The sequence below is a fragment of the Clarias gariepinus genome, chromosome 9 (genome assembly GCF_024256425.1).
Source record: "Clarias gariepinus isolate MV-2021 ecotype Netherlands chromosome 9, CGAR_prim_01v2, whole genome shotgun sequence".
NCBI lineage: Eukaryota > Metazoa > Chordata > Actinopteri > Siluriformes > Clariidae > Clarias > Clarias gariepinus.
Window position 1 is genome coordinate 21765810 of NC_071108.1, and position 144179 is coordinate 21909988.

A 144179-nucleotide genomic window follows, 5' to 3' on the forward strand; every position below is an offset into this window, starting at 1 on the left:
AAACCTGCAAGTACTGTGTTGAACATTCAACTCTGTGGAAGGAATGTTGTCATAAAAACATATCACTTAAATGCTTAGTAAAGATGCATGATTTCAAAAACTACAAGTGAAATCACAATTATGTTTAAAACCCCTAAAACAGATCTGTATTGACAACATATAGTATATGGTCAATGGCGATAAAAAAGAAAAAAAAAATTAGGGTCATTGACCATACTATTTATGTGGTCAGTACAAATCCACTTGAATTTATAAATACATATAGGCACTAATACCTATATAAGCACACAAACACACACGTGCGCTTATATAAAAGCCTTGTCGGTGTGTAAACGAAGAATGTCAGATATAATCAAAGTTATTATTACTTTTATAATGTGTACATTGTATCAGTACTGGCGTATTTAAGGTAGCACGATGGCTTAGTGATTACACTAAGTGTGAATGGAGTTTGCCTGTTCTCCCTGCTTGGTGAGTTTTCTCTGGTTACTTTGGTTTCCTCCCACAGTCCAGAGATTAGGTTAATTACTGTTCCCAAATTGCCTGTAGTGTGTGAATGAGTGTGTGTATGTGCATGTGCCCTGTAATGGATTGGCACTCTGTTTAGGGTGCACCCCACCTCGTGCCCTAAGCCTCCTGGGATAGGCTTGAGGCCCCCCACGACCCTAAATACAGGATAAAGCGGTATAGATGATGATTGAGTAAGTGAGTGAGTGTTTTGATTCTGATCCTTTATACGTCCATCTTATCCCTCACACATACAATTTCCTTCAATATATTGTACTATCTTTTTGTATTTTGTATGAATGAATGAATGTCTATGTCTTTAAAAAAAAGCAGTTCCCAAATTATTCATAGTGTGTAAATGAGTGTGTAAGTGTGTGTATGTATTTGCCCTATGACAGATTGGCACCCCATCCAGGGTGTACCCTGCCTCATGCCTTAAGGGCGTTTTCTCACTTTGGCACTTTGTTGCCCGTTTCCGAGCACACTTGGCCCCAGGACCAGTAATTCTTTTCTGTGAGGATGCAAAGGTTCCAAGCTCAGGAACCAATCCCTGGACCGATTGCAGAGTTGGTCTCAGGAACGATTTATGCGTACGCACTCGTGCTCAAAACAAGAAGTGTTGTAATTACTATTTGATAATTAAGTTTCTGACGTAATTACTACCCCTACACCAGGGGCCTCCAAATCCAGTCCTGGAGGCCCCTGGTGTACGGGTAGTGTCCAACACAGTTTGGTGATTCTTCTTCTCAAACACAGCTAATTTAACTAATCTGTTAATTACTAGATTCAGTGGGTGTGTTTAGGTGTTGGTAAATTACAAACTGTGCTGGTCACTGGCCCTCCAGGACTGGATTTGGAAACCCCTGCCGTACGCAAACAAACATGGCTGCTACAGATCTCTGTAAAGTAATGCTAAAGTACATTATTTGCTCGAAACGAAAACATCCAAAGATAATCGGACACTAAGCTGGGCTGTGCAAAGTTAAACTGCAGCTCGAGCAGCACACAGCGCGCTGTGCGATACTTAAGTGAGGAAAAGATAAACAATAGGCTAAAAACCATCCTGTGTGATCTACCTTTATCATCCGAACCGAACAGCGTGGGTACTGGTCCAGCAGAGAGCCTGTGAGCGAGTGGTAAGTTAATATTAAATACTAACGTTATTAACATCGTTAAAGAGAATCCCATATTATCACGGCATCTCCTGGTAATTGTCTGTGGATCTTGTAGTGACATTTTAAATGCATACAATAAGATATACAGGATGATCCTTTCACATTTACTCACAAAAAAGTTAATCCCTCATGTCTGCTTATTGTTAGAATTATTTTATATAAAAAGGAGTTATTTCCAATCTCTTGCTCTCTTCCTCATAGATCTTATATTAACGTGTTAAATCTTTCCTGCTGCTATCTTTCTGTCTCCTCTTGCATCTGTTTTTAAAGGTGCCAACGCTCCCACGCTTACCTTCTCATTATCTCTATATGTCTCTCTCTCTCCCTCTCTCCTTCCCCATTTCCCCCTAACTCAAGCCAACATCATGTGATTCGTCTCTGGACGGACACCTCTGTCATCCTCTCCTTTGAGTCTTCAGGATCTCACCAAGACATTTAAAATGGTTCATTGTTCTTTGTAGTAACATATACTGAACAAAAATATAAACGCAACACTTTTGTTTTTGCTCCCATTTTTAATGAGAGGAACTCAAATATCTGAAACATTTTCTACATAAACAAAATAACCATATCTCTAGAATATTGTTCACAAATCTGTCAAAATCCGTTACGATAAAGAACTGGAGTCAAGTCAAGACCCCGATGAGGATGACGAGCATGCAGATAAGCTTTCCTGAGACGGTTTCTGACAGTTTGTGCAGTTTGACGATCTTGGAGGTGAACCTGCTGGATGTGGAGGTCCTGGGCTGGTGTGGTTACACGTGGTTTGCGGTTGTGAGGTCGGTTGGATGTACTGCCATATTCTCTGAAACGCCTTTGGAGACGGCTTATGGTAGAGAAATGAACATTTAATTCACGAGCAACAGCTCTGGTGGACATTCCTGCTGTCAGCATGCCAATTGCACGCTCCCTCAAAACTTGCGACATCTGTGGCATTGTGCTGTGTGATTCAACTGAACCTTTCAAAGTGGCCTTTTACACATGGCCAGTCTAAGGCACACCTGTGCAATAATCATGCTGTCTAATCAGCATCTTGATATGGCACACCTGTGAGGTAGGATGGATTATCTCGGCAAAGGAGAAGTGCTCACTATCACAGATTTTGACAGATTTGTAAACAATATTTGAAAGATATGGTTATTTTGTGTATGTAGAAAATGTTTCAAATCTTTGAGTTCATCTGAGAGCAAAAACAAAAGTGTTGCGTTTATATTTTTGTTCAGTATATGTTGATGGCACAGGCGTTTGGTCAAACATATAAAAACCCCATATTTTTCTGTTAAAAAACAGAGACCTTTCTGACAGACAACGTGTGTATTTGACTCCTGGCGCCAGAAAAACTTACTGAAGCACAATGTATGATGCGTGGCCAACATATTTTTGAACCAGTGTAGCTACAAGAGGATACAGAGGATAGGGTTAGATGGAAGCAGGTGATTTGCTGTGGCAAAAGGGAACAGTTGAAAGACAAAGTTTCTTTCTACATTGTAAAACAATTTTAAAGGCATCCAGAAAATGCAATAATTTCCTTTGAACAATTACTTTTAGCAGACGCTCTTATCCAGAGTGACCTACATTTTTTTTTAATCTCATTACAAATCTGAGCAGTTGAGGGTTAGGGGCCTTGCTCAAGGGCCCAACAGTGGCAACTTGGTGGTTGTGGGGTTTGAACCTGGGATCTTCTGAACCGTAGTCCAATGCCTTAACCACTGAGCTACCCCTTATGATCTGTAAACCCTTCATAACATTCTAGAAGAACTTCTCCTCTGTAGCAGAGGGAAGTTTTGGTCTTCATGAGAGGCAGTTTCATTATGGTGCTCGATAGGCGTTGCAAATGAATTTGACAGTCCTGTTCTTGCAAGAACTATTCCAGATTGTGGTTGTTGTTACTTAAATAACCTAATTCCATATGTCATGTAATAGTTTTATTCAGTATTGTTCAATAAGAAGAGAAAAGAAGTTACATTTAGTTTTTTCCTGATATTTTTCTCTAGTTAAACACAGAGGTATGCTCTCTGTTTGGTATTAAGTCTCTGTTCTCCTTACCACCCACAAATGAATGGCCTAGTGGAACGGATGATTGGTACTATCCAAAGGTATGTTCCTGTTTACATAACCTATCTATGATATTAGATAGCATATTATGTAAGGTATAAGCGTTTACTTAATTACCGTCTCTTCTATTTAGAGCCCTGGCAAAGCTTTGTGATGAGAAACCAGAACAATGGGACACTTGATGCGGTCCTTTTCAATATCAGGACCAAAAAACACCTCACTACAAATTTTACACTATACTTTCTCATGTTTGGTAGGGAGGTTCGATATTTTTTAAAGGTCCCAGAGTTTCTAGACGTGAGTATATCTGTGGTTATAATTTATATTTTCCAAAACATGTTTTCTTTTTCATTTCATACAAAAATTTAGAGAGAGTAATAATCTTGTTATTATAATAATATAACTTTAATGTTATTATATCAATAATGTTATTATAACTACTTATTGCACAGATAAATTAAACAGTGGAGCACGTTCTGTAGAAAGGAAATCGTCAACTCTGCTCGTAAAGTACAGGACCAGGTATTCAGCGCAGTAAACAAAAATATGCAATCAGCAAGAGACAAAACAAGGCGAAAAAAAGAGCAGGATCTTGGGCCCACACAACACAAATTGAAAATTGGAAATAGGGTTCTCAGAAAGAAAAAATGTAAGGAAAGAAAGAAAAAAAAAGTAAGGAGTGAGCAGAGAAAAGGAGGAAAGCTTAACAAAGAACTTCTGGGTCCTTTCACATTACTGTCCATTAATAATAAAAAGAGTGCTGACTTATTTAATGAGAAAGAATAAAAAAAAAGTTAGTCTGGAACACCTGGTTCCATACATACAAGACATGTGCCTCACAGACGTCAAAAGAGTTTCAGTTCTGTTCCACTGTCTCCTGCTGCAGTTGTCCAGAGCCCTCTGTCTCCTGCCGCAGATGCCCAGGGGCCAATGTCTTCTTCCGCAGCTGCCCAAAGCCCAATGTCTCCTGCCGCAGATGCCCAGGGACCAATTTCTCCTGCCGCAGATACCTAAAGACCACTGTCTCCTGCCACAGCTCCTCAGAGCCCACTGTCCCATCCCAGATTTTAAATTGCTTTCCAAATTTGAGCAAACTACCTGACATTTTAATTATATACTGTACATCTAATTATTTTATAGATCACAATGTGAATGGATTTATTTCAAAAGTTGTCACAAAATATATATTTTTATTTTTTGCTAAACTTTGGAAGGTGTGAGCCTAACCCTAGAGCCGCCGTAAAACGATGCGCGGGAGGGAACCGATAGAAAGCCAGTCCGCCGATAGGCTTTCAGCTTTACAATGTACCCTAAACGATTGCATCGTTTCCTCCTCCGCTTTCTCCGCAAGATGTTAAGGGGCCAGCGGCGAACACAATCCGGGATATCCGTTCGAAGCGACTCATGTAAGTTATCAAAAGAGCAGTCCACCTCTGAGTTGTAGATCGTAGTAGTATCTGCAACCAAGTTGCGGATATCCAAAAGTGCGTGACGGTCGTAAGTTAGAAGCGTGCAGCAATTCAGGAAAAGAAGGTAAATCAAACAGCCAAACAAGCAACCAGAAGAGCAGCAGACGGCATGCCAAATGCACCGGCGCCATCTTGAATGAGACTGTAGACCACTTATCATCAACTGGTGTCCCCTCTGACACCAAATTTTTCACATCAGGCTTGGCCGCTGTTAGACTTATGCGCAAACAGTCCTCCAAAGACTGGGTTGACAGTCGGTTCTTTTCGTGTGTTTTTATCTAATTTATCTTGGAGAATGCAGCCTCACAGGTGTAGGTTGAACCGAACATGGTGAGCACATACATAGCCAGTGTTTTCAATGTGTCATAGGTCTCGGGACAAGATACCCAAAATGCGCTCAGGCTTTCAGCCACCACGGAGAGCTTTCTGCACTTGCTTGGCCAAAACGTGCACACGACGTGCATTAGTTGAGGCAGAAAGAGGTATTTGTTTGACAGATGCAATAATTCTGTCCATTGATTTGTCGGGGGCAGGTTCCTCCAGAACGGTGATCATGCACTCCTTTAAAACCTGACTTTCCGCGAAAGGCTGGTTATCCCTGCAAAGCACCCTAGCAGCGATGCACATGTCACTCTCTCTTGATCAGTTAAAGTTCGAGTAATAATGCCACTTGCACGGGAGTAGGTAGATTTCAATGTAGCGATATTTCTCTGACGGGCCTCTGACTGATTAGGATATGAAACCTTTAAATTAGAATGTTTTGTGTTGTGGTGATGGTGCAGATTGTACTCTTTTGCAACAGCAACAGTTTCACTGCAAATTAGGCATACTGATGACGCATTTCGGAAGGTTGGCATGATAAATGCAAACTTTTTAGTCCAGTCATCATTGAAGGACCTGTTTTCTACATCAACTTTGCGTTTCATGGTCTTTGAGAGTGCCATTTTACCTCTGTTAAGAGACCCTTTCCTGTCACTTCCTCCGTGTTTGTTTTTCAAGTGCTCTTTAAAAAAGTTGACTTAGCCTAATAGAATTCATGCAAAATATCTATTACTCCTAGTGGTTGACTGTGATATAGGTGATGGGAGCCTGAATCAAATGCTTGAGTTTTGTAATGAAATGGAAAAATTATAAACAATAAACATAATGTTAAGCTAAAATTAGATTTTTGTTTAATTTTCTTCTTGGGGGTCCGGCCCCCAAGGAGACTGTTTGGTAAAACTCTGGCTCTTTGACAAATATAGTTGATGACCCCTGCTGTAGACAAAAAAAGAAAGATATGGAAAATGTTTATGTCTTTTCTATTTCGCAGGCTCACCAAATGCATCAGAACACCCCATCAGGTACTACATGCCTAATCGGCTCTACACCTGTTAAAACACAGTGGGAATTTCACACACAGAGCAGGAACCCCACAGTGAGTATGTTGAACTTGGTACTAAATAATGATACACAAAACCTACCCATTTTAATGTTAAGTATCAATGGTACTCCTTATCCTTTCAGTAGAATAGAATAGTCTTTATTGTCATTGCAACAAGTACAACGAAATTTAAAGTGCCATCCCTCAATGCAACCTTGAAACATGATCACCCTCACACACACACACACACACACACACACACACACAAACTGTTTTTATATCTACTGGTTCTAGTTTTTAATGTTCTATACCGTCTGCCAGATGGCAGTAGATCAAACAGTTGATGTCCTGGGTGTGAGTTGTCCTTTACAATTTTATTGGCAAGTTTAAGGCAGCAGGAATTGCTGAGGGGGCAGCTGACAATCTTTTGGGCAGTTGTAATGACCCTCTGCAGTGCCATTCTCTGGGCCACAGTGCGGCTGCTGTACCACACACATATGCAGTATGTCAGTATGCTCTCAATGGAGCACAGATAAAAAGACACCAGAAATCTCTAAGAGATGTTGTTCTTCCTGAGCATTCTCAGGAAATACAGTCTCTGCTGGGCCCTTTTTAGGATCTCAGATGTGTTTACCCCCAGATCCTCCTTAACATGTACTCCTAAAAAGCGGAAGTGCGGAACCTTCTCCACACAGTCCCCGCTGATAAACAATGGTGAAATGTCCATTTTTCCCTCCTAAAATCTATGATGACCTCCTTGGTCTTGGTGGTGTTAAGGAGATTATTTTCTCCACACCAGGCTGCTAAAATAAATGTTCCACAAAATAAACATTATACAGTATGAGAATTTGTATAACGTGTCTTAATTTTCATGTATTAATTTGTCACGTGCCTAGGGTTAATTATAATAGTAATAATAATAATATGAATTTTTGATTATGATGTCCTAATATATATGATAGAGATTAGTGGGGGATGCAATCCGTGACAGGGGGCATTTTAGCGCATAACACAACTTTACTGCTGTTCACCTCTATTGCTCAAATTCCCCCCTCTTGGTCGGCGACTGCGAGTGACGTCACTCCCCACACAATCCCGCCCCACAGTATAGACCCGCCCCTGATGCTGATTGACAGGTTTTTGTGTAAATTTTGTGTAAAGCAAACGGTCATGCAAAGTTTGCAATTGCATTTGAATTATGGCACACTTTGTGCGTCCACATATGGGAAACGCAATTGCAAACTTTGGAATATTGTCCGGGATATCGCTTTATAGGTTTCCGTGTAACGTGTTGGAAATGCAATTGCAAATGGATTAGCGATTGCACAAGCAAACACACAAATGAACAAACATACACATCAAATACACCATGGTAGCTATGTGCAATATTAAGACGGAACATGTTAAACTTTATAGTGATGTGCAATATCTCTAGTGATGTGCAATACTATGGTGGAACATGCTATTTTTCTTTCTGTCTCGGAGAACCACCATAACTGGGCAAAGTGCAATTTAAAACATTTAAACATTAAAAATATTATTGTAAATGCCTGTCACTCACTCTCTGTATGTATACATATACTCATTCGGTACAAACATAGTACTTAGTCAACTGTGTTTACTTATGGTCTAAATATATATTTATGTAAAAAAAAATTTACTACACAGATGTCCATATTCTATATTCTATAAAATATAGTATTCTATTTTTCTATTTTTTATTTTATTTTACTTTATTCTGTTGTTTCTTAATTTTTTACTTTGTACTATCAATCTACTAGGCCAATTCAATTCAATTTTTTTATAGCGCTTTTAACATTGTCTTTGTCGCAAAGCAGATTTACACAATCAAAAGAACTATTTAAGGTCGATTCATAAACATTTACATTCCTCATTTGGAATGTAAATGTGTATAAATCAAAATGGTCAGATAGTCCCTGGTGAGCAAGCCAAGGGCGACAATGGCAAGGAAAAACTTCCTGGATGGCAAAATGAAGAAACCTTAAGAAGAACCGGACTCAACAGGAAACCCATCCTCATTTGGGTGAAACAGAAAGCAGGAATTGATCTGCATTCATACTGTGTGTTAGGTGGCAGCCAGTTTAGCTATAACAGTTGATGTTAATCGATGTTTATATGGAATCCAGGTAGTTTTTGGAGACTCGGGTGGACTTGTAGAAATTCCAGTCCTGAACTGTCGAGCGAATGCGGCATGTCAAGTCCTCAGAGAAACAGCTGTCAACACCAGTCGAGGCCAGAACCATCTTCTTGTTAGAGTGAAACCGTCCCCAGACACCGGACACATCCAAAAGAGACACACAGGGCATCCATGTGACGAGATCTTCAACCAGAACGGGGCACCAGGATAGGTAAGACAGGTCCAGAAGGCAGAGGGAGTCTGGATCACTGGCAGCTCAGGAACGACATGTGTAGCTCGACAGAGAGAGGGAAAGAGAGAGAGAACAGAAGAGGGGAGAGCAGAAGCGGAGAGATACAGTAACAGTTAGGTATGGTCGCAGTCACATAATGTATAATGTAAATGTATATTTAGTGTAGAGTGCAAGCAGAGACTCAGGCAGGACTCACTATAACAGCATAACCAAAAGGGAGAGCCAGAAGGAAACACAGACATAAGGGCTCCCTGAGATGTAAAGCAAACAATCACCTCACCGTCAACAAACCTGAGTGATCAATGAGAGTGGGGAAGACAGCATCTAAACATATTAGTTTACCATAATACTCTACGTCCATGAGTCCCCTAGATCTGCCCCTTTACCCAAGACAAATCTATTTATAAAAATGCTTGATTAAATAAATAGGTTTTTAGCCTGGACTTAAACACTGAGACTGTGTCTGAGTCCCGAACATTATTTGGAAGACTATTCTATACCTTTGGGACTTTGTAAGAAAAAGCTCTACCCCCAGCTGTAGTTTTCATAATACAGGGTACTGACAAGCAGCCTGCATCCTTTGATCAAAGTAGGCGTGGCGGATCGTAAGACACTAGCAGTTCACTAAGATACTGCGACGCGAGACCATTTAATGTTTTATATGTCAAGAGTAGTATTTTAAAATCAATGCAAAATTTCACAGGGAGCCAATAAAGTGAAGATAAGATAGGTGTGATGTGCTTATATCTTCTGATTCTAGTGAGAACACTTGCTGCTGCATTCTGGACTAGCTATACTGTAGCTTGTTTATGCACCTAGTTAACCAGACAGGACGGCATGACAATAGTCCAACCTAGAGGTGATAAAAGCATGAACTAGTTTTTCTGCATTATTTAGCGAAAATATATTTCTTATCTTGGCAATATTTTTGAGGTAAAAGAATGCTATCCTGGTAATATTATCTACATGAGCTTCAAATGAAAGGCTGGAATCCCTAATTACACTGAGGTCTTTTACTGTTGCACTTGATGGAACAGAAAGGCCATCTAAAGTTGCAGTATGGTCTAAAATCTTACTTCTAGCTGCATGCGATCCTATGACTAGAACTTCTGTCTTATCAGAATTAAGCAGAAGGAAGTCACACCATGTCACACTTTGACACTTTCCAGAGCACATACCTTTCAAAAAACAAAAAGCATACGGCATGCACACTATTTTAAACCTTCTTTAAAGTGTGGCAATAGGGCAAAACGCATATACATATATTTACTCAGTATGTCTTATTCCTGTGTGTATGTTTGTTTATTCTGCATAACTTAAAAAGTGTAATCATCATTTACAAACCCCTTTTATTAGATAAAGGAAGGAATGAGTGGATAAGATATGTAATGTTTAATATCAATCTAAAGCTGGTTTTATTCAAAGGCGTTGGTGAACACGGGAAATTGGTAGGATGATCTGAGCTCATGCAAAATTACTTCATAAAAGGTATTCAAAACTCCTACTGGATGGGCCCCACCTGACAGCCAAAACACCGGACTAAGGTATGCGCAAAAGGGGGAACCCAATTGGACCAAGCACCCGTGGGACGGACTGACGCCAAAGGGGCAAAAACCCTAAGGAAGTCTACAACACAGTCAAGGTACCAACTACTACTGGATCCTACAACCACTTCCAAACAGCTCAGGCTTCCACTCTTGCGGGCGTTTTCCAAGAACTCTTAACGAGACTTTGTGCCAGAACTCCAAAGTCCCACAACGAAAAAACCAGCAGGAGAGGTTCCAGAGCACAGCTATCGGTAACCGGGCAACATACGCCTCACTAAAGCGCTTTTCTGAAAAACATCATCTTTACAACAGCGCCCCAACCAATCAGCAACAGAACTCATCTTCCTCAAGGGTTCATAGACTGCTCATTCAGCTGTGTTCTCCGCTGTTGTAAGAGATGCCATGGCTTCCCTAACCCTGCCTGAGAAAGTCGTCTTATGTTATACGCCATCCTCCTCTCAGCTGAAACTGAGGACTTATGTTGCAAACATTCACTGCGCGTGCTGACACACCTGGCTGATGTTGGATTCATGGCTTCATTTACTAAGCTTCAATTTTGCTTTCCGCAGGTCTCCTATCTGGGATTTACAATCGCCAGGAACGAAGAACAATATCTGCTGATCGCATACGATTTGTTGTTGAGATTCGTCCACTTGCCACAAAGCAAGCTTCATTTACTAAGCTTCAATTTTGCTTTCCGCAGGTCTCCTATCTGGGATTTACAATCGCCAGGAACGAAGAACAATATCTGCTGATCGCATACGATTTGTTGTTGAGATTCGTCCACTTGCCACAAAGCACAGAGCTTGAGATGAGCTTATAAACTATTGTAGGCAGTTCTGTCCTGACTGTTCCTACTATGACAAGATATTGCGCCAGTCAAGCACATTCACTCATCCACAGTTCAGCTCCAGCATTGGGTCTACCTGATTATGGCAAGACATTTCACCTATACGTCACTAAAGGCGGGGGTGTCGCAACAGGGGTCTTAGCTCAAGAGCATGGCAGGTCTTATTGCCCAGTTGCATATTTATCTAAAACTCTAAATCTTGTAGCATCAGGACTTCTTGCTTGTCTGCGCTTCTGCTCTCATTGTCACGGATGCTGAAAAGATTGTTCTCTCGTACCCCTTAGTATTACACTCATCTCACCAAGTTATAACAATCCTTAATAATATTCATTATTATTAATGACTTAATGTCATGAAGGATACAAAGCTATTCTTTGTGCCACACATAATCTAACTATTAAACCAACATCTACACCCAACATCCAACTGTACTCTTACCCCGGCTTATGACACTCTGTGGGCCTGAGTGGACCCAACCAGACTGGGCTGATCATGTCTGTTTACATGAGATCACCACTAACTTGGCAGTACAGTGGAACCTCGGATTACGAGCATAATTCGTTCCGGAAGCGGGCTCGTATTCCAAAACACTCGTAAACCAAATTTAATTTTCCCATAAGAAATAATGGAAACTCTAATTCATAGTTCTACAGCCCCAAAAAATAAATACATAAAAAAGAATTAATACAAAATTTTAAGTAAAAATAAAACAAATTAACCTGTATTTTACCTTTAAAAAAAGTAAAAATAAGTCGTGCACACACATACACACACATTAACGGAGAGCCTGTTTCATCAGAAAAATTAGCAAGGAACATCACTAATCACACTTGCATGAGCGCATACTAACGGAATCACTGCTGTAAAGTAAAACAAACAAAAGACCCCCCACAAATGAACCTGCACTTTTCCTTTGAAAAGAATCGCGACAGAGCGGAGTTTCTGTGTAAGGCAGAGAGTGTGTGTCTGTATGTGTGTGCGAAGCCGAGAGGAATATTGGGTGGGAGGAGGTCTGTAAAGGCGAAAGTGTGTGTATGTGTATGTATTTGTGTTGTGTGTGGCAAAATATGTTTCGAACACACACGTGGTCACAGTGTTATAGTAAACAGTACACGCGTGCACGGATGTTGATTAAATCAAGTAAAAGACAAGCAAGGAGTAAGACCCAGAGTAAGACCCAGCAGGGGAGATGATTACCTACAATTTCGCAGCGCAAGAGAGAGAAAAAACGTTGGCTCAGTTGTGATCACGTGACGCCCGGCGTCAAAACAAGAAGTGCCTGCGTGATACATGATATTCAGTGCTCGTAAACCAAGACAATGGTCATTTCTCAAGTAAAATTTTTAAAAATTCTTTGCTCGTATGGCAGAACACTCGTAAACCATGTTACTCGCAATCCGAGGTTCCACTGTACGCTCCGATTTATCTTCCGCTCCCTTAGAGCATGGCGCACACATTTATGTTAGTGGCTCTTGTTCTAGGCCTAATGATAATGTGACATATTGCGGCTATTCTATCTGTCAACTGCCCAATATTGTACTAGAAGCTTATTCGTTGCCTTTTCTTTCAGCTCATGCTGCTGAACTTAGGGCTCTTACTCGTGCATGTATCCTATTTAAAAATCAACCTGTTACTATCTTTACAGATTTGCGTTATGCTTATGGTGTCACACATGATTTTGGGAAGATTTGGGTTTTGCAAAGGTTTTAAATCAGCGAACGGAAAACGTATTTCACATGCTACTCTTGTAACTGATCTTTTACAGTCTAGTTTGCTTCCATCGCAATAAGCTATAGTGAAGATCAAAGTTCATGCATCTGGTGACTCTGAAGAGGGTTTAGGTAATTGTTTAGCTGATAAGGTTGCCAAGTGGGCCGCTTAAGAAACCCCTTTGTCCCACACGTTTGTAGGGATACAGTACAGTATGTCCCAAGTTTGTCATCTGACATTGACATAGCCTTCTTGCAAACCTATTCTTCACCCAAAGATCTACATTTCTGGTCACCCGGCAGTGATATGCTAATTTGTGATGAGAATTTGCTCTTCCAGCAACTGTCCTCCTGATATTAGTGTGTAATTTTCATGGTATTTCACATGTTGCAAAATAGGGGGTAATCCGTATGATTGTGGACAGAGTCTGCATTTGCAATATCAAACAGGCTACACTTGTTCTATTAGATTCCAGTTTGATTTGTGCTCGTGCAAATACACAAGGACATATTAAACATGATGCCTTGCAAATGCCTATTGCACCCATTCAATGTTTACAAATTGATTTTACACACATGCCACAAGTCAGAAATCTAAAATACATGCTTGTAATTGTGGATAGATTTTCTAAATGTGTAGAGTCATTTCCATGCTCAAAAGAAAATGCAACTATAGTAGTTAAAATTCTGCCTAAAGAAATTATTCCTAAATACAGTATTTCAACATTTATTGACAGTGATAATGGCACGCCCTTCGTCTCCAAAGTGACAAACAAATGTGTACATTTTTAAGCATTGATTGGAAATTTCACATCCCCTACCATCCCCAAGGTTCTGGTGTGGTAGAAAAGAATTAACAGAACAATCAAAGATTTGTTGACTAAAGCCTAAAGATACGCACAACCAAACTCACCATTTGAGATCGGGCGACCATCTGCATCCTTTTATCATCATCTTTACTAACTTTACTAATCATGAACCCCTGTTCCTTTAAGTTAATATCTCTTGCTATGTTAAATAATTGCAGGCAGCAATAGTGGTTAGCACTGCGGTGGTGTAGTGGTTAGCACTGTCGCCTTGCACCTCCAGGGTCCGGGTTTGATTCCCAGCCAGGCTCGATCCCCATCTCTGTGTGCATGGAGTTCTCTCCGTGCTTGGTGGTTTACCTCCGGGTACTTCGGTTTCCTCCCACAGTCCAAAGATATCAGGTTAGGCTAATTGGCGTTCCCAAAATTGCCTGTAGTGTGTGAATGGGTTGCGATGGATTGGCACCCTGTGCAGGGTGTACCCTGCCTCTTGCCCTAAGCCTCCTGGGATAGGCTCCAGGTCCCTGCGACCCTGAATACAGGATAAAGCGGTATAGAAGATGAGCAAGTGAGTGAGTGCGTGAGAGTAAGTTAACTAATTGACATTTACAACTTCTTTTAGAATTTTATGGGGGCAACTGTTAGAATTATTTTATATAAAGAGGAGTTATTTCTACTCTCTTGCTCTGTACCTCATATATCTGATATTAACGTGTTAAATCTTTCCTGCTTCCTATCTCCTTCTGCATCTGTTCTTAAAGGGGTCATACAGGCCTACATGCACTTTTTTAAGCTGTTTGGACTGAACTGTTTACCACTTTTTACACAAAAAGCCGCCCAGTGGTTTTCTTTTCATTTATTACAATAACATGCCCCTTCTGAAATCAGGCCAATCGCAAATGCCTGTCACTGTGACGCCACACCACAAGAGGCCGCTCCTACACTAGTTGATTGACACTGGTGTTTTAGCAAAGACCCGCCCCGAGTGAGAAGAAGCTGTCGGCCATTGTTTTTCGCCGCTGGAGCAAAATGTCGCATTTGTTGTTGTTGCTCGCGGCAGCGTAACAGTCCGTTAATTCATGCCCATGCAGTGATGAGAAAGACAAATCGAGTCGATGCATGTCCATTCTTTTAATTTCTGCGTTGTCAGACGATATTACAAACTTCCGCGTAAGTTCCATACTTAAATTAAACCAAAAACGACGACTTAAGAAAACAGGCTCAGGCTCTATATTCCAGCATTTTTCAGTTTGGACTGCATTACCCACAAAGCAGTTCCAACACAAAACATTGCCCACACAAAAGTAGTGTTTTTTTTACACAACCATTGAGAATTTTTAATTAAATATATTACAAATTTTTTATTAGGACCCTAAAGATCATATTAACATTTAATGAAAAAATGTTTCTGGATGATCTCTTTAAAGGTGCGTACACTTTCACGCTCACCTTCTCATTCTCTCTTTATGCCTCTCTCTCTATCTCTCTCTGTCTCCTTCCCCTCTCCTCCTAACTCGTGCCAACATCTTGTGATTTGCCTCTGGACAGACACCTCTCTGTCATACTCTTCTTTGAATCTCACCAGGACATTTACAATGGTTTATGTACTTTGTAGTAACATACAGTATGTCAATGGCACAGCCATTTGATCAAAAATATAAAAAACCCATCTCTTGTTGTTAATAAGCAGAGACCTTTCAGACAGACAATGTGTGTGTTTGAATGAGTCCCTCCTGGCACTAGAAAAGCTTACCAAAATGCACAGCGGACAGACCAAACAACTCTTTTCTTCTACTACAGTACGCAACTTAAAAACTTTACATTGACTTTGTTCATATGTAAAATTGAGTTCAAATAATGTAGCTGCTGTTTTATGATCATAGTATTCTTGATTAATATTAGCAACTACTGTAGGAGCCAATTTAGTCTATCAATAATTTGTATTATAACAGTTTACTTTGTGCGTTAATTTGCATGTAATAACTTAAAGTATAATTTCCTTTAGATTTTCTAAATGTAAATATGTGTGTGTTTGTACATATATTCAGTATTATTTCTGTTTTTGGTATACAATTTCTGTTACATGTTTATCTGCTACGAACTTGTCATGTGAGAGTGAGGTGGTGCGGGCAGGAAACAAGGGAGAAACAATTTTCTTACCATCTTATTTTTTTTGTGGAAACTTGTGTTTAAAGGTTTAAGGAAACACGAGTTTAGGGTTTTTTTTACAAGTGAGATGTTATAGGATACAGGAACCAACTGATGTTTGACATTTTGTGTGATTAAAATTGCATTTGTTTAACGAAGTTTCGACTGGCTTCTGTGACGAGTAAGAATCCATTTTCCTGCTGCTCAAAGTTATTTCCAGACTTTGCGTGTGTGTGTGTGTGTGTATGTGTGTGTGTGTGTGTGTGTGTGTGTGTGTGTGTGTGTGTGTGTGTGTGTAAAAGGAACATCAGTCTGGGTCTCATGCTCGCTAACCCAACTAAACTTTGACTAATTTACTTTATTATAAAATGACTAGAATATCTGACAGTATATAATTAGTATAACACATGGCCCTCCGCCATCACAATGAAGCACACTTATTAGAGCTATGATGTCATAGTGATGTCATAATGCTTGGGCCCTTATAATCTAGTAAAAGAATAGAGCCCTTCACATGACATCAGCGACATCAGCATTATGGGAACATCAGCACTATCAGAGCTATGAACACTTACTGTTGATGTCATAGTGCTTGCTATGTTGTCATAGTCCTTGGCCTCTTTTATACTTTATATATGGCACTTTATATATAATCCTTAGAGGAACAAGTGGCCCTTCACACACTATGATGTCATAGTGCTTGTGCCATATGAGCTATGCAGCAAAATCGTGTGTGAAGGCCCTATGTGCCGCCCAGAGCCCAGCCACTCTGTGTCCTAACTGTAGCAGACCCCAACCTCTGTGCTTATTTTGTGACATTTAGAGGATGTAAGGACACCCCAACTGCCCCAGATGATTGACAAAAAAATTATAATAATCCTTATAAGGACAAGAGAGCCTTTTGCATGCTATGATGTCCTAGTGATTGGGTCCTAAAAATGATTTACAATTAAAAAATCCAACTTCTAAAAAAGTATTTTAATTTATGAACTAGAATACATGGCAATACTTCGTTGGCACTCCGTAAGCAGGAATTACTGCATCCTGCATGGCATAGAGGTGACACTGCATAGTCTGTGACACTGCAAAGGCATTATTGAAAACTAGGTTGCTTTTATAGCAGCCTTCAGCTCATCTATATTGTTTCTCATCTTCCTCTTGACAATACCCCACAGATAATTTACAGGGTTCAGGTCAGGCGAGTTGGCCGGCCAATCAAACACAATAATATTATGACCAGCAAAGCAGTTAATGGTAGTTTTGACACTGTGGGCAGGTGCTAAGTTCTGCTGAAAAGAAAATAAGCATCTCCATTATTGTTAGCAGACAGAAGCACTAAATGCTCCACTAGTAGATAAAAAAAAACACAAACACACAAAACGAGATTTCGAGCGCCCAGCGCCCTCTAGGGGTGATTCCTCGCAGTAAGACGCTTCTGAGGTTATCTTGTAAATTAATCACTTTATATATGGCAAGCCGTTTAGAAAAATATTCATGAGAAAATTGAATGAAAACTATATATATTGAATAAAAGTCTGAATATATTGAATGGATTTTGAATATACTGAATGAAACTTTATATATATTGAATGGATTCTGAATATATTGAATGGATTCTGAATATATTAAATAAAACTCTATATATATTGAATGGATTCTGAATATATTGAATGGATTCTGAATATATTGAATGAAACTCGATATATATTGAATATATATATATATATAAAATATAAAAATGCTAACCACAACTCCAACATGCATTAGTATACATCTAGTCCTAGTGTCCTAGTATACATCTAGATACCCTAGGAGGGCAAAGTTCAGAGGGCCAACTGTCAAGATAATCAGTTGGTCTGTTAAGTGTTATTCTGACTGTTATCCTTTAGGAATGGTTGAAGTAGGAATGGGGGTGGGGGTATGGGGACATCTTAAAATACAATTTTACAATGCTTTACAATGCTTTATGCTGAACAAAATAGTCAGTAATAGTTTAATCCTGTAGTTTGCTTAACCTTTATACATTTCTAACTTTTTCTTTATCAGCAATCAGAACTATTTGACAGTAAACAAGTAAAAACTAAAATATTCGGCATAGCACATATATAAATATCTTTTTTGCTCTGTTTGTTGGTGTAAAATATCGAGCACACTTAATATTGATTGTAAATCTTCTCCTAGGGAAACCACCCTACTAGAGTCATTAACACCATGACACTCAGGAATGCAGAGGGCAGCCTAGATTCTTGGATTCCCTTGGCTTTTGGTTGATTTAATGGAGAATGGAGAATATTTATACTGCTGGTCTGTATAAATCTGTATAACTTCACGCATGATCACTCCAAGCTCAGCATTGTGTTGGTCTGACCAGGCTGAAACCAGTAGATGCCCTTCCAGAGTGAGAAAGAAAAGCAAAGGGGCATTGGGGCAACAGGAGATAAACCTTAAATACACTCACAGAGCATGTCCTGCGAATTAGTGTGCAAATGTCAAATCTGGTCTGGACTACTCAAAGGAATCATGTAATGGACTTAGACAACTGCTTTAATTTGTATGTATTTTGTTAAGGAATCTATGTGCTTTGAATAAATATATGAAAACGAAAGCTTTATGAAAGAAAATCAAGTTAACAAACGTTACACTAAACTTATGGTTAAATTGAGGATTTCTTTCTATTTACATTTAATTGTTATTTTTATATCGTTTGTTTCACAAGGCTTTTTACGTTCAGGTATATCCAGTAGGTGCTTGAACTGACAAGCTTCTGATATGTAGATGTGACTGCGAAAATATCAGTGCAAATATGAATCATGAATCTGTAACAAAAAAAAAAAACCCAGAACGATGTACTTTTAAGTTTTGGTTAGAGACTGTACATTCAATCTAATCAAAACAATAGTTAGGACCAGCATGATCCGGTCCGTGTTTTACCTCTGACCCTAACGGTGTAAGGCTCGTCCGAACTCACTGCTGCGGCATGAGACCCTCTCACACACCCCCAACTTCTGTTCCCTGTAATGAAGAAAGTCGGATGTATACACTGTGATGCTGAGGAAACATTTTTAAGCACTGGAATTTTTTAAAGTGGAAGTCAGAAGTCTCAATAGACGATGGAGTTGGGCCGATATTATTTCAGAAGGTCTAGATGCCTGCTACTCATTATGATGATATTCATATGGGGTAATGAATAATCTCTGTTATAAATAAGTATCTCTGTTAGAATAAAATTGTTTCATAACGTTTAGAGATAACAAGGAATGTTGTTTAAGGTCAAATCTGATTTGATTTCATGTAGCTAAAGGGATTTGCCTGAGTACCGTTACAGCCTATAACGTGCATTTTTTGTGATAACTGGTACCAGCTTCTGCTTCAGTAAGTTATAGATAGGTGTCTTAGGATCTATGAAATCCGAAATGGAGTGCGAACCGAAAGGCTTGCCAAAAGAGAGAGAGAGAGAGAGAGAGAGAGAGAAATGTTGCTGTCATTTTAGATTAATTAGCACCGTATCTAGTGTGCGGCTTTTCAATAAAAATAAACAGAAGGAACAGAGGAGTAATTAGAATTTAGCACGTAGGTGGTTTAAATCCGATGCAAAACCTCGAAGAGCAGCAGGCTGTTCTATTAATCTGTTAATATATTTATTTATTTGTTTGTTATAAAAATCTGTTAAAACTCGGGTAATGATTTTTTTTCTCGCTGTAACAGCACAAAATAGATAGATGGACTTTATTGATTCGGTGAGGAAAAGTATTGTGGAAAATGTACCTACAAAAAGAAAAGTTTCATGCAAACATTCGCTCCCAGGCCTCAATAAGCGTATTTGCATCTGTCTGTAACAATGGGATCTCAAGCCTTACAACTGCAAAATCATACTTATCTTAATTCATGCACACTTACACTCCATACAGACTTAAATAATTTTGATTATGTAAAGCTGTTTTGCGACAATGACAATTGTTAAAAGTGATATACAAATAAAATTGAATTTAATAAAACGTCGTTGGTATAAAATTTCATTTAAGAGTTATATGCAATTCAAACCACACATGCACCTGGACTTAGACCGAAAAAAAGCAACTATCCAATAAATATGAGGAACGTAGTTTGGCTAATATTGTTTGTTAGCGGTATATCTGGTAAAGTCTGTGTTTTTAGGAGGATGAGGGTGCAGTAAATTGTGCATTCTCGATAATGAAAGGTCGTACATTTTTCCTGTCTTGTTTTTTCACGAATGAAATTCGGGGATTTTTACGTGGGATGGCAACGCCATACTTGCCATGTGTCGCCATGGTAGCATGTATTTTGCGCGCACTGCTATTGTCTTTGGCTGAATAGCTGGTCGGTGGTCTCTTTTTAGAGGGGGTTTCTAAGACGGCTGTGTTGGGAATGTGTTTATTTTTATTATTATTCAACACTGTAAAGAAAAACACGGTTAAGGGCAAAATTTACAGTAACTTCACAGATTAATGGAGTAAGAATGTATTCAAAAAGAATACTCAGATAGTAAAGGTCTGCAGACTACTGAAACTTATATGGATACAGTGTCCTTAACTATTTATTGACCAGCAAAAGCACAATAATGAAACTGTTTGGACTAATAATATATTGTGTAAAGTCAATGCACTTTAATCCAAATGTATGTGGTCATCCAAAAATTGATTGTTATCTAAATTATGCTTATTTAGTTTTGCAATGTAGTGGACTTTCTAAAGTTGCCGACAAATAAGGGAAGGAGTTTAAAGCTAACTTACCAGCAAAGCTTATGTATAAACTTTTACTTGCCTTGAGTGGTTATTACAGTTTGCTTTAGTAATACATCAACATAATAATAAACAGTTCAATGTGACTCAAGATAATGTAAATCACAAATGTAAATTCAACCATAAAATTTGGGAAGGAATTTCACACATTTAAGATGTTATTATTAATAATAATATTAATAATATTAATAATAATTATTATTAATATTATAAATGTATTAGATTAAACCATTTTAACAGATAACAGTTTATTTTTACAGACACACAAATAACATATAATCTGTGACCACAAAATAGCTCCAACAGGGTATAAAGTACATTTTTAATGTTCTGTGTTTATGTATTATAAAATAACCCAACAAATTTTTCCATCAGCACATTTAAATTAAGGTTTAAATTTCCACTTATTACAATTATATGTGAAACAAGTAAATAATAACATTGAATAGGTTTATGTTTAACTGATAAAACATTAACAACAATTAAAGCAATTGATGTAAAAACACTAAATGTAATTTGTTTTTAGTATTAACATAAAATAAACATAACACCAAAAACTATTTTTCCATCAATGATGGGTACTTACGCTAGTAATCAGTAAATTAAATAACCAGCCCGATTATCTATCATTATGAGCACCTGTTTCCCTTTGGTTCATGCCTTAAGTTAGTTGTTTCTATGCTTGTATGATACCTACTGTGGGTCACTCAGTGGCTTAAACAATCCCCTGAAACTGGTCAGGCACTGGTGAGAGCCAGAAACTTCCCAAAAATAAGAGCCAAAAAAGCCTTTAGGAACCCTGGAGAACTTTTCCTCAAAAATACATTAAAGGGGTCATACAGTCCTACATGCACTTTTTCAAGCTGTTTGGACTGAAATGTGTGTTAGAAGAGTGTGTACACATCCACTCTACAATGATAAAGAGCCGCCCAGTGATTTTCTTTTCATTTATTGAAATAAGATGCCCCTTCTGAAATCAGGCCAATCTCAAATGCCTGTGGATGTGACGCCACACTGACAGAGGCCGCTCCTACTATAGTTGATTGACACTGGTGTTTTAGCAAAGACCTGCCCCAAGTGAGAAGAAAGCTGTCGGCAATTGTTTTTCAACGCTGGAGCAAAATGTCGCCTAAGCGAGTGTGGTGTACAGTTGCTGGGTGTAATAGTGAAAATAGCAGTTGTCATTCACTACCGACATCTCAGCCGCTGAGGACGCAGTGCCTGAATTTTGTTTTTAAAGCTAACGTCCCCGCCGATCTACCTAAATGCGTTCATGTTTGCGATAATCATTTTTTATCAGACTGTTTTATAAACGCGGGTCAATATAAAGCAGGTTTTACTAGGAAGCTGCTTCTAAAAAATGGATCTGTACTAACGCTTCGTGTTCCTGCTTCATCTTCACCAGGCTCAGTGAGTAATTTATTTTTCTATGAATCTTTGCAGATCACCTTTTCTAATAATCACGATGAATGCGGAGTGTAAACTTATACTCTCATAGAACACGGTTATGTCGTCTTTTCTATGTACATCCGTCTCTATATAATTCTTAATCGCACGTTTATAGTAAACAATGCATTAGGGTGATTGTCTAGTTGCAAACTGTGTACGTAGTCGGAAAACTATATTATGCTTACCTTTGTAACGCTAGATGGTTTATAACCGTGTCTGTCGATGTTTAAGAAGTTATGTAAACACATCAGTAAACACATCGCGTTCATATCTCTCTCAGTAAGCTTCTCCGCTTTTGTTGTTTTTGCTCGCGGCAGCCATGAGAAAGACAAACGGGTCGATGCATGTCCATTCTTTTAATTTCTGCATTGTCAGGCGATATTACAAACTTCCGGCTGGGTTCCGTACTTGAATCAAACCAAAAACTACTTAAGAAAACAGGCTCAGGTTTTATATTCCAGCGTTTTCGCACTTTGGACTGCATTACCCACAAAGCATTGCCCACAAAACGGGCAATGCTTTGTGGGTAATGCAGTCCAAAGTGCGAAAACGCTGGAATATAGAGCCTGAGCCCGCACTGGACGACACTCCCGTGGCAATACCCCACGTGTGTTGTGAAGACACAACACTGGGGGGCGGGCTTAGCAGAGATCATAAGCATTTAAAGGAGCATGTACTGAAACAGGTTGCTGAGAACACAGCTAGTTTTTACCAGGTAAAAGTTGTGTTTTTGTTACACAACCATTGACAATTTTTAATTAAAGTATATCACAATTTTTTTATTAGGACCCTAAAGAATCATATTAACATTTAATTAAAAATAGGACTGGATGACCCCTTTAAAATACAAGAACGTCTGTCTATTTGGAAGCAAAATATGAAAAAAATATAGGTGGCTCAAGACACACAGTAAAAGGAAAGTACAGCACAATAATGTACATAACTAAACGACAGGCTTTGGTTGGGCTTGAATTGCTTCAAAAGGGTCAAAAAAAATTATTTTGCCGTGATATGGTTATTAAAGGGTTGTTAATTGTAGGTAGACTGTGAATTCAATTAGATTTTTGGGCATTGTGATTTTTTATTAAATTAATTTTAAAAGCACTAATGTTAATTGTCTGTTTTATCGCAAACAGCTGTTTCTTACAAATTTAAAATATTAATAACTACTTAACATATATGCAGTATTATAGGTAGACATGATATGTAATTCATACAAATCAGTTTTATTTCTGCCAATCTTTTATGCAACACTAAGGTCCAGTAGGTGGTGGCATTGCACCAACTATCGAACTGCATGAAATTAGAAGAAGTAACTAGAGAGGTACATTTCTGAAGAAAATGCTAGCAACATGCTAATCAGCTAACCGTCATGCACTCTAGCTTCATGTTAGCAACATTTTCTTGATTTTTCTAGCAACATGCTAATATAGCTAGCATCATGCTGGCAACATGCTAATCAGCTTAACGCCATGCTAGCAACATGTTAAGCACTCTAGCATCATGCTAGCAACCTTAAAAAGATCTTGCTAACAGTTGCTAATATAGTAAGCATAATGCTAGCAACATGCTAATCAGCTAAACATCATGCTAGCAACATGATAAGCACTCTAGCATCATTCTAGCATCATGCTAGCAACCTTAAAAAGATCTTGCTAGCAATTGCTAATATAGTTAGCATAATGCTAGCAACATGCTAATCAGCAAAACGTCATGCTAGCAACATGCTAATTACACTAGCATCATGCTAGGAAGATGCTACACATGTTATTAGAAAAATGCTACTGTAGTTAGCATAATGATAGCGACATGCTAATATATTAGCATCATGCTAGCAACATGCTAATCATGTTATGATTGTGCTAACAGCATGCAATGAAGCAATGAAGTTGTTAGGGGGCATGGCTTATGAGTATAATGGCTTGGCTTATTTCATTTTTATAAATTTGTTGTGGTTATTTCTATTTAATTAGTTAATCATTACACATTAAGTTTCTTAGTTAAGCTTTAAGTTTGTTAGTTAAGCATTTAGTATGATAATCGTAAGTTGCACTGTGACATCATTTCATTAGTTGTTTTGTGACATCATTCCATAGTTGTGTAGCTGCATGTCTATCACGGTAGTAGTTGTTAGTATACGGAAGTTGTGGAGAACACAAGCTTTTGACCGTAAGCTAAAAGACACAGCAAATAGGTTGTTGTAACCGTAGTATACCGTAATACTATAATCAAAAGGATACAGCAAATAGGTTGTTCTAACGATAATTTAAGACCGTAAGCTACAGGATACAGCAAACGAGTTGTCGCAACCACAGTTGATCTATACCCTCTTGCGGGGTATGTTCTGACACAGCTTGCAAGCCTCATTAAATTTGGTAAATTGGAGATTTCAGCCAAATTCTCACTCTGCGCTTCAATCTGTCAAATTTGGTCTCAATGTTAACTCTATGGGATTTTTTCCCCATTATATGTCAGCGGGTAAAATTTGGGGACCTCTTGTGCCCAGGCGGTAAAACTTTTCCCCTCGAGCAGAGTATGTTCTGACACAGGTTGCAAACCTCTTCAAAGTTGGTAAATTTGACATTTCTACAAAATTCCCCTTTCCGCGCTACAATCCGACAAATTTGGTCTCAATGTTATGTCTATGGAACTTTTTCGGGCGGTTAATAGCCCTTGCAGTTTTAGGCGAAAGAATAATAAGAAAAATAATAAAACATATGGCATAAAACTTAAACTGCTCTTGTGTAGCAACCATAGAAGATAAAAAAAACATGAATTAACTCGTATAAAGTTTAAATGATGTTTCTTCGACAAAGTATGGCCGAACGGTAGGCCTTTAAAATGTAGCTGACGTAGAGTAATAAGTGTGCTATTGCATAGGCACACTTAATAAGCCTGTGAGATAACAATAGTACTGCTTCGCTTCGCAAGCACCACTAATAATAAGCCTGTGAGATAACAATAGTACTGCTTCGCTTCGCAAAGCACTACTATTGAATAGTAATAATATTCTTACAAAACTCTGAGAACAGAAATTATTTGTATTCATGCAGAGAATGTGCTATAATTTTTAAGGAATATGTCAACTTTAGGGAATTGAGCATTTGAAAGTTTAACATTTGAAGTTACGATAGGTCAAAATAGGTCAAAAAGTTTAATTGATACTTAATCTAAAACTTAAAAAATTGATTAAATCGATAATTTGACTCAAAAACTGACACAATGATTCAATTAATTGGAAAGGATTCAGGGATCTATTATCAAAATATATATAATTAGTGACTGGATGTTGCTCTGAGTCAAGTTTTTATTTCTATCGTGGGGGTGCGGAAAAAAATGAATCAAACTCACTGTTTTCAATGAATCGGTCTGGGAGCACGATAACAGAAAATGACTGTCCTGTAAATTTTAACTTTGGAAAACCCTCAATGAGACAGGTTTTCCTTTTGTATTCAGTCCAATACAGCTCTGAGACAAAATGTCACAGTAAACACCATGTACATTGTCCTCCCCCACAGCTGCCTTTAAATGAGGTCAGCTGACCCCACTGCATCACTGGGATTCCCCTTGCGATTTGAAGGCGCAGTCTCACGAGAGTATAATGCTTAACCAAAACACCAAACCTGTGTGTTTTTTTGCCTTTACATATATATGCCTTTATACACAAAGGTGTATAAGACACTGTTCACTTTGTGATACAAGCACTAAATTTGGCACAAATGTTGCCTAGGACATACTGTTTCAGAAAAGTCCTGTAGTCACCTAAAAATTTTTTTTTTCAAGGAGGCCATCACATAGAATCTACAACACATTTTACAGTGTATTTTTGCCAATTTTAAACTTATTTTCAATACATGATCGATACATCTTAATATATTTATTTGGACATGACAAATCCATTCGTGATAATAGAAATTTGGTAGAGCTACAGTAGTAAATATCAAGATGTTAGCTATTTATAAGTTGTTTTTAAGAATTTTGTAATTAAATTAATTGGATGATACTCAATAATTAAAATGTTCAAGTTGATTTAAAAAGGTTGACATTTTACAAGAGAGTGATGTCAAAGCACAACATGGCACACTGGTGACATGATTACTATGAGACAGCATGTGTTACTAACTATAGTTCTGGTTACTGTGGTTTGTAGCATAGTTTAGTGTCTCAAATGCTATCTAATTGGCCCTGTTGATAGATAGATAGATAGATAGATAGATAGATAGATAGATAGACAGACTGACTCACAGGATTATTAGGAACACCATACTCATACGGTGTTGTTAACATGGTGCTGAAAGCATTCTTTAAAAATGTTGGCCCATATTGATAGCATCTTGCAGTTGATGGAGATTTGCGAGATGCACATTCAGGGCACGAAGCTCCCGTTTTACCACATCCCAAAGATGCTCAATTGGGTTGAGATCTGGTGACTGTGTGGGCCATTTTAGTACAGTGAACTCATTGTCATGTTCAAGAAACCAATTTGAAATGATTCGAGCTTTGTAACATGGTGCATTATCCTGCTGGAAGTAGACATCAGAGGATGGGTACATGGTGGTCATAAAAGGATGGACATGGTCAGAAACAGTGCTCAGGTAGCCCGTGGCATTTAAACGATGCCCAATTGGCACTAAGGGGCCTAAAGTGTGCCAAGAAAACATCCCCCACACCATTACACCACCACCACCAGCCTGCACAGTGGTAACAAGGCATGATGGATCCATGTTCTCATTCTGTTTACGCCAAATTCTGACTCTACCATTTGAATGTCTCAACAGAAATCGAGACTCATCAGACCAGGCAACATTTTTCCAGTCTTCAACTGTCCAATTTTGGTGAGCTTGTGCAAATTGTAGCCTCTTTTTCCTATTTGTAGTGGAGATGAGTGGTACCCGGTGGGGTCTTCTGCTGTTGTAGCCCATCCGCCTTAAGGTTGTGCGTGTTGTGGCTTTACAAATGCTTTGCTGCATACCTCGGTTGTAACGAGTGGTTATTTCAGTCAAAGTTGCTCTTCTATCAGCTAGAATCAGTCGGCCCATTCTCCTCTGACCTCTAGCATCAACAAGGCATTTTCACCCACAGGACTGCCGCATACTGGATGTTTTTCCCTTTTCACACCATTCTTTGTAAACCCTAGAAATGGTTGTGCATGAAAATCCCAGTAACTGAGCAGATTTTGAAATACTCAGACCGGCCTGTCTGGCACCAACAGCCATGCCACGCTCAAAATTGCTTAAATCACCCTTCTTTCCCATTCTGACATTCAGTTTGAAGTTCAGGAGATTGTCTTGACCAGGATCACATCCCTAAATGCATTGAAGCAACTGCCATGTGATTGGTTAATTAGATAATGGCATTAATGAGAAATGTTCTTCCTAATAATCCTTTAGGTGAGTGTAGATAGATAGATATCAACTAGTAGTTTAAGTATTACTATTACTAGTATTACTTGCAATATTGTGATTAGATAGCCACCTGAATTGAAAGAATGGAATAAGACTAATGGGGCTTTAATTATCTGAATAATTTGCACAGGACTTAAATGGCACTGGATGAACGATCAAGCTTGGTGTAGAGCACCTTGATTCTTGAACTTAGTTATATAGGACCTTCTCACATTAGACATAAAGAATATTGCATCCTAGTGCTGCAAAATTTATTAAAGCTCATCATGAGAAAGGTAAAGTTTCCTTCAGTGAGTTTTTCAATAGTCTTGGCAATAAAACTTCCTTCTAAAAAACAAGAAGAAAAACAAGATTTACTTTTTCTGCCAAGAATAGACAGGAACAGTGAATGGTTGTTCTCTGGTTTATAACTTGTCTTCAAGGGGATCTAGGACATTTAATAAATATGCTGTCCAAGACTTTATTCCCCAAATTCTGGCTTAATCATCATAAGTTTTTGATGTCTATAGGAATTTCAGTCTGAAGGAAAAGAAAGGATCAAAACAAGGCAAATGGGGTAGACATAGAGTGACTGACAAAACCAGGGTGCCACCAAACGGGAGAAGCTTTTTGCGGGACAATGACACCAAGACTGAGCTTTTCTGCTTTCTAGCTGAAAAAATTGTGACGCTGTGTCCTGACAATGTGGCGATTAAAACCAAAAGGAGAGAATGTTGTTTGAAAAAAAAAAAAAAAAAAACTATAATCTGGAGTCTTAAGCCCCTGAAACCATGAAAAGCCTGATACAAGAATATTTCTTTATGTCCGAAATGCAACTGAGCAGCAGAATAAGTCTTAATTAATAATGTAATAATTTGAGCATGTGACACAGATATTCTTGCTATTGACATCAGTGTTTTTACAGTGTTAGGTGATTGCCTACATTAGGTTTTCAAGCGGTATTCTGGTTTTAACACCACGCCACGCCCGCTATATAACTATAGACTGACGCCTCAGGCATCAGTTCATTCTCTCAAGGATTAATGAGCCGCAGCTCCTTTAGAGCTGCACGTAGTAGCGGATAAAATCAAGTGAAACATTGTAGTTAAAAAAAATTCATAATAAAATAAATATAAAGTTATAAAATTACAGTACAAATTTAGAATTTAAATTAAATATAGGTGTTTCTTATTTGCATCGGATGTAAGCAAAGGAAATGATAAGACACTAAGCCTTTATATTTTATCATGTGTAACACTCACGTAGCCAGAAAATTCTAGGTGTGCAACAGAAACCTCTGCCGGTGTGGTGTTTCTTAGCTCCCCCCCTGTTACAATGGCATATTTAGAGAAAGATGAGGGGTGCATTTTAGTTTCTCAGAGTGTACAGCTGATTTACACCTGGGAAGGGGTGAATTATTTGCATTTGGATGTTGTCTGACATTGCAAAGCACACACAGTAACACTGAAAGAACAACAACCTAAAATAATCAAAATTCCTCCTCGCTCTGGAAAACTTTATGCGTGTGTTTGAGCACTGATTAGACTATTTAGGAAATTAAAGAGGAGAATTATGATTCCGGATCAAACATTTTTTTTATATTATTGAATAAATGTGTTAATTATATGCTGAAAAAACTGTGGTCACCAAAAATATAACAGATGAGGACTCATGTCCATCAATCTGATATACAGCATGCTGGAGAAACTCCCAGGTGGGATGACACTGCTTTGTGTAGTTAACATCATAGACAAAAATAAATAAATAAAATGAACAGCCTCCACCAAAGAGTCTGGAACACAGAGTACAGGATGCGTCACACAGCCGCGATACTGTATATTATACTACAGTTTAAATTGTATTCTACAATTAAAGAGACATCACATCCAGCAGCAGTTTTCAGAAGTTCTTTCCGAGGTGAGGCTGCGTTGAGCGGGGTACATGAGGCATGTACATGGCCATTGCCTGGAGCTCAAATCTCCGAAATCGTAGGGGCTATTTTTTTTTTTATCTTTAATAAACAATGGAGGTTTTGGGCTGTACACATATGCACTTTCACCTAAACAACTCTTAAAACTACACTTAACAGTAATATTTCGAACATTTTGCAAGCCATTTGGAGAAAACAGAGAATAAAGAATAAACCAGTTGTTGGGTCGAAATAACCCAACCAGGTGTTCAGAGAAACAATCCAGCTTTTTTTAACGTGTATTTTTTTTGTGCATGTGTTGTTATTGTTCTATTATGGAAGTCTATTTTCCCAGTTATTTCTATATTTAAAGTTTAATGTCTTTAAATGTAACTTTCCTTTAAATAATATAAATAATAATAATAATGATAATAATAATAATAAACCGATACAAACAAAAGCTATATAACAGTTAATTCTTGGTGCAAATAAAATTGTTAGCTAGTGAACTTGATTGTCTGTCTAAACAACATTTAACCAATTTTTTTTTAAACTCATTATTGTACAGTAAAGTCAATAGCACTGGATCAGATTTTTTCATGTTTGTTGTATAAAGTACCCGGATGTACCCGGATGTGGAAATTACCAGCACTAGTATTTCTTTGATACAACATATGACTTTTTATGAAATAAACTGAGAACTGCGTTAAATAAAAATGTCCTTTTGTGCCACCTGGCGGTCATTTCACAAATTACTTTAAATTGCGACTGATTTATTTTGGCCATTGCCATTTGGCTGTGACAGAGAGCACGGTGATAATAGACATTCCCCTTGAGTACCTTCTGTACGAGGGCATGTGTTTGGGGCCAGGCAACTATATGGTAGCATAAAGAGGGTGACATTTGCAAATACAGTGGAACCTTGGATTACGAGCATAATTCGTTTCGGAAGCGGGCTCGTATTCAAAAACACTCGTAAACCAAATTTTCCCATAAGAAATAATGGAAACTTAAATTATTCGTTTTTGCAGCCAAAAAAATTAAATACATAAAAATAATTAACACAATATTAAGTAAAAAGAAAAAGAAATACCAACAGATAAGTGTTTCCGTTTGTGCACGCAGGCTCTGTGTGTGTGAGAATCTTAAATAGGCTCCCCTCTCCCCCTTCTCATCTTACAGTGCACACACACGCGCACACAACGGAAACGCTGTTTCATTTTTTCAGGTGGCTACCGGACTATTCTGAAGCAGTAGGCCCTAGGCAACATTCATGCCAAACTTGATGCTTGTATCATTAAGTGAACGATTCTTATGAAGCATTTTCTAGTTTAAAAGACTTAGAAAATAACTGTGCTGAGGTATGAGTTTAGTATTTTAAAAAGTGTTGCAATTATTTCTGGTTTTATTCGTTTACAGAACATGTAGATATGAGCTGTTATACCTAAGTTGATCATTTTGATGAGAAATTATTTCATTCTCTTTAAGGGAAATCAAACATTTTAAACACTTATATGACAATTATTCTTTATCCATAAAATTGTCTGACTTTAAATTTAAAGCCAGATTTTTCCATTGTCTGATATTTTAAAATTTGTTGATATTTGTCATGAACTGGCTATCGGCTTGTGCATGGCATAAATGCAGAGAAGTAGATGAGTCGTTCCAGATAATCTTTTATATTAAAGGAATACCAAAAACCAAAGCTTTTTTCCTAGAGCCCTCAGAAAACTTTAATGTATATCATCTTAACTAACTAACAATCATTAAAATAACAATAACTAATGCTACACGAGGAGCACATAATAAACAGGCTATTTATACCAACTTACTCTAATTAGTCCCCTCAGTTCAGGTGAGAGTTCCCCTGTAGATCTTTACTTAAATGAAAACACAAAAAGAAACACAAAACGACGTCTTTGGGCGTTTGTCGCCCTCTAGGGGTTAACCCTTACAATATTTAGTATTTTCAAATTCAAATTCAAATTTTATTTGTCACATACACAGTCATACACAGTACGATATGCAGTGAAATGCTTACACGACTGCCAGTGACCTTAAAAAATAAAAGCTTATACATAAGAAAATAAATATGAATAAAAGAAATACGGGCTTAAATCAAACTTTACTCATACACACACATACTGTATGAAATACTTGCATACACAAAAACGGTTAATGATTTTCTGTGTTGCCTTATACTGAATGACATTATATTGAGTGACATGTTCAGTGACATCATGTGACTCACACACCACACACACAAACATGCATAAACACATTTACTCGTCACACACAGACTGACACACCCACACGTCTCACACACACGCAAACACGCACTCAACAGATATTTAAGGCCTAAAATGACATCAGCCCTATATAGTGTGTGACGTGTGCAAGTTTTGTGGTGCACCCCGGCGGCGATGGTTTTTTGTAAGTCTTAACACGCTGAAATAACACACAGGGAGGCGATGGCACAGGGTGCTATATTTTAAAAAAAAAATCATGATGTCACACAGCTACAGGTTATTTGTGTGTTTTGAATGTTTTGTTAATTCATATAAATAAATCAATAAATAAAATTTAAGATTTCACAGTTACATAAGTATTCAGACCAATCACTTGGTTAAAGCACCTTATGCAGCATTGGCAGCCTCTTGCTTGTGCTATAAGCTACACCTTTCTTTTGGAAATTAATTTCATTTTCCTTGGCAGAACTGTACAAGCTCAACCAGTTTAGAAGAGCTCAGCTATTTTCAGGGATCTCCAGAAATGCTCAGTTAGATTCCCGCCCAGGCTCTGGCTGAAGCCAGTGCTGTGTTATCTTGGCAATATGCTTGGGATTATTCTCTTGCTGAAGCGCATCCGGTCTGAGCTGCAGAGCACTTTGAGGATTTTTTTTTTTTTTACCTAAGCAGATATTATTCTGCATCCATTTATCTTGCTATACTAGTCTATACAGATGGTACTCAAGCTGTATTCTGGATTTACCGCCACGCCACATCGCGGCAGCATTTGGGTTTGTGCGTTTGCTGGCTTTTACCGCTGAGTGGCGCTATATACTGTAACTATAGACTGACGCCTCAGACATCAGTTCATTCTCTCAAGGATTAAAGAGCCGCAGCTCCTTTAGAGCTGCAAATAGTAGCGGATAAAATCAAGAGAAACATTGTAGTTAAACGAATTTCTAATCACAGTACTAAAATTACAGTACAAATGTAGAATTTAAATTATATCTTATTATAATCGAATTTAAGCAAAGTAAACGTTAACACAGTGAGCCTTTAGATTTTATTATGTGTAATGATAGGTAGTTTTTTTTTTGTCATCTTATATTTTGTGTTTTTTAAATTTGTAGTAGATTTATTAACTGAAATGAACGAAACTAAATGACCATAAAAATTCAAAGATTGTCAGGACGTGCTATTGCGTCAGCAGATGTCGATGTGTTTTTGTGTTATTATAAGAATTACATGCAGTAGGCCGTTATGATCATCATAATGTTCTTTAATAAATAATGAAAACGTTTTTAACAAATTACATTTTTACTTCATAGCACCCCTGTTGCCCTTTACCGCCACCAGCAAAACCTTATAAAATACAAGTGAAACATTAAATTAATTTACCAACACAGTACTAAAATTACAGTACAAAATATATATATATATATATATATATATACAGTGGTGTGAAAAACAAAGATAACACAAGTAAACACAAAATGCAGTTTTTAAATGATGGTTTTTATTATTTAGGGAGAAAAAAAAATCCAAACCTACATGGCCCTGTGTGAAAAAGTAATTGCCCCCTGAACCTAATAACCGGTTGGGCCACCCTTAGCAGCAATAACTGCAATCAAGCGTTTGCGATAACTTGCAACGAGTCTTTTACAGCGCTCTGGGGGAATTTTGGCCCACTCATCTTTGCAGAATTGTTGTAATTCAGCTTTATTTGAGGGTTTTCTAGCATGAACCGCCTTTTTAAGGTCATGCCACAACATCTCAATAGGATTCAGGTCAGGACTTTGACTAGGCCACTCCAAAGTCTTCATTTTGTTTTTCTTCAGCCATTTAGAGGTGGATTTGCTGGTGTGTTTTGGGTCATTGTTTGCAGCAGCACCCAAGATCGCTTCAGTTTGAGTTGACGAACAGATGGCCGGACATTCTCCTTCAGGATTTTTTGGTAGACAGTAGAATTCATGGTTTCATCTATCACAGCAAGCCTTCCAGGTCCTGATGCAGCAAAACAACCCCAGACCATCACACTACCACCACCATATTTTACTGTTGGTATGATGTTCTTTTTCTGAAATGCTGTGTTACTTTTACGCCAGATGTAAAGGGACACGCACCTTCCAAAAAGTTAAACTTTTGTCTCGTCGGTCCACAAGGTATTTTCCCAAAAGTCTTGGCAATCATTGAGATGTTTTTTTTAGCAAAATTAAGACGAGCCTTAATGTTCTTTTTGCTTAAAAGTGGTTTGCGCCTTGGAAATCTGCCATGCAGGCCGTTTTTGCCCAGTCTCTTTCTTATGGTGGAGTCGTGAACACTGACCTTAATTGAGGCAAGTGAGGCCTGCAGTTCTTTAGATGTTGTCCTGGGGTCTTTTGTGGCCTCTCGAATGAGTTGTCTCCGCGCTCTTGGGGTAATTTTGGTCGGCTGGCCACTCCTGGGAAGGTTCACCACTGTTCCATGTTTTTGCCATTTGTGGATAATGGCTCTCACTGTGGTTCGCTGGAGTCCCAAAGCTTTAGAAATGGCTTTATAACCTTTACCAGACTGATAGATCTCAATTACTTTTGTTTTCATTTGTTCCTGAATTTCTTTGGATCTTGGCTCTTTCTTTGGATCTTATTACTCAGGTGTAATAAACCACAGTTAAGTTATTTTTTAACAAGGGGGGCAATCACTTTTTCACACAGGGCCATGTAGGTTTGGATTTTTTTTCTCCCTTAATAACGTAAACCTTCATTCAAAAACTGCATTTTGTGTTTACTTGTGTTATCTTTGACTAATAGTTAAATGTGTTTGATGATCAGAAATATTTTGTGTGACAAACATGCAAAAGAATAAGAAATCAGGAAGGGGGCAAATAGTTTTTCACACCACTGTATATATATATATATATATATATATATATATATATATATATATATATAGGCATTTCTTAGTTGCATCGAATTTAAGCAAAGTAAATGTAACACATTGAGCCTTTATATTTTATCATGTGTAACACTTGTGTAGCCAGAAAATTCTGGGTGTGCTCCAGAAAAAATGGGTGAGCCACAGGTGTTGTCAGATTAATGGGCAAAAACTATATAATAAAACTATATATAAGTAACATATACGTTATAAGACTCTACTCTTTTTTAAGCGCACTCACAATGACGACAAATGTATGATGTGAAATAATGAAAGCAAACAGGGATACAGCGCTATTCTGTATCAGTTTCGGTAAACTTGAGCGTGTCAAAAAATAAATCAAAACTCTGTGTATAAATCAAATTTTAATTTTATTTATCACATACACAGTCATACAAATTACGATATGCAGTGAAATGCTTAATGTAGAGTGCAAAAAAAAGAAACTATGCAAAAAAGCGAGGTTTGCATTTTAGTTTCTCTGAATGTATAAGTGAAAACAGCTGATTTACACCTTGGGGAGGGGTAAATTATTTGCATTTGAATGTTGTCTGACATTGCAAAGCACATACAGTAATACTGAAAGAACAACAACCTAAAGTAAATAGGAATAAGAGGCCCTGATTATACTGCATAAATATTATTAAGTAAAACAAAATTCCTCTGCGCTCTCTACAACTTTATGCGTGCGGTTGAGCGCTGATTAGACTAATGCCAGATCTTCTTCTTTGTCTTTCGGCTGTTCCCTTTCAGGGGTCACCACAGCGAATCATCTGCCTCCATCTAACCCTATCCTCTGCATCCTCTTCTCTCACACCAACTAACTTCATGTCCTCTCTCACTGTATCCATAAATCTCCTCTTTGGTCTTCCTCTAGACCTCCTGCCTGGCAGTTCCAACCTCAGCATCCTTCTACCGATATATTCACCATCTCTCCTCTGAACATGTCCAAACCACCTCAATCTGGCCTCTCTGACTTTACCTCCAAAGCATCTAACGTGGGTTGTCCCTCTGATAAACTCATTCTTAATCCTATCCATTCTTGTCACTCCCAAAGAGAACCTCAACATCTTCAGCTCTGCTACCTCCAACTCTGCCTCCTGTCTTTTCTTCAGCGCCACTGTCTCTAAGCCGTAGAGAATCGCTGGTCTCACCACTGTCCTGTACACCTTTCCTTTCATTCTCGCTGATACTCTTTTATCGCACAACACACCTGACACTTTTCTCCACCCATTCCAACCTGCCTGTACCCGCCTCTTCACCTCCTTTCCACACTCTCCGTTGCTCTGGACCATTGACCCCAAGTATTTAAAATCCTGCACCTTCTTTACCTCTGCTCCCTGTAGCCTCACCGATCCTCCTGGGTCCCTCTCATTTACACACATGTATTCAGTCTTGCTGCGGCTAACCTTCATTCCTCTGCTTTCCAGAGCATACCTCCACCTCTCCAAATTTTCCTCCACCTGTTCCCTGCTCTCGCTACAAAGCACAATGTCATCTGCAAACATCATAGTCCATGGGGACTCCTGTCTTACCTCATCTGTCAACCTGTCCATCACCAGAGCAAACAAAAAGGGGCTTAGAGCCGATCCTTGATGCAGACCCACCTCCACCTTGAACTCTTCTGTCACACCTACAGCACATCTTACCACTGTCTTACAGCTCTCATACATGTCCTGCACCACTCTAACATACTTCTCTGCCACTCCAGACTTCCTCATACAATACCACAGCTCCTCTCTTGGCACCCTGTCATACGCTTTCTCTAAATCTAAAAAGACACAATGCAACTCCCTGTTACCTTCTCTGTACTTCTCCGCCAGCATCCTTAAAGCAAATACTGCATCTGATGTACTCTTTCTAGGCATAAAACCATATTGCTGCTCACAAATGCTCACCTCTGCCCTTAACCTAGCTTCCACTACTCTTTCCCACAGCTTCATTGTCTGGCTCATTAGCTTTATACCTCTATAATTGCCACAGCTTTGCACATCTCCCTTGTTCTTAAAAATTGGCACCAATACACTTCTCCTCCATTCCTCTGGAATCCTCTCACTCTCCAAGATCTTGTTAAACAAACTTGTCAAAAACTCTACTGCCACCTCTCCTAAGCACTTCCATACCCCCACAGGTATGTCATCAGGACCAACAGCCTTTTCACTCTTCATCCTCTTCAACGCCCTTCTCACCTCACTTCTACCAATATTTGCTACTTCCTGTTCCACAACAGTCACCTCTTCTACTCTTTGTTCTCTTTCGTTTTCCTCATTCATCAACTCCTTAAAGTACTCCTTCCATCTTCCCATCACCCTCCTGGCATCTGTCAGTACATTTCCATCTCTATCTTTAATCACTCTAACCTGCTGCACATCCTTCCCATCTCTATCTCTCTGCCTTGCCAACCTGTACAGACCCCCCTCTCCCTCCTTACTGTCTAGCCTAGCATACAATTCCTCATATGCTCTTTGTTTGGCCTTTGCCACCTCTACCTTCACCTTACTCTGCATCTCCCTGTACTCCTGTCTACTCTCTTCAGTCCTCTCAGTGTCCCACTTCTTCTTAGCTAGCCTCTTTCCCTGTATACACTCCTGGACTTCCTCATTCCACCACCAAGTCTCCTTGTCCACTTTCCCCTTACCTGATGATACACCAAGTACCCTCCTACCTGTCTCCCTGATCACATTGGCTGTAGTTGTCCAGTCAACTGAAAGCACCTCCTGACCACCTATAGCCTGTCTCAACTCCTCCCTAAAGACTTCACAACATTCTTCCTTTCTCAGCTTCCACCACTTTGTCCTCTGCTCTGCCTTTGTCCTCTTCACCTTCCTCACCACCAGGGTTATTTTACACACCACCATTCTGTGTTGTCTGGCTACACTCTCCCCTACCAACACTTTGCAGTCACTGATCTCTTTCAGGTTACAACGTCGACACAAGATGTAGTCGACCTGAGTGCTTCTGCCTCCACTCTTATATGTCACCCTCTGTTCCTGCCTCTTCTGGAAGAAAGTATTTACTACTGCCATTTCCATCCTTTTTGCAAAGTCCACCACCATCTGTCCTTCTACATTCCTGTCCTGAAGACCAAACCTTCCCATCACATTTTCATCACCTCTGTTCCCTTCCCCAACATGTCCATTGAAGTCTGCACCAATCACCACTCTCTCACCTCTGGGGATGCTCTGCATCACTTCATCTAACTCACTCCAGAATTTCTCCTTCTCTTTTAACTCACATCCTACCTGTGAGGCATAACCACTAACAACATTGAACATTATCCCTTCAATTTCCAGCTTCAGACTCATCACCTTATCTGATACTCTCTTCACCTCTAGAACATTCCTTACAAACTTTTCTTTTAGGATAACTCCTACTCCATTTCTTTTCCTATCCACACCATGGTAAAACAATTTGAAATCTGATCCTATGCTTCTAGCCTTGCTACCTTTCCACCTGGTCTCCTGGACACACAGTATATCCACCTTTCTTCTCTGCATCATATCAACTAACTCTCTTCCCTTCCCTGTCATGGTCCCAACATTCAAAGTCCCTACTATCACTCCTAAACTCTTGCCTTTCCTCTTCTCTCTCTGCTTACGAACACGCCTTCCTCCTCTCCTTCTTTGACCAATAGTAGCCCAATTTCCACCAGCACCCTGTAGGTCAACAGCATCAGTGGGGGTCGTTGTTAACCCGGGCCACGACCGATCCGGTATGGGAATTATATTCTTGATTCGCATCATTGATTTGGCAAATGTTTTACGTTGGATGCCCTTTCTGACACAACCCTCTGCATTTATCCAGACTTGGGACTGGCACAAGAAGACACTGGATTGCGCCCCCCCGTGGTTGCATTATTGATCCGGCATTATTATAATTTTAATGCCGGATCAAACTTTTAAAAAATATTATTGATTAAATGTGTGCTGAAAAAACTGTTGTCACCAAAAATTTAACAGTTGACGACTCATGTCTGTTCAATCTGATGTACAGTATGGTGGAGAAATTCCCAGGTGAAAAGACACTGCTTTGTGTAGTTAACATCAAAGACAAAAATAAATAAATAAAATAAACATCAACAACTTCCATCAAAGAGTCTGGAACGCAGAGTACAGGATGCGTCACACAGCTGCGATATATTATACTCTACCCGTACTATGTCAAAGATAGAAGTGTATTTTTTCGAGTTATTCTAATGTTCTATTCTGTCTATTATTTTTATATTTAAAGTTTGATGTCTTTAAATGTAAATAAAAATATAATAACAATAAACCGATACAAACAGAAGCTATATAACAGTTCATTCTTTGTACAAATAAAATTGTTAGCTAGTAAACTTAATTAGCTAGTCTAAATAATAAAAAATGTTTTTACAAGCCCTTGAGCTGTTGTTTGTGCTGTAAGTGTGCGGCAGTAATAGACATTCCTCTTGACGAACCACTGTAAATCCCAGTTGCAGATACATGTCCCCACAGAATGATGCTGTCACCACCATGTTTGACCATTAGGATGGTTTTAATAAGGTCATGAGCAGTGCCTAATTTCATAATTCCAAATAGTTCAATATTTGTGTCATCACATCAGAGCATTTTGTTTCGCCTTGTTTAAGTGTTTTTAAGGGTATTTTGGCAAACTACCAGAAGGCTGTCATTGGCCTTTTAGTGAGGAATGTCTTCTGTCTACCCACTCTGCCATAGGGCTAAGTCGTGAAGTGCTGCAGTGTGATGGATGTTCTTTTGTAAGGCTACAAGAGAACTCCACGAGAGACTTTGGATTTCAATTATAGTGACCATTGGGTTCTTGGTTACCTGTCTGTCGAAGACATTTATTTCCTGATTTTGCTGAGTGGCCAGATCTAGGAAAACTGTCGGTTGTTTCAAATTTCTTCAATTTGAAAATGCTGGGGGCTACCATGCATTTGGGCACTTTCTATGCTGCATAATTCTTTTAATCTTCCCCAGAACTGTGTGTTAACACAATTCTGTTTCACAGGTCTACAAATAATTCTCTCAACCTCATGGCTTTTTTTCATTCTGAAATATGCTATTTATGGTTACACCTTATGTCATTATGTCCATTGAATCCAATTAGGTACAGGTGGACTGTAGTCAAGTTGTTAGATGCAACTCAATAATCAACGCAATAGGAGTAGGATGTACCAGAACTCAATTGCAAGTGTCATAATAAATAGTTTGAATATCTATATAAATTCTATATTTCAGTATTTATAATTAAAAAAATTAACAAAACACTCCAGACACCTGTCTTTACTTTGTCATTGTGAAGTACTGGTTGTAGAATGATGAGGAAAGATGTGAAACAACAAAATGTAGAAAACATGAGGGGGCCTAAAATGATCTGTTGGCACTGTACATGGTGTTAGTGATGATGTAGTGATTTTGTTTGCTTTCTAGCAGGTTGACAGAGTTGTACTTTTTGTCTGTCCACAAGTTGTTCTGTATCCAGTTGACGTAATGTACAGTGGAACCTTGGATTACGAGCATAATTCATTCCGGGAGCGGGCTCTTATGTCAAAACACTCGTAAATTGAAGTAAATTTTCTTATGGGAAATAATGAAAACCCAAATTATTTGTAGCGTATTGAAGCATGTTTGTAAGTTGGATGTGTTTAACAAAGTGAGTCTTATACACCTTCACATAAATATATACAATGTACACCATAAATAACAAATACACAAGTTTGGTGTTTTGGTTCTGCATTCTATGAGACTGCGCATTTTGATTGTGAGGGGAATCCTGGTGATGCAGCAAGGTCTGCTGGTTTAAATTTAATCCGCGAGGGAGTAAGAGACAACGTGTTTAATTCGCTCTGTATTGGACTGTGAAATGAACATTCAATGCACGAGCAACAGATCTGGTTGACATTCCTGCTGTCAGCATGCCAATTGCACGCTCCCTCAATGCTTGTGGCATCTGTGGCATTTTGCTGTGAGACAAAACTGCACATTCCAGGCTGGCCTTTTATTGTGGGCAGTATAAGGTACACCTGTGCACTACTCATGATGTCAGATCAGCATCTTGATGTGGCACACCTGTGAGGTGGGATGGATTATCTCAGCAAAGCAGAAGTGCTCACTATCACACATTTAGACTGATTTGTGAACAATGTTTGAGAGAAATGGTAATATTGTGTATCTGGAATGAATTTTAGATCTTTAAGTCCATCTCATGAAAAATCGGAGCAGAAACAAAGGTGTTGCGTTTAATATTTTTGTTGAGTGTGTATATATATATATATATATATATATATACTGTACACACACACACACACACCTGGGGCTTAAATGATTGAGATCAAACATTTTTTAACATTATACAGAGATAATTCAATGTACAGTGGGAAAGTTGTGCATTGTCACTACGGTAAGCAAGTTGTGAAGTTTTGCGCTACACCCGGGTGGCAATGGCTTAACATGGTCAAAAAACACACAGATTGTGTGGTGCACCCGGGAGGCGATGGCGCAAGGTGCTTGGGCCCGCGCTTATCGTTGCTTGCAACTACAGTGGAACCTTGGCATGCAAGCATAATTTGTTCGGAAGCGTGTTTGTATATCAAACCCTCATATTTCAAAGCAAATTTCCTCCATAAGAATGTGTAGGACGACTTCACGTCACATGCACATACACTACCGTTTAAAAGTTTGGGGTCACTTTCTAACTCCATGATCGTTCCTGATTGTTATTTTTTTCTACATTGTAAAGGAATGCTGAAGGCATCCAAAAAATGCGTTAATCTCTTTTGAACAGTTAATGGTGAGATGTGACTGCTACTTATGCTCTGTAAAGACTTCATAACGCCTTTAATCTGAGGTGCTGTTAATTGATAATTTTTTAGGCTGATAACTCTAAATTAACTTCTCGTCTGCGGCAGATGTAGGTTTTGGTCTCGCCCTACTGGGATGGCCTTCATGAGAGCCAGTTTCATTATGGTGCTTGACAGATTTTGCAGATGCACTTGACAATACTGTTCTTGCAAGAACTATTACAGAAAGGCTGACCTCTGTGTCTTAAAATAACAAATAACTGTTGTTTTCCTTGTTGTTACGTAATTACCTAATTCCATATGTGTTATTTTATAGTTTTGAAATCCCCAGTATTGTTGTAGAATGTAGAAAATAAATCACTAAAAAAAAAACTAAGATTTGCAAGTGACCCCAAACTTTTGAACGGTAGTGTATATATCAATTTAATGAAAAAGTTCATTGTTCTACAGTGAGTTGCTAATCTTTCCAGTTGTGAACGTCCCAGCATGTTCACCCCAAGGTTAGACAAGGTCGAGCAATGCTCAAAAAATAATAAAAAACCCAAGAGATTCAGATCAGACCCAACAGACCTGAGGATGTTGACATGACAGCACAATTAGAAGAAGACTGAACAATACAGTTTGTTTGTATGTATCCAATTATGTAAACATTAAAGCACTTTTTGTAAGTCGCTCTGGATAAGAGCGTCTGCCAAATGCCTAAATGTAAATGTAAATGTTTGGAAGGTTGCTAGGAAAAGGAGCTTCTGTCTTAAAAGAACATGGAAGCTCAACTAGGGCTGTAGCTATCGAATATTTTAGTAATCGAGTATTCTAATAAAAATTTAATCGATTAATCGAGTAATCGGATAAAATGTCATTTTGCTTAATTTAACAGCAATGTAAAATATATAAGAGAAACAAAGATTAATTGTTGTTGTTTTTTTTTTAAAAAAAGATCTACTTATTTTTTTTTACTGCATACAGCATTCTATCTAAACTAAACATTGTCATTATTCACAATACAAGGAATAGCTTAAAGTTGATTGAGATGAATTAAGTGCATTACAGTGCCATATATTCTTATTTTAAAGACTTTTCTTATATGCAAAAACTTAAAAAAAAAAGGTATTTGAAATGACTAAGTATCAAAAAAAATAATAAAGCACACTGTTATGCACTAAAATGCCTCCCTGCCTCGATCCCTCAAATCAATACTCAGCTAACTGTTGGCCTCTCCTTCCGCTTTGTGGGTGGTTTGCATCCAGAAGTGCGCTGTGTCACGCCAAACAAATAATTGCGCAAAAACATAATGCAGGCTTTTAAAATTAATTAAAAGAACTTTGAAGCAGAAGATTTTGCCGCAATCACTTTTTGTAATCGAATTACTCGAGAAATCGTTTCAGCCCTATGCGCAACTGAGGTTTGCAAAACTGCATCTTAACAAAAACAAAACGTTCTGTGTACAAATGAGACCAAAGTTGAGTTGTTTAGCCCTAATGCTTAGCACCATGATTGGTGAAAACCACACCACTTTTTAGCAGAACACCTAAAGCACTGCAGTGGAGGACTGATGGTTTAAGCTTGTTTTGCAGCCACAGGACTTAAGTCAGTCACCGATTTAACCATAAATTCAACAATGGCCTAGTCAAAATCCAGGGCCCGTATTTACTAAGCATCTCAGAATCACTCGTAACTAAAGAGATGCTTTAATTTTATTTAGGACTGAAATTAGTCCTACCTTGTGTAGGACATAAAAATAATTTATAAAGCTTTCTATTCTTACTTTCGGCGAGGAGTAGAACTACGCAAAGGAAAGTGTGTGACCTCACTTTTTTACATTTAGGCATTTGGGGGACGCTCTTATCCAGAGCGACTTACATTTTTATCTCATTATACATCTAAGCAGTTGTGGGTTAAGGGCCTTGCTCAAGGGCCCGACAGTGGCAATTTGGTGGTTGTGGAATTTGAACCTGGAATCTTCTGAACCGTAGTCCAATGCCTTAACCACTGCATGTTAAAGGCTGCATGTTATTCAAATTCAAATTTTATTTGTCACATACACAGTCATACACAGTACGATATGCAGTGAAATGCTAAGACAACTGCTCGTGACCTTAAAATAAAAGACTATGAATAAGAAATAAATATGAAAATAAAATAAAAGGTAAATTTAACTAGGAAAGAATAAAATTAAATATAAAAATTAAAAATAAAATAAAATAACTGTACAACAAAAATACACAATATAGAAAATATATGAAGAAATATAGAACAAAAGAAACAGCTGTACAAAGTAGGTATAGATTAATGGCATTTTTTGTGTGGATGAAGTTAGATAGAATGGTAAAAAAAAAATGGTAATGTTCAGAGTTGTGCAATCTACATATTTGAAGTGTCTCGTGCAGTGCAAATATGCTTAAAAGTGATTTATTTAAAGTGGCTTGTAATAAAGTGATTAGACTAATGACCACGAAGTGTAGTTGTGCAGTGGCCACTAGTGTAAACGAATGTCCAAAATGTCCAGAGTGAGTGTAAAAACCATATGTGTGGGTCAGTATCGCCTGTGGGAGGAAGCTTCTCCTCAGTCTGTCTGTGTTGGCCTTCAGGGAGCGGAATCGCTTTCCTGACCTCAACAGAGAGAATAGTCCATTGTTGGGATGGCTGAGGTCCTTCACAATCTTCCTGGCCTTGGTCCAGCACCGCCTGCTGTAGATCGAGGGCAGGTCAGGGAGCTCGGTGCGGATGGTGCGCTCAGCTGATCGCACCACCCTCTGTAGAGCTTGTCTGTCCTGCATGGTGCTGTTCCCGAACCAGGTTGAGATGTTTCCCATCAGGATGCTCTCTGAAGTGCAGGAGTAAAAGTTCCTTAGCACCTTGGAGGGCAGTCTGAAGTCTCTTAAGCGTCTGAGGTGGTAGAGACGCTGCCGGGTCTTTTTCACCACGTTGTTGATGTGACAGGACCATGACAGGTCCTGTGTGATGTGAACACCGAGGTATTTGAAGCTGTCCACTTTCTCCACTGGGCTCTTGTTGATGACGGGGGTCTGGTAGTTCCTCTCCTGCTTAGTGCTGAAGTCCACTATCAACTCCTTTGTCTTACTGACGTTTAGAAGGAGGTTGTTTCTCTGGCACAAGTTCTCCAGATTCCTAATCTCCTTTAGGTAGGCCGTCTCGTTGTTATCAGAGATCAGGCCCACCACGACGGTGTCGTCAGCAAACTTAAAGATGGTGGTGAAGCTGGTAGTGGCCACACAGTCATATGTGTACAAAGAGTACAGCAGGGGGCTCAGAACACACCACTGGGGGGCTCCAGTGCTAAGAGTGATGGAGGCTGAGACACGTCCGCCCATCTTTACTGCCTGTGGTCTGCCAGTTAGAAAATTAGAGATCCACTGACACAGAGATGAGCTGAGTCCCAGGTGCTCCAGCTTGGTGGTGAGTGTGGAGGGAATTATGGTATTAAATGCAGAGCTGTAGTCGATGAAAAGCATTTTAACATAATTCCCCCTTCTAGTGTCCAAGTGAGTATGTAGTGGGTGTTGTAGTTTTTACAGGTTTTATAGTTTTAAACAGTGGAAAAGCGAAATGGTGGTCAGTGGCAGTTGTGTGAAAGCTTTATGCACACAGACTTGCTGTTCTAATCAGAATGCTCCAATCACAACTGTTTAAAGGCCCTATAATAGAGCTGTGTTGGACTGTCATAATATGATCAAAATGATTTCGAAAAGAAAGTGAAACTGGAGATATGAGAGGGTTTTTTTGTGTTTGGAGGACGGAGTAAATGTAAAAAAAAAATTAAAAATCATGCTGTTAGCATGATGCTAACATGATAAGCATGTTGCTAGGATGATGCTAACAATATTAGCATGTCGCTAGCATTATGCTAACTTTAGTAGCATTTTGCTAAAACATGTGTAGATGTTCCTAGCATGATGCTAGTGTAATTAGCATGACGTTTAGCTGATTAGCATGCTGCTAGCATTATGCTAACTATATTAGCATGTTGCTAGCAACATCATTAGAATGTTGCTAACATGATGCTAGAGTGCTTATCATGTTGATAGCATTGTGCTAAGAATATTAGCATGTTGCTAGCATAATGCTAACTATATTATCATTTTGCACTTAACATGATTAGCATGTTGCTAGCATGGCGTTAAGATGATTAGCATGTTGCTAGCATGATGCTAGCTATATTAGCATGTTGCTTGTAATCTTTTATTTAGCTTCAGTTTTCTGCATTTTTTTAATAGCGCATTAACACACACACTCCTTCTTTCGCTCCCTCTCTCCCTCTCTCTCTTGCCTCAACACAAATGGCAAAATAGACTTGTACTTGCCACCTTTTTCTCTCTATTTATGCCCCTCAATAACTTGATTTCGTGCTACACACTGCAGTATAAAGAAACATTGGTTTACAGACAGCTATTATAATCTTGGATCATTATACATTGCATTTGTTTCCCCATATCAATTGTAAATCCAAGACAATCTTCATAATGTTTACCTTATTTATTTACGCTTCATGACTTATTTTATTGTTTCCTGTAGTAACATAGTGGCAAAAAAAAAAAAAAAGGAAAATGTCTAATATGCTTATAGCATTTTTTCCATACTGCTGTACATTAACCCCCATGATATCTGGTTTATTGTTCAGTGATATATTAACCTATGTTAGTCAGTGATTACTTATATGCTAATCACTGGATGCTGGATGCTGAGGTTGGAACTGCCAGGCAGGAGGTCTAGAGGAAGACCAAAGAGGAGATTTATGGATGCAGTGAGAAAGGACATGAAGTTAGTTGGTGTGAGAGAAGAGGATGCAGAGGATAGGGTTAGATGGAGGCAAATGATTCGCTGTGGCGACCCCTGAAAGGGAACAGCCGAAAGACAAAGAAGAAGAAGTCAGTGATTACTTATATATTTTTAGCCACAATAGTAAAGGAAAACAAATAGGACAACATAGGACAATGTATGTCATATGCATGTAATGTCTGTGGGATGTATAGGATTTTAAAGGGCTAAGATTGCATTAAAAATATTATTAAACTAGATTTAATGTTGATGTCTGTATATAATGATTTGCTTAATGTCATCAACAAAATTTTTTTTTATAGGAATTTTCTACACAGCGAAGGCAGATATATGTTTTTCTTCCCCATGCCAGAATGGAGGCACTTGCATAGAAGCAATGGGTGACTATACTTGTTTATGCCCAAAGGAACCACTTATTTATGTGGGTAAAGACTGTGATCTACTGTATGATGCATGCACACGTGTCAACTGTCCTAACTGCGTTAGCACTTTAGGAATAGATAGCTACTTCTGTTCATGTCCAGTGGGCTTTGGAGGCCCTGATTGTACTTATAAATTGGACCAATGTAAGAGCAATCCATGTACTGGAATAAAGAACCGATGTGTGGATGCAGTTAATGGATACTCCTGTCACTGTCCTAAAGGCTACAGTGGTGAAGACTGCCAGACTCTAGCAATGGACTGCTCTCATAATCCCTGCTTTAACAATGCTACTTGCATACAGGTGTCACACAGCTATGAGTGCAAGTGTGGTCATGGCTTCCATGAAAACTACTGTGAACATGACATTGATGAATGCCTGTCCCAACCTTGTCAGAATGGTGCCATCTGCTTAGATGGTTTAGATGTATACCATTGCTTCTGTGTGCCTGGATTTCAAGGTTACAACTGTGAGATGGACATTAATGAGTGCGCATCCCAACCCTGTTTGAACAATGGAAAGTGTACTAATGGGAAAGACCATTACATCTGTGAGTGTCTAATAGGATTCACAGGTAAGAATGCTGCTGATTTTGTACTTAAATGATAAATTAACATGCAAAATACACAACTTTTACATCTTTTTTATCGTAAATTTGATTTTATTAAGTTTTTCATGTCATTTCAAGAAAAATATTTTTAGTACAGTTTCATTATGTTACATCACATCATGTGGTTAGTTTACTGTATCTGTACTGTACAAACCCAACTGTGTTACACAAATTAAGTTTATGCCACCTTGACCAGGAAGTAAGAAGATACTGTACATTAATTGTTGTAAACAGTGAAAGATGGTTTTCCTTTTTGACACTTTCTTTTCTTTCTATTTTCTTCTTTCAAAACATGCATAAACTGTCATGAAGATCTCCAAGCCTTTGAGGAGGCTTTTTTTCTTAATAGATATTGTTTATATTGCTAAACTAACAAGATTAAAATACATTTCTTTTCAGATACAATTAAATAAAATATATTTAAAATTAGCACACTGAAAATTACAGGCATAATTTAAAATTAAAAAAATAATTCCATTAGTTTAAAAAAATGACAATTTGTAAAACAAGAAATAAAGCATCAGTCTCAGGCCAAATTCTTGCAGAATCTGCTACAGTTTTTTGGAGACTTTGACTGTCACTCTGGGTTCTATTTTGCGTGCAAATAAGTTATATGGCCACATATTTGTATACACCAAAATCACCACATCACGCCTTTCCCAAACTGTTGGTACAAACTTGGAAGCACAACATTGTATAAGGTGAATATGTATACAGTTTCTCAAAAATGCAGAAGTCTAAAATAAACATAAATGTATTTTAGCCGGTTTAAAAACATAAAACAGCAACCCATTTTCAAATTATTGTAATATTTTTTCATATTGTTTTAGATGATTTTAATTGTTGTATCATATGACCTTTTTTTTAAATTGCAGGAATAAACTGCGAAGTCGAGATCAATGAGTGTGAGGGGTCTCCATGTCAGAATGGTGCTACCTGCCATGACAATGTAGGGCTATACACATGCGAGTGTGTGTCTGGGTTTGAAGGCATCAACTGTGAGGTGGATATCAATGATTGTATTAGCATGCCATGCCTCAACAATGGCTCATGCATTGATTTGGTAAACAGGTGAGAGTTACTGTGAAAAGGGCTTTTTTGGGAAAAAAAATTCTATATGCCAGACTTTCCCTTTGCCAGCAACATATTTAATTGACATAAAATCATAATGTCTCAATTTCCTTTCTAGTGCACAAAGAACCAAAATGGGTGCCGGCAGGATTATATTTTATATTATGCACAGAACCACCCTTATGATATACCTTCCAACTTTTTCACAACCTTAACAGATACAACAATTTACCAAATTTCAAAGGCTAGACTTTGTGCTAATGTTGCTCTTGGCAATCTTTACAGTGTACAACAGGTTAATTTACACTTTCAATAGCTTGAAAAAATGTTAAGTTGTTTTCTTTAGCTCTGTTCTAGGCTATTATTTGCCTGCCAACACACAAAATAAGCCAAATGTGAAAAGAGATGTGACATAAAAAAGTGGCATAAAATCTAATCAAAACCATAAAAAATGTATGCCTTGCAAAAGTATTCGTACTCCGCGAATTTTTCCACATTTTGTCACATTACAACCACAAATCTAAATGTATTTAATGTGCATTTGGAATTTACGTAGGCCGAAAGACCAACAAACTGGCACATAATTGTGGAGTGAAAGGAAAATTATAAATGGTTTTCAAAAGATTATTTTACAAATAAATATCTGAAAAGTTTGGCATGTATTTGTATTTACCCCCCTATACTCTAATACCCCTAACTAAAATCCAGTGGAACCAAGTGCCTTTAAAAGTCCTGAGGGACTGAGGGACTTTTGAAGGCACTTGGTTCCACTGGATTTTAGTTAGGGGTATTAGAGTATAGGGGTTAAATACAATTACACCCCTACATTTCTCTGAGCACTGTTCAGTCCATCATCCGAAAATGTAATGAGTATGGCACAACTGCAAACCTACCAAGACATGACCGTCCACCTAAACTGACAGGCCAGACAAAAAGAGCATTAATCAGAGAAGCAGCAAAGGCCCATGGTAACTCTGGAGTAGCTGCAGTGATCCACAACAGCTATGAGAACTATTAATTATCCGGAAGAAAGCCATTGTTGAAAGAAAACCATGTGCAGAGCAAACATGTGGAAGAAGGTGCCCTGGTCAGATAAGAACAAAAATTTTCCCTAAATGCTAAACGCCATTCTGTATGTGGTGGAAAATTAACACTGTGCATAGTGGTGGCAGCATCATGTTGTGGGGATGGTTTTCTTCAGGAGGAAAAGGGGAGCTCGTCAGAATTAATGGACAGATGGATGCATCCAAATACAAGGCAATTTTAGAAAAAAACCTGTTGGAATCTGTGAAAGACTTGGGACTAGAGTGACAATAAGGAGGACAATGAGGCTAAACAATGGAATAATTTAGATCTGCCAGACTCTTGTAATGAATGGGAAGCATATTTATGTGTTAGAATGGCCCAGTCAAACTCCAGACGTAAATCCAATTGAGAATCTGTGTCGAAACTTCAAAACTTGCTGTTCACAGATGCTCTCCATTTAAAATGACTGAGCTTGAGCTATTTTGCAAAGAAAAATGGACAGAAATTTTACTCTAGATGTGCAAAGCTGGTAGAGACATACCACAAAAGACTTGCAGCTGTAATTGCAGCAAAAGGTGGTTTTACAAAGTATTGACTTAGGAGGGCTAAATACAAATGCATGCCATATTTTTTATAAATATTTATTTGAGAAAAAAAATGAAACAATTTATAATTTTTTCTTCCACTTTACAATTATGTGCCACTTTGTGTTGGTGTGTTACATAAAATCTCAATAAAATACATTTAAGTTTGTGGTTGTAACGCGACAAAAAGTTCAATAGGTATGAATAATTTTAAAAGGCACTGTACAGTACATTTAATCTATTTGACCTTGTATGAAATGAAAGTGATAAAGGTCAGATATAAAAAACATCAGATTTGTCTGTTTAGACAGCCATGAAAATGAGATTTATGTAAGAGAGGTGAAAAAAAAAATCAAAAATCAGACGGGTAATGTAATGTAAGTGTAATTACAAATGAATAACCAAATACAATCCATTAAAAATGTTTTGTTGCCGTCTGTCTTCTATATGTAACAATTTAAGGAAAATATGGATGGAATTTTGAGAGCTGCTAATCTTTATTTTAAATAATATATTCTATATTTTAATAATTTTAAAACTGATGTTACATTTGGAAAGTTTATAGTTATAGTGTTTATTAGTGATTTCGGTCCTGTTTCCTGAAGATATACAATTCAATATTTGTGTATTTGAGGTTCACATCCTTTTGAACTAGCTAGATAAATTTTGGAAGACACATACCAAGGTTAAAAACTGATAACAGAGCAAGAACAGTGTAAAGAAAATAATGAACAAAACATAACAAAAAAATTGTAAAAACAATAAAAAATAAATAAATAAAGGTTACATTTTGGTACTGGATTGGTGTCATGCAGGTAGAACCATACTTTTTAATAACTGTAACATGGTTCTTCCTGGAGTTCTTTACATAGCTGAATTCCTGAATTTCATGCAGCTAAATTCCATAGAATTCAGTTTGAGTGAGGTCCACTGTCAGATATATGGATATTGAGTTAGATAAACAGAGATAAGACCATGAAATTGCCGTTTAAGTAATCATAATCTGGCTTTTGTTTATATATTTTAGGTATAAGTGTGACTGCAGTGGTACAGGGTTTTCTGGGCCAATCTGTGAGGAGGAGATTCTTGAATGTGTGTCTGAACCCTGTCAGTATGGGGCCACATGTCATGAGGGAATTAATCATTACACCTGCCAATGCTGGCCAGGTAAACCACTGTTTTATATTTTATATATGTTTTTATGTTAAACATAACCTTAACTTAATTTGCTATAGCATTTTGGTATTTTTGCCATATATAAATAATTTTCATGTACTGTTTATCTAGGGTTACAGGAAAATGAAAGCAGCCTTCTGTTGAAATTATTTTATTTCTCAGGGCTAAAATTACAATATCCTTACCAACTTCTACAGCACAAACAAATTACTTCTTGTGACACACACACCAAAAAAAAAAAAACTAAAGAGATTTTAAAAGATTCCTTTTTTCCCCCAGAAAGTATACCAACATTAACAAAGTTCATCTTTAGCCATTCAGATGTCAATTTGCAGATTTCCATGTTGCTTAAGCAGCTGGACAGATGGCCTCACGTTCGTCTCACGAATATTCTGGCGTAAAATAAGGTTTTATCTTGCTTTAATGACTGTAACCTTCTCAGGGTTTGTGGCTGCTAAACAACCCAAAATTACCATATTTCTAGCACCTTCTGTTGTTAGGTGACCAGGTGAAATAAGTAACAATTGTGCCATGGCACTGTGCATGATGACTAAACATTTCTTTTGAAAGGAGAATTAGTTTCAATTAATAACTTATATCAGTTTACAAAATTTGCAAAGTGAGAAAAAGAAGAAAACTCAAATTACCATTGGCTTCAAACAAGCATCAATTCTTACAGTTGAACACTTGCACATAATCAGGGATTTTATAGGATATGACTTAGATGTATGATTATACGAAACAGCTGCTAATGATCATCAATTCCATATGTAGGTTTAAATGCAGCCATTAAGTGAAACAGAAGCAGCTGTGCCATAGGCCTTAAAACTAGGTGATACAAGGTAGTTTATATGTAGGCTGCCTCAAAATCTTCTATCTCTTCATGTAATCACAGGGACACTCAATGATGTTGAATGTTAAATGTTCAACGCGCACAACCTCTCGCGGACGAGCCTTTCTTAGAATATGCGGTTTAACGGGAGTGGGGTTAAGAAACAGCGGACCGGCAGAAGTAGAGTAATGATTATGAATGCGTCGGGGAAAACAGCAAGGAAAACGACAAGGAAACTGACTGGCCATTTTAACAATTCATTGATAAGTTGATGTCTCATCTGTGATTAGGGTGATTATGTCATCACCGCAGCAGTGGATGCGTCAGTAATTCACTTGCTGACGCAGTTTTAGTGGCACATCCTGACAATGTTTTAAAATGGTCATTTAGTTTAGTTTATTTCAGTTAATAAATCTCCTACAAATTTAAAGAACAAAAAAATATATAAGATGACAAAAAACCTACATGCGTAGCTTTTCCAATTAAAAATGATAAAATCTAAAAGCTCCTGTGTTACCTTTGCTTAAATTCGATCCTAATAAAATTTTATTTTATTTGAATTCAACATTTGTACTGTAATTTTAGTACTGTGATTTTGAATTTGTTTAACTACAATGGCTCTGAAGAAGCTGTGGCTCATTAATCCTGGAGAGAATAAACTGATGCCCGAGGCGTCAGTCTATAGTTATCTAGCGCCACTCAGTGGTAAAAGCCAGCAAACGCACAAACTCAAATGGCGCCACTGTGAGGCTTGGCCGTAAAACCAGAATATCGCTTAAGTACCATCTGTAGGAGGGCGAGGACACAGGCGTTGGCTGTTCTTTTGCTTAAAGTAAATCTGAATTTTATTTGATATATTGTTTGGCTCCTTAAAGTGGCCCAGTAGCCGATTTTCTGAACTTTACACAGAGCTTTACCATTTAGTGGCTGTTAATTTGCTGTTTTGAGGTTTTGATTTTGACATCTTTTTTTTTTATTAATTTTAATAAAAATCCTGTCTGTTGTTTGGCTCTTGCCCCTGTAGCTGTTGCTAGTGCACTCTGCCTACTGTTTGCATGGGGCTAGTATTATCCATTACAAGCCATATGTTTCAATTGATGCTGTCTGTATGCTCTGCTGTGGTATTTCCTGGGTTTTGGTTTTGTCGGCCTTGTTTCTGTGGCTGTTGGTGGTGGACCTGATGCTGTGGTCTTCCTTGGTGTGCACCACTGCTGTCCAGCTGTGTGCATATGGACTTTGGCCACTTTTTTACAAGGAGATTACATCATATCCACCTGCCGCCATACTTCAGTATTCACCATTGCAGCTGCTGGAGTCCAACTACCACTGCCTCTCGTCGGACACTGGAGTCAATAAACAACTGGAGCTCCTCTGGAGCGAAGGTTTATTCAATCTCTGTGGTCAGCAACTCGCTCTGTCACAGCTAAAAAACAGATTAAAAACATTGTTTAGCCACAGACCAGGAAAAATGGGAATCCTGAACTAAACTTCAGTGTTCTTCGTCCTATGGCCAAAAGTAATGTTACAATAAATACTAAAGTTGAAAAATGTAATATCTAGTCGCTAACAAATAAATCAAAACAACACCCAGGTTTCATCACAAAAATGCATCAGTTTCTTTCAACATCCAATGTGTTCCTAGAACTTTTGGACTCACATTAAGGGCTATATCCTCGACCTAGTCATTACTGATTATTCCCATCTCAAGTATATGACCTGGGTGTTACTGACCTTAAAATCATCTCCATGGATCTTCTTTCGAAATAATATCTTACAAAACACAATGCTGTATCCATTTAAAAAATCTGAAAAACATAAATCCCCATGATTTAAATGCTGACATAAAAATAATGTCAATTGTTCCACAGTTCTCCTCAGTCAATGAATTAGCAGACTACTACAACAATGGCCTCCAGTGTATCTATTATGCCTAAGTCACTTTTTAAAAATCTGCTCTGTGGATACTTCCAAACACTATATTCCAAAACACAGTGCAGTTTTCATTTCAGAAATCTGAAAAACATAAATCCCCTTGATTTAAATGCTGACATAAAAAAAAAAATGTCCATTGTTCCACAATTCTCCTCAGTCAATGAATTAGCGGACTACTACAACAATGGCCTCCAGTGTATCTAATATGCCCAAGTCACTTTTTCCAAATTTTTTTTTTCAGATAAAAAAACAACTTGATGTGCCCTTAAGCGGTACTCTGTTTTAACTAACCTAACTGTTTATAACTGCTTACCGCAAACATCAAAAAACTACTCCAGAGAACTTATCATTGCCAGATTACAATATTACTCGAATATAATTAATAACAAGCCCTTGCAATTCAAAACTACTTTTTTTTTTCATAATAAATCATGTGCTTAAACCAGCATTTGTAGCAATTTCACAGAGGAGCAGTGCAATAGGTTTATTGCACATTTTACCACCAAGGTTGACAACATCCACTTCTCACTGCCTGTTTTCAGGCCCCCAACTCTAGACTTGCCTACATTAAGCAAATAATTTTTCTTTGGAAAACGGAGACGATAAGTATTTGTGGAACAAAGGTGTCTTGTGGTGGATTTTGGAGTAAGGAGTTTTTTAAGATAAAGTGGGAGAGTCCGGAGCAGTGGAGTGATGTGCTCATATTTCCTTCAGAAGGATCCTAGCAGCACTGTTTTAAAGGTGTTGGAGCTTTTAAAGACTCCTGCCAGAGGTTGCAACACAAACATTGATAAATGGTCAAGAAACTTAGATTTAGATTAGCAATTTAGTCACATTAAATTCAGTTTCACTTTACTGAGGTGTGTAAGCATTTCATATTTTATCAAACAATGCCCTCTAGAGGAGAAAATTGGTTTTTAACAATTTGGGCATCATTCCAACAGCAGAAACTGTTAAAAAAAAATACATATATATACTGTAGATAAAATGTATATATACAGTTGTGTTCAAAATAATAGCAGTGTGTTGAAAAAAGTGAGTAAAGCTCTATATCCATAAAATAACTTTAAATTTTTAATTTAAATCTCACAAATGCATTGGACACCCTGCACCTCCTTTTCTGAATCAAAAAACATTTTTACTGTTTAAACAAAAATGCTTAAAGTTTAATCTTTCTTGTGCATCTCTGAACTAATATTTAGTTGTATAACCATGGCTTCTTAATTTTTACCTTAGGAGCTGTTTTTAGGTCTAAGATGTTTTGTAAATCATTTTCATCTTTCATCAAGGAAAATTTTTACATTTCTAAAATGTTATAATTCTAAGAATTCTCTTGGAACTGTATCACTAGGAGAAACTTTTAGGCTTAAGACGTTTTGTGAATAGGGGCCCAAGTGTCCCAAAACCTTATATAAGGTTAATAAGTGGTATAGAAAATGAGTGAGTGAGGAAGAATATATTTATTTTTAATATCTTCAGATTTTGCATCCAACAAAAGTCTCTTACAGACTCTTCCCGGGCTCACACTGATTCATGGGATGTTTGGCTACAAAGTGTACATTGTTGGATTCTTTGTTATCAGAAAAAAGAAGTCAATATGCGTCAGCTGAAGGAGCCTTTGAAATGGGACAGCATTTACAATGCTATGATGTAATCAGCCTTCAAACGTCCTTTAAAGGGTTAAGCCTAGGGATTTAGTCACTCCCCGGGGGGCCTGGAGACCAGGAGACTTGGGGCATCAGGTGGGGTGCATCCTGGGCAGGGCACACACACACACTTACACACTCCAGGCAATTTGGCAATAACAATTAGCCTAATCTGTATGTCTTTGGACTGTGGAGAGAAAAACCACCAAGCATGGGGAGAACATGCAAACTCCATGCACACAAAGCAAACCTGGCTGGGAATCAAACTCGGACCTTGGAGGTGTAAGGCAACAGTGCTAACCACTACACCACCATGCTGCCGGGATAGTCACCCTCTATAATATACAGACAAATCAGACAAGACAAGGTGCAGGTGACTACAATTAAGACAATGTCACTTTGGTGAAGTGCATGCTGGGCTATAGAGTCTGGAACCTATCACCATAAAAGTTCTAAAAATCACAGAGGTCAGAAGAAACACAAAGCAGAAGTGTGTTACTCATGCTGTGCCTAAAAGAGGTCAAGGACAGCTGCTCTACTCTCCCATGTTGGGTTTTATAAAGGCAAGGGACATGCTGCCTCTTGTCTTTGTGAAATCACTGGTGCAAGCAATTTGTCCTTAAAGCCATCTGTTAAGCCAGGTGGTGGCACCAGCATGAACTTGCAGCTTCAGTGCAAGTATGATATTTTCAAAACCAGGAGGAGGCTTTCACGTCCCTAAATCCACCAGCATGGTAGTACCAAGGCCAGGTGTTTGCAATAGTGTCACTCTTGAAGCCCCTACCAAAATATTTCTTGGGAAGATTCATGCTATTTTACAGGAAAACACAATGAGCTCAAACCCCTGGGGTTTCCTCCACAGTCCAAAGACACTCAGATTACGCTAACTGGCATTTCCAAATTAACCCTGTATAAAGAATAAAGTAGTATAGACATTGCGTGAATTGATAAACAATCAGACAATTAGATACAATTCAGAGAACAAAAAACACATACTGAAAGTTAAGTTATTTGCACAATACAAGTTTTGTTCAAAGACCTATTACAATAAACAAAGTCTCATTTCATCTCATTTAATCTCATTTCATTTTTTGAATGACGTATATTAAAATATACACAAAAAAATCCTCAGTTACACATAATAATAAGTAGTTTTCATGTATAAAATTTATTTAATATATAAAATTATTTTAAATCAAGCTGTAGTACACTTTATTTCCCCTTTTTGTTTACACATTATAGAGAACACAGTGCAATTTGACACAGGATATATAGTACAGTACAGAAGTTGTTGACCTGTCCATTTCCACAGGTTATAAGGGAAAAAACTGTGAGATGGATGTGGATGAATGTGAGAGTCAGCCTTGTGAAAATGGTGGCAAGTGTTTTCAGCGCTCTGACGAGAGACATTATGGCGTCTTGGCTCAGCTGAATACATCGTTTAGCTATGAGAATGCTGCTGGCTTTCTGTGCAACTGCTTGTCTGGCTTTTCAGGTAAATTTTACTTTTACTATATCTAGTATTTCTTATTTGATTACCATCTCACTCTTTGTTGGTTTAAACAATTCTATGGAGATAATAATTTGTTTTGTGGTGATTTGCAGGTGAAAACTGTTCGATGAACATAGATGACTGTCAATTTGCACCATGCTTAAATGGTGGAACCTGTGAGGATCTAATTAATGCATATCAATGTTATTGCTGTCCAGGGTTTACGGGTAAGTCTCAGCACAAGTATTTTATAGTAAACAGCTTTACAGATGATAAAACTGTATTTTTTAGATGTCACATTACCATGGACAGCAGCATACTGGCTTAGTAGTTAGCACTATGGCCTTGCACCTACAGGGCCGAGGGTTTGATCCTCACCTCGGGTCTTTGTGCATGGAGTTTTCATGTTTGCACAGGGCATGAATTCTCCTGTATTCTGGTTTCCTCCGACAGTCAAAACACGTGCAGATTACGTTTATTCGCATTCCTAAGTTGCCTGTAGTTTGTGTGTGTCCTTGAGTCCTATAGAGCTACAGCGTTATTGAATTTAGGATTATGTGTTAGGTAACATCTTTGAGCATCTGAATTATTAGGTAATACAAAAGGCCATGACAATGGCTTTATACTTGTACCTCACAGAGAATGAGTTTGACATCACTGACATGTACAGTCAATATTATTCATACAGACATTATGGCTAAATGGCTGATTGATTGAAAAGACATGTCACTCAGGACAGATGTAATTATCACAGTTAGTCTGCACTGCACTGCTATCTTAACCTAATCTTGTTATTTATTCTTCCTTGTCATGTCATTGGGGGAGGGGAGTTAGACATGAGATTTTTGCAAATAATAGCTACTGCCAAATATGTTACCACTATTTAATAATGAAGAAGTAATTAGCTTATAATTTGAAAGACTACATAGACAATTGTATGTAATGAATGTAAATGGCAAAATGCAGAAATGCAAATAAAGGCAGAAAGAACAAAGCTGCATGTAGCGAAGGGGAAATTATCCTTGGCTCTCATCATCTGTTAAAAAATATTATTTAAAAAAATGGTATTTAGTGTATTCAGGTATTTTTATAAATAAATTATTTGGATGTATTTTTTAATTCCATTTGGTAAAAAGTGTGCTTTGTAAAATATTTTAGCTTTTTTTTTTTTTACACAACACTAATTTAACACCACTAATTTAGGCAAAGTTGGTTCTTTTCACTCACTGCTTAGCAGATATTCTTGCTGGATCACATATCCTCTCTATAATCATGTAATCTCTAATGATTGTGTAACAGGCTGATGTTACTGTCTAACATCCTGATTGGACAGACATTCCTGTTGTCAGCACTGACAAGGGCCAGCTGGGAAAACAGAAAGAGGGAGTTGGATAAAGGGATAGGTAAAGGAAACATGGTGGATTATTATCCTAGGAGCTTGGCTGTGGGGGAGTGGTAATAGTCTCATCCTGCATTCACTGCCTGCCTGGTACAGCCGAGGTGTGTGTGTGTGTGTGTGTGTGTGTTTGGGGGGGTGGTGGTTGGATGCGTGGGGGGGGGGGGGGGGGGTGGGGGTTGAGGGAAGGGGGGATGTTGGTTGAGCGATATCTTTGTGCTTATGTGCCACTACCAATGAGACAAGGATCAGGAGAGGGCATGAGAGGGAGGTCCTGTTACAAAGAAAAAAGATAGGTGTTGATTGGCTGTCTTGGGACCTGTCAAATTTGTTATTGTCTGCCAAAGGTTTTTTTGAGGAATGTGACTGTGGCTTGAGTGTTTTAGAAGGATGAGAGGATTGCAGGTGTCAGTGATTTGGTGTGGGCTGCTTCCTTTTGCAGGTAAAGCGTAGGTGTATTTGCTTTTCATCACATTCTTCCTTGGCTGTCTATGCTAACATGAGGTGAAGGACTTGGGCTCTTAAAAAAGAAACATTGTTTGTGTTTAGCCATACATTTGCATATGTATTTTTATGCAAGTTTAATAAGACAGAATAGTTTACAACCTTTAACAAAAATTACAAATTTTGTCTTTTGTCATTGTATTGATGCTCATTTATATAAGCATAATAGTATAAAAACTTGCATTTTTAATACTGTACAGTTGTGCTGCTGCATAAATTTCTTATTACAACTATGCATTATTCTATTTCTAAATCACATCTCCATTAAAACATAAAAATTAACCTTGTTTGTCAAATCCTACAGTTAACAAAAGATCAAAAAATGGTGCTGCTTCAGAAAGATAAAATAATTAAAAGAAACACATTACTTGTTTGTTATTATTATATATTATAATATATATATATATATATATATATATATATATATATATATATTGCCATACGAAAACTATTTGTTAGTGAAGCTTATACAGTAGGAACAGGAAAACTAAGGAGCATAAAGATTGGACTTTTTTACAAATTTACCCTATTCTAAAGCAATGGTTACAGTATGTCAGGATGAAAAGTGAAGCACATAAATTTATGTTTTCGCAACAAAGAAAAATTAAAGTGGTTGCATAAAATCTTGAAATGTAAAAAAAAGTGTTTAGGCAGTTAAATTACATTTCTATAGTGTTGCAAATCATCTTTTCAGAAAAAAAATATTTAAAATATATCTTCATTCAAAACCTTTGCTTTGCTCACTGAAGCAACCATAAGCAAATTATGAGGGTGTTTCCAAAAATTATCCTGACAAATACAGTACATTATTTTTTTGACAAAATCTCATTTTAATATAACTGGAGTAACTACTCACCCTTGTACAGAGGTGGGTAGTAAAAAGTTACATTTACATTTTTGTTTGAAAAAAAAAAGTACTTCTATGAGTAGTTTTACTGCACCATACATTTTACATTTTTACTCTTCCTCTGCTACATTCGGCTACACTCAACTTATTACTTTTCTAACCATTTATTCGACACTTTAGATATTCTTTGTTTTTGCCAGAGAAATGCAACCGATAAATGTACCATGTTACTGTTTCACCAGTCTGATGTAGCAACAATAATCACATGACTCTGTTTGACCTATCAGCTGCAAAATCAATAACCGCAGGGAGTCAAATGACCACACAGAACTTATATAAGTTTCTTATGTGGTAAAGTGAAATCTCTTATACATGTTCTACTGTACACTCACCTAAAGGATTATTAGGAACACCTGTTCAATTTCTCATTAATGCAGTTATCTAATCAACCAATCACATGGCAGTTGCTTTAATGCATTTAGGGGTGTGGTCCTGGTCGAGACAATCTCCTGAACTCCAAAGTGAATGTCAGAATGGGAAAGAAAGGTGATTTAAGCAATTTTGAGCGTGGCATGGTTGTTGGTGCCAGACGGTCCGGTCTGAGTATTTCACAATCTGCTCAGTTACTGGGATTTTCATGCACAACCATTTCTAGGGTTTACAAAGAATGGTGTGAAAAGGGAAAAACATCCAATATGCGGCAGTTCTGTGGGCGAAAATGCCTTGTTGATGCTAGAGGTCAGAGGAGAATGGGCCGACTGATTCAAGCTGATAGAAGAGCAACTTTGACTGAAATAACCACTCGTTACAACCGAGTTATGCAGCAAAGCATTTGTGAAGCCACAACCCGCACAACCTTGAGGCGGATGGGCTACAACAGCAGAAGACCCCACTGGGTACCACTTATCTCCACTACAAATAGAAAAAAGAGGCTACATTTTGCACGAGATCACCAAAATTGGACAGTTGAAGACTGGAAAAATGTTGCCTGGTCTAATGAGTCTCGATTTCTGTTGAGACATTCAAATGGTAGAGTCAGAATTTGGCGTAAACAGAATGAGAACATGGATCCATCATGCCTCGTTACCACTGTGCAGGCTGGTGGTGGTGGTTTAATGGTGTGGGGGATGTTTTCTTGGCACACTTTAGGCCCCTTAATGCCAATGCCAATTGGGCATCGTTTAAATGCCACGGGCTACCTGAGCATTGTTTCTGACAATGTCCATCCCTTTATGACCACCATGTACCCATCCTCTAAAGGCTACTTCCAGCAGGATAATGCACCATGTCACAAAGCTTGAATCATTTCAAATTGGTTTCTTGAACATAACAATGAGTTCACTGTACCTCAACCAGATCTCAACACAATAGAGCATCTTTGGGATGTGGTGGAACGGGAGCTTCATGCTCTGGATGTGCATCCCACAAATTTCCATCAACTGCAAGATGCTATCCTATCAATATGGGCCAACATTTCTAAAGAATGCTTTTAGCACCTTGTTGAATTAATGCCACATAGAATTAAGGCAGTTCTGAAGGCGAAAGGGGGTCAAACAATGTATTAGTATAGTGTTCCTAATAATCCTTTAGGTGCGTGTAGTGTTATTTTCTTATCTTCCGAGCCATTTGCAGGGCAACTGAATATACAGTATATCTTACACAGAAAATAGTTTACACGACATACATATGTTACCTACAGTAGGTATTTATTTCAAAAGCTTCATATTGTAAAAAAAAAAGGGAGATTAGGAAATATTTGTTTCTTATTCCTAAATTGGCTATTTTGTAAAGATATTTAGTTTTATTAGTTCATTTTATTAAATTATTTCATTTGTTTTATTATTTGGAAATGTCTCATTTGTACATATTTTATTATTTATTTTTATAATTAAAAAAAAAAATTATTGGACATTATGATGAAACAGTTGCTCAATACTTGAGTATCTTTTCACAGAATACTTTTTACTTCTACTTTTAATATTATTTTAAAGCACAGCTACTCTTAGTTGAGTATATGTTTGGCTAATCTACCTACCTCTGCCCTTGAACATCCTCTATAACTGTGCCATATAACCTGATTGCAGAAGTGCAATCATATAACAGGAGTAAACTCATGATCATAAAGAAGATAACGTACAAACATACCGTTTGACCAAAATAACGCTCATGTACCTGCCACATTTGCTCCTTTACCTAAGAAAAAGACTATTCACAAATGGTTGGACTAAGCAAGTACAGTTTTTTAGTCTAGACGTAATTACTAATACTCTGTACAAAGTATAATTTAAAGGCTATACCATAACTGTAGGACTGTTGTAAGAGAAAGCTCTACCCAATCTGCCCATTGTGTGGATATGGAAATGCTCTTTCTTTTACTAACATAGCAATTTTTTTTTTTACTTCAAGTGTTTAAGTGATCTCCATTGATTGATCGGTTAGCACTATCATTTCAGGTTTTGATGAGTTCTTAACCCAGTTCTAGTAATTTTGAATCTCCTTTGTTTTTTGTTTTTTTATTTACTTAATACAGCTTGGTTAGGCAGCTGATTAATCAGTGGTTTCAAAAACTGAACTAAGATTCGCAACACAAGCGAGATGACCCAACCCTGAATGGCCTAGAGTTGAATGCCCAACAGAGCATTTTGATAACTGTTAGTTTAAAACAGTCAGCTACATAAGCTGTGCAGAGGTTCCATTATTTCTGCTATCATCCTTTTGGGAAAAAGCTCCCCTAAAAATAAAGTATGAAAAAACCTATTACTAATTGTTTTATAAATGTGATTGTACTACACTAAAGTAGAAGTAGAATTGGATAAATTGGAAGAAGAATGTTGAGTATAAAAGTGAAAGATAATCAGTGTTATTTTTTTATATGTTAGTTTTTTTTTTTTGTTGTTTTTTTTTTTAGAAATGATTCATTGGTAATTGATAATATATTGATGACTGTGAAGTAAAATAAATGGCCAAATGAACTGGACGTGCTTTTTGTTAATTGTAGCTTAAATTTTTGACCACTGTCTTTTTATTATTCTAGGTACCATATGTGAGGTAAACATTAATGAGTGCATAAGTACACCTTGTCAGAATGGTGCCTTATGTGAGGATGTCATTAATAACTATGTCTGTCACTGCCCTGTATCGGTACCTGGGCAGCTGCCTTGGGGTGGCCGTAACTGTGACATTCCTTTGACTGGCTGTGTGGGTGGACCCTGCAACAATGGAGGCACGTGTGAACCTTACCTACATGACGGCAACCATGTTTTTAAGTGCAGGTGTCCTTCTGGCTTCTATGGCGACAAGTGTAATATGCCCACCACTTTCTCATTTTCTAAACCAGCCTATGTGGTGGTGGAGATTCCTTCTAACACAACTTTCAACAGTGAAGCAACCAGTGTTTCACTGCGATTTAGGACAACTTTACCAGATGCATTGCTGTTCTTCGGGGGTAATGCACAACATTTCTTTACATTGGAGTTAAATGGTGGAAACCTCCTTGTTTCAGCAGAATCAGGGGATTTACCACTGGTGATTAAACTTTATGGGGATTTTAACAATGGATTATGGCATGAAGTGTCTGTTTCTGTAAATAATATGCTGGTTTTGCGGGTTTTAGATAATAATTACACCTATATTGAGCAGACAGAACACAGCAAGCATCTTTTTTCCCCCCTACATTGTTTGGAGAAAGTCTACATTGGTGGGATCCCACAAGATTATCTGAAGAAAAGAAAGACATGGACAAGATTTGTTGGTTGCATGGAGGACTTTTTCATCGGTTCTCAGCTAATTCTGCCTCATAACTTCTCAAAAGAGAGTGCCATTTACATTCAACTAGGCTGTGAAAAACCTGAATGGTGCCATCTAGATTCTTGTTCTTATCAAGGCCAGTGTGTAGATCTTTGGACTAAATATAGGTGTGACTGTCAAAGACCATTTTATGGAAACACCTGTTCCTATGGTAAGATCCTGCCTTAAGATAAATACAATTGTACCCAAAATATTATTATAAAAACTATAACCATTAAACAATTTATATAATGGATGCTTATTGGATATAATTTTTCTATGTAAGTTAATTTGTGTGTGTACTGCCTTTCTCTTTAGAGTACCCTTCATGGACATTCAGCCATGAGCATAATAGAAGTTTTGCTGCATTTTACATAACTCAGAGCCATGTTGGCAACATCAGTCTATCATTTCTATTGCGAACACTGAAGACCAGTGGCCTTATTCTCCAATTGTATCGAGGGAATCAGGCATATTTTTCAGTATTCCTAAGGAGAGGCACAATCAGTGTTGCTGTATATTCTTTGATTAGAGAGAGTTCTACATTCATCTCAGATGGAGAGAAGGTGCTTATCACCATTGATATCCAAGGAGGATTTTTGTACTTCAATTTTACGGAAATACTGTTTAGACCTGGTACTTTTCCTGAGCTTAAAGTGCAGGCAGGAGATGTGGTGTATCTAGGTGGACTTCCTGAAGAAGTTGACACTATACCTTGGGGTGGGCACTTCAAAGGTTGCCTACAGGACGTGCGTCTAGATGATACTCAGCTCTACATGAGCTCAAATAAAATGATCAAAATACATGAACAATCAAGCTATTTGCCAAATATTTCCTATAATGTGCTGGAGCACTGTGTCAGTGATGAAGCATGTAAGGTAAGATATTATGTTTTGCACAAATATAAATAGATTACTTGCAAGAATAAAATATAATCACACAGTATCCTACTGTAAGATATTCTTCAGTATGCCCAGAAGAATTAAACTTTGCTTTTGTTTTATTTATTGATTATAGGGGAGACCATGTCTGAATGGAGGAAAATGTATAATCAAGTGGAATGACTTTGTATGTTTCTGTCCACTAAATTACACTGGGAAAACATGTGACATTCATGTTTGGTGTGCTAGCAATCCATGTGTCATTGGTAGCCAATGTATGGATCTGCCTGATGGATATGAATGTAAGTGATATCTGATGATTTTTTGCAATTGGCTTGATACAAAAAAAAAAAACATTATTACTTTAATTAATAAAGAAATTAAAAAAGAAAAGTATTGAAACGGGTATGAAATCTGTAAAAAATATGTTTAAAAGTGTGTGTATTGTACATTAAGGGTGTGTACTATGTGTACAAACTATATAGAGTAAATAAATGTGTACATTTTATTATGAAATCAAGATTATAACTATTTTTTACAAAGAGAATGGTTACTAGTACTAGTAGTAAGTACTATATATTCGATGGTACATGGTGATATTGACCATTTACAGCCTTTGGATCCCCGGTTTAATTCAGAGGTCAGATTACTTTCTATGTAGTGTTTTCCCCAAGAGATTTACATGTCTGTGTAAACATAACACAATACTAAAATATATTCTGCATTAAGATTATGAGTTAAATTAAAAAGTTTAAACATTTCAACAAATAATCTATATCAACAAATAATCTATACTTGTGTCTATATCGCCCCCCACCCCCCCACACACAGTGATCCTAAGAAGCAAAGTAATCTAATGTATTATAAAGCAGTTACCAAAAATAAATGAAAGAATAAATACACATGCACAAAAGACTTGTTCATATAATTTAACTACTTAATATAAAAAGTAAAGTCCACACCCTATGATTTATAATATACAAATGTTTTAACCAAGCCGAAATTTTCTTTTTACTTGTTTTTTATATCCCTTTTTTATTTCCTTCCTAGGCTTAGCCAATGCTACGTTTGAAAACAATGCTTTGAAGTACAGTGCCAATGGCTCCTTATCTGCTCCTGTCACACTGGTTTCTGTTAAATTGCGCACTCGTACAGAAAACGGCATACTTCTTCGTTCCTCAAATGGTCTACAGTTTTTCTACATGGGCCTTATGAATTCCTTCGTACTGCTCAAGATTCATACTAGCAAAAGCCAGGAGATGTTGGCTTTCTACAGCAAGGTGGAGGTTTCAGATGGAGAATGGCATTATGTGGATCTTAGGAAGACAGGCTCACTCAATGCCACATCTGTTTGGAACCTCACTGTGGATGGGCAAGTGGCTGGTTTAAGCCAAACATTTGCTGCCAATTTAGATTTCTTTAACCATTCTACTTTGTGGTTGGCAGAAAATTTTACTGGCTGTCTTGGTGAAGTCAGGATAGGGGGGGTGTATCTGCCATTGGTGACGGGCATTCATGAAGAAGCCCCACAGTTTTCACAGTTTATCTATTATGGTAGCCGAAAAGAGCCACAAATTGGGTGCAGTGGTGCACCCATGTGTTCCCAGCATCCTTGTTTTAATAATGGCTCATGTCGAGATCTCTTCAACCACTATAGCTGTGACTGTGCCCCAGGCTGGCAGGGTGAAAACTGCCAGGATGATGATGATGAGTGCATCTCTCAGCCTTGCATCCATGGGACCTGCAAGAACTTACCTGGGGAATACCTGTGCCAGTGTAACCAGGGATACCAGGGGAGGCACTGTGATGAGGATGTGGATGAGTGCCAAGAGCTGCACTGTGAGAACACAGGGACCTGTGTGAACACTATGGGTGGATACACTTGCATCTGTCCACCTGCATACAGCGGTCCACTCTGCCAGTGAGTAAGAGATGTCTTATAGCTGATTTTATGCCCATTTTTCAGTTGACTTGGATAAGACCTGTTTACTTATTACGGAATAAGAATCTATGTAATCCATAGAATGTAGAATATGCAAGCCAAGGTAATATTTAAATTTAATTATACATCATAAAGCTGACATGTCCATGTAATAAATAAATACTAAATACTAATTTATTTTCCTTGATGTTGCATCTTATTTTTGTCATAAATCTTATAAAACATATGCTGATTTGAGAACACATTAAATTAATTGTAAAAAAACATTTTACTTGGTATCATAGCAATTACCTGTAATAGTAACATGACGCAGTGAAGTATAGCGTAAAAATTACCTCTCCCTTTTTTCTCTGTCCAATAGATGGAGCTTTCCTCCACTGCAGTGTGAAGTAGATGTGCATTGTACTAATGGAGGAGTATGTATTGATGGACCTTGGGGGGCGAACTGTACCTGCAGACCTGGATACAGTGGAGAGAGGTAAGAGTTAAACTTTAACATGATGGCATCTGTCATTTCAGTCCGACTACTGTATATAACCCCAACCAGAATTAGTGAGATCAATGTATGTTTCTAGATGTGAGCTAGCCATAGATGAGTGCAAGTCCAACCCTTGTTATAATGGAGCAACCTGCGTGGATCATCAGGGTCATTACCTTTGTGAGTGTTCACCAGGTTTCAGTGGAGATAACTGTCAATCACCTGTGAGTTTGCTCTCTATTCTATGCTATTTAAAACAAACTTTTCAGGTTTATTGTCACTGCCTTGATTTTAATATATAGAAATGAATAAGATTTTTTTTGTAGTGAATGAAAAAAAGAGTAACTATTATTATTATTATTATTATCATTATTATTTAATATTGCCTTACTTACTATATTATCTGAAATTCTTTTATATCATGAAGAGGCAGCAGCAAGGGGAGAACATACCCTGGCTAGCAGTGGCGATCCCACTAATGTGTTTTGCTGCTTTGCTGGCCATGATGGGATTGGGTTGCATGATGCTCACCGCACGAAGAAAACGGCAGTCTGAAGGCACCTATAGCCCCAGCCAACAAGAAGTGGCAGGAGCTCGTCTCGAGATGGGCAACATACTTAAAGTGCCTCCAGAGGAAAGGCTGATTTAACCATTAATTTTAACCTAGACCAGAAAAAAAATTAACTGCTGAAATGATAAACTAAGTATGTGATTCCCTTCATGCCAGGTTGCGTTTGGAATAATATTAGGTAAGATTGCACAAGCAAACATTATATATATATATATATATATATATATATATATATATATATATATATATATATATATATATAAACTGTGTGGCAGTGCAAAGACATTTTACCTGTAATTAAAAAAGAAGAAGTTCTAAAGATGTACTGAAGCATGATGTGCATATATTTTATAAAATATTTTAAGTCTCCTCTGTTTTGTAATTAAAATACATTTAATAGTTTTTTTTTTATATCTAAAATATAGATTATTTGTTGAAATGTTTAAACTTTTTAATTTAACTCATAATCTTAATGCAGAATATATTTTAGTATTATCCATGTAAGGTAAAAAAATTCCACACCATTTGTTTTGTGAATAGTGATTTACACTGGACTTCAATCCTTAGTTGCAAATAGTGCAAACATATTTTTAGTATTTACTATTTTAGTTTCTATTCAGTTTTGCTTTTTTTTCTTACCACTATTATGTCTGGTAAACCTGTAAATATTAAGTTTTTTAAACACAAAATTTTTAATTTATTTATAATGTCTCATTCACTGGAAATGTTCTTGAAACGCATGAACAATTGCAAATGTGATTTACACACACGCACATTTAATTTATTTACCTATGTGTATGTATGTACTGTGTATATACTGTATATACAGTGAGGTCAATAAGTATTTGATCACCCTGTGATTTTGCAAGTTCTCTTACTTAAAAATCATGAAGGGGTCTACAATTTTCATCATAGGTGCATTTTCACTGTAAGAGACAGAATCTAAAAAGATATATCCGGAAATCAAATTGTATGATTTTTTAACAATTTATTTGTTAATTACTGTGTGAAATAAGTATTTGATCACTTGCATATTATCCAGATTTCTGACCCTCAAAGACCTGTTATTTTGCTTTTAAATAGTCCAGCTACACTCTGCTCATGATTCTAAATTAGTAGCACCTGTTTGAGGTCGTTTGAGCTGTCATAAAGGCACCTGTGCACCCCACAATCAGCCAAAGTCTAAGTAGATACATGGGGTATCAATGATGCTAAGAATGGTGAAAAATCAGCCTAGAACTACACGGGAGGAGCTGGTCAATTCATTGCACAAAAGGTTCTCCTGCTTAAGTCAGCCCATGTCCTGAAGTTTGCCGGGGACCATCTGGATGATCCAGAGGAGTCATGGGAGAAAGTCCTGTGCTCAGATGTGACCAAAGTAGAACTTTTTTGACTTAACTCCATCCGCCGTGTTTGGAGGGAGAAGAATGATGAGTATCATCTCAATAATACCATACCTACAGTGAAGCATGGGGCTGGAAGCATCATGCTCTGGGGTGTTTTTCTGCACAGGGGACAGGATGACTGTACTGTATTAAGAAGAGAATGATTTGGGCCATGTATTGTGACATATTGGGCAGAAACCTCCTTTTCTCAGTCAGAGCATTAAAGATGGGTCATGGCTGGGTCTTCCAACATGTCAATGACTCAAAGCACACAGCCAGGAAAACCAAGGAGTGGCTCTGTAAGAAGCATATGGACTATTTAAAAGCAAAATAACAGGTCTTTGAGGGTCAGAAATCTGGCTGATTAGCAAGTAATCAAATACTTATTTGACACAGTAATTCACAAATAAATAAGGTAAGATTGCACAAGCAAACATATATATATATATATATATATATATATATATATATATATATATATATATAAACTGTGTGGCAGTGCAAAGACATTTTACCTGTAATTAAAAAAGAAGTTCTAAAGATGTACTGAAGCATGATGTGCATATATTTTAGATTATTAAGTCTCCTCTGTTTTGTAATCAAAATACATTTAATAGTTTTTTTTTAAATATCTAAAATATAGATTATTTGTTGAAATGTTTAAACTTTTTAATTTAACTCATAATCTTAATGCAGAATATATTTTAGTATTATCCAAGGAAAAAATTCCACACCATTTGTTTTGTGAATAGTGATTTACACTGGACTTCAATCCTTAGTTGCAAATAGTGAAAACATATTTTTAGTATTTACTAGTTTAGTTTCTATTCAGTTTTGCTTTTTTTTCTTACCACTATCATGTCTGGTAAACCTGTAAATATTACGTTTTTAACCACTAAATTTTTTATTTATTTATAATGTCTTATTCACTGGAAATGTTCTTGAAACGCATGAACAATTGCAAATGTGATTTACACACACGCAATAGAAAAAATAAATTGTCTAAAAAATCATACAATGTGATTTCTGGATTTTTCTTTTTAGATTCTGTCTCTCACAGTGGAAATGCACCTATGATGAAAATTGTAGACCCCTCCATGATTACTAAGTAAGAGAACTTGCAAAATCACAGGGTAATCAAATACTTATTGACCTCACTGTGTGTGTGTGTATATATATATACGGTCGTGGCCAAAAGTTTTAAGAATGACACAAATATTAGTTTTCACAAAGTTTGCTGCTAAACTGCTTTTAGATCTTTGTTTCAGTTGTTTCTGTGATGAAATATGTACTGAAATATAATTACAAGCACTTCATACATTTCAAAGGCTTTTATCAACAATTACATGACATTTATTCAAAGAGTCAGTATTTGCAGTGTTGGTCCTTCTTTTTCAGGACTGCTGCAATTTGACTGGGCATGCTCTCAATCAACTTCTGGGCCAAATCCTGACTGATAGCAACCCATTCTTTCATAATCACTTCTTGGAGTTTGTCAGAATTAGTGGGTTTTTGTTTGTTTACCCACCTCTTGAGGATTGACTACAAGTTATCAATAGGATTAAGATCTGGGGAGTTTCCAGGCCATGGACCAAAATTTCAACGTTTTGGTCCCAGAGCCACTTAGTTATCACTTTTGCTTTATGGCATGGTGCTCCATCGTGCTGGAAAATGCATTGTTCTTCACCAAACTGTTGTTGGATTGTTGGAAGAAGTTGCTGTTGGAGGGTGTTTTGGTACCATTCTTTATTTATGGCTGTGTTTTTGGGCAAAATTGTGAGTAAGCCCACTCCCTTGGATGAGAAGCAACCCCACAAATGAATGCTCAGGATGCTTTACTGTTGGCATGACACAGGACTAATAGCAGCACTCACCTTTTCTTCTCCAGACAAGCCTTTTTCCAGAAGCCCCAAACAATCGGAAAAAGGCTTCATCGGAGAATATGACTTTGCCCCAGTCCTCAGCAGTCCATTCACCATACTTTCTGCAGAAAGTATCCCTCTCCCTGATGTTTTTTTTGGAGAGAAGTGGCTTCTTTGCTCCCCTTCTTGACACGAGGCCATCTTCCAAAAGTCTTCGCCTCACTGTGCGTGCAAAAGCGCTCACACCTGCCTGCTGCCATTCCTGAGCAAGCTCTGCACTGGTGGCACTCTGATCCCGCAGCTAAATCCTCTTTAGGAGACGATCCTGGCGCTTGCTGGACTTCCTTGGATGCCCTGAAGCCTTCTTAACAAGAATTGAACCTCTTTCCTTGAAGTTCTTGATGATTCTATAAATTATTGATTTAGGTGCAATCTAAGTAGCCACAATATCCTTTGTCTGTGGAGCCATTTTTATGCAATGCAATGATGGCTGCACGCGTTTCTTTGCAGGTCACCATGGTTAACAATGGAATAACATAATGATCTCCAGCCTTGTGCTCATCAACATTTTCACCTGAGTTAACAAGACGATTACTGAAAGGATCTCAGCAGGTCCTTTAATGACAGCAATGAAATGCAGTGAAAAGGTTTTTTTGGGATTAAGTTAATTTTCATGGCAAAGAAGGACTATGCAATTCATCTGATCACTCTTCATAAGCAAATTGCTTTTATAAAAACTTAAGCAACAACTTTTCCAATTTCCGATATTTATGTAATTCTCAAAACTTTTGGCCACGACTGTACATACATACATACACACACACACACATACACATACACATACACTACTGTGCAAAAGTCTTAGGCTATGCTGTACCAATTTTGTTATAGTGAATGTGTTTATCATGTCTACATAATTATGTACAAGATCATTTAGTATTTATATATATAACTTAAAAATAAATAAATTAATAATGTTACAGGAGAATATATAATAGGCTGTAAAGAAAAAAATATATATTACAAGACAGACTGTTTTTCAGATAGAAACAAAACACCTAATGTATGCATAAAAATAGAAAGGAGCGAGTGTGACAAAGTTACCAGAACTTATTCTCCAGCAAGCTCAGTAAAACCTAACGCCTGTTTCCTTATAAAAATGCAAAAATCTGTGTCTAAAACTCTGGATTTTAAGCAATGAGTTTTCACTTCAAATATTGACTGTTTATTTTATTACTCTTTATTGCTCTTTATATAAGTTTCTTTTATGCTGAAATGTTTTCAGAAGCATCTTTTGCTTATGCCATATTTTTGTATGTGCCCAAGACTTTTGCACAGTACTATAAGTAAAAGTGACCTCACATGAAAAGCAACATATAACTTTTACACCATGCCATTATTTATTTAACAGAAATGAGGGGAAAAAGGAAAAGTGCCCACCGGATCCAATAGGGATTTACCTTTAGCAGTAATAACTTAACGTCAAGCTTTTTTTCTTATAAGACTTTATCAGTCTTTTATCAGTTTGGTCTATCCTTCTTTACAATTCTACATTTTTCATTTATTGGCTTCAGTTCATTGAGATTTTTGGGGCATCCTTTTATGCACAGCAAATAAGGTTTGAGGTGTGGACTTTGACTAGGCCATTCCAAAACCTTGATTCTTTAATTTTTTCATCCATTCTTATATAGATTTACTGGTGTGCTTTGAATCATGGTTGATGATGTTCCATGTTTGAATTTTAGACAAATTTTCAGATGTCTAATGGCTTTACATTCGTCTCTAGAATATTCTCATATACAGATGAGTTCATGGTTGAATCAATGATTGCAAGGTGCCCAGGTACTGTGGCTGCAAAAACAAGCTAAAATCATCACCCCTCCATTGTGGAGCTTGACAGTGGTAATGAAGTGAAATGCTGTTTGGTTTTGCCAATTAGCATTTGGATTTAAGGTCAAATGACTTCACTTTGGTCTTATCTATGCATATCACATTGTCAGATACCTTCTGCTTTGTTCGGATGCAGTTTTGCAAAACCTCATTCACGCTTTTGTGTTCTTTATAGACACACAAAATTTCTACTAGTGCTTTTCTTAACAAACTGTACTTGTTCTGTCTCCTGCTAATTGTTATGTCAACATTTAACATTCTCAGTTAGGCCTATTGAGTCTTTGAGGTAGATCTTGGGTTTTTTGTATTTCTCTAACCATTGTATGATCTGACTTTGGGGTGAATGTGCTGGGATGTCCACTCATGGTTGGGTTGGCAACTGTCTTGAAACTGTCCTTTTCAGATTGATGTGCAGCAACAATTTCTTCTTTAAGATCACTGCTTACAGTATGTCTTTTCCTTTTGGCATTGTATTAACACACACTTGAATGCTCCAGACCAGCAAAAAAGCTTTTTCTTTATAGAGGTCTGCACACCAGTTGATGATCATTTAATTAAGAACTGATGATTATCATCACCTGGTTGAAACCTACCCTACATATTATTACCCACATGTTTTTACTTTTGGCCAGCATCTTTATCAAATAATAATGGCACAGTTTAAAAATATATGTTGTTGTTTGTCTGAAGTTGTATTTTCCTAATAATAAGACCTGCTATTAACAGATGATGTTTTAACTATTAATAGACTTAAAAAATGGGGCAAAAGCTTTTACACATAACTTGTTACGTTTGTAATGTTTTTGTTTATGTATGTATGTATATATTTGCACACACATACACAAAACAAAACAATTTTTAACATTTTAAATATGTAAGACAATGGATATTTAGATTGTAGATTATATGCATTATTTTTCTAATGTAGACTTTTTTTTAGATGTACGATTTATTGGATAATTCGCACATTAATATTTCTGTGAATTTTAGAAATAAAAATTATTTAATTAAGTCAGTCATAGGAATACTTCACATAGATCTTTCCTTTTGTGTTTCTGAACAATCTTATGATCAACATTATCGGGTTTTATCTTAAACCATGTTTTAATAAAATCTCTGGTTGGAATTCAAAAAATCTATATTTTTTTTCTCTCCACACTAATCATTTCTGTGGAGAGGATTTTTTGACCTAAATACAAACATACTCCTTTTCCCCCCTGACGTCACACTTGACTTTTGAAGGGAGTGTAAAAGCACACATTCCACAAGGTTCATTATGAGGGTTACATGCCAGAGTGCTTCACTTAAAAAGCCTAATGCTTCACATAGAGCATAATACACTGTAAAACCAAATTAGTAAGCAGAACTCAAAAAAATGTATGTAACTCACTGTTGCCTAAGACTTAAAAAAAAATTTTCAAAAGGTTAAATATTTGGATTACATTCTACATAAACATTTTAATTATAGTTAAATTAAAACTAGTTATTAAATCAACTTAAATATTTTCAGTTACAGTATAGTGACTTAAAATGTTTCTTAACCTTTCTCATGGTATTAAGTTAACATTACAAAAAGAAATAAGTACACAAAGGACCATTTTTAAGTAGCATCAACTCAATATTTATTAGTCTTTGTCATTTGTTTTACAAGTACAAGTAACTCAAAAGCTTTGACACACAAAACTCAAAATCGTATGTCTCAAAACTTAAAATTTTTGTGGTAACTCGTTGCCTCAAATATTTTGAGTACAAACAACTGTAACAGTTTAAGTTACAGTGAGTTACCCTGAATTCTTGCCCTCTTCTATTTAAAACTGCAGTGTTAATTTAAAAGACAGAAGCATAAAACAATTCAGAGATGCACTAGGCTAAAACCTGAAAACCAGATTAAAATAGCACCTCTAAAATTACAAATTTATGAACCTGCATGAAACTTAACAACAACATGTACAATTTACAACTAAAATACATGTATATTTATCAAGTACTACCCAGCTGTACTTAACAACTTTCAAGAACAAGAGCTGTATTAATGCCAAATAACATTAATAAATACGAAAGGCACACTGTGCATATTGTGGGAAAAAAACAATTGGTGCAGAAACATTTTAACCATTTTTTTCACAGAAATCATCTACATTGAACTACAAAGGAACTGCCAGGCCTTAGTACTTATTCTGATAAATCTCTACATGCGCATCAAGTCATTTTTGAGACTCTGTAACTTGGGTGACAGTTTACCATCGTCAAGACCAAGTAAAATCTTCTGAATGAATTCAAAAGTGTTGGTCAGTCCCCTGGGATAAAAAAAAAAAAAAATTTAAGATTTTTTATTAAGATTTTTGACAAAAATATTTACAGCAGGTTTAGTTTAAAGATAAATGCATTTAGTCATGAGATTTAACAAACAATATTGCTTCAGACCAACTAACAAAGTTTAATGATTTTAATTGTTGTGTGAACAAACTACAGTATGACGATTTTAAACAGAAGATCAGTGTTCTACAGGACCCAGGTAAGCTACTAGTAAACAAGAAATTGATATTATGCTTAAAACCTATAAAAACACTTCATTTTAATTAAAGCAATCTAGTACCAAAGTTTTTTTTTTTTTTACAGTGAGGTCAAAGAAAAGAAATCTAATATAGTTGTGAGATAAAAAAAAAAAACTCACTGTGCAGGTCTTGAAAACCTCAGAGACTTCCTCAGATACACAGGAAGGGCATAAAGAACAGTAACACGCTTGGTGTGTATGTCATGAAACTCCTATATAAAAGGAGATAAACAGAATTGTACATAACTTATTTACTGTTAAACATTACAATCAGATATACAAAATCAGACAAATACCAAAAAAAAGCTCATTTGAATCATCAAACTTTTCAAATGTTTTCCAATGTTCCTCTTTTAATTAAGAGTTATACCTATAAAATAGGTAGGTTCTGGTTTGTAATCAGTTGGAACTTTGCATACACCTACATTTTAAAACAAAGACAGACAGACAACACAGCCATATTAACTATGTGAATCTGGCAAATACACTACCCTTCCATAAGGCAGAAAACAGCCCCTGAATGTGGTATATGTTGTCAAAAAAATAAATAACAGGAAAAAGTGCTACGACATTACCTCAGATTCCATTTTGAATGCAGGCCAGAGTTCCATAAGCTCTTTCACTGGTGGGCATGTCTTCACTATGGTTTGTCGCCGCAGGGCAAATGTGGTTTGCATCCTCTTTTTTTATAAGCGGTAAGTTCTTCTCAGCTTTCTTCATTTCATCAACGACTTTCTGCCCCAGCTGTTCAAGGGTTAAGGGATTTTTTCCTTGGGGAAAGTTGGGCAGAAAGTTTACCTCCGCTTATTTGGGTCTTTTAATATTTGAATGTGAAGATTCATTGTCAGGATTCATTCTACTTCATTTTCCAGCATTCACTGTGATCTCTGAACATCCAGCCCTTTTCATCTTGCTCCTATAGTTGCCCATCTTAAACTTTAGGCTGTTCTTCCATCCATTCCAGCCAGTTTCAGATCCTGCTTCCTTCAAGCATGGATATTTTAACACAAGAGCCTCAGCTACCATTGCTATCTCCTTATCACTGGGATAAGCCTTGTAGCCATACATCTCAGATGCTAGCTTTTCTAAAATGTCATGTTTTACATCTCTTGTTAACTGAAGATACTTCTTGTTCTTCTCAAATTTGCCAATACCTTCCTGAAGTTTCAATTCAACATCCAAAGAAAATGTGGGAATTGAAAAAGTAACTGAAGGCCATTTTCTCCCACGTTCTGAGGATAATACGCTTGAGATTGTTTCCATTGAGGCGACAGAGCTGGAATCTTGCTCAAAAGACACATGCACAACTGCTTTCTGTGGCAACTCATCAATGTCAGAGAGGAATGTAAGTTTTCCATAAAAGTCGGGGTTTTCATATTTTAAACTAAAGTCAAGGTCTATTTCCAGCTGTTCTTTTATAACAGCAATCAGTGCATCAATAGAGGCTGGTCGTGAACCGAGTTTAAATTTTCTAGCCTGGTCTGGTTCAACAACACGAAGGACCATGGGTTGTGGGAATAGATCTGCCATTATGCTAATAGAAAGCAAAAGATTGGCATGCATAAATGGTTATTAAAATATACAGATTATATGCTGCTAGATAAACAGTAATAAAAATATAGTAATTAATTCATTAACTACTACTTACCACTGGCTAGACTCAGTTCTGTTTTATTTGTATGAATCTCTTGGGTGTTAACAGAAGTGAGCCTTCTACCTCGTATGCAGAGAGTGGGACTAAATCATTGAGATCAGACTTCAGGTGGATTGACAGACTTGTCTGGGAAGGTGACAGCTCATAGGATCCAAGATGTTCTAAATACCAGCAATCATAATTAGAACAAAGGAATGAAACATTGCTATTGACAAGGTAGATGTGCTCTACTCTGCAGAACCTAGGTAGTTCACCACTGTCTCTGACAGACAAAAACATTTCACAGACATAGTCTGTGCCATCAATGGTAACCTTTGATGTCTGGTATATTGTGTCACTAGTTGCTAGTGTTCTAATGTGTAGCTGAGCTACTTCTGGTAGAGCTGAAACCAGAACAGAGTCAACCCTGGATGCTTGTGTTTCTGGCTTGAAAAATGATGGGGCAGCTAGATGGTATGCCTTCATGTGTTGGTGTCTGACTGCCATTGTCTTCAAAATATTTTTGAAGTTTTGTGCGTCATGCACCACTTGTTTTAAAAAAATGGTGTTTGGCCTCAAATCACATTGTCCAAACATGCACCAGGGGCCCATAGAACTTGATCATGGTGGGGTAATGCTCCACATAGTGATGTTTAGGACGAAGGCTAAACTCTGGGAATGTCTTCAGCAGTACTTGCTTATGATCGTTGATTTTGGACTGAAAATAGTCTAAGGTTTCATCAGTAAATGATGGGCATAATGATAACTGCACTACCTCTTTCAGTTCCATCAAAACTGTCCATGCACCATTACCTTCTGGTACAACACTGCCTACAAGCAATGGAAGCAGTTGGAGCAGAGTAGCATTTTCATGTCCATTCCCTCCTATCGTTCCTCGAGACAGAAATGTTTTGGGAATTGGTTGAGGCCTATTAACTTTATCAGCATGTTGATATGGGAATGATGCAATCTTTTAGTTCAAATACTCTAAAGTGAAGTACTTCATCTGGATCAAGGTCTTAAGGCAGAGAGAAAGCTTCACAGGAACTATGCCTTCTAGAAGATCATGAAAGACATCTGGAGGAAAGCCTGTGACTGGATGAAAGTAATCCAGGGAGTCATGCAAGACACAACTTGCTTTAACACCAAAGTGGTTGGAGGAAATGTCATTTTTCTGAATGTTTTGTACATGAAGGTCATGGCTATATTTGGTTCTTTGAGAAAACTGCCTGGCTTCAGTTGCTGGAAACTGTTCTCTTGTGGCCAAGCAGAATCTGCAAACATACTGTAGCCTGCTTTAAATGACTCCACAAAGCCACCTAATCCATGGGCAGCTAGATTGTCAGCAGACACACAAAAGATGGTGCCCTTGACATTGCGACCAAGTCTTTCAAAAAAAACATCATCCTGTTCAAGAATATGAACATCATGTAATAATGGAGCAAGTACAGCTGCATACCCATGCCTCTGGAGGTCTGTCACTTTTGCAAGCATTGCTAGCTGTATATTGTGTATAGCTGACCTGTATTTTGGTGACATATTGGCAAATTCCCAGTATACCGCACAAAGTCTGTGAATTTTACATGATGTGCCAAGTCGGTTGGCAATTTCAAGCTCATCAATATATAGCTGGAGTGGTAGAATGAGATCATCTGTTGAAAATAATTCATTTTCAAGGAAATATGAGCTATTGTAGCATGAGGCATATTGAACAGAATTGGTATTTGGATCAGTAATCATTTTTAGAATGTCTGTGTTTTTAAACAACTCCTGAATCATTTTAAGAATAGGAATATACATTATGGTATGGCCACATTGCTCCAGCTGATCCTCGACTGGCATTACACACGGATAGTTGTGCTTGAAAAAGACTTTTCTGCGCTTGGATGTGGATAACTCTGCACCTTTAAAAGTACTAGTAAATATAACATTGGAATCCATAACAGCACTTACAACTTTATCCAGTGCAGATTCTGCCACATTGCAACCATTTTTCTGCAATATATCTTTAATTGCCTCCTTGATCAAAGACCTGATTTAAAATTCTCCACTATTTCTTGGGTAGCTGTGTTTTAGACATGTAGGATTGCCTGCATCTTCAAAAATAAAGAAGATAAATTAATTCTAAGATGTTTTTTTAGTTCGTCAGTGTCACACTGACCATCAACCCCCACTGGATCCTCATCGGTGCTTGGAGGTTCTTCATACAAATCACCATCAACTGCAGTGATACTGGCTTGACCAACTTCACTGACAATGTCATTTTAAAAGTCTGATAAAACGCTTGCTTGGTGTGATCTACTTTTATGAGAATTGAATGAAGAGTATACATCTGTGGTAAAGCTACAATCCTTATATGGGCAAGCCACTGTTTCATGATTTCTTAAATGCCTTCTTAGATGGCAGAAAAGAACAGATTCAGGAAATTGCTGCTGAAATGGGCATAAAGGGCATTTAAATAACAGAGCCTGCTGAGAGTGTTCTGCACTACTGCTAAATTGGCGAGTATGACATCTTGACAAATTAGTTAAACGACTATTAAGTGTCTTAAATGTACACATGCACTTATTATAGATGCATGGAAGGGGGCTTACACTGGAAAAGTGACTGTGCTGCAGTCTGTAGTGCTTAAATTTTGCAATCTGTCAGTAAAAGAAGCTGAGCACAATTTACATTGCCAAATCATACTGTAGCCAACAACCTGAAAGAAAAACAAAATTAATGTTAGAAAGTATATAGCTCAATCAAATTAGTTTAATTACAGTGAAACCTCAGATTACGAGTAACGCGGTTTACGAGTGTTCCGCAAGACGAGCAACGATTTTTAATAATTTTTGACTTGAAAAACGAGCGTATCATGTTTCACACATGAGCTTCTTGTTTTGACACCGAACGTCACGTCATCACAAGTGAGCCAATGGTTTTTCTCTTTTTTGCAGCGGAATTGTAGGTAATCGTCTCTCCTGTTGGGTGAATACACACACACACGCTGTTTACACATTAACAGAGAGACCATTTTTTAAACCGTTTAAAAATTAGCAAGGAACATTGCTAGTCACACTCGCGTGAGCGCATACTAACGGGATCACTACTGTAAAGTAAAAAAACAACAACAAAAAACAAATTAAACAGCTCCTTACCTTTGAAAACAGTCGCGACAGAGAAGAGTTTGTGTGTTTATTTGGCAACCTGAGAGGAGGGGGGCTGTAAAGCCAAGACCTATCGTCACCCCTGCTGTATTAGTGCTTGCAGTGTTTTTGAGTGTGTGTGTTTGTGTCTGTGTAAGGCAGAGAGTTTGTGTGTTTGTTTGGCAACCTGAGAGAAGGGGGCCGTGAACGCGAGCAAGCCCCCTTTCAGCCCCTCTTCTCTCAGGTTGCCAAACAAACACACAAACTCCTCTCTGTCGCGATTGTTTTCAAAGGTGAGGAGCTGTTTAATTTGTTTTTTGTTGTTGTTGTTTTACTTTGCAGCAGTGATCCTGTTAGTATGCGCTCACGTGATTGTGACTAGGAATGTTCCTTGCTAATTTTTAAACGGTTTTAAAAACGGTCTATCCGTTAATGTGTGTGTGTGTGTGTGCGCACATTTTACAGACACACACCCTGCGTGCACAAATGAAAACATGACCAGAGAATACAACCAACAGTGTTTTCGTTGTAATGTATTTTTTCATGTGTACAGATAGAAAAATGTATGTTAATGTTACACCAAACATAGAGGGGAGTACTATATATTAGACAAGGTTGTTTAAATATTAACCAGAAAAATTATTAATGTGGACCTCTTCATATAGACATCTCAGCGCTGTTTTATATTTAGAAACAGAGGTCAGCGAAGATTTAACTGATTAATCCCTCATGACATTTTGTAAACTGTATTTATGAGAAATACAGTTATCGAAAAACACACACCTTGCCTTAATCCTCGCTCTGTGATGGCGAATTGAAGACCACGCTGAAAGACGAGGAGGAGCCAAAGGAGCCGAAGTCTACCGCCGCTTTCATATCAAATTTAAAGGGGACGATGGGCGACCAGCAATTTGTGTGTAGTTTATGGAGAATTTTTAGGGGGGGGCTGAGTCCAAATGTTAGGGCCCCTCGAAAAATGGCCTATCGACGCCCATGGCACATGCTCGCCAGCTCCCTAGTTTGCGTATCAGTGGAACGCCAACACATTGGGAAAAGTATATTTTTAGTTATCTAGTTTTGTGGACACCAGGCAAAATTAGCAATGGATGTTTTTTTTAAATCGCGTATTACGCGTGGACATGACAATTTCCGCGTCTAATGTCTTTAAAACAAACGTAACATTTGGCTAAATCGTACACGCGGAATTATAGACTATGGTCCGTTTGAAAAATTATGTAAGTTAGCCGATATGTAACATATGCTTTGTTGTTCATTGTTTTTATTAAGCCTATTTCATCAGTTATTCCTTGCTAGACATCCATGACTTTTGAATGTAAATATACGTAACTGACGAACGAAATTTTGTCTTGATTAAACTGCTGCAACTGTTCACTAGATAAACCCCTGTTTAAAAACATTTAACACTTACCGTGACACCGACGTTGCTGATAACTGCCGACAGCTTGAAGCTTACATCGTCCTTACTGCACTGCAGTCACTTGTGGCGCCAACGTAACTTATCCACGTGTTGCACCTTTGACCTTTGACCTTGGGGCAAGTGAGCCTTGTAAGCCAATAAAATGATGACCCTTACGTCAACCGAGTCGTAACTTTTTTAATCAAACATATTTTTTTGTTTAAAATTAGTGAGTGAATTCTTGCTAAAATCTTTTACAGCTGAATTTATGAAGACCCAACCATTATTAGGAAAATTAAGTATTTTTAAATATTAACGTATTTAAATACATATTATTTAATAAAAAATGACAAACAATTGGTTACACACACACACACACACACGCAAGCACACACACAATGTTAAAACAACAAGAAATAAGTACAGCTTAATTATACACCTAAGTGGCACTTACTTAAAAAGCACATTGTTTCAGTTAATAAAAAATAATCAGTTTAATTCACACAAAAACTATAAAAAAGTCACATGAACTTAAAATATTTAGGTTTGTAGAACTGTTTCAGAAAATTAAGTTTATGCTACTCAATAATTTTGATTATTTTAAGCATTTGGGTTTACAGTGTACTAGTAGGTAAATAAGTGATAAAATATATTTCCTGCAGCTAATCAATTAAACATTGTCATGACAGAAGCAATTTCAGAATGTCAGATGGCCAATGCTTAGTCTACATAATATGACTGGGTGCATTTTGTACATTTCTGCAAACTTACTTTTACTACAAGGTTAATCTACTGATCAAAACTTTTACAAGGTTGTTGATGAGGATGAGGCCATAATTGTTAAAAAGTCCTGTTTATCATACATATTACTTTGGGAAGAAAACTTAGTTGTATGTCTAAGCAGATCAGAATGTGATGACAGGTTTAGTAAGAATAATTTTAAGGTAAGGTGGACTGCCACAATTTTAGCTGTTTGGTCTGTCCTTATTTCACTTACCTCACAGACTCTATAAAATATAACACAGTACTGATGGCAGTACCAAGTTAGCAGTGGCTCCTGTTGGATTACAAATTTATAAAATGTTAAATCTAGCTTCCAACGTAATAGTATATAAACTGAACAAGTTATGTACATTGGGTTTTACATTTTAAGGTAAAGTTGGTGACATTCTAAGAAGATCAAGTCTTGTACCCCAGGTGTCAGAGACATTAACCTTTTGTCTTTATGTTCTTCCTGACCACTGGGTAGGGTCCCAAAGTCAATGTGAATGCTAATCTCAAGACCAGGCTATGCCTTTTGTCTCTTTGAGAATGTAAAGGTTTGGGGGATACTGTCAGGCTGATTAGATTAGCACCTATGCATTTGAAAGCCACTGTTATGCTGATGAGATCAGGGCTGGGGAACTTCCGTTACCAGGCTGACTCCTGTACTAGACTATGCTTTGTTTAGATTGTCTCCACCTCTTTGTATCCCTCCCTCTTGTAAAGTATAAACTCTCCGGTCAGACTTGGATGACTACAGCGACGCTCGGCGAGTTCTCAATAAAGAGTAACTTCTGCTTGAATGATATCCCAACGTCTCCTGGTCTCTGAAAAAGTTCCCAACACTCCCCACATGCCTCACATTTAGTCATAGGGTGTGGGAAACTCTGAACTGCTAATGCCAGCTAACACCCTAAATTCAAGAGGAGATGAAGGGAGAATGAAAGAAAACCTGGCTTTAGCTTGAGTGTAACTGTTAGATGAGATAACTTAAAAGCAAAAGAAGAACAGATGCAGAAAGGATTATCAATCATCCTGCTGCCACCAACACTTTTGTAAAAGCTTTTTAGACTGGTAGATAGTGGGGATGTGAAAAACCCAGTTGAAATGATGCAGCGGCTGAAGACCTTTCACAGGTCTATGTCCCAGTTCTGATAATCACTTGCTTATTGTAGGTGCTTTCATAGGTGGATAGGGGTCAGCATGGGCATTCTGACCAATCTCTGGGTATACAACCTCATAGGCAAATTTAAGGGTTTTGACACCTTTCTATCATAGCCAACATGAACTTTTTCAGCAGTTTGTGACAGACAGTAGTTTTATTTCCTTTTTTTCCCCCTGCAATTACTGCCATAAATAGCAACCCAGGATCAGCTGCTGTATGTGCTTCTGTGCTTTTTGAGGCTGGTAACTATGAATTAACTTTTCCTCATGCCTTCCTGGGATGGTTTCCATGAGAGACAGTTTCCTTAATGATTGATAGGTTTTGCAGATGCACAATCCTATTCTTGCAAGATCTATTCCAAAACAGCTGACTGTCTTTGTTTTAGAAAAAAATACTGATTATCTTCTTACAGTAGCACCTGAAGTAGGTGATATGTAAGCAGCAAGAGATAATTTCGTCTGTGTTTTTGTCTATGTATACAGTAAGTACATGTGTTGGAAAAAATGGACAAGCTTTGGGATTTGAGGGGCCTTGGCAGAAGCCAAATTGTGATTTTTAGACATTAGTTATTTTTTCTTAAGCATATATAGTTATTGCGCTTTTTTAGTTTAACTTTGGTATAAAGATGATGGCTGGATTCCCTCCACAAAATAGGAGGTCATCCAGCAGCCAGTGTAATGTTCTGTTCCCTTTTTTTTTTTTTTTTTTAAAAGTTCAAAATGAAAAAATTTTGACCTGCCTTTTATGCTTTCAACAATTTCCTCCCAGTTTTAAAAACTCAGCACTACCCATAAAAGAGGTTTGATTACTAAAGAATATAGCAAGCCTGATAGAGAGCAGCCCTGTCTAATACCTTTTTGTACTTTAAAAAGACACATAAACCACAATTAACCTTAAGTACACTCCCAGTGTCACTGTACATCTGTATGTCTTGATCATGGTTATACCTGGGTGGAACCCAAAGCTTTCCGGCGCCTTCCACAAGTATTTATGTTCAACCCCTTTTCCTGGTCCAACAAAATGAGACCAGTCTTTAAACTCAAAATACCAGGCGCCAGTTTCCTAGGTGCGTCAGGTCTCCCTTTTTTGGCAGTAAGTTCAGGACACCTCTCTTTTGTAGCTCACCGGCAGCTTTCCTCCTTTCACTCTGTCCTGCAACACCTCTAATGCATCCTGTCCTATTACTGTCTAAAACATTTTTTAAAACTCTACAGCCAGAAGGCTCTCCAAGGTTTGAAGAACTGTCGGATGCCAGACATAGACGGTCTCCCCGTCTCTCTGCCAGTGTCAGTTCTGTGGTCATCTCTGTGGCAGCTTGTTCTGACAATTTGGGTAGATTTTTTAAAAAGGTTTCTTCCATTATACAGCTTTAAGTAGAAGCTGTTTTTCTACTTGCGAATTTCAGTGGTCTCTGATACGACAAACCCTGATTCTGATCGCACAGCATGTATGATTTTTTTCTGTATATTTTTTTTTGTTTCAGACCAAAAAAGAACTTGGAAGGAGCATCCATTTCCATTTGTTTTTGAGGGTTTTAATATTTCCACGAATTTCTGTAGTCAAAACTTTCATTTGTGCTTTAGCTAAGTCCCACCATTGCTGTAGAGAGCTAAAATCTGATTTTTTTTGTAATTAAAGACTGGCCCATAGATTGGTAAAAGTCTTAATAAAATTAGCATCTTCTGTTAAAATGCCAGTAGACACTCTTAGGTTTTAGTTTTTTCCTACTGACAGTGCACTGCACAATGATCAGAGATGCCTACTGGGGCAATAAAACATTTTGTAAAAGAAGATAAAAGATTTCGATAGAATATTGGCAGTGTTACAATCAGTAATTACACTGTTTAATTGTTTAAAAACATCATCCTCTCTACTGCCCTGGTGGGAGTACACACACAAATGAAGACAAAAGCTTTGTTCTCATAAAAAGTTTTCATTTTTAAAAGCCTCCCGTTTAAAAATTCTACATCTACATCTACATCTAAGCATTTGGCAGACGCCCTTATCCAGAGCGACTTACATTTTTTTTATTTCATTACACATCTGAGCAGTTGAGGGTTAAGGACCTTGCTCAAGGGCCCAACAGTGGCAACTTGGTGGTTGTGGGGTTTGAACCTGGGATCTTCTGAACCGTAGTCCAATGCCTTAACCACTGAGCTACCCCTGGCCCCAAAAATTCTTGTCTTGTATATGAGCTGGGTGTAAAATTGCGAGCAAAAAGCAGTGCAACTCCACCACATACACAGTGGTGTATTATGGCTCAGAATTGTGAGCCCACCCCACTCTTTTGACCAGTCAGCAGTGTTTTTGGCGTTGTTGTGTGTTTCTTGAAGTTGAGCCACATCAATGTTTCCGTTTATGCGTTCAGGCGCTGTGTACAGATGTCGCAATTAAAAACGCACGTTTTGAGAAAAGGAGTCCCGTGACATGCCGCGGCTGCACACGGCAAGCTGTGAAAATGCCATTCATTAGCTGTAGGGGGCAGCGTGCCTGCTTTTTGATCAAAAGGCTGATAAACGTGTGCACAGATATGAGCAGATTTATTGATAAAATAACAGACATGAAATGAAAAAAATAACCACAAAAATATGTACTACTCTCTGAATACAACGCAACAGCACGCAAAATCCCAGGGCTTTGACTGCACTTCATTCGTTAGTACTGTAGTATTACACAAAAAAAAAAATGCTGGGTTTCTGTAAACACATCGTTGGGTTGTTTATGCTGGGTCAAAATTCTGTGTTATTTCGGGTACTTTAATCACACTGTTGGGTTGCTTTTGCTATGAATACTAAGTGCTGCATGATTAAACTCAATGTAAAAAAAAAACGAAAACAGAAACTTCTATGTAGTAAACCCATGTGTAAACACGATGATTTAAGAATTTAGTTAAACACGAATATGAGTGGCATTTTAATTCAAATTTTAATGGTAAGTGACCCGTGCAAGTGTCAACTCGCACATTCTGCGATATTCCATTGTCCAAGTGTTACTGTGTGTGCTTTGCAATGTCAGACACATTCAAATGCAAAAATACACCCTTCCCAGGTGTGAATCAGCTTTTCTCACCTTTACACTCGGAGAAACTAAAATGCAGCCCTCCCCACTGTGCATGGTTTTAGCAAAGTGGAGGATCTTGGATCTTGCTTCAGGCCACTTCTTAAATTTGTGTAAATTTAAAATCTTCTGGATTCTACATTCTAAAATTGACATTGTTACCATTTTCAATCCTTGGAATGCGATCTTATCATAACATGCATGCTTTTAATTACTCTACAATGTTTTAATTTTAGATTTTATTTTAAAATAAATAAATAAACCAAATTAAATTATTCCATTTGTATTTACCCTTGTAAAATAGCATAAAAAAATGATGGGTTGTGTATCGAGCGATTAAAAATGATCCAAGACATGTTACGATAAGGAAACTTTCTATCCCTTCTATTCCAGTGATTAAAAAACGGCTCACCAGCCATGCCTAATTTCGCCATGTCATGTGTCCTCCTGTTTCATTTACTACGTAGTCTAAATCAGCGCTCAGCCGCACGCAAAAAGTTTGCGTTCATTTTCTGATGCGCTTAAGTTTACCAAAAACAGTACAAAAAAGTGCAGCTTATTTGCTTATTATTGAAAGCTTATTCGCTCTTAAACATTTACAAAATCATAAAAATTTTTCCTTATTGTGAGTGTGCTTAAATAAAAGTCTTAAAGGCTATGTAGTCTTATATAGTTTTATTATAGTTTTTGCACATTAATCAGAGTCCTCATCTGTTACATTTTTGAGGACAATAGGTTTTTTAGCCTGTCACGGCGTGCGCCCAAATCAATATCACTCCTCGCTCACTAGTTAGATGGCCTCCCCTTCAGATATGCGAAAAAGCGGGAAGGCGGAATTAGGCACTGCTGGTGAGCTATCCTTGCTAATGATCCCGGGCCACGGGCCCACGCTGCCAATATGTCCGCTGCCCACCGCTCACCAGGCCGTGCCCGCATGCCAACCAAACTGTGTGTACTTTACAATGCTAGACAACATTCAAATACAAATTATTCACCCTCCCCAGGTGTGAATCAGCTGTTCTCACCTATACATTTAGAGAAACTGAAATGCACCTCTCCCCACTTCGAAAACCTCTTGAATCTGAGGCTCTTCTGGACACTTTCAGGGTTTTAAATTTGTGTACTTTTAATCTTCTGGATTCTAGATTCTAAAGTTGACATTGTTACCATTTTTAATCCTTGGAATAGAAGAAATCGAGATTTTCCATATGATAGCATAAATTGCATTGTTTTTAATCACTCTATATGCAATAATATTCTTTGGTATTTTTATTTAAAAAATAAAAATGGGTATGGGGCTATCTTGGTTTATTAATCCTCATGCCTGGCTTAGGTTTAGTATTTAGTGCGCACCGTTTGTACATCTGTTATTTTAACTATATAATAACACTCAGAAAGACCTTTTATTTGGGGTTAAGTGACTGATGTGCCTAACATTTTTCAGCAGATCCTCTGTTTCACTAAATAATCCTTGACGTTTCATCAGTATGTAAGACCTCTTGACACCTCTCTCTCTCTCTCTCTCTCTCTCTCACACACACACACACACACACACATACACACAGCAGACCAAATCGTCATTAGCATGTCCCTCCCCAAACAGCGCAGCCATTTACTTTCTTTCCATTTACTTACATCTGAACTAAGTCGTTTACATAAGTCACTGATCAATAGCTCCTCATATCAATTTATTCATACAGATGTTCCTGTTTTACATAAAAAATTTACAGGTTTGTTACAGAATGATTTACTCTGACAGAGCCACCAGAACAGTGGCAGCTGGAACACCTAAAACACATGCAGGATAATTTTTTTGGGGCTCCGGGATATTAAGCATCGTGATCCTTTACTTTCTGTGACGGCGTGCGTCTGTGATGGGTGTGCCCAAATCTACTATTGCTACTCACTCTCTCCGTAGGCTTCCTGAATAGGTGGCAAAGGGACAGAGCCGCCTGTTCGTGCTGGCTGGCGATAATTAACGTTAATAAGATTGCGGGCTTATAGAGTTACTGCATTATGTTTTAAGACATCCTTAATTAGGATTTTTCTCCTAATTATATGTCCACAAATACTTTGACAACATACACTTATCAGCTTATCCACATACACTTATCAACAGAAACTTTCTGTGTTATCATGAATTGCATTTTATATGAATTTTACATATGAGACGCGCACAAACACATACTTATATAATATATTCACATACAAACACATACCGTATACACATAAAAACATAAAATATTCAGTAAATTTGTGAATTACACTAAAAATAATTATAAAGTCTGATTTGATTGGTACTATTAAACATTTTATTTCTATTTATTCTATGTTTTGCTGGCGAAATACATTTTAGGCATAGACGTCTGCTCGGTGTTGTTAAATAGTTTTAAACACCTCAATTCTGGCAATTCCCCCATCCGCGAAACCGGTTTGATAACTTACAACTACATCAAAGGTGAGAAGAGGGATGATAACTGAGCGCGCTGTCGCGTTGTACAGTATATACTGTACACACACATACATATATATATATATAGTTCATTCATGTCTTCTGATGATGGCAACACATTTTTACACTTTAAATAAGATATGTTGGCATATTCACAAATCAGGACATTCGCATAATTCAATTCAATTTTATTTTTATAGCGCTTTTAACAATTGCCATTGTCCCAAAGCAGCTTTACACAATCAAAAGAATTATTTAAGTTTGTATAGAATTTGAATGTGTATGAACCAAAATGGTCAGATAGTTCCTGGTGAGCAAGCCGAGGGCGACAGTGGCAAAGAAAAACTCCCTGAGATGGTAGTAGGAAGAAACCTTGAGAGGAACCAAACTCAACAGGGAACCCATCCTCATTTGGGTGAAACAGAAAGCAGGAATTGATCAGCATTCATACCATGTGTTAGTTGGCAGGCAGTTCAGCATAACAGTAGATGTTAGTTGATATTAATATGGAGTCCAGTTATAGAAAACTCAGGTAGACTTGTATAAAGTTCCAGTCCTGAACTATTGAACAGTCAAGTCCTCAGAGAAACAGGTGCCAACACCAGTCGAGGCCAGAACCATCTTCTAGGTAGAAAGAACCATCCCCAGACATGAGACGCATCCCAGAGAGACACACAGGGCATCCATGTGACGAGATCTCCAAAAAGAAGCGGGGCACCAGGATGGGTCAGACAGGTCCGGAGGGCAGAGGGAGTCTGGATCACTGGCAGCTCAGGAACGACATGTGGAGCTCGACAGAGAGAGAGAGGGAAGGAGAGAGAGGGGGAGAGAGGAAAGAGAAAGAGCAGAAGAAAGAGCAGAAGAGAAGAGATAACAGTTAGGTCTGGTCACAGTCATATAATGTATAATGTAAATGTATATTTACTGTAGAGTGCAAGCAGAGACTCCGGCAGGACTAACTATAACAGCATAACTAAAAGGGAGAGCCAGAAGGAAACACAGACATGAGGGCTCCCTGAGATGTAAAGCAACCAATCACCTTACCGTCAACAAACCTGAGTGATCAATGAGAGTGCGGAGGACAGCATCTAAACATACCAGTTCACCATAATACTTTACGTCCATGAGTCCCCCAGATTTTACCTAATACCTTCTTTACCTAAGGCAAATCTATTTATAAAAATGCTTGATTAAATAAATAGGTTTTTAGCCTCAACTTAAACACTGAGACAGTGTCTGAGTCTCGAACACTAATTTGAAGACTATTCCATAATTTTGGGGCTTTGTAAGAAAAAGCTCTGTCCCCAGCTGTAGTTTTCATAATACGCTATATTGATAAGCAGCCTGCATCCTTTGATCAAAGTAGGCATGGCGGATCGTAAGACACTAGCAGTTCACTCAGATACTGCGGTGCGAGACCATTTAATGCTTTATATGTCAGAAGTAGTATTTTAAAATCAATGCGAAATTTCACAGGGAGCCAATGAAGTGAAGATAAGATAGGTGTGATGTGCTCGTATCTTCTGGTTCTAGTAAGGACTCTCGCTGCTGCATTCTGGACTAGCTGAAGCTTGTTTATGCACCTAGTTGAACAACCAGACAGTAAGGCATTACAATAGTCCAACCTAGAGGTGATAAAAGCATGAACTAGTTTTTCTGTATTGTTTAGTGACAATATATTTCTTATCTTGGCAATATTTCTGAGGTGAAAGAATGCTATCCTGGTAATATTATCTACATGAGCTTCAAATGAAAGGCTGGAATCTATAATCACACCGAGGTCTTTTACTGTTGCAATTGATGGAACAGAAAGGCCACCTAAAGTTACAGAGTGATCTAGAATCCTACTTCTAGCTGTATGCGGTCCTATGACCAGAACTTCTGTCTTATCTGGATTAGGCAGAAGGAAGTTAATTAGCATCCAATTTTTTATTTCCTGCACACATTGCTCAACTTTAGTAACCTGGTTTATCTTATCAGGTTTTGCTGAGACATATAACTGTGTGTCGTCAGCATAACAGTGAAAACTAATACCATGCTTACGGATTATGTTGCCCAGTGGAAGCATGTAAAGGGAAAAAAGCAATGGACCTAAAACTGAACCCTGTGGAACCAGTGTGAGCCAGGAGAGGGTTGTACCCTTAATTCCTACTACATTTTCTAATCTGTGAAGAAGAATAGCGTGATCAATGGTGTCAAAAGCTGCACTGAGGTCGAGTTATACAAGCATGGTTACACAACCTTAATCAGAGGCCAATAGGAGGTAATTTACTACTTTAACGAGTGCTGTCTCTGTGCTGTGATGAGGCCTAAATCCTGATTAATACAGTTCATGTATGCCATTTCTATGTAGATATGAGCATAGCTGCTCCGCTACTATCTTTTCTAGAATCTTAGAGATAAAGGGGAGGTTTGATATTGGCCTGTAATTGGAAAGCTGACAGGGGTCAAGGTCAGGTTTTTTTATAATCAGTTTAATAACTGCTAATTTAAAATATTTTGGAACATACGCAATGCTGAGTGAAGAATTAATCATTCTCAACAGGGGTTCTGTTATTGCTGGTACTATCTGTTTAAGAAAATGTGTTGGTACAGGATCTAATGTACAGGTTGATAGAGATTGTGTTGAAGAGATGAGTGAAATTAGTTCATTCTCTTCAAGGAGAGTGAAGTTAAAGGACACAAAGTTGTTGTGGAGATTTCTGCAGTGGTCTTATTTCTGGTTAATTTGGCTACGGTATTAAATAAAAATCTAGGATTATTTTTGTTCTTTTCTATAAGAGTGGAGAGATACGTTGATCTAGCTACACTAAGAGTTTTTCTATAGTTCAGGATGCTCTCCTCCCATGCTATTTGAAATACTAACAATTCAGTTTGACGCCATTTACGTTCTAATTTCCGAGCGGTCTGTTTTAAAGAACTCTAACAGATTACTGATAAAACTCTGTGTGGTAGTTGATGTGAATGTACGTTTAGTACGGTAGAGCAGCACTGTGTGTACTTTATTACTATGACACACATGAATTGAGACAAGATAGTGATCTGATATAGCTTCAGACAATGGACATGTAAATAAATTTCTTATACTTAATCCGAAGACTATTATTTAATCTAAAGTGTGACCTGCTTTATGAGTGGGTCCTACTACACAATGATTTACTTCTACTGAGTCCAGTATGGACATAAATGCTTTAAGCACAGGGTCTTCTGGATTCTCAAAATGAGTATTAAAATCCCCAGCAATTAACGCCTTGTCTACAGAAACGACTAGGTTTGAGAGGAAATATGCAAATTCACTTAGAACTTCAGAGTACAGCCCTGGAGGTCTGTAAATGACAATTAGTGGAATCGACTGAGCTGACTTAATATTTGTAGCTACACTTGTTATTTTACTATAGAGAACTTCAAATGAATTAAATTTGTGTCCGTGTTTTTGTATAACAGTTAAAGTATCATTGTGAATAACTGCGACGCCACCTTCTCTACCAGTTAACCGAGGCTGGTGTATGTAGCTGTATCCAGGAGGACTAGCTTCATTTAGAGCTACATCCTCATCCTGTTTAATCCAGATTTCTGTTAAACAGAGTATATCAAATTCCTGATCCGTGATAATTTCATTAACTATAACTGCTTTAGATGCGGGAGATCTAATATTTAACAGTCCTAGCTTCAGATCAGAGGTGCCCGCTGCGCATCCGAGTTTGTGGTATCTATGTTAATTAAATTACTAAAACAGTCTCAATACAGTGAACCCTGGGTGACGACTCTATGCAGCTAGCAGACGGTTGGTTTAGCCTGTCTGTCTGCTCCCTGGCCTGGGCTCTGGATTAACTCCCGATTAACTAGGCCTCTTCTGAGACTATGAGCTATACTACAGGAAATAAGTGGGATGGACACCGTCCCGCCCTAACAGGCCAGTTTAGCCCTCAAAGGTCTTCCAATTGTCTATGAAGCCCACATTGTTTTCGGAGCACCACCTGGACATTCGTTCAGCGACCATAACCTGCTGTGAGCTATGTCGCCACGTCTCATTGGGATGGGACCAGAGCATACTACTTCATCAGACATCGCCTTCGCTAATTTAAACACCTCTGTAAAGTTATTCCTGCTAACCTCTGACTGACGAGGGCGTATATCATTAGCTCGGCATATACCACTATCTTTGAGAACACTGTAGCTGTTGTTGGAGTTTTTTTGGCACAGTTTTGCCCTGATTGAGTCTTCTGTACACCGAGCCATGTTTCATGTGTAAATTCCGCAGCAGTATATATGTTCATCTGTGTCCCCTTTTTCCTCAGTCCCTGTACATTTTCTCAGCACTATGTGAGAGAGTAGTAATACATAGGGTGTAAGAGTAGACTTAACAAACCTTACACCCTGTATTATCTTCCTGATTACAGTTGTTGGTTTTTTGCACTGTTCTTACACTTTTATATTTTAACATGTAATTTATGTGTAATTTGTGATAACAGCTATATTTTCTGTTATAGTGACTGCAGTAATGCTACTAAAAAGTCAACTTTGATTGTTACTAATAAACTGTTTAACTGAACTCGCAAGTAAATCCCAAGTTTTGTGTTTGTCAAATACATTCTCAAATAACCTAAACACTGAAAATATATAAACTTATTTTGTCCTCAGATTCTTTCTTGTAACTCTTCTCTCAGTCACATACCTGTCTGATGGCTCATTGTGCAGCTCATTATGCAGGCCTTTGTCTTCTCAGGTGTGAATCACTGTGTTAGTAATGATAGTTTATGCCTTCTCGCATAGACCCTTTACACTCAAAAAGTGACTTAAAAATGTTAATCACTATATTGTTTTCTGTGAGCAAGTAAACAAGATCATTTTTACATCATTTTAAAACAAAAACACTAGTCCACAAGCCCAGTTCTCAAAAAGTCTTGTGAACAAATGTTCTGTATGAGTTTCATGGCCTTATTTCAGCTACTTTTATTTTCACAAAACTTACTAACCACGCATAATATTTTTTTTCCTAAAAAATGCAAACACAAACATTCATTTTGGTCACGTATTATTGTAGAACAGTAACATGTGCTGATTACAGGAAAAATACAGGTTGGTCAATAATATATTATAAGTAGCTAAAAAAAACACAAATATCAGAGCAAACATCTCAAGAGCCCCAAAATCACCTCGGACCCCAGGGGGTTAAACCAGGGCGCTGGCTGGGCCATTTAAGAACAGTCACAGAGCTGTTGTGAAGCCACCCCCTTGTTATTTTAGCTGTGTGCTTAGGGTCATTGTCTTGTCTTGTTGCAGAGGTCCTGGGCAGGTTTTCGTCCAGGATATCCCTGTACTTTGCTGCATTCATCTTTCCCTCGATTGCAACCAGTTGCCCTGTCCCTGCAGCTGATATATATATATATATATATATATATATATATATATATAGGAATATTAGAATGTTTTTTCCTGTGTGCTGGACTTTGGAATGGTTTCTTATGATCTCTATGGTCTTCCATGTAAATATTTTGGCCCCTTTTGTCCCTTTTAAAAATCTGTGTATGGATTCCTCGCTGTATATGACTGGTAATTTCTCTTTCTGGGGGTTGAGAATCAGAACAGATTCTGATTTGTATTCCTTGCTGTCTGATTCTGGTTCAGTGTCTTTTTTTGGGGTGTTTCTTTCCTCCTCCTTTATGGTCTTTTTTTCTTTTGGGTGCTCAAAAGAGGACTCTTCTTTAATCCCTATGTCTGCCTCATCCTCTTGTGAAAGTGTAATGACTGATGCTTCCAGTTGGCTCTTTGCCCTTGTACCCATCACAGAGGACACAGATAGCTCCAGCGCTGCACTCAAACCCCCTGTCGTCCTTATCAGCTCCTCTCCAGTGTTGGTTTGGGCACCCCTTGGTCCAGTGGCGATTTCTTTAAGACTGCAAGGTGTGGAAAAAAATTATTGATCTATAATTGAAGTTGAGTGGAAGGTACCAAATACCCAGAAGGCCTTAGTTCAAGAGGCCTTAATCCTCGCAGCACTTGTTCAAAGAGACGCCTGCACTACAAATTAAGGAAGTGAGAAAAACATGCAGGCAGAAGGCAAGAGTTAGGTAATAGAGCAATAAGATAAGAAAACTAACATCAGGAAAAATAATAACCTGTAATCTGTAATAATAATACTAATAATATTCACTACGTTTACGCTTAAGATGATTAAGGATGGTTGGGTAATGTAAATTAAGAAAATATGCAAAGTGTGACCCAAGAACAACCCGTACACACAGAGTGCAAGAAATTAAGGAACTTTATTGGAATGGAAAATTCAGAAAGTGCAGGCAGTGATCCAAAATATAAAAATAAACTTTCGGTTCTGCTTTAATTGGGACAAAGTGCAAAAAAGCCAGACTTCTGCTTTGAAAAACAGATAAACAACATAAATTAGATTTACCAAATTGTTAAGAAAAATATAAGAAGTATATCAGGTAAATTGGTAAAGAAAATCACTGATCTTCAGCTGTATCATCATCCTCACCCATCAGAGCTCGAATCAGACGCAAATTGTGATGATTTGGGTAAGGGAAGGTGTAGCCACCTGCTCCCAGAAGGAATCTTAGACGAGAAGGTGTATGAGAAGAGCGCTGCCTGCGAACTAGAACAATAAGAAAATCTGAACAAATGCACTTTGCACATATTAAAGGAAATATAACAAAACAAAGCATACTGCAACATGCACAACTAAAAAATTAATTATTACTTTACCAACCAGTAACCAAATTGAACTAATATTGTAATATACACAATAATAATTTATATATATGTATACATGTAATCACGTAATCTTGATTTTAGTAGTGTAGGTTCAAAACTAGCAAATAATCATGCAATGATTAGATTAATGTGATTGTTTAAACTAACCTTATATTCCCACATAATATGGGAATAGTAAGTAAACAAAAATTAAATATTAACAAATATGATCAATTAATTGAACTAATCTGATTAATCTTGAATTAATCTGAAACCTCAATGCTTATCTTAGTTAAAATATAAGGGCAAAATCATTAAAATAATCAGTTAAATTAATTAGTTATAAGCATAATCTAAATGAATAACCAGAACATATGTTAAAGTACTAATAGACAAATAATTTCTATAAATGTCTCTAAAATATCTAAAATCTCTAAAATATATTTAATGGACAGTTAAAAACAAATAAGACAAAATATACTGTGATGGGAATAATAAAAAATAAAATATAATTATTTAAATAGAACACTTACACATCTTGATGAGGAAAATTCAGAAAAATTGACTGCGGCTTCAGCAAAACCTCAAGTCACCAGCGGTGGTCAATGGTCTGGTCAAGAAAAAGAAACAAACCAAATTTTCTCCAAAAAAGGGAAAGCATAAGACTCCTTAGGCCCAGACTTAAATAAATATGAGATGGAAAAAAGAAAAAAAGAGATTACGCAATTGGGAGGCGCTACATCAATCTAACCTAGGCAAAATTGGCTTACATCTCATAAATATTAAGTGATTTCTTGACTTAAGGAGGAGCAAACAATGATGTAAGTGTTAAATGAAGGTATATAAACCATGTAAAATTAGGGAAGTTAGAGGAGGTGAGAGATAGACAGCTTCGCAGTTTGTCGGTTTGTCTTTTGTCTGGCTGGCCCAGTGCTGTCCATTTACTTTTGGCTGCAATAAACTCTTTTGCTATTTCAGTGCTTGAGTAGTTATTTATTTTGTTTTGGAAAATTGGCATAGTACACAGCAAATTTGCCACAACATATTGGCGTTGTCGGCATAGGATACCCCGGCTGGTCGTTGCTGCCCCTTGGAGTCGGCGGCCCTACGCAGTCAGTGGAACTGCTGGCAATAGGGACAAGGTAAGCAGAAACCTGTTATTCAAATTCTGCTATAGTTTTTCTGCTGTCTGTGAGGGTCAGGTGATTCTTGGGGGACGTACTGGCTGGCCCCGGGAACCAAATTATGTGGAAATTGAGTAATTGTAATGTGTAATGTAATGTTAAATGCAATTTGATGAAATAGCAAAAAAGTATGCGCTTATAAATTGATGTTGATGTGCTTTTGTGCTTGCTGAGCTGAGCTTGTTGTTATTTGTATTGTTTAAGTGTGTAACATTTTACAAGTAGGGCTGCCTTCAATTAACAAATAGTGTTGATTGGAAGAGTGGATATAAGAAATACTGGTAGGGAGGGTGCGTGATTGTGTAGGTGTGCATGCATGCGTTGGCATGGAACAAGTAACCGTGTACTACAATATACCTAGTTACCGTGGTAATATGTAGTATACAACTACGGTGTGAAAGGAAATCTCGTGGGTACCGCTATCATCATGATACCATAGTATGTCCAGGTATAATGATTGGCATGATAGATAGGGCTGAACGGGCGAGTGGAAAAATTCCAGCGGAAAATTCCTGTATAACCGCTGCTCTAAGGACTGGAAAATTCCTTTAGCAGGGCTACGGTGACAGGTGGAAAAGTCCTGATCAGGTGGCTGGTGGGAATGCATGATTAGAAAATTAGAATAGATAGGTTTGATTTGTGGTTGTAATTCTGTGATTTTATGATGTTGTGATTTGTACAGATGTGGCCATTTAGACTGCGCGTGTTTTCCGCGGGATGCCTCAATTTAGCGTGCGGCGCGCCGCAACCTGCCGTAAGCAACATTCGGGAATTTAAATAAATGTGTTGTGCTTCACTGAATATCCGCCAGATGGCGCATGGAAGGACTTTATTTAAAAGCCGGACCAAGTACTGTACAACGAAGAATTGTGTATAATTACTTAGTCTAAAACAATATTGTTCCCAATGCTGAAGCAAACATGAATTTTATTTTGCTTTACAACAGATCTTTCATGATAAATGTGTGTATATGTGCTTCCTATTTTTTTTTATAATGATGAAATGAGATGCCCAAATTCGTGCTTTAAAATTCTTAATAAGTATCTTATATCGTATATATATATATTACATTTTGTAATGTTTTAACAGGGACAAAACAGTGAAAGACATGGCAATGTCTCGGTTTACATGGTGTTGAAATTAATTTAATTTCCTGATAGTAGGCTATCTGGTAGTCTTAACTATGCGAATGTCCTGATTCGTGAATATGCCAAGATATCTTATTTAAAACGTAAAAAATGTGTCGACATCATCAGAAGACATGAATGAACTATATATATTATATTATTAAGTAAATATTATTTTATGACCACGAACTTCTTCTGGCTTTTTATAATAATCATCATATTTGCTGTTTGTGTCCAGCATTTAATAATTATTTCATACATTATTTAACCACGGCTGGAATTAATAGCTGGAATTTGATGTGATTGTGAATTCATGACTAAAATAAAGCAGTTTTTCTTTTGTAAAGTACTTTCACTTTACAAAAGGCAGCGTTTTTATCAAAAGGTTGATAAACGTGTGTTGTACAGTATATACACCGCGACAGCGCGCGCAGTTACTCACTTCTCACCTTTCATGTAGGTCTGCTCGGACTAATTCGTTTTAAACCCCTCAAAAATGCGTGTGTATACAGCCCAAAACCTCCATCAGTTATTAACGATAGCATCTATTTAGAAAAAATGCTCCAGTGATTTCGGAGCTTCAGGAAATCTCCCGGCGCTCTGCGCATAACACCGGGCCAACTCATGTCGGAAAGAATTTCTAAACGGTTTCTAAACGTGGGCTATTGTTTTTTTTACTTATAGTATTTGTTAATTTAATTTAAATGAGGTTTGGGCTCAGGACTTTGATTCGGCATCGTGATTCTCCTCTTTAATTTACTTCATAGTTTCAATCAGCCGCATGCATAAAGTTTTCCAGAGCGCACCGGCAGAAGTAGACTAATGATTATGAACGCGTCGGGAAAAACAGCAAGCAGACTGACTCTGACCATTTAAAAAAACGTTTGCGTTCATTTTCTGACGCGCTCAAGTTTACCAAAAACAATACAGAACAGCGCAGCTTATTTGCTTTCAAACATTTATAAAATCACGTTTTTCCGTTATTGTGAGTGAGCTTAAATAAAAGTTGAGTCTTATAAAGGCATGTAGTCTTATATAGTTTTATTATATAGTTTTTGCACATTAATCAGAGTCCTCATCTGTTACATTTTTGAGGACAATAGTTTTTTTCAGCCTGTCACGGCGTGCGCCCAAATCAATATCGCTCCTCGCTCACTAGTTAGGCGGCCTCTCCTTCAGATATGCGAAGAAGCGGGATTAGGCACGAATAGTGAAAAAGAGCTCTCCTTGCTAATAATCCTGGGCTTCCAATCCGCGCTATAAAATACTCGGGGTTTGTTGGTTTACAGTGGATTTTACTACGCGGTGTGAGTGAGACGCGCGCACACAACGCGGAAGTGCAGCATGCAAACGGGGCAAATGGAACGCGCCCCAGGGACTTCAAAGAAGAGCCAGCGCGAGCGGACGGAGGCAGGAGCTGCTGTCCGCGGATGGCCGTCGTACTCGTATTTTATAGCGCAGGGTGCAAACCCGGGATCATTGGCATGGATGAGCTATGTCCAGTTCTGTACCAGCATGTCATGTGGGCATTATAAGACTAAAAATTGGCAGCTGGCATGCCTAAAAATAGACGCAGGTTAATTTTTTTATAGTCTAAATTAAAATCCTCCTCTTTAGTGCCTCCTATTCCTATTAATCCTATTGTTCTTTTAGTGTCGCTGCGTGTGCTTACAATGCCAGACAACATTCAAATGCAAATTATTCACTCTCCCCAAGTGTGAATCAGGTGTTCTCACCCATACATATTAACCTATACGTTCTCGCCTAAAGTGTTTAGGTAAAATTCCACCTATACAAGTGTAACAAATATGAAAAGAAAAAAAATAGGAAGGGGCAAATACTTTTTCATGGCACTTCACATGTAGTCAGATCCAGTTCCACTTGGCTGAAACTGTGGCAGGTGGAGTAATAGCACTTTTCAAATCACACTAACTATACACTGATATGAATAACTTTGAATGATGAATGCTACGTTAATATGATCTCGGGCTTGCTCCACATTATAAAAGCAAAGCGCAGAGTTTAGTCTGAGATCAGGAAAGTACGCGATGTGGTGGAAAATAGGCAGTGGCGGTTCTACACTGAATTGCTTCCTGGGCGAGACTCCCTCCCGCCCCCCCCCGTCAGCGGCACTTCTACCAACCAAACCCCCTGTCTGACATCTGCTCGGTCTTGTTAATTTGTTTTAAAACCCCCAATTCTGTGAATTCCCCCAGCAGCGAAACCGGTTTGATGACTTCACACCTGTAGTAAAGGTGAGATGGGGGATTACAGTAACTGTGGGTGCGCTTCACCTCGGAGCACCCTGTCGCGTTGTATTCAATAAATAGACTAAAACAAAATCATGTTTGCTTCAGCATTGGAAACAATATTGTATTAGGCTAACTTTATTAAAGATTATACACTTTTGTATTCTTTGTCCACACACGTGGGCATCTTTAAATTTTTAGATATTGATCCTTTCTCGATGCAGAGAATTTTCTGAGCAAATTAATAATAATTTCCATGAATGAAAAGCAGGAAGAAGAAAAGGTTACGCAAAAATAAGAAAAAGCTTTAGAGGTAAATGCTGTGAAATGCTTCAAATGAACAGATTCTGCCTATAACAGGTCAGGGACAGTGAGGCTGGACCCAGCAGCGCACCACATCCCACATCATAATACATGCTGATGATGACCAACACGTCTCCCCTGATCTACCAGAGCCAAGTAAAAAGAATGGCAATCAAACAGAATAAAATTAGTAGCAGCATTAACTTGTGCGAGGTATTATGATGGTGGTCAATATTAATTGAAATAATGTTTCTCAGCATTATTTCGTGTTAATATTGACTACCATAATAATTAAAATAAGTAACTTTAGCGTGAGCTACTGCTGCTACTGATTTTATTTAAGCTCACCTGTTCAGTTTTATTGCCATTCCTTTTAAAATATTGTCTTTATAGATTTATACAGTGGTGTGAAAAACTATTTGCCCCCTTCCTGATTTCTTATTCTTTTGCATGTTTGTCACACAAAATGTTTCTGATCATCAAACACATTTAACTATTAGTCAAAGATAATATAATTGAACAAAAAATGCAGTTTTTAAATGATGGTTTTTATTATTTAGGGAGAAAAAAAATCCAAACCTACATGGCCCTGTGTGAAAAAGTGATTGCCCCCCTTGTTAAAAAATAACTTAACTGTGGTTTATCATACCTGAGTTCAATTTCTGTAGTCACCCCCAGGCCTGATTACTGCCACACCTGTTTTAATCAAGAAATCACTTAAATAGGAGCTACCTGACACAGAGAAGTAGACCAAAAGCACCTCAAAAGCTAGACATCATGCCAAGATCCAAAGAAATTCAGGAACAAATGAGAACAAAAGTAATTGAGATCGATCAGTCTGGTAAAGGTTATAAAGCCATTTCTAAAGCTTTGGGACTCCAGCGAACCACAGTGAGAGCCATTATCCACAAATGGCAAAAACATGGAACAGTGGTGAACCTTCCCAGGAGTGGCCGGCCGACCAAAATTACCCCAAGAGCGCAGAGACAACTCATCCGAGAGGCCACAAAAGACCCCAGGACAACATCTAAAGAACTGCAGGCCTCACTTGCCTCAATTAAGGTCAGTGTTCATGACTCCATCATAAGAAAGAAACTGGGCAAAAACGGCCTGCATGGCAGATTTCCAAGGCGCAAACCACTTAATCAAAAAGAACATTAAGGCTCGTCTCAATTTTGCTAAAAAAACATCTCAATGATTGCCAAGACTTTTGGGAAAATACCTTGTGGACCGATGAGACAAAAGTTGAACTTTTTGGAAGGTGCGTGTCCCGTTACATCTGGCGTAAAAGTAACACAGCATTTCAGAAAAAGAACATCATACCAACAGTAAAATATGGTGGTGGTAGTGTGATGGTCTGGGGTTGTTTTGCTGCTTCAGGACCTGGAAGACTTGCTGTGATAGATGGAACCATGAATTCTACTGTCTACCAAAAAATCCTGAAGGAGAATGTCCGGCCATCTGTTCGTCAACTCAAGCTAAAGCGATCTTGGGTGCTGCAGCAGGACAATGACCCAAAACACACCAGCAAATCCACCTCTGAATGGCTGAAGAAAAACAAAATGAAGAGTTTGGAGTGGCCTAGTCAAAGTCCTGACCTGAATCCTATTGAGATGTTGTGGCATGACCTTAAAAAGGCGATTCATGCTAGAAAACCCTCAAATAAAGCTGAATTACAACAATTCTGCAAAGATGAGTGGGCCAAAATTCCTCCAGAGCGCTGTAAAAGACTCGTTGCAAGTTATCGCAAACACATGATTGCAGTTATTGCTGCTAAGGGTGGCCCAACCAGTTATTAGGTTCAGGGGGCAATTACTTTTTCACACAGGGCCATGTAGGTTTGGATTTTTTTTCTCCCTAAATAATAAAAACCATCATTTAAAAACTGCATTTTTTGTTCAATTATATTATCTTTGACTAATAGTTAAATGTGTTTGATGATCAGAAACATTTTGTGTGACAAACATGCAAAAGAATAAGAAATCAGGAAGGGGGCAAATAGTTTTTCACACCACTGTATGTTGTTTGTCTTGATGTTCTTTTTTTTTCGTTTCTTTGACCCAATATATGTTCAGTGATACTTCAAATAACATGTTTAAATAGCATTGATTTCTGTATTGTGTTATATTTTTATACTAGTAACTGGTGTTAAAAATGTATCTCTACATTAATGAGCCAATGTATTATGGTGTGGGCTGCTGTGGGCCAGAAAGTCCAGGGACACTTTTTGGTCCCAGTCCGCCCCTGTAATAACAAATAGAGAAAGCGCAGTCAAAGCCCGGGGATTCTGCGTTCCGCGGGGGCCAGTCGTAGCTGACACTCAGTGACAGCCAATGAAATTGAAGCATTTTTGCCACTTTCCACGTGGTGTGGCGTTGCTTAAATAATATCCGTATATACTATAAAATCGTCCAGACCCTGGTTCGAATCCCGCTCTGGGTGAAAATGTAATAAATGTGAATCCTTTGTTTTACACTTTTTGCTTATGATAATCATTAAAGTATAGCAACTGTGAGGTGAGTGCTAATGTGTTTCATAGCTTAAGCAAAAAAAAATTCTCAATTGCAAACATGCATTTAGTTTTTTTTTTTTTTTTTTTTTTTATCCGGCCTGTCAGTATCACAGATAACACATAGAGTGTATGTGTAGCTGTTCTATCATCATTCACAGCCATTTCTTTTTTTTTTTTTTTTTTTGTTTCCCATATTATAACAGACAAGACCGGGGGACCAAAAAAAGAGAAGAGAGTAAAAAAAAAAAAAAAAGGGAATAAAAATAAATAAACAAACAAACAATTGAGGGGGAAAAAAAAAAAAAAAAAAAGGGAAAAGAGAAGAAAAAAAAAAAAAAGGGAGGGGGGGGTGGGAGAGAATACAATCAAAATTTGCTTCCGCACCTGCCGAAGAAAAAGAGAAAAAAAACAACAGAAGACACAACAGCAGAGAAACCGCAGCCACAACCAACACCTGCACGACTCGCGGCAAACCACAAATCCCAAAACCTGTTGATTAATAAAATATTTTGAAATAAACATTTTGTTTTGAAGCAACAGCAAAGACAGTGTGTGTGTGAGCACCTGTTTGTACACCAGTGTGAACGTTTGTGTGCACACCTGTGTGTGTGAGCGCGCTTGTGTTCATAGGGCTCCTCCATGTAAATGTTTAATAGTGTGTGTGGGGGACCACAGTCCCGTCTCGCGAGGCATGGAGCAGATACGGCGGAGACACGGGTCCCAGACATCCAGAGGCCCCCCAGAGCACAGGAGTCTCAGGAGAACCACCGCAGGGACAGCCCCCCCCACCCCGAAAGGGGCAGCGGAGAGCCCAGAGGGGGGTCATCTAGCAGCCCCAGTGTAGACGCCCCAGGGGGCCGTGGTGACAGGACCGCAGGCTCCGCCGGTGGTCGTCCACTCCGAGGCAGTCCGGTCCCTGGGTCCAGAGATCCCAGGGCCCCCCCCCTCCACCAGCCGGTGCCCAGCCAAGCCAGGAGAGCCAGATTCCGCCCAGCGACCGCCGCGAGTGAGCCAGCGCTCACCCGAGCGCCCCGCCCCGGAGCCAGAAACCAACAACCCACCAGCGGCTGGGAGCACCCCACAGCTGTGTGTGGTGGCAAAGCAGGGGGGGCCTGGGATGTTGAGAGAGGTGGAGTCTAGGACCTGACCTGACACCTAAACGTAGACAGCCAGGCACACACATACACAAACATACATTCCCACCCTCATACACACAAACAAATATTCACACACTCACACATGTAGACACACAAAAATAGACAGTATACACACTCACACTCCCCATATACCCACTTCCCTCCGTCGTGGGGACAGAAAGACCCCCCCTGGTCCCCGCAGCAGCGGAAAGGACCACCAGCCCAGACCCCGACCGAACGGCCAGCTCCTCCTCTCAGCCCCCGGCCCTGGACCGAGGATAGAGGGGTGTGAAAAAAGGAACGGGGGTGTGAAAAAAGGAAGACCCCCGCTTCGCTCCTCCCGCTCTAATGTAGTGTTGGTGTGTGTTGTTCTAAAGTGCTTTAAAACAAGGGAGGGGCAAAACACTAACCACCCTCAGGCAGCTCGTGTCAGCTCTGCCCCTCCCAATAACCCTAAATGTCTACATGCCACTTAAAATTGGGAAGTGGGCACTGGCACCAGAGGTAAGGCTGATTAAACAGCCCGCCCTCTGAACGCCATTCAGTGTGCCCACCCCCAAGGCCCTATATGTATGTGTAACATGACAGTAAGTAATTAGAGTGTCTAAGATGTGATATAAAATTGAGATGCAGGTGGTCACAAGGAGACAGGGAAGGAAAACCTCCCCTGCATCCCAGCAACACCCCCGCACCCCAAAGCCCTACCTGTATGGTGTTGTGATGGAGCGGGGAGAGGGAAGCATCGGGGATGGGGAGAAAATAATCGGAGGGGGCAAGTACCCCCCCTTGGGACCAGCTCCCCTACTGACCCCCATAGGCACCCCCGTTGCCCAAAAAAAAAAAAAAAAAAAAAAAAAAACGCCCAGGGCCGGGGGCCCAGGCCCATCCAAACCAGGGCCCATGGCAGCGGCCCCACCGGCCACCGCAGAGCCCGGGGCAGCCCACCAGGCCCCACAACAGAGGGGAAGAAGAAGGAAAAAAAATTAATAAATAAATAAAAATACTCCCACCCCCACATTCAGTCGACTCCCAGACTACATAGAACAATAGACACCCAAGTTAGGCCCGTCCTCCTCCTGTAATGGACCCCCCCCCCCTGCAAAGAGATGGTAGAAACACACTCACCAGCTGAAGAGGCCCCCCAGCTCCACCGATGCGTCGAAGGTCCCCGCCCAGGGCCGGGCACCAGGGCAAGCACCAAGCCACATCCCGGCAGCACACCAGCCAGGACCCAGGCCCCCCAGACCCAGCCGGAACCCCAGCCCAGAGGTAGAGCGCCCCCAGGACCCCAAACCCCCCCCGGACCTAACTTGGAGCGGTGCGGCCGCCAGGCCGGCAACCTACGTCCGCCGACACGGGCCTCCCCAGCAGCGCCGCGTTGCGGACGGTAGGGTGGGGAAAACATGCATTTAGTACTGAAGCATAACTTGATAATGTAATGGCTATATCTATGGCATTTTAGCAATCACCAGCATATTGAGCACTGGCTGGGAATCGATCACGGGTCCCCCGCATGGCGGGACTACCACTACCAACTACCACTGAGCCACCAGTACCCGTCTGCGTTTAAAGCGCATAAAAACAATAAAACAATACTGTTATAGGCTAATGTCATACATCTTTGTAGTCCTTTTGCACACGCGCGGGTGCGTTACAATAATAATAATAATAAATTCGGAGAACTACTACTACTAATAATAATAATAATTCTGAATGAAAATGATGAATAAATACATAATAGTTTGAGCTTGACACATTTATGAGCTCTGTCGCTTGCTGTCAATGGGCGCCTAAGAGACATAACATTTTTCGGCTTCAGTAGACACACAATACTTTAGACTGAAACACGACTGCCCCCTACAGGTATTAAAGGGCATTTTCACAGCTTGCCGTCTCAGCTTGCAAGTCGTGGGATCCCTTTTCCGAAAATGTGCGTTTTTAAAGGCCAGATCTGTATAATGTCTTGAATTAAATTGTGAAACGTGGGGCAAGTGAAGGAAGAACCGGATAAAAATAGAATTTCTGAATATGTGGTAGCGGAAGATTGATTGATTAAATTGGTTAAGTACACTCATATAGTGCTATAAAAATATAAGTATTACTGTTATGTAATAAATTTAATGTAAACATATTCATACTGTACTTATTATTTGCATATACTTCCATATATACAAATATACATATACAAGTGTATGAGCACTTACATGCATAGAATTAAGAGTAATATTAGTAACATAAGTAACATAAGTAACATAAGGAGAATAACTTTTCGGTCTGTGGTGGCAAGTGCGGCTATACCACTCCTGGAACATCCCTTAAGTGGGATCTGGCAGAGTTGGATAGACGTGCTTGCGCACGAGGACAGAAGTTACATGAGCTCCGGAGAAATAATCCGGAGACGTAGGTACAATAGCTTCCTGTCTGTGGTGATAAATACAGCTATACCACTCCTGGAACATCTCTTAAGTGGGACCTGGCAGAGTTGGATAGAAGTATTTGCGCACGAGGGCAGAGGCTGCATGAGCTCTGCAGAGATAATCCGGAGACATAGAAAAACACATTAATATATTATATGAGCTCTGGAGAGATAATCCAGAGACAAATAGAGTAATGGGAGATAATAGAGCACACAATAATCTGAGAAGAAGGAGACGAGGAACACAGTCACCTAGCACCAACCTGTACACACACATGCCAATTTTTTTATTCCATATTCTTACCAAATGGTTCCCTCACAAGCACCCATGTCCAACCAGCACTTACTCAGAATATCACGAGGTACGGAGCGAATGATGGAAGAACAATTATTTAGGAACGCACCATTTCCAGAACGTTTAATAGCTCTTGCATTAACTGCTATGAACCTAGATTTGATATGCTTGCCAATGCAAATAGTATTTTCAATCCCACATACTCGGGGGGGGGGGACACATGTTTGTGAGGCGATATTATTTGGGTAAAGAAAAAAGGCTGCAAAAGAAAACGTATATATTAAATGTTGGTAGGTGAACTGAACTGTTTATTTAATTAAACAACCGTGTAAGAAATGAGAAACTGAACTGAATATGTGTATTAATTAGAATAATAATAATAAAATGCTCATATTATGCAATACATAACTGATATAAAAGAAAATAATCTAATTAAAATTATAACCGTTATCCGTTGCATTGTGTTTGAGTTGAAGCAGACGTGGCTGTGGGTGAATCAAGAAACGGCACACCGCAGCGCACACGACTCACATGCACCACGAACATTGAGAGAAGGAAATCTTCTGTGGCAAGCAAGGGGAGCAATTTGGCCGACCAACTTGGACGCCTGGTTGCTGAGGGAGAGGACTTCACATAGTAACATAAAAGTTGTTTTATATGCATATATAAATAATGTAGGACGACGACTGCTACTGATAGACTTATTACTGAAATTTAAATCTGTAATTGTGCACGAATATATGTTAAAGTCAACCAGCCAAGAAAAAGCGGAACAAACCGCTCACAAGCTTCTGTGAAAATGTGTGTTAGATCTTAATTTAAAAACGTCAAAGAGGCGGAGTAGAGGAAACACGTGAGGATACTGTAATAGAGCGCCATTGATGTAGTTTTTACTGATATGTTATAATTTTCTATGGCGCCATCTAGTGTACCATAGAAAGAATTGCAGATCATTGTTGAAGTTAAAAGGGGACTTGCTTTCATGGTGTGGATAACAGAGTATACTGTTACTAACAAAGGAATAAATACATTGTCATTTTTTCATTTTTTTAATAAAAATTAAATAACAAATAAGAATTTATAAAAAAATATCCCAGTAAATTTCTATAAATATATATATATATATATATATGAATAAGTGACCAAATAGATGATAACAATAATAGTAATAATTAATGAATAAAATCATAAATAAATAAATAAAATCCCAGAATGGAAAAACCAGTAGAAATCATAGTTGAGCAACACCGTCTACTCAAAAAAGAGATCAGGAAATATATGAAAAAATGGCATGATAAAACAAAAGGATATTCAGACCAATGGCCTACTGATGGGTCGTTTAATGTAGAAACATGTACCCAACTGAGACAGAAGATCATAAGCTGGGGAGCAGAAAAAAAGAAAAAAGAAATTCTCAAACTTAAGTTAATGATAATAGACTATTTTAAGGAAGAAGGACAACGTAGAAAGAAAAGGCAACAGGAGAAAACTGAACAACAAATGATGAACATGGTATTAAAAAGAGAAAAAGAAATCAAGGAAAATGAACAAAAGAACAGAGCCAAACAAGAAGAAACCACAGAAAGGCAAGATGGACAGGAAGAAACGTTTCCGCCACCACCAGAGATGTGCATGAGGCCACCACCCTATAACACTGAACAGCCCCAGGAGAATAACGTGTATCCTACTATCCCTATGATGGGAGTAACAACAATTGAAGATGAATGGACAAACGTAGAATTACAAGTTAATGGTACACTGAAAGGATTAGCACGGTCAAACGAGCAGGAACCAAATCTAATTTCTGCTGGTAGAGGAGCTGGAAAAAGAGCTCAATTTTCAACCCCAGATTCAAAAAGTATTGCCCAAAAAGTTACCAAGTGAAGAAATCTCAATTTTCCCTGAAGAGCAGTCATGAAAAAACATGATGAATAAAAACGCTCAGACATACTGGAATGAATACCCGAGCACTAGTTCCTCGATGGGTCTCATGTCCTGGTGAAAACTCAAGCCTGAAAAAAGAACTGCCTATCCCTCAGCAAGGTGAAGCAAGCACAAGACCAAAGAGTTTTGCCCATACTCGTTCAGAGTTGGAAGAAAAAAAGAATATGAAAAAAAACAATCAGGGAAAATTAGTCAAGCTAGAAGGAGAAGTAAAGATAACTCCACTAGAAGAGGAAGATAGGTCACTTCATGGAATCTTTGAAGATCTTAATGGAAAAAACGCTACCGAATTAACAAAACAAATAGGACTGACAGAAGAAAACAAAGAAGCCCTGAAAGAAAGTCAAAGCTTATTAAAAACTTTAAATAAAATGGCAGACAGTATTAAAAATATAACTCGACTAAATGCAATGCAAGAACATAGCTTGACTGCAAAAAAGGAAGTGTCAGAACTTAATAACAGAGAAGGTGCAACTGAAGACTTACAAGGAAGAGAAAAGCTTCTACGTAGCTTAAGGGCACAAAATCATGACTCAAATGTAACAAGTCTCGTAGAGATAGATATGGACGTGGAAGGGGGAAAAGCCATTCAAACTACTAGAGCACTGAGAGACAGATCCACTCTGAGACAACCAGATCGATACAGCAGCACGACACTCCCTTGCTTTCAACATGAAAGGTGCCGAAGAGAAGAAGAAAGGAAAAGACAAGTGGATGAAGATGTACCTACAGCCTCTTCATCCCAGTGTCCACTAATAGTAAAAGGAACAGCACTACACTATGTGCCATGGAGCTTTATGGATGTGACTGGTCTCATAGGCAGGCTTCCAGATCTATGCGAGGGAGCACAGAGATGGATCACCCAATTTAAAGAAAAAACGATGGGCCACCAACTGACCCTTGGAGACATCAAGGCCATATTAGGTCAAACTATTGGAAAAAATAAAACCACTGAAGTTTTGCAAGAAGCTGGAATGCCACTTGAGGCCAAAGATGATAGATATGATCATTACCCACTGGGACCCAACAGAAATGCAATCTGGGGAGCCCTAAGAAAAATGTACCCAACAAAGATGGATCCAGGACGATTGGAAACTATTAAACTGGCTGAAGAAGAAAATGTAGTTAAGTTCATACAAAACTTCCAAGATGCTTGGAGAGATGAAACTGGTGGTCATTGGGATGAAAATGATACAAGTAGAGGCCTGTTTAGAATGATGTTGAAGAAAACTTTGCCACTCTCAGTGCAGGAGAAACTGGATGGAGTGATCGGCCTCAACACCATGGCCTGGAAAACCTTCCAAGCCCACATAATCCATTTTGTCAGTCAATATCGAAAGGCAAAACTCGAAGCGAAAGAAATGTCAAATAATTTGATGACACAATTGTGTAAATCGCAACTGGGAGAAATTGTTAGAAACAAACAAGAAGAAAAAGAAAAGAAGAAGGAAAAAGAAGCGGCTACCAAGCAGGCTGCACTTATGATAAATCCCCAACCAACTTTCCAACCTGTGACTCAGCCTTATCCTCAAAACAACCCCCCAGTGCAAACGATGACTCCATATGCGCCAAAATATCGAATGATGAGACCACCCCAATATGGCAGAGGCAGAGGATGTTGGGCTTGTGGTGATTTACGCCACTTTAGAAGTTACTGCCCCCATGTTCAATTCCTGTGGGGAGACAGAGTGGAAAGAGCCGAACAACAAGGTCAAACATTGGGACCCCGAGGACCTCGAGGACCACAAACAGCCCAAATGTCCCCGCCATTGCCAGCTACACAACAATCTGGCTGGTCAGATACGTGGAAGGGACAAAACCAACTCAACTACTTCCACCAATTCAAAGTGGACAATGGGAAGGCCCCTCAGAAGGCCAAAACCCCAATTATTGAAGATGCCCAGAGAAGCCTAATAAGGGGGAACTTATGCAGTTTGTCACCACATTGTATCCGGCCCAAGAACCAACGGTGACAGTGAAATTAGGACAATATCTAGAGGCACCATTTATGATTGATTGATTGAGCTACGTACTCAAGCATTGGACAAGCAGGCTCTAGACTCCCCCTGACCCATAAAGCAATACAAACAGTGGGCTTCTCGAGAAAAACACAGACTTTACGGTTTACTGAACCTCAAGAACTAACATTAGACGGAGTAACTATCAATGCTCCACTGCTGTATTCCCCACATGCACCTATGAATCTCTTGGGGAGAGACGCATTATGTAAATTAGGAGCAAAAATACACTGTGGACCAACGGGACTCTGGGTGACTTTTCCAGAAACCTTAGTAACACAATGTTTACTCATTCATAACCCAGATACAACACCAAAAGAAGTTAATGTGGTATACTGGTTAGAATACAACCAACCATCTGGTCTTTGGAATACTTATCAAGAATGGAAACCATGGATTACGCACTTACGTCCAGATTGTCAAGAAACAGACTTACCACTACATTGCACCATAAAGTATATAATAGAAGGCCGTGAAATGGACAAGAAAACCATGGATTTATAATCGGCCCACAAGGAGTGGCAGCCATTGCACTACTGCCCGAGAAAATTCAAGAGTGGTACCAAGTTGAACATGCAGCGCCACATGTCTCTCTGATGATCGCAGGAAAACTTTGAACAAAAAGATTTAGGTAAGATGGTTGAGGAAGCCAAACAAATAAGTGATAGGGAACCAACTTTAAATCCATGCATACATTTATCACCTGATAAAAAGTTCATGTATATATCACAAGAAAACATAGGCAGAGTTGTTGCCACACATGTAGACATAGAATTACAAGATAAAGACATGGCAATTTCACAGATGTCAGTTATTAAAGAGGAAGAAAAAGAAACAGAGGACAAAATACTTCAAGCAGTTCCAGCAATAGTACGGTCAAGGCATCATACAGATGTAGGACTAGTCAAATCAGCAGGATTAGTAAAAATTAGTAAAAAGTATCCGCTGTCGTCCAGGGCAATTGAAGGCATTTCTAGGATTCTAGGATTAGTGGAAGCTGGAGTACTTATTCCTACTTCAAGTCCTTGTAATACCCCTATTTTTCCGCTTCAAAAAGAAAACTCACAAAAGTGGAGATTAGTTCACGACCTCAGAGCTATTAACAATATAGTCATTGCAGACACTCCCGTAGTTCCTAATCCACACACAATATTGTCAAATATCCCTGAGGGGACTAAATGGTACTCAGTTATTGATTTATGCTCTGCCTTTTTTAGCATTCCTCTACATCCTGACTCACAGTACTTATTCGCATTCACTTACGAAGGGCAACAATATACGTACAAATCCATACCACAAGGATATGTGGAGTCTCCCTCCCTCTTTAACCAAGTGTTAGCACGCGATTTAGCGACGCTCTCGATACCAAGTCGTCTGTTAATATACGTTGATGACATTTTGATTTGCAGTCCAACAAAAGAACAATGTCAAAAGGACACAGTAAAAGTATTGACTATGCTGGCAGAAAATGGACATAAGGTAAGCAAAGACAAACTGCAATTCTGTAAACAAACAGTCGAATATTTAGGTCGAGTGTTAGAAGGAACGAACAAAAAAAATCACCGATCCACATTGAAGTCATCCTAAAGGCACCTCAACCCCAAACAGTAAAACAAATGTTATCATTTTTGGGAATGGCAGGGTTTAGCCGACACTGGATATGCGATTTTGCATCTCAAGTGCAACCATTGAGAGATCTAATTAAAGCTGCTGATCGAACTAAACCTAACTCACTTTTTACCTGGACACCTGAAGCATTAGCTTCATTTAACTGTATTAAGACATCGTTGGCCACAGCGCCTGCTCTAGCCAGTCCTGATTATACCAAACCGTTTCAATTATACGTGTCAGAACAACAAGGATTTGCCTCTGCCGTACTAACCCAAGCTCAACACGGAATAGGCAAACAGTCCATAGCATATTATAGAGCTGCCCTCGATAATGTTGAAAAAGGGATGCCCCCCTGTTACCCTGGTCTTGCAGCAGCTGCATTTGCTTATGAAAAAGCATCAAGTATTACCATGGGGCATCCAACCACACTATATACTACTCATGCAATACACGCATTATTAACTAGTCAAATGTTTGTAATAACTAATGCTAGACGCTCAGCATATGATGTTATTTTATCCGCGAATTAACCATTGAACGATGTAAGACATAAACCCGGCTAGCTTAATGGTGCTGCCAATAGATGAAACGCCTCACGATTGCTCAGAGGAGTCTAATAAATTTGTTAAAGCCCGACCTGATTTAGAAAACCAGCCAATAAAAAAGGCAGAGCAGGTATTTTTTGTAGACGGATCATGTTTCCGAAACCAATGTGTAAATAAAGCTGGATACGCTGTAGTGTCCCTATCTGCAGACAATAAAACGTATCAGGTGTTTCCTCTGCTTTCATCCCTCAGCCATGTTCTGCTCAACTGGCGGAAATTAAAGCATTAACATCCGCTTGTAACCTCGGCGCAGGAAAGAGGTGCACCATATATACTGATTCATCATACGGATATGGGGTAATACATGTTTTCGGAACAATATGGGCACAGAGAGGATTTTTGCGTACTGACGGATCGCCAATTTCCCATGGACAAGCAATATCTGACCTCTTACATGCTATGACACTCCCATCAAAATTAGCTGTTGTAAAATGCCGTGCCCACAAGTCAGACGGATCATTTGTTTCACAAGGCAATGCTGCAGCAGATGAAGCTGCAAAGAAAGCAGCCTTAGACCTACTTGCAGCATGGTCCCAGTAATTACAGGAGACGTAGAACCGTGTGACACTAAATTAACTTTAAAAACCATTGCAGAAATGCAAAACTCAGTCCCTGCGTATTAAAAAGCAATTTGGACAAGGCGCGGAGCAAAACTTGACCAAGATACTAATATTTGGCGTAATTGCGAAGGACTTTTTGTAGCACCTGCGTCATACCTTCCCATGTTAATAAAGTCCGCGCACGGAATTGATCACTGCGCCAGGGGGGAAAATCTGCGGTCAATATAACATAAGAAAAGCATCAACGACACCTCTAGGACATATTCCTCAACCTATGGGCCCATTTAGACACTTAATAATGGATTTTGTAGACATGATAGAGCGCAAAGGTGGAAAAAGATACATTTTAGTCGTGGAAGACCGATTTAGTCGATGTGTTAGAAGCTGCTCCAACAGCTAAAGCAGATGCAAAAACCGTAGCAAAATTTCTAGTCAGAGAAATAATTCCACGATTTGGGATCCCAGATATATTGCGTTCGGATAATGGATCCCACTTTGTAAATGACATTATAAAACATACAGTGGGAGCCACGTCAAAAACCCTTCGGAGCATGATAGGTCCATGACAGGACCGTGACAGGACCATGATCGATCCGTGCACGGAATGTGATCCCCCGCGATGACGTAGTTAACGATGCCCCGCCCCATAAACGCCCCCATGCGCTTTCTAAAAAGATGGTTGCAATGCAGTATAATTCCGCCAGATGGAGCATTGACTGCTTCTGCAGTGTCCAAGCATCCGTATACTATATTTAATATATATAACATAACTTACGTCAACATAGTTTCATAAATAGATGATGTGGTAAAAAATAGGGATAAAAAACGATTCATAAAACAGATTTAAATCACTCAATACACAACCCACAATGCTTATGCTATTTTTAATTAATAATTAATTAATTAATAAAACTACTTATTGCAATATTTTTCACGACATCCTTAATAATACTTAAAGACACGTTAACATCTGTAATTTATCTATACTGGTCGTTGAAGGTACGGAATACCATGTGGGCTATGTACAGTATTTTACATTACAGTGTATTTTATCTATTTCCCTTTAATACACTGGTAGATAATATTTTGCTGCAAAGTAAAGCTTAAAATTTAACTTCTGCTTGAGTTTGTTTTCGTTATATTTTTGATGTTTTCGCTAATATTTTTTCGCTGATAGTCAAAAATTGGCATAACAAATCGATTAATAACGCATAATATCTGGAACAAATATCTGTCCATACGGATCAGTATGTCTTCAGTCATTTAACCAGGATAACGTTCCCCCATCAAAGATCTGATGGGACATTAATCACTTATCACTACGGTGAATAGATGCGGCAGCAGAGACAGATTAAATCCCCATAAACATTCACACCTTAACACAATACTAACAGAACTATACAGTTCCAGAGGGTCAGCGCCTGTTATCAAGACAGGAATCACTTACAGGATACTACTGTAATTTACACTGCTTATATATTTTTGCCATAGTTTTATTTGGTTTTACGCGATTTCATGTTTTATTTGTTTGTGTGGGTACGTGTGTGGGTGTGTGTGTGTGTGAGAGAGAGAGAGTGCGTGCGTGAGAGAGGGCTTATATTGTGCTTTATCCAAGGTTACTAAAGACTGGCTTACTACTACTAATAAAAATATTTTAATGTAACCCATGGATCTCAATCACAAAATCAGCCAACGCTGAAAACGGATGACAAGACAAATTATATAGGCTACTCTGAAACGTTAAGTTGAACATTTAAAAATATATATAAAAAAACCCATAAATATAAAAACAATCGACTATTATTGTCAGGGTCAAGTATACGGGGCTTCTCAGGCTTTCGTTAATTTTACTACTGACTCGAAACCAATGTGGCTTATTAAAGATGCACTGTTTTATTGGACATGGCTGTTTTGTAATATTCTGCAAAATAAACACTGTCTACAGTTTGAATATACTGTGAACGTCTCAAAGTCACGTCTCTAGATCCTTCTGCAGTAATGTTATTGTGGTGTAAATTATTAACGTATGATGTATTTCACTTGCAGACAAAATAGTCTAGTAACGAAAGTAACGAATTTGTCACTATACTCTTCTCTTACGCAGCACGGCTAAAAAGATAATTAAAATGACACCAATCCTGCCATAATGCTACCCTGCCCATACACAACACTGGCTGGGGAGATGAACTCAGACTTTCCAAAACTTACTATTATTTCATGAGATGAAATTAAGCTAGGATGAAGAGAACAGAATTGAACTCCCCTCTGTGTAATATCTAAGTGGAGTGTAACTGGATCAGCCACAAAATGCCCCCCGTGTAACTCTGATTAGGAAAAGCTCACAGACACCAAACCTGCAGCACTTTGGTGTAATTTTTATTATCTTTTTAGCCGTGCTGCATGAGAGAAGAGTAGTGACAAATTCGTTACTTTTAATAACGTGATGTTTGATTGGATATTATATCATTTCCAAGTTTAATAGTGTCGATTTTAGAGTGCATTATACGTGCGATACGAAAAGGAAGTAAATAAACTTTAGTTAAGGACAAAAACAGACCCTGCGCTTATGTTTAGGACTGATGCTGAACAGCTGTGTTCATAGGTTTAATCAACGATTTACAAGACAACAGTTAAAGCGTTTGTGGATGAGAGGTATGTGTGTGTGTGTGTGTGTGCGCGCACGCTCATGCATTTCTCCGTTGGTTTAACACAAACATTGCGCACAGACAAGTAAGTCTGAAGTACTCCTCCCCCCGCCAAACACACACACACACACACAGAGCAATTAGCACCATGTCACAGTCAGTATTCTCCACTGAGGTTTCTTACCTTCCACTCCTTCTAAGTTTGTCTTTGCTCTTTTGATGGAGTTCTTAAAACCCCCAAAAAATTTTATACTGAGGAAAAAATTATTATGGGTCACATAATCACAAACACAAACTAGCACAGATACATATGATCAAGTGTTTAACTGTTGTTTTCATTTGTTTCTATAACCAGTAATAATAATAATAATAATAATAATAATAACTCTTTGACTATTTAAAACAACATCGGGTCCCATTTTTTGCACATTGAAGTTGTTGATTTAAGTAAATGTATTTTTAAATACACAAACAATCCCCCAACAATTAAAACACGCACACATGAATTTAAAAATAAAATTTATTCTTCCAAAACTAGTCAAAGGTAAAACAATAATTTGTATAAAACAGGTGAAAACATGTTTAATTTTTGCTTAAAGGTAATTAAAATACCCGGATAACACCAGCTGCTTATCAGTCTCTATCTGGTTATTTTATATTAAAATATCATTTTTCAAAAATATTAAAGATGGAACTGTTTAATACTTTGTTTCCCCCCTAAAGTATCAGACGTTTTGCAATTCTATGTTCAGAATATACAGTAGACCTGACCAAACATCATTCTAAAGCTGTTGCACTGTGACGTCATCCCTCCTACAGCTCCCTCAACAGCTTGTTCAGGCTCCTCCAGTAGCTCCAAAAGGCCAATCGTCATCCGTCTGACTCCCCAATCCTCCACGCCGGAGCTCTGATTAAAGACAACAGGAGAATTTAGTAAAGACAAAGATAAATAAACTTTACAGAATATCTAGTTGTAATAAATATAAAAGATATTAGTGAACCTACACCACAGAGTGTGTAAAATACTGTTTTGGGGAATTCTGGAATGTAAATAAACTGGGATAACTTTAACCATTGAACTTTGTTAGTGTTAACCACTGTCTGTAGTATAGTCTACATTAAATTAACAGAGAATATACTTAATGCGCTTTTCATACAAATAAGTTAGGCGATATAACACTCGTATATATTAGTTCGTATATGAAGCCAAACTATAACTTCCAGAGTACTGAAGCCCCCCACACATGCACACCTCCCCCTCCCCCCACTCTTGAACTGATAAACACTTCTGAGTTTTTATCCAGCTCGGTAACTAAGCGCTCGCGCTACCGCGCAAAGTCACGGCCAAATTGAGAAAAATATAAACCTGGTTTTGAGCGTTTAGCTCGCGAGCTCCTGTACATCTATCCTCAGCTTGTGTCCTTCATGAACTGCATCACATTATATTCACAGATATAACCTGCAGATTACCTCTTACCCAAAGAATAAATAAATGCTGAATTTATCCAGACAACACGCGGTCAGACTCTAAAGGCATTTTTATAAAGCACAAACACTTCATCAGGTAGTGCAGCTTTTGTAATATTGACATTAATAGTATTTTTAAAGCTTTAGTGTCTTTTTAGTTGAAGAGGAGTGACATTGTGAGTTTGTGACACTGACAGTAAGCTGTAATGTTAACTCCAGACTTGATAAACAGATCATTAAGTTATCTAAAGTCACTTCTGACCTCTGCTGGTGCTGCCAGTGATTTTCAAAACGGCCGATAAAAAAACTAAACTGGAAAATAAACTGTAAACTAATCCCAAACAAATTTTATAAATTAAAACACCACTTACCGCGAATAGTCCATTAATCCGCCATCTTCATCTCTAGTGCAGTTTGGCAGCATCAGTTCGGCGGGGGTGGGTTGTTAAAATCACGTGATTGCAACTCAGCGCAGCTAAATTGCTGGCTTGTTGTTAACGTGTCCTTGAGAACGAAGCGCCATCTAGTGGTGGAACCAGGTAAATGCATAAATAGGGCTTAAATGGGCGTGTTTACTGTGAAATCTTGACACGCCTTTCTCGAAGAAAAAGGAGGGGGGATTATGGCGTGCATAGGGCAGCCGTACGCCATTCGTACGCCATTCACACTATTTGGCGTGGCTCCATCTGTATCACAGAGGCACTATGCATCACACACAAATTAGGATGTGTTTATCACCCTCAATCACAAGGAATGGTAGAACGTGCTAATGGAGTATTAAAAACCAAAATTGCCAAGATTTGTGCAAGCTCTAAATTATCATGGATTGATGCGCCACCCCTAGCACTAATGAAGATGCGGTCTCAGACCAATCGCATGACACACTTGTGTCCACATGAAATGCTTACCGGACGACCAATGTCTGTCCCCCACATTCGCACACCATATGATGGACCTGCTCTTGAACAACTTGAAAATGAAATGGAGAGTTACGTCAAACACTTTTACACATAAAGTTCTATTTTTACAGACTAACGCAGCAACTCACGGAGGAACAATTAACAAGAAAGGACTTCAATCAACAGAAATAGGAGACTGGTTGTATATCAAAGTATTAAAGTGTATATCAAAGAAAACACTGGGCACAAGGTCGCAGAGAAAGACCATACAAGGTGGTGCTTGCCACTCCAACAGCCATCAAGGTAGAAGGTAAAGAGCACTGGTATCACTTAAATCACTGTTGCAAGGCGAAAGGTCCTAGAGACCTCCAAGCTCCACCAAAGGACATAGAAATCCCGTCGACAGAACACAATAATCATTTCATCGACGATGATAGTGAAAATGAAGAACATGGTCCAGCACACCGTACCCGAGCACGAGTAAAAGCCACACAACCAACAGCTTTATAAAGAAAGTGGAAAATTTCCACAACTCTGTCAAATTAGGATCTAAACAGCTACTAGAAATTATTTGGACATTGGTAACCATACACAGCATACACAACCAAACACAGTAAAACCATCACCATGCGACAGCAAAACAGACTAAATCATGCTAATATACATGCATTAACATTAGCAATGGGTTTTATGTTTGGAACTGTCATCATGATAAGAATGTTGTATATAGTATTAACAAACCCAGAACCCCTAGACCCGACTCGAAATGACTATCTGCCAAACATGAGTTATCGATATAAGCGAGCCGCTTATATGACTCGCAATTGCATTACCATTCCATACACCATCAAAAAGAGCATAAACACCCGCAACAACATAGTTATTAATTTGGATTCTAGAAAATTGATCCACCTAAAAGAAACACTCCATCAACATGTAGAATGGCTATGCTAGTCCTAGGAAATGGAAAAACCATGGTGTCACCATACAAAACACTAGTTGCTACATACCAAGCCCAAAGGAACAATCACTATATAACATTGTCATTAGAAACTGATTTCTTTATTATGACTGGTAAACCTAAAGACAAACGGTGTCTAGGTTGGAAAAATGATATGGATGGCCAGATTTATACCCTAGCAAATTCCAATACCCTAACTTCAGAAAAAGGAATCAAAGACCCAGTAACGATTCAATTCAACTTTCAATGCATTAAAGTGGGATGTTGGCCAGCAACAACAATTCTAAGAATATGCCACCCGCACACTATGCCTTTAAGGTATTCAGGCTAACAGCATATCAACTGGTAACCGATGTCATCACATCTCCAAAAGCGCATAACGCACACACTTACCAACAGGAGAGCCTATATAAACAATGGCTAACATACAGTGCCCTTAGTGTAACTAATGAAACATGCATTGTATGTCACGAAAGAAACAACCGTCCTTAACTAGTTAAACCCACTAGAGGGCTAGGTGAATGCTCTCAACCTCCCTATAACACCAAATTTCTATGGCCAATCGCCTGTCTGCTTGGAGCATCATCCTAATGTATACATAAAAGGCACAACGTCTTTACCATTGTGCCTATGTTCCAATGGGCTAATTCCGGTAGGAAATGCCTCTAAGCAATGTGAATCTGTAATGGATACCCGTAACACCCTAATCGCGACTCGCATTATATGTAATAGGAAATTAGACTACTCATGCACGGAATCAAGTAAAGCCTTTATAATAATACCAAATAAAATGTATACAGATTATATATGGTTGTAAGATCTGTATTTATTAAACAAACCTTTTTTTTTTTTTTATAAAAGAACATTGCTCAGATACATAAAAATACAAATGTTAGTAAATACTAGTAGCAATGTAAAATGGTAGCACATATTCTCAATGAAGTATGCGAAGATGCGGTCTCAGACCAATCGCATGACACACTTGTGTCCACATGAAATGCTTACCGGACGACCAATGTCTGTCCCCCACATTCGCACACCATATGATGGACCTGCTCTTGAACAACTTGAAAATGAAATGGAGAGTTACGTCAAACACTTTTACACATAAAGTTCTATTTTTACAGACTAACGCAGCAACTCACGGAGGAACAATTAACAAGAAAGGACTTCAATCAACAGAAATAGGAGACTGGTTGTATATCAAAGTATTAAAGTGTATATCAAAGAAAACACTGGGCACAAGGTCGCAGAGAAAGACCATACAAGGTGGTGCTTGCCACTCCAACAGCCATCAAGGTAGAAGGTAAAGAGCACTGGTATCACTTAAATCACTGTTGCAAGGCGAAAGGTCCTAGAGACCTCCAAGCTCCACCAAAGGACATAGAAATCCCGTCGACAGAACACAATAATCATTTCATCGACGATGATAGTGAAAATGAAGAACATGGTCCAGCACACCGTACCCGAGCACGAGTAAAAGCCACACAACCAACAGCTTTATAAAGAAAGTGGAAAATTTCCACAACTCTGTCAAATTAGGATCTAAACAGCTACTAGAAATTATTTGGACATTGGTAACCATACACAGCATACACAACCAAACACAGTAAAACCATCACCATGCGACAGCAAAACAGACTAAATCATGCTAATATACATGCATTAACATTAGCAATGGGTTTTATGTTTGGAACTGTCATCATGATAAGAATGTTGTATATAGTATTAACAAACCCAGAACCCCTAGACCCGACTCGAAATGACTATCTGCCAAACATGAGTTATCGATATAAGCGAGCCGCTTATATGACTCGCAATTGCATTACCATTCCATACACCATCAAAAAGAGCATAAATACCCGCAACAACATAGTTATTAATTTGGATTCTAGAAAATTGATCCACCTAAAAGAAACACTCCATCAACATGTAGAATGGCTATGCTAGTCCTAGGAAATGGAAAAACCATGGTGTCACCATACAAAACACTAGTTGCTACATACCAAGCCCAAAGGAACAATCACTATATAACATTGTCATTAGAAACTGATTTCTTTATTATGACTGGTAAACCTAAAGACAAACGGTGTCTAGGTTGGAAAAATGATATGGATGGCCAGATTTATACCCTAGCAAATTCCAATACCCTAACTTCAGAAAAAGGAATCAAAGACCCAGTAACGATTCAATTCAACTTTCAATGCATTAAAGTGGGATGTTGGCCAGCAACAACAATTCTAAGAATATGCCACCCGCACACTATGCCTTTAAGGTATTCAGGCTAACAGCATATCAACTGGTAACCGATGTCATCACATCTCCAAAAGCGCATAACGCACACACTTACCAACAGGAGAGCCTATATAAACAATGGCTAACATACAGTGCCCTTAGTGTAACTAATGAAACATGCATTGTATGTCACGAAAGAAACAACCGTCCTTAACTAGTTAAACCCACTAGAGGGCTAGGTGAATGCTCTCAACCTCCCTATAACACCAAATTTCTATGGCCAATCGCCTGTCTGCTTGGAGCATCATCCTAATGTATACATAAAAGGCACAACGTCTTTACCATTGTGCCTATGTTCCAATGGGCTAATTCCGGTAGGAAATGCCTCTAAGCAATGTGAATCTGTAATGGATACCCGTAACACCCTAATCGCGACTCGCATTATATGTAATAGGAAATTAGACTACTCATGCACGGAATCAAGTAAAGCCTTTATAATAATACCAAATAAAATGTATACAGATTATATATGGTTGTAAGATCTGTATTTATTAAACAAACCTTTTTTTTTTTTTTATAAAAGAACATTGCTCAGATACATAAAAATACAAATGTTAGTAAATACTAGTAGCAATGTAAAATGGTAGCACATATTCTCAATGAAGTAGGCTACTTCATACAAATAATAACGTTGTTTTCTTCACATAACATTAAAGAACTTTGCTCCCTACCTTGTGTGATACACTCACGTAGCCTACCCCATACAAACAATCCGGTGCTGTGTCGAAGTTGGTTCCCCCATTAGGATGCGTTTTTTTAGCCCCACCCCTGTGAAAAGGGCACAGGGAACGCGCATTTAGGAGAAGGCGCGCCCGCGGAGGGTTATGCGCGGACCATTGAGATTCTACGGAGCGCGGTAAAGAATAAAATAAAAAGGACAGTTAGCCAACAGGATGTGTTTCCCTTGTTATCTTGGAAATATTTAGAATGATGAATCTCGGCTGAGTCACTTGTAGGCTGTAAACATGTAAGTATTTTGTCTGATATTTCATATCAAATATGCCTTTTCAGCAAAACCATAATGCCAAAATAAAGACCTGTCAGATACAGTCTCAAGACATTATTAATAATAATAGTAATAATAATAATTATTATATATAAATTAATAATAATAAATATTATTATTATTATATTATAATTAAATATTATATATTATAATATTAATAATAATAAGTATTATTATAATTAAATATATTATTATTATAATAATCTCGCATAATAATAATAATTATTATGCGAGATAATTAGCATTTTATCCGTGTGATGTCAATTCACTAGGTCACATTATTTAAATAAACCCAAACTGCATATGAAAGAAATCAGCAAATCATGGGTAGTGTATACCAGTGATTAAATATAAACAATACAACGCATGTACTGACATGTTTACAGCCTACAAGTGACTCAGCCGAGGTTCATCATTCTAAATATGTCCAAGATAACAAGGGAAACACATCCTGATGGCTAGAGTTTGTCAGGGGATTAAAAAACGCTAACAATTTCCTTTTTGGCCTTTACTGCGTTCCGTAGAAGCTCAGTGGTCCGCGCATATAGCCAATTTTTTATAGCCAAACGAAACTACCTTCGGTATCATTTCGCGAACTGGCGCGTTCACGTTGTTGTCACGTTGGACGCTGTCGAATCAAAAGAATCTACGGTACTTTGATTGGATGTCGTGCCGAATGCGCGCATGCTCTCTGTCACACACACGCGCACAGACACATAAACAGAGATAGAGCGGACCGTGTTAACATACTTTTTATCTTTGGGCTTTTTATGGGAAGTAGCAAGTCTTTACAAGTCAATAGGCGCAAGTCCAAGTGAAAGTCCGAGTTATTTATGTTAAAGTCCAAGTCGAGTTGCAAGTCTTTTTATATATTGTCAAGTCGAGTTTAAAGTCATCAAATTCATGACTCGAGTCTGACTCGAGTCCAAGTCACATGACTCGGGTCCACACCTCTGGCGTTTAGCACAATTTAGTGTATCTTACCAGTTCTGGTTATCACATGGCCGACGGCTATAACACAAAACCTAGTATTTAGCAATTATGAGCAAGCTAACACGATCTGGGCAAATGTTTAGACTTTAAAATACATGACCAAGACAACAGTACTTTATAAAGAAACGAGAATTTATTTGACTAATCTACGATAACTACACTACTTGAACGCACACACACACACATACACATACACACAAACAGTTTGGCAAGTGAAAATGAATGAAGTTATTCTAGTACTGGTTACTAGATCAATGAAAGTCAAGAGCAGAGTCTTGGGTTCAATCTTACGGCTTAGTTATGAAACGAGCACCAACTTCAGCAAGGTATGCAGCATTGTTTGTTTACTTGCGTTATGTTTCGTTCTTATCCGTTGGTTCGCCTCCAGCAAAGGGAATCACGGCGTTGCTAATTGGTTGGTGCGCTGTTGTAGAGATGACGTCAGTCGGAAAAGCCCTTCGGTGAGGCGTTGGTTGCCTGGTTACCGATGGCTGTGCTCTGGAACTTCTCCTGAGGTTTCCTTCGTTGCTGGACTTTGGAGTTCTGGCACGAAGTCTGGTTGAGAGTTCTTGAAGAGCAGATGACGCCAGCAGCGGCGGCGCAGCGCCCGCAAGGGCGAAGCCCGAGCTGCTTGGAAGATGTTGTAGGTTGCAGTTGTGATGATAACTTCTCTTCTTCTCTACTGTGGACTTCCTGAGGGTTTTTGTCCCTTGGGGGTCAGTCCATCCCACAGGTGATTCGTCCAATCGGATGTGATTGCAGGGCTTAGCCACGCCTCACGTGGTTCCTCCTTTCGTGCATAAATTGGCCAGGTGTTTCGACTGTCATGTGTGATCTATCCAGTTGGAGTTTTTAATACTTTATAAAAAGTAATTTTGCATGAGCTCTGGTTATGCTACCAATTACCCATGTTCACCAACATTCTTGACATAAAACCAGCTTGAGATTGACACCAAACATTACATATCTTACCCACTCATTCCTTCCTTTATCTAATAAAAGGTTTGTAAATGCTGATTACACCTTTAAAGTTATGCAGAATAATCAAACATATACACAGGAATAAAAGGAACTGAGTAAATATATGGGACTATGTTTTGCCCTACTGGCACACTTTAAAGATGTTTAAAATAGTGTCCATGCCGTATGCCTTTGTTCATGGAAAGGCATGTCTTCTGGAGGCAAGAGAGTGTACAGGTGTGATGAGGCCTCTTTCCCCCCCAGCTCGGGGTGAAGCTGTAAAACTGTCTTCTTTGTTTACCGGATAGCCCATTTACACCCTCGGTTTCGGGGTCTACTTCAAAGCATCTGGCCTTGTGGAGTTTCTTAGTTTTACAGACGTCCCCCTTAAGATAGCGAACCAGATAAGGTTATCAGGATGGTGCCATGCATGTTGGGAGAGGGGGTTCAGGAATGTGATCCATTGACTGTTCTCTCTATGGGAGCCATGTTATTCGCTGCAAAGGTAAAGTGCAAATAATACAGTTTGACTGGTCCAGACTACGACACAAACGTGACACTGATGATTGGACGCAATATTTACTTACAGACAATACTAGCGTTTTGCAAATTCAAAAATGGGCACCTGATCCAAATGTTAAAATCGATTGGTCTGGAACTCCAGTAGGGATTCCAGAGGAACACATTATAATGGATATGACAGGAACAGGACTCACAACTGGCATATTTCCCTGGTTTCAAATTGTACGTAATACTAAATGGATTAATAATGTATGGTACAATCAACAACGATTTATCAATTATACTATCTCTGCTTTAGACTTGGTTAAAGGACAATTGCATGCTCCCACACTCATGGCAGTACAAAATCGGTTTGCCATAGACATGATGAGAGCCCCAGATGAGGGAGTATGTGAGTTAATAGGAACCTCATGCTGTACACAAATCCCCCTACACACTGGCCCACATGGAGCTCTAACGTTAGTTATCGAAAGAATGAAAGCCCTACGAGATGAACATGTAAAAAATACTATTGAAACACATACAACATGGACACCATGGTTTTTCTCAACTGACTGGAAAGCATACTTAATCAGAATAGGTACCATGATAGGAATAATCCTGTTAGCCACATTACTAATAATCTGTTGTGTTATACCCCTAATAAGAAGGTTAATTAGTAAAATCGGAAGTACTTTGCTAGGACAATACGTAATGTCAATACATGAAACGGAAACGCATGAATTACATGAACCACCTACTGAACATAGCTATGACACAATACCTAGTGAGAGGACTAGCATGGTCATGGAAAGAGGAGAGGAGAGCACACTGTAAACAAATAACTGTATAACCATTTAAATATAAATATAAAAGAATTTTCACACATATAGACAAAATATTGACATGACTATAAACCTGATAAAATGTAAACTCTTGATTGAAGTTTTTGAACTTTTATTATGAAATTGTTTAGTATGTATGTAGTTTAGTGTGTGCAGGACCGGAACTTTATCATGGCGACAGGAGGCAAAACTGCCATCTCACTGTTGACATGTTCATACATGAGTTGATCCACAAAGAATGCCAAAATGTGGGAGGAGGCGCCATATGCTACGTCTGCCAACAAGCAAGACTACATCGCTCTGACACAAGTTTTGCACCTTGGAGAGGACAATACACACCGGATTGTAGCCTTACAGAGTTGAAACAATAGACTACGGTACATGAGCTCCTTCGGCCTACTGAACTCCTACTTGACTTTGTATATCTAGTATTGAATCGAGACACGTGGGTAAAACGTAAGACTGTAACAAGATACTTCATAAAGACCACTCCTGAACTATACCACAACTCAATGGTACTGCTTACGAACAGTATCTGTCTCTGAATATTATGAGACAGAAAATTATCAAGTATACTTAATCTCGGAAGACATTCGTCAATACCGGACATTTAACGTTGTCTCTTTCTCAATCAACGATTTTGAATGGAACTCTAACCCAAAGCAACAAGCCTGGTTGGCAAGCCTGCCAACAACCTCCCCAAATAGAACATTCACGCGAGATAACTCTGATCTGTACTATACCAATAAAAACAAAGCGGACTATGGATGCATAAAAAACATTTGGGTCAACGCACGTAAGCAACTTGCCAACCTGGATGCATAAACGCTATCATCGCTACCAACAATATCGTAGTCGGCAGGAACCATGCCGACATTAGAAACCATAAGCTCCTGGTCCATAAAAAAAAATATATATATGTAAATTCACTTTGTAAATGTAGAGTTCTATTGTAATCAAGTTAGGTATTAATGATTTTACTTTATAATCATTTTTGGATTTTTGTCTTAATGTTATATTTTGAATATTTGTTCCGGGGGCTGTGCCACACTGGCATGCGGGCACACAGCTGATGCTAAGTGTTGGTGGGAGTGGCAGAACTGAGCACGCGGAGGCAGTGCTCCTGCACGCTCCCTCGTGACGGCGCTTCTCCCGCTGTCGATGGCCGGCGCGAGTTCTCGCTGACGCAAAAACCTAACCACACTTTTCCTCTTCGGCAGCGGGGCTGCAAGGGCAGGCACGGTGCGGGAGTGAAGATGCCGCGGGAGCTTGCGCAGCTCTTTCTCGCGCTGTCCTCAGCGCGGAGATCAAAGGGCGGAATTCTAGTGTCCTTGTTTAAAGTGACAAGTGATAAAATCAAAAGGCTCACTGTGTTAACATTTATTGTGCTTAAATTTGATCCTAATAAAGTCCCTGGGGCGCGCCACATCTCCCCACTGACATGCTTTTTTTTATATTCTCCATTACATCACGTACTTCCCAGACCTCAGACAAACCTCCGCGCTTTGCTTTTATAATGCGGAGCAAGCCCGAGATCATATTAACGTTAATTATCGCCAGCCGGCACAAATAGGCGGCCCCGTCCCTTTGCCGCCTATTCAGGGAGCCTACGGAGTGAGGGAGTAGTTATAGTAGATTTGGGCGTACACCCATCACACGCGCACGCCGTGGCAGATCATCATAATTGTCCTAAACTTGTATTTCATAAGGTTTTCCGAGCGGTGGTACAGTGCAACGGGGGTCATTATTTACTATTAAACATTAAACGAATTTACAAAGCTTAATGCGTGCGATTAAGCGCTGATTCTACGTAGGAAAGTAAAGAAGAGGATCCTGATGCTCAACATTCCGGAGACCAAACCCCATTTAAATGAAATTAACAAATATTGCATGTAAATAACAATAGCCCACGTTTAAAAAAGCATTTTTATTTAGATTATAAAAAAATAATCCTGCATCTGTTTTAGGTGTTCCAGCTGCCACTGTTCTAAAATTCAAATTAAATTAAATCTTATTAGGATCAAATTTAAGCACAATAAATGTTAACACAGTGAGCCTTTTGATTTTATCACTTGTAATTAGAAAAAAAGCGTGTATGGATTTGTATCTTATTTCTTGTGTTCTTTAAATTTATAGTAGATTTATTAACTGAAATAAATTACCATAAAATTAAAACAGTGTTAGGACGTTCTACTGCGTCAGCAGATGTCGGTCTTTCAGCCCTGCTTGTGTTTTTGCGTTATTATAAGAATGAAATGCAGTAGACTGTTATGATTTGTAACGGGTTCGACCCATGTTACTCAAACAACTCAGTTCAGGTGTAAGTAAATGAATAGAAAGTAAATGTCTGTGCTGTTTGGGGGAGGGACGTGCTAATGATTTGGTCGGCTCTGTGGGTGTGTGTGAGAGAGAGAGAGGGGTGTCGCGGTCGTTTTCAGTGAAACAAAGGCTCAGCTGAAAAATGTTAGGCACATCAGTCACTTAACCCCCAATAAAAGGTATTTGAGTGTTATGATAGTTGTAATATATGGTAATAATAGTGGGGCCAGGGGTAGCTCAGTGGTTAAGGCATTGGACTACGGTTCGGAAGATCCCAGGTTCAAACCCCACAACCACCAAGTTGCCACTGTTGGGCCCTTGAGCGCGGCCCTTAACCCTCAACTGCTCAGATGTATAATGAGATAAAAATGTAAGTCGCTCTGGATAAGAGCGTCTGCCAAATGCCTAAATGTAAAATGTAAATGTAATATAACAGATGCACACTGAATACTAAACCTAAACCAGGCACGGAGATTAATGAACCAAGATAGCCCCCATACCCATTTAAAAAAAAAAAAAAATTAAATACCAAAGAATATTATTGTGTATAGACTGATTAAAAACAATGCAATTTATGCTATCATAAGGAAAATAACAAGTTCTTACATTCCAATGATTAAAAAAGGTAACAATGTCAACTTTAGAATCTAGAATCCAGGAGATTAAAATTACACAAATTGAAATCACTGAAAGTCTCCAGAAGAGCCTCAGATTCAAGAGGTTTTTAAAGTGGGGAGAAGTGCATTTCAGTTTCTCTGAATGTATAGGTGAGAACAGCCGATTCACACCTGGGGAGGGTGAATAATTTGTATTTAAATGTTGTCTGTGTAAGGGTTAACCCCTAGAGGGCGCCAAAGCGCCCAAAGACTGGTTTTTGTTATGTTTTGTTTGTAGTTTGTTTTAGTTGGACTTCAAGTCCCAGACTGCACCTCGGTCAGGTGACGTAGGCATTCACCTGAACCGAGGGAAGTAATTAAGTTTATTATAAATAGCCTGACTGAACTTCAGTCAGGCGTCTAGCTTTTGTTGCCCTTTATAAGCGTTATGTCAGTGTTTGTTTTATGTGTTTATATTTAATAAAAACCTGTGTTGAAACGCCAGCTCGCCTCCTGCGATTATGCCACCCAAACACAGACACCGAGGTAAGAAACGTGACAGTCTGGCATTGTAAAGCACTATAGTGACACTAAAAGATTAACCCAAAATTAATAGGAATTCTTATACTGCATAAACATTATTTAGCACAAAAAAATTCCTCGCGCTCGGGAAAACTATGCGTGCGGTTGAGCGCTGGTTAGACTATAAGAAATTAAATCGGAGGGTTTTTATTTAGACTATTAAAAAAATAACCTGCGTCTCTTTTTAGGCGTGCCAGCTGCCACTTTTTAGTTAGAAGTTTTCAATACAAAGTTTATAATGCCCACATGACATGACGGAATAAGGCACGGCTGGTGATGATTGGGGTTTGTTGGGTTACAGTGGATTTTACTACGCGGTGTGCGTGCAATGGCCATCCGTCTGCTCGCGCTGACTCTGCTCTCCGCGGATGGCCGTACCGCCCCCCTCCCACCTCTCGCTCCTTTGAAGTCCCTGGGGCGCGTTCCATTTGCCCTGCTTGCATGCCGCACTTCCGCATTGTTGCACGCGCGCTGCATACACAGCGCGTAGTAAAATCCACTGTAGCCCAACAAACCCCGAGTATTTTATAGCGCGGGGTGCAAGCCCGGGCAACGATAGCAACGATAGCTCACCAGTCATGTGTAATTCTGCGGTCCCGCTGCTTCGCATGTCTGAAGGGAAGGCCGCCTAACTAGTGAGCGAGGAGCGATATTGATTTGGGTGCACGCCGTGACAGACTGAAAAAACTGTGTCAGATTAATGTGCAAAAACTATATAATAAAACTATATAAGACTACATGCCTTTATAAGACTCAACTTTTATTTAAGCGCACTCACAATAACGAAAAAATGTTGTGATTTTGTAAGTGTTGTGATTTTGTAAGTGTTGTAAGCTGCGCTGTTCTGTATTGTTTTTGGTGAACTTGAGCGCGTCAGAAAATGAACGCAAACGTTTTTTTAAATGGTCAGAGTCAGTCTGCTTGCTGTTTTCCCGACGCGTTCATAATCATTAGTCTACTTCTGCCGGTCGCTCTGGAAAACTTCATGCATGCGGCTGAGCGCTGATTAAAACTATGGAGAAAATTAAAGTTAGTTCTTGACAGAATGACTAACCCTTCCGCGGTGAACCCAGTGGAGTATGCGCGCCTATGCGACGTGGTGGATCTGCATGCCACGCTCATCAACCAGCTAACTGGAGAGCTCGCTACTCTACGTCAGAGCGTCCAAGACGTCGTGGCCTTGCGCTGCGAGGTGGCGGAGCTCCGGCAGCTCACCCTCCCCATCGACCAGCGCCTCCTTTCTCGTCCGAAGCCAGCCCCGAGGACCCTGCCGCCAGCTCCGACCTACGCCCACATGTCACCTCGACCATCCACCACGTTCACTCCCGCCATCATCGAACCCGTTGGATCTCCACCTCCTGCCGTGGTTAACACCGGAGCCAGGGAACCCATGCAATTAGAACGCGCCTCCCTGACCGTGGCAGAACGAGAACGCCGGTTCCGAGAGGGTCTGTGCGCCTATTGTGGGTCAGCGGCCCATCACCGGGCGATCTGCCCACTACGCCCGGGAAACAGGCAGCCCCGGTGAGCAGGAGGAGAGACTCACCGGGCACCATCCACCTCTCCACCACTACCAACACCACCACTTCGCGCCTCACGGTTCAGGTAATCCTCCAATTTGGCCACAAACGGGTCCGAAGTACCGCGTTCATCGATTCTGGTGCCGCGGGGAACTTCATTGACTCCACTTATGCCAAAGAAAGGGGGGTAAAGATCGAGGCGTTATCCCAGCCGCTTCACATCACATCCGTCGAAGGTCGGCCCCTTTCATCTAGCCCCATCACTCACCAGACCCAACTTCTCACATTCACCATTGATCAACATCAAGAACAGCTACAGCTTTTCCTCACACCCATCGCATCACCCCCTGTGATCCTCGGTTATCCATGGTTACTGCAGCACGACCCACTCATCTCATGGGCACAGAACCGGATCCTTCAGTGGGGGCCGACCTGCACCGAGCTCTGCCTCCGAGCACTGGCTGGGACGTGTTCCAAGGAGTCCGAGGCCCCCGACGTCGACACCGACGCCATTCCACCTGAATATCGAGACCTGGCTGAAGTGTTCTGCAAAAAGAGAGCAACTCACCTACCACCTCACCGCCCATACGACCTGGCGATCGAACTTCAGCCAGGCTCTGTCCCCCCCCGCGGCCATCTCTACTCTTTGTCGACCACCGAGACACAGGCTATGGAGGAGTACGTCACCAACGCCCTGCGCCACGGTACCATCCGGCCCTCCTCCTCACCAGCCGCCGCGGGGTTTTTCTTCGTTAAGAAGAAAGGGGACGAACTTCGCCCGTGTGTCGACTATCAGGGGCTAAACAAGATCACAATATAGAACCGACACCCGCTGCCACTCACCAACTCTGCCCTGGACGCCCTCTCTGGTGCCACCGCTCCCATCCTTCTCCACCCAGACGCCAACCAACCTTTCGTTGTGGAGGTGGATGTGGATGTCGGATGTGGGCGCCGGCGCCGTTCTCTCCCAACAAGGTCCAGACCAGAAACTGCACCCGTGTGGTTTCTTCTCCAAGAAATTCAACCCCACTCAGCAGCGATACGGGGTAGGGGACCGCGAACTGCTGGGCATAAAGTGGGCCTTGGAGGAATGGCGTCACTGGCTCCAGGGCGCCAGTGAGCCGTTCATCGTCTGGACCGACCATCAGAACCTCATCACCATCAGGAACCTAAGACAGCTAAATCCACGACAGGCACGGTGGGCTCTTTTTTTTGAACAGTACGACTTCCATCTGTCGTACCGCCCGGGGTCCAAGAACACCAAGGCAGACGCACTTTCAAGACAGTACGACGAAGACCTTCCCCGGGCGGATCCCGTGCCTGTCATCCCCTCTTCCCGGATCATCGCACCTCTTCAGTGGAACTTGGAGACAAGGGTCCGCCAGGCACAGGCTGCAGATGCCGGGCGGCAGGCGTGCCGCCTGGACGACACTACGTACCTCAAAGCGTGAGATCAGACGTCCTCCAATGGGGCCACTCCTCCTCGGTCGCCGGACACCAAGCGACCCGGAGGACCCTCTCATTCATTCGGCGGGCGTTCTGGTGGCCATCAATGAGAAGGGACATCATTGAGTTCGTTCAGGCGTGCCCGGTGTGCGCCAGGGCCAAGGACACCAATCAGCCATCCCCGGGAGAGCTCCAACCACTTCCTGTCCCTCGACGGCCCTGAACGCACATCGCCCTGGACTTCATCACGGGCCTGCCGGTCTCCGAAGGGAAAGACACCATCCTCACCATTGTTGACCGGTTCTCCAAGGCTGTGCACCTGGTGGCCCTCACCGGACTCCCATCAGCCAAAACCACCGCTGAATTAACACTGGAACACGTAGTCCGTCTGCATGGGTTTCCCAAAGACATCGTCTCGGACAGGGGGCCCCAGTTCACCGCCCGGTTCTGGAAGGCCTTCTCCCGTCTGATCAATTCCACCAGTAGTCTGTCATCATCAGACTAATGGTCAGACGGAACGGACCAACCAACAACTGGAGCGCTACCTAAGGTGTTTTGTGGCCGACCACCTGCGCTCCTGGGCCGCTACCTCACATGGGCAAAACTTTCTCACAACCTGCACGTCTTATCTGCCACCAACCTAAGCCCATTTGAGGTATGCTATGGTTTCCAACCTCCGATGTTTGCCCATCAAGAACCGGAGGTCAATGTACCATCAGCCCAACAGTTGGTCCGTAGGTGTCGACGGCTCTGGAACCAAGCCAACCTCGCAATCCAGAAGGCCAATCAGCAATACACCACTCAACACCGCCGTCAACACCCTCCGGGACGCTTGTACAGAGTAGGTGACAAGGTATGGTTATCCACAAAGAACCTCCACCTTCACACAGAATCCAAGAAACTTTCACCTCGCTTCATAGGACCATACCGCATCACCCTAAGGATAAACCCTGTCATTTACCGGCTCCAGCTGCCTGCGGCGCTCCGGATCCACCCCGTTTTCCACACATCTTAACTCAAACCCTTCATCACCTCTCCAATGATAACTCCAATGTCATGCACCCTCAAGACGCGACCGGCACTAGGACCCGGAAGTAATGCGGTCACAAACCAGGAAGTATAAAAGGAGTAAACAAACCACAGTACAACGCTCAGTCATTGAGTTGCCCGATGTCCCCTCGGTTACGGTCATCAAACTTTGAGTACTCACTTTTTTGGCTTCGCTTTCCTGCTGAGTGTGTATTTATAGGACGCAGGTTAGATTGTGTCTTTCCCTTACTCCCCAATCGGGAGAGTCCTTAAACTAACTGCGTGATTATCCTGCCTATTCGTGTCACTCCGCGTTTGGGTTTACCAGTCACGCTACACAGGGCTAACCGCTAAAGCTACAACTTCGGGTCACCTCAGGTTAGTTCTTGACACTTAGTTCAAGAGGCCTTAATCCTCGCAGCACTTGTTCAAAGAGACGTCTGCACGACAAATTAAGGAAGTGAGAAAAACATGCAGGCAGAAGGCAAGAGTTAGGTAATAGAGCAATAAGATAAGAAAACTAACATCAGGAAAAATAATAACCTGTAATCTGCAATAATAATACTAATAATATTCACTACGTTTACGCTTAAGATGATTAACAATGGTTGGGTAATGTAAATTAAGAAAATTTGCAAAGTGTGACCCAAGAACAACCCGTACACACAAAGTGCAAGAAATTAAGGAACTTTATTAGAATGGAAAATTTAGAAAGTGCTGGCAGTGATCCAAAATATAAAAATAAACTTTCGGTTCTGCTTTAATTGGGACAAAGTGCAAAAAAGCCAGACTTCTGCTTTGAAAAACAGATAAATAACATAAATCAGATTTACCAAATTGTTAGGAAAAATATAAGAAGTATATCAGGTAAATTGGTAAAGAAAATCACTGATCTTCAGCTGTATCATCATCCTCACCCATCAGAGCTCGAATCAGACGCAAACTGTGACGATTTGGGTAAGGGAAGGTGTAGCCACCTGCTCCCAGAAGGAATCTTAGACGAGAAGGTGTATGAGAAGAGCGCTGCCTGCGAACTAGAACAATAAGAAAATCTGAACGAAAGCACTTTGCACATATTAAAGGAAATATAACAAAACAAAGCATACTGCAACATGCACAACTAAAAAATTTATAATTATTTTACCAACCAGTAACCAAATTGAACTAATATTGTAATATACACAATAATAATTTATATATATTTAATTCAATTTAATTCAATTTTATTTATATAGCGCTTTTAACAATGGTCATTGTCTCAAAGCAGCTTCACAAAGATGAAAGAAATAAAAAAAATAAATAAATAAGTAAAATAATAATAATAATAATAATAATAAAATAATAAAATATTATTAATAATAATAAATTGTGTATGTGTGAGAAAAATGTGTCTAGATAATAACGAGATGAATGAATGAAATTTCTCTGATGAGCAAGCCAAGGGTGACGGCGACAGTGGCAAGGAAAAACTCCCTGAGATGGCAATAGGAAGAAACCTTGAGAGGAACCAGACTCAACAGGGAACCCATCCACATTTGGGTGATAACAGATAGAGATGATATAACACCATGTGTGTTATGCAGCTGTGAGTACGATATAACAGAAATTCTTTAAATGAACATGAAGTCCAGTTCAGCATAGGGATGAGTCAGTAGGTGCAGAGGGCAGATGGGGTCTGGATCACTGGGAGCACAGGAGCAGGATGTGTAGCTCCAATCATAATAAGGCAGAATTCAGCTGGAGCTGGTCCTTCTCTGGATGCCTCAGGATCCTCACAGGGTTGGCCTTTATCTACTGAAGCTGGTACAATCTCCAAATGCCTCGGGATCGGTAGAAAAGTACAGAACAGATGGAGAGAATTAGCGTAGTTGCCAGTCAGAATAGATGTACTGAAGTATGAAGTTATGGGATGAGTTACGCGTATGCCAGATTAAAGAGATGCGTCTTAAGTCTACTTTTAAACTGGGAAACTGTGTCTGAGCCCCGAACACTGTCTGGAAGGCTATTCCAAAGTTTTGGAGCTAAATATGAAAAAGCCCTACCCCCTTTTGTAGATTTTGAAATTCTGGGAACTACCAGAAGTCCAGAGTTTTGTGATCTTAAGGAGCGTGGCGGATTATAGCGTTTTAGAACGCTGGTTAGGTATGTGGGAGCTAAACCATTTAAAGCCTTGTATGTAAGTAATACTATTTTGTAATTAATTCTAAACTGAACAGGTAGCCAGTGCAGGGCTGATAATATTGGGGTTATATGATCATATTTTCTGGATCTGGTGAGAACCCTGGCGGCTGCATTTTGGACTAACTGAAGCTTGTTTATTGAGGATGCAGGACAACCACCTAGTAATGCATTACAATAGTCCAGTCTGGAGGTCATGAATGCATGAACTAGCTTTTCTGCATCAGATACGGATAAGATGCTCCTAAGTTTGGCGATATTTTTAAGATGGAAAATGGCTGTTTTTGTGATATTGGAAATATGATTTTCAAAGGACAAGTTACTGTCTAATATTACGCCCAGGTCTTTTACTGTTGAGATGTATATATGTATACATGTAATCACGTAATCTTGATTTTAGAAGTGTAGGTTCAAAACTAGCAAATAATCATGCAATGATCAGATTAATGTGATTGTTTAAACTAACTTTATATTCCCACATAATATGGGAATAGTAAGTAAACAAAAATTGAATATTAACAAATATGATCAATTGATTGAATTAATCTGATTAAAGTCATTTCAATACTTTAATCAGATTTAAGCTGATTAAATTTACCTCAATGCTTATCTTAGTTAAAATATAAGGGCAAAATCATTAAAATAATCTGTTAAATTAATTAGTTATAAGCATAATCTAAATGAATAACCAGAACATATGTTAAAGTACTAATAGACAAATAATTTCTATAAATGTCTGTAAAATATCTAAAATCTCTAAAATATACGTAATGCACAGTTAAAAACAAATAAGACAAATATACTGTGATGGGAATAATAAAAAATTAAATATAATTATTTAAATAGAACACTTACACATCTTGATGCGGAAAATACAGAAAAATTGTTTGTGGCTTCAGCAAAACCTTAAGTCATCAGCGGTGGTCAATGGTCTGGTCAAGAAAAAGGAACAAACCAAATTTTCTCCAAAAAAGGGAAAGCATAAGACTTCTTAGGCCCAGACTTAAATAAATATGAGATGGAAAAAAAGAAAAAAAAGAGATTACGCAATTGGGATGCGCTACATCAATCTAACCTAGGCAAAATTGGCTTACATCTCATAAATATTAAGTGATTTCTTGACTTAAGGAGAAGTACGAATTTGAGTACGACAAGCAGGAAGATCTAGCTCGTCGCGCGTTCCTTCGAGGACTCCGCCCGACGCGCCTTCGCGAGCACATCCGGTTAGCGGCACCGGCTTCCCTGTCCAAGGCGCTGCGCAAGCCGAGTGCGCTAAGGCCCTAAATGGCAAAACACCACGGCAAAATAGCCGAGCGATCTTCGGTGGCTCGGGGCCGCTAGGTAGGTGAACCTAGCCGGTGACAGGGCTACCTGTCGCAGCTAGGCCTCGACACAGCCGCTGAGATTTCGCGACGATACCGAGGCCTGGGACTGCCGGACTACTGCTGCAACAATCTCAGGCCTGAGGACAGCGTACCCCAGCAGCCGTTAAACTAGCTCCCGGGGGCGCCGAGGGGAAGCCGCCTCCCACAACCGTCTTTGTTTCCCTAACTGCTGGATTTAACTTCCGGTCGTAGGAAATCGTGTGTGGCCTGGACAACTTTTTGCTACGGGCGCTCGTAGACACCGGCTCTACAGTTTCGCTGCTGTGCTGGGGATTAGTGAAACAAGGCGAGCGCGGTTGTATGCTGCCGGACCTTTAACATTCGCACCGGGTCGGGGCGCTATCTGGAGATACAGGCCTGTCGCACAGTGCGAATACAAGTAGGTGCAATCATTCTTTCTTATCCATTCTTTGTGACAGACATCGAGGATGATTGTACCTTGGGGTTGGACATCATGGAAAGGTGGGGTGCGGTACCGAATCTCGCTGAAGGAACTCTGCGTGGTAACTTCGGGTTAGCCAGGTTGCTAGTGCCCAAAGTGCAGCCAGAGTGTTAGTAGCACGCACCAGGGGGGCGGAACTTCAGGTGGACGCGCCATGTAAACATTCGGTAGCAGGCCGAGCTCATGCAGAGTAGCAGTGTGGGGTTAAGTCAGACACAGACCGACACTGTGAAGTCCTTTTTGCACGGGTTCGCGGACATTTTCGCGGTAGATGAGCGCGAGTGCACTCATACCAATTTGGTGCAGCACACGATCAACACGGGTAACACAGCTCCTGTTCGGCTACATCCGAGACGCCCCCATTAGCTAAACGAGCTATCACCGAACAGAAGCTGCATAAGATTGCCGCCTCGGGCGTCATAGAGCCGGCGTCTGGACCGTGGTCTTCACCGGTTGTGCTTGTGCATAAAAAGGACGAATCATGGCAGTTTTGTGTTGACTACCTGTGGTTAAATGGGGTGACGCGCAAAGATTCTTATCCTGTACCGCGAATAGATGATGCGCTGGAAGACGTTGCGGGCTTGGCGTGTTTTAGCTTGTTGGATCTGCGTAGCGGGTACTGGCAAGTAGAGCTCATCCGGTTAGCGGCACCGGCTTCCCTGTCCAAGGCGCTGCGCAAGCCGAGTGCGCTAAGGCCCTAAATGGCAAAACACCACGGCAAAATAGCCGAGCGATCTTCGGTGGCTCGGGGCCGCTAGGTAGGTGAACCTAGCCGGTGACAGGGCTACCTGTCGCAGCTAGGCCTCGACACAGCCGCCGAGATTTCGCGACGATACCGAGGCCTGGGACTGCCGGACTACTGCTGCAACAATCTCAGGCCTGAGGACAGCGTACCCCAGCAGCCGTTAAACTAGCTCCCGGGGGCGCCGAGGGGAAGCCGCCTCCCACAACCGTCTTTTTTTCCCTAACTGCTGGATTTAACTTCCGGTCGTAGGAAATCGTGTGTGGCCTGGACAACTTTTTGCTACGGGCGCTCGTAGACACCGGCTCTACAGTTTCGCTGCTGTGCTGGGGATTAGTGAAACAAGGCGAGCGCGGTTGTATGCTGCCGGACCTTTAACATTCGCACCGGGTCGGGGCGCTATCTGGAGATACAGGCCTGTCGCACAGTGCGAATACAAGTAGGTGCAATCATTCTTTCTTATCCATTCTTTGTGACAGACATCGAGGATGATTGTACCTTGGGGTTGGACATCATGGAAAGGTGGGGTGCGGTACCGAATCTCGCTGAAGGAACTCTGCGTGGTAACTTCGGGTTAGCCAGGTTGCTAGTGCCCAAAGTGCAGCCAGAGTGTTAGTAGCACGCACCAGGGAGGCGGAACTTCAGGTGGACGCGCCATGTAAACATTCGGTAGCAGGCCGAGCTCATGCAGAGTAGCAGTGTGGGGTTAAGTCAGACACAGACCGACACTGTGAAGTCCTTTTTGCACGGGTTCGCAGACATTTTCGCGGTAGATGAGCGCGAGTGCACTCATACCGATTTGGTGCAGCACACGATCAACACGGGTAACACAGCTCCTGTTCGGCTACATCCGAGACGCCCCCATTAGCTAAACGAGCTATCACCGAACAGAAGCTGCATAAGATTGCCGACTCGGGCGTCATAGAGCCGGCGTCTGGACCGTGGTCTTCACCGGTTGTGCTTGTGCATAAAAAGGACGAATCATGGCAGTTTTGTGTTGACTACCTGTGGTTAAATGGGGTGACGCGCAAAGATTCTTATCCTGTACCGCGAATAGATGATGCGCTGGAAGACGTTGCGGGCTTGGCGTGTTTTAGCTTGTTGGATCTGCGTAGCGGGTACTGGCAAGTAGACCTCGCTCCGGAAGCACGACCTAAAACCGCGTTCTTGATCGGGCAAGGGCTATGGCAATTTTGGCGCATTGTTTATTAAAACAAGGCGAGCGCGGTTGTATCCTGCCGGACCTTTAACATTCGCACCGTGTCGGGGCGCTATCTGGAGATACGGGCCTGTTGCACAGGTAGGTGCAATCGCACAGGTAGGTGCAATACAAGTACGTGCAATCATTCTTTCTTATCCATTCTTTGTGGCAGACATCGAGGATGATTGTACCTTGGGGTTAGACATTTTGGAAAGGTGGGGTGCGGTACTGAATCTCGCTGACGGAACTCTGCGTGGTAACTTCGGGTTAGCCAGGTTGCTAGTGCCCAAAGTGCAGCCAGAGTGTTAGTAGCACGCACCAGGGGGCAGAACTTCAGGTGGACGCGCCATGTTAATATCCGGTAGCAGGCCGAGCTCATGCAGAGTAGCAGTGTGGGGTTAAGTCAGACACAGACCGACACTGTGAAGTCCCTTTTGCACGGGTTCGCGGACATTTTCGCGGTAGATGAGCGCGAGTGCACTCATACCAATTTGGTGCAGCACACGATCAATACGGGTAACAAAGCTCCTGTTCGGCTACATCCGAGACGCCCCCATTAGCTAAACGAGCTATCACCGAACAGAAGCTGCATGAGATTGCCGACTCAGGCGTCATAGAGCGGGTGTCCGGCCGTGGTCTTCACCGGTTGTGCTTGTGTGTAAAAAGGACGAATCATGGCGGTTTTGTGTTGACTACCTGTGGTTAAATGGGGTGACGCGCAAAGATTCTTATCCTGTACCGCGAATAGATGATGCGCTGGAACACGTTGTGGGCTTGGCGTGGTTTAGCTTGTTGGATCTGCGTAGCGGGTACTGGCAAGTAGAGCACGCCCCGGAAGCACGACCTAAAACTGCGTTCTTGATCAGGCAAGGGCTATGGCAATTTTGGCGCATGCCATTCGGCCTATGTAAAGCTCCAGCTATGTTTGAACGGTTGATGGAGAGAGTGTTGGCAGATATTCCTCACAACCGTTGTGTCGTTTACCTAGACGATTTACTGGTGCACGGCAAGGAGTTTGAGGTATTTCTGGCTATCCGGTGGGATGAATTTGCGGCTCAATTCTAAAAAGTGCCAGCTGTTGCGGCAAGAGACCGTTTTTCTGAGACACGTAATTAGTGCTCAAGGGATTGCCATCGATCCAGCCAAAATTGCTGCGGTACAGAATTGGCCTGAACCGATAAATGTGTCGCAGCTACGCACCTTCTTCGGGTTAGCCTCTTACTATCGCCGGTTCGTGAAGGATTTTGCCACAATCACCAGACCGCTGCACGGGCTCACAAGAAAGAACCAGCCATTTCGCTGGGACAGTACGATTTTACCATTCAGCACCGAGCGGGAAAATTGAATGCTAACGCCGATGCTTTATCCCGCCGGCCGTGCAGCAACGAGCGTTGTCGGTACTGCAAGCGAGTGGAAGAGCGTGTGGGTGGTTGCGCATGGGTGGTTAACCACCCTCCGAACCCCGTGAATCAGAACATTCTCCCTGCGCAGTCCTCCGGAGCCCCCGCCGGTATTCAGCCGTCCGAGTTGGCGTGCAGCCGAGTTACTGCGTCATCTAAACCACCGCCTGTAGTCGTTTCGCCTGTGCCACAGCTGGACTGTGATCAGCTAATTGCCGAGCAGGAGAAGGATCCGGCGCTGCAGCAGGTACTAGGTTGGGTTAAAGCGGGCCGGAGACCGGAGGTGTTTAGCCGATTCAGGGCAGTCGCGTGTGGTCGTGCTCCACCGGGACCGTCTCGCTCCCTATCAGCCCAACGCCAGCAAAAAATTTAACTCTGTGGATCCGCCTTAAGGAAGAGGGTTGCGCCCCTCCTTCCCCCGCAAAAAGACTCCGGCGTACACAACGCCAGCGCCGACCACCGTCATGCCTCCAAGACTGAGTCGCCATGGTGACCAGGGACGGTCACAGCTCGGGTGGGGGCAGTGTGGCGTGGGTGGGGTTTCGACTGGCAACCATCATGCTTTGCAGGTTGTGTGTGTGTGTTAGATGTGCGTTCTATTGATTCGTTTGTGACCTGTTGAATGTGCTGTTTAAGCTATTTCATGCTGAGTGTTAATAAATTACTCCCAGCCATTTGCATTGGGCAGCAAGGAAGGTCACTTGTCTCTCCAAGTTCCTTCTTAGCGGTGAAAAACGCTACAATATATTTGCATACTGACTGGGCCGGCCCACACTGGCCAGCGGCCCACCGGGAAAACTCCCGGTACTCCAGATGGCCAGTCCCGCCCCCCCGGTTGCGGCCTCCATAGCATATAAAAAGCTGCTCCGATTTATGCCACTGGCTGGTGTGGTGGACGTAGCTCCGAAGAGCACGTACTGGACACAGTAGGTGAAGTTTCTCCTGCTCCGAAGCTGTGAAAGGCGGAGGACAAAGGGCTTCAAGAACAACAGGGTGCATGGTTGAGAATGGAACTTTCAGAAGATAGTTCGGGGCAAAGTCCAGGCAGGATGGGGAGACTGACAAGGCACACAGATCTCTAATTCTCTTCAGAGAGGTAATGGCCATAAGAAAAACTATCTTAAGGGTCAGAAACCTGTCAGGCGCTGACTCTAGTGGTTGGAAAGGAGTGTCAATTAGACCTTCGAGCACGATAGATAAATCCCACGAAGGGGTAGTGGCTCTAGTGAGTGGCGTCAACCGTTTAGCTCCACAAATTAAACGGGCAACTAAAGGGTGTTTTCCCACAGTAACCCCCTAAATCGGAACGTGGCAGGCTGAAGTAGCGGCTACATACGTTCTGAGGGTACTATGGCACAAGCCCGAGGACAACTTTTCTTGTAGGTACTCCAGCACTGAAACAATTTGGCAGTGGACTGGGTCTACCTGCTTTGTCATGCACCAACCTTCAAATACATTTCATTTGGGGGCATAAGCTCTTCTAGTGGATGGAGCCCTAGCGTTTAGGATAGTGTCAATTACGCTGGCTGGAAGACCAGCTTGACTTAGTTGGTCTCGTTCAGGGGCCAAACGTGAAGGTTCCAAAGCTCGGGCTGGGGATGAAATATTGTCCTCTGCGCCTGAGACAGAAGATCCCTCTTCACTGGAATCATCCAAGGTTAGCCATCGAGGAGAGATATTAGATCCGAGAACCATACTCTGGCCGGCCAACGGGGCGCTATTAGTAAGAGGCGCAAACCATGTTGACAGACCCTCGCCAGGACTCCCAGGAGCAGAGCTATCGGAGAAAATGCATAAAGGCGTAAATTGGTCCACGTATGGGCCATTGCGTCCAGACCCAGGGGAGCTGGATGATTCAGAGAGTAGTAGAGGGGACATTGTGCTGTCTCTTGGGCGGCAAAGAGGCCCACCTCTGCTGTAAAGAATCTTTCCCAGATTCGACTGACCACTTCGGGGTAAGGTCAATTCAATTCAATTCAATTTTATTTATATAGCGCTTTTAACAATGGCGAGAGTCAGATCTGGTTGAGGCTGGGTGGCCAACGGCCTCGACTCTTGAGCACGGCGTGGGAGAAATTTCCCAAAAGCCTCTTCATACAGCCTAGCCTCTCGAAACCTAGTGCCGACGGAATTAACAGCATCGCCGAATAGGCCGGAAGACAAGGGCATTAAGGAGGAATGTTCGATCCTTATCCTTGATGCCTGTCAGATTTAACCATAGATGCCTTTCAGCGGTCACCAAGGAGGCCATAGAATGGCCGATAGCACGGGCTGTCTGTTTGGTCGCACGAAGGGATAAATCAGTAGCCTGGCGTAATTCTGTGAATGCTTCCTGATTTACAGTGCTGCTCGTGCTCAAATCCTTTAGCAGATCAGCCTGGTACGCCTGCAAGACCGCCATGGTGTGCAAGGAAGCGCCGGCTTGACCTGCTGCTTGGAACGCCTTCCCTACCAGGGTAAAAGAAGTTCTACACGGCTTGGAGGGAAGTGTTGGCTTCTTTAATGAGGATGCGAGATAGCCCACGAGCGTCTCTTCTATCTGGGGCATCACCATATAACCTCGTGCTTTTGCATCAACGATGTTCGAATAAAACGAAGTCAATGGTACAAAAATACGGGATGAAAGGTTTACTCCAAGAACGAGATAATTTATTGTGGAGGTCATTAAAAAAGGAGAGAGAACGGCGTTGTGACTCCATCTCCTGGCCACCCGACAGAAATCTGTCATCTAATTTTGAGTGTTTTGGGTGAGCTTGCTCCTGTGGCCAATCAATGTGCAGTCGTTCGGCTGCACGCATTATGACTTCAAGCAACTCCTCATACTCTTTATCATCTTTAGAGGAGCATTTTGAGGTAGCTACCTCCATTTTCACAGAAGCAGGAAGGCGAGTCTCTTTCACACACCCACGAGAAGCACTGAAGTGCGCTCGTGAAGTGGAAGGGGAGACTTCGGGATTGGGGGAGAGGGCGAGAGAAAGTAGGGACTCTGTCTCTCGCGCCTCGGCCAAGTCGGCTTGTGATCCCCAGGAGTGCAGCGCGACTTGTGGTTCCCTAAAGAATGCGAGGCGCGCGCAAAGCACCTTCATGGGAATAAGATCACAATCATAATTCATGATAAATCATAATCATAATAAGATCACAATCATAATTCTTTTGACTATGTAAAGCTGCTTTGCGGCAATGAAAATTGCTAAAAGCGCTATACAAATAAAATTGAATTGAATTGAATGCTCGCACTCTCCAGTAAGGCCTTCGAAAGCGTGCTTCTCATCCAAACATTCAAAGCAGAAAGGATGTAGATCGCCCTCCAAAAGGAAGTTTTCGCAAGGAGGGGGACATCTAGCTCTAAACTCCGC

General features: G+C 39.5%; 1 protein-coding gene and 1 long non-coding RNA gene across 2 annotated transcripts; one reads left to right on the forward strand and one right to left on the reverse strand.

The window, feature by feature from the left end:
- The first annotated feature begins 19027 nt into the window (after window positions 1–19027).
- crb2b (crumbs cell polarity complex component 2b) lies at window positions 19028–69917 on the forward strand. Its single transcript, XM_053504950.1, has 14 exons — window positions 19028–19199; window positions 46546–47238; window positions 48150–48345; window positions 50983–51122; window positions 56854–57036; window positions 57147–57260; window positions 62815–63738; window positions 63885–64444; window positions 64584–64749; window positions 65498–66368; window positions 66751–66867; window positions 66965–67091; window positions 67295–67616; window positions 69868–69917. Exons 1-13 carry the CDS (start codon window positions 19130–19132, stop codon window positions 67514–67516), a joined length of 4383 nt encoding a protein of 1460 aa, XP_053360925.1. The 5' UTR covers window positions 19028–19129; the 3' UTR covers window positions 67517–67616; window positions 69868–69917.
- A 25079-nt stretch (window positions 69918–94996) lies between these two features.
- Window positions 94997–96109, reverse strand: LOC128529915 (uncharacterized). Its single transcript, XR_008361091.1, has 3 exons — window positions 95985–96109; window positions 95237–95353; window positions 94997–95112 (listed from the first exon to the last, which is right to left on the reverse strand). It is a non-coding gene; the product is annotated as an uncharacterized LOC128529915 (long non-coding RNA).
- Window positions 96110–144179: the final 48070 nt, after the last annotated feature.

Coding starts and splice junctions, on each gene's coding strand:
- crb2b (XM_053504950.1), top strand. CDS start 19,130: ATGGAGTTGGGCCGATATTATTTCAGAAGGTCTAGATGCCTGCTACTC. Junction 57,037..57,146: donor CTGCTTGTCTGGCTTTTCAG/GTAAATTTTACT, acceptor GGTGATTTGCAG/GTGAAAACTGTTCGATGAAC. Junction 66,369..66,750: donor TACAGCGGTCCACTCTGCCA/GTGAGTAAGAGA, acceptor TCTGTCCAATAG/ATGGAGCTTTCCTCCACTGC.